This window comes from Anastrepha obliqua, chromosome 3 (genome assembly GCF_027943255.1).
Source record: "Anastrepha obliqua isolate idAnaObli1 chromosome 3, idAnaObli1_1.0, whole genome shotgun sequence".
Taxonomy (NCBI): Eukaryota; Metazoa; Arthropoda; class Insecta; order Diptera; family Tephritidae; genus Anastrepha; species Anastrepha obliqua.
The window spans coordinates 25203633-25334681 of NC_072894.1; the positions used below are offsets into that span (position 1 = coordinate 25203633).

Below are 131049 nucleotides of genomic sequence, written 5' to 3' on the forward strand. Positions count from 1 at the left end.
AACTCTTAAATGAATCTTCTTTTTGGACATTTTTATTAATTTACTGCTCATTTCTTGAGAAAACGACTCAACGGATATGGTATGGTATTGCTCTAGAAGATGCCCTTAGCTTTATTACCTTCCAAAACAGGTTATGGCTAAGGCGGTCGTAAAGAGTACTAGAAAATTAGTTCTATGACCAAAAAATGACTCTTAGCTGTTTTTGAAATTTAATTGTTTAACAAATTTATAAATTAATTTATTATGTATTATATTTATGTTTAATATTTATCCATATTTATTGGAAAAGCTATTGAGTCAAAACAAATCTCATTTTACACTCTTACTGATACATATAACAAGAGCATCCGATAATACATACATCCTGTGAGACAATCAGCACTACCCTATCTATATACTACCAGGTCAGCGGCATAACCGTGGGTGTGGAAACGTGGATTGTTCAGTTGGTGGAGAAGTTCATCCGTTACTAGTGTCCACATTAGAGGAGAGTGTACTCTCCCTTGCGGGCAACCTCTTGCGGCCTTGATAGAATTTATTCTTCCTCCTAGTTCTGCATTGATTATTCTAGGATCTAGATCCACGTTTCCACACCCACGGTTATGCCGCTGACCTGATAGTATACAGTAGCCTGGTATGAGGGGACCATTTCTAAACGCATGCAACAATCCCTTAGTATAGTAAACAAATGGTGCACCACCAAAGAGTTTTCTATTAACCCAGCGAAAACTGCGCGAATGCCGTTCACCAGAAAAAGGAACATCAACATCCTCTCCGAAATTAATCAACTCTTCAACTCTCCACAGAAGCGAACTATGTTGGCATCAACTTTGATACAACGCTCACTTGGAATTCTTATCTTGAGGGAATTACTGGAATTACAAAAGCTACAAGAGCTTCCTTTGCTTGCACAAGCCATTTCGGAAAAACATGGGGACTGAACCCTCAAAGGACTTGCCGGACATTCACTACAGTTGTTAAACCTGTAGTCACTTACGCTTATGATCTATAGTTAAGCAAAGAAAGGCGGTAAATGAACTCAACAAATTGTGCCGCCTCCTCCTCCTATTTGTGGCGTATGTCTTGATGTTGTTCCACAAATGGAGGGACCTACAGTTTCAAGCCGACACCGAACGGCCGATATTTTTTATGAGGAGCTTTTTCATGGCACTCGGAGGCTTGCCATTGTCTGCCGACGAGCAACCGCTATTAGAAAAAAGAAAGAAAATATGGTAATCGGCCGGTGCAAGGTCCGAGCTCTTGGAGTGCGACTTTGAGGACTTGTGCAACATGGGGTCTAGCGTTGACGTGAAGGAGTATGGTTTGACCATGTCGATGAGGTATTTTCAGTCGAATAGCCTTATTCACGCGGTGTAGCTGGGCAATGTAGAGCTCTTTGTTGACCGTGGCATTATTATCGAGCATTTCCCAGTGCACTATGTCCTCCCAATCTCACCAAACACATATCGTCTTGGATGACGATCCGGCCTGTCTTTCGGCTTTGACGTATCTTCTTGAGACACCCACTCCTTTCCTTGCTTCATATTGGTGTATAGGCACCATTTTTTTTCTCTCGTCACGATGCCGTACAAAAAAAATCGCTGTTTACCACCGTGTACTGCTCGAGGGCGGGCGAGATGCTGAGAAACAATTTGAAGGCTACTTTCTTCGTTTTTTTTTCTAGCTCGTGAGGCACCTACACAACCAATTTGTCGGTAAATTCCATTATCCAGTTCATTTTTATCACCAATTCACGACTGGTTTGGCGACCGTTCTTCTTCAAAAGTGATTTGAGTCGTCGTTCATCGAATTCAGAAGGCCGCTGCGTTGTAAAAAAAAGAAAATATAAAAATGCTATGAACTTATTCCCCAATCGAATATGTATCTTTATGGGGGCATTTTATAAAAAAAACTGAAAAAAAGTAATGGTTGGGTACCCGCCCTATCATTTTTGGCAGTCAACTTTTGGAGTCAACTTATATCGATGCATCTGTTACGCTGGATGCAGTTTAATGACTCGGTAAGAGCATAGTTGGGCAAGTATGTGCAATGTCCCGCCAGATGCCTTTGTTTCATATCTAAATATACTTATATATTTTTACAAAAGTAAACGCGTATGTATGTATATAGAAATTGCATAAGCACAATAGCGTTTGTACCGGTTTCTTGCACTTCTCGTGTTATGGGTAAATGGTATATCCAGAATATGTTCAGGTGCCTTATTGTTTTAGAGTTCATCACCGTTCATCACACTTTATTAACCAATACTCACTAAGGTCAAGCGCATCTCTTTATGGTTTGGTTTACCTATTATGTGTGTCTTATAAATAGGTATGGGTTCTGTTATTATGCGGGACTCCATCATATATTGAGTTTCAATTTAAAGCATTTCTGTGTGAGCTTGTGCAGGGTGATTTCATAAGACTGCACATTTTCTTTTGACAAAGCATAACGAAATTTAAAGCGTATGATTTCGTTCCTTAGCTCTGAAATCATTTCGGGCTTATTGGTATGGTCTCCACATTTCATTAGCCCCAGTGAAAGGAGTCCAATGGTGTGAAACTGCAAGATCGCAAAGTTCATTTGTCTCGTTGCTTCGTAAAATATTCGTGCCATTATTTCATAAGCTATGTGGCTGTGTTTTGTTGAAACCATATATATTTTTCAAGTCCATGCCACCTAATTCAGGTCATAAAAAGTTTGTTATCATAGCACGATAACTTTTGCTGTTAATCGTAAGTGCAGTTCGATGACTCCGCCAGCCCAAAAACTGAACAGAAACTTGTTGTGGGTGCGCAGATTTTCTTGAATTATATGTGGATTTCATGTGTTTCATCGCATTGCAGAACGACCATTTTCTAAAGCATTTGAATTACTTTTATGCGGAGTTTCGCTCCGTGATTCAATTTCCCAAAGCCTATAGTACCAATTGTTTGATAAAAAATAAAAAAATATAATTAACGTACCACAAATAATTTCTGTTGAAGGTCTGCATCCATTTTGTGTCACCCTATGCTTCGTGTGCTCAAGCATTTTGTTGTTGTTGCCAGTATTCAATGATATACATACTATGCTTATAGCGACATTAATATATGCCGTGGCAGCAACACATTGAACTCTATTGGCGTTCAGCGAATACATCCATCCTTTGTCATCCAACTGCAGTTGTTGCAGATGTCCAGTTCATGAGTGTGTGTGATTGAGTGTTTTGTACACGGTCAAAACAAAAACGTCCGGTTTAAAAGCTCATTAGTCTAGCAAAAGCATACATTCCATAAAACGTGCGAGGTATGGGTCAAAATGCTTACGGAATGGGGTTTATTTACCTCGTAATTGTAACTTAGCTTCATTGACACTGGGTATAATGAACTGTCGCCCATACGTATAAGTACATCTAAGTTGGTTATAAAAGAGAAAAAGTAGTAGGAAAATTTGTAAAAATTGCGGTGAGACCTAATCTTTTAGAATATATTTATGTATTCAAGAGAAATTTTTTCAAAAATCTCATAAATTTTTTTGGCCATTATTTTACAGCGGATCTAACATTTTTTTAGTGACTATAAATTTATTACATATTATATTAGCAACAATTATGTGGATTATCATGGTGCGTAAGTATTTAAGAATATTATTTTCAAATCAAGGAATGTCCGCAAGTATGTGTTGATTTAATGATGAATGAAAAAAGTTATTATATATATGTATATATATACATTAGGCCCGGTCGATTTGCGGGGAGGCAAAAAAATCGCCGATTGCTCTGTGAAAATCATATTCTAGGAATCAAAATAAGAAACTTTGCCAATGGAACCATACCTCTAAAACGAATTCTGATGTCCCCCAATTTGGGTCGAACTTTTAGTGTCTTTTGTAGGGAGGCAAAAAAATCGCCCATTGCTCTGTGAAAATCATATTCTAGGGATCAAAATAAGAAACTTTGCCAAAGGAACCATACCTCTAAAACGAATTCTGATGTCCCCTTTGTTTTTGACCATAGGAGGTTCGTTCAAAAAGTGGGCAGCCTTCAGAAAATAGTCATAAAAACATAGAATTAATACATCATGTTTCGGCTTAACTTTAGTAAAATTTCAAAAAAATAAATTAATAATTGGAAAATTTATCGCTGTTGAGCCTGAGTGGAGCCCGTTTCTCCAGAAGCCCCTTGCGGTGATCATCACAAGTCCTTGGAGATTCAATTAAAATGAATCGGGCAAGAGAAATTAGTTTTATTAATAGAGAATCTTCCGAATTCTTTGACATCAGCCTCCTGGTCACAGCGACATTGCGGGAAACTGTGAGGCGGATGAGCTGGCCAGACAAGGGACATGTGAGATGATTTCCCCGCGAAGGGAGAAAATTGGGATCCCCCTGACTACCTGTGGTCTGCTCCTGGAAAGATGGGCATCGTGCCAGCTCAGCGAGCGCTGGGCAAGTACACAAACGTGTAAGGTCGCGAAATCCTTCTGGCCACGTGTGGACCGGAGGCGTTCGGGCGAGCTTCTGAGGCTGATAAAATATCGGCCCTCTAATCTAGTGGGTTCTCTCACAGGACACAATGCGCGAGGAATGCATGCTGTGAGGCTCGAGTCCTTTTTGCGCTGGATGTATGGAGGATGAGGTGGAATCATCTCAGCACCTTTTTCTTAGCTGCCCTGCTCTGGCGGGGCTTTATTTAATAACTAATTAATTACCAAATAATTTAGGTGTTTTTAACTGATTTGCAAATAGGTGAAATAAAAACCATTTTCCATCTGTCTAAGAAAACGTCTATTCCAAGGTTGTTGAATATTAAAGTTACTGGTAAATACAGAGAAAAAACGGGGAGAGAGTATGCCCCCGAACCATCAGTAGCTTGCGCAGATTTAAGCACATCTCCTTCAATAATACAAAATTCCTCGATATAAACCACCTGATGAAGAAGTTTGATCTGATTTATGACGCTTTACAGCTATTGTATTCTCGTATGTGACCAAAAAAGTGTGGAAATAAGTTGCAATTGTTCCATTACATTCCACAGAGTTGAGGATGCTATTCACTTTCTTCTTGGGACTGAAAAAAAAAATTGTAAAAAAATTCTTGAAAATACCCTACATTTTCGAGCTATAGACCACCGCGACCCCTTAATGGAAATTCCCGCATTGGGGGTACTTTCCTGAGCTTTATTCCCAAAAATACAACGGAAAAAGAGCAAAAAAGAAGGACAGAACAAAAAATGTTGCAAGTATCGAATGTGTAAATTCAAAGTAAGTGCTGAGTACGCAATGAAAAAAAAAATTGTGTTGCAAGTATCGAGTATGTGGAAGAATCGAGTTTCAACTGTATGCATATGCAATTCTTTGTATTGGAATTAAAAAATTCCATAGCAGTGCTAAATTGTAAAGCGGCGTTTAAAAAGTCTGTCTATGTGGTTCTTCATTTTAGCTTCAATGTAGAATTCTGAAGCTGGTTATAACCTTAGAACAGGCGTGGAACACATACCATAACTATGAATATATATTATATATGTAAACATGTATTGTACCTGTGCAAGTACTTCTGAAATGTTAACGATTCTGGTATTAAAGGGAGTCCGACAATGTTGAAATGTTTGGTCATCTACTAATACGAAGGTAGCCTTTTATATTTTGCGCCTCTGCAACACTCGTGATGAGCTGGAATTTGATACTTTTATCGAAAGTTTGGTATTTTTAAGCATAAACTTACAAATAACGTTTTCCTTTAAGAGCTTTATTGATTCTTTTTTCAGTGACTTGAAAAATTCATCTCGCCCATTAGATGCAAGTAACTTATGAAAATGCTTGTAAGGTGTTCTATTATGATTTTTGACGTCGTTTATAGAGACAGGAGTGCATTGATCAATTTACTTCGACTTTTGGTATTGAATCACCACACTTAGTCTCTGTGAATCGTTGGTTCCAAGAGTTTCAATGCGGCCGTCCATTCTTGCAGGATGAATTTCGTGGAGTACGTCAAAAAACGGTGGTTGTGCCAGAAGCAATGGATGATGGGCGTCAATTAATAACACAAAATCATCATGTGACAAATCGCGAGATACAGGCATCCTTGAGAGCAGCATACATTAAATATTACATGAACATTTGTCCGTCAAGAAGAATTGTTTTCGTTGGATACCAAATAATTTGACAATTGCAAATTAACAGTGCGGATATTTCACGACTTAATTCAACAAAAGTTGTTCGTAGGAGAAACTAGTAGAGAAACTAGTAGCATATGCAGATGACATAGCCATAGTAGTGACAGTCAAATACCTAAACACCGTGAGTGACATAATGAATAATACACTCGCAGCAGCACAAATGCTGATAAAACGGATATGATACTTTTTACTAGAAGGTACAAGATCCCCTATTGGCTATCTCCGAAGCTAAAAGACGTGGAACTAACTCTTAAAAACCACACAAAGTACCTTGGATTAATTTAGATTGGTAAACTATCATGGAAGTACAATATATTAGAGAGGAAGGAAAAGGCCAGAAACGCACTATACGCATGTAAAAAGATGCTGGGAGTTACATGGGGCCTATCTCCTGCTATAATGTATTGGTGCTACTCAGCTATAGTAAAGCCAATATTACTATGCGTTGCTCTGGTGTGATGGACTGCGCTAAGAAAACCGACATATAAAAAGCCTATGGAAAGTATTCTACGCCTTGGTGCACTCTGCACAACAGGTGTATTGAGAACTACTCCAACGCAGCGCTTGAACTCAACTTGTCACCGATTGATATTGCGGCAGAATGTCTACCAGCTAAATCCGCCATAAGACTCAGCACGACAGGCGAATTTACCTGCAAAACATTCGGACATAACTCAATAGGCATGAGTTATAGGGTCCAAACGGGCTATAGGTATGACTCCGAAATGCAATTGGGTGAGGAAATTCCGAACAACAATAAAATAATAGGGATGGAAAAGAGGAATGAAACCTAACCCAAATACTCTTAATATATTTACTGATGGCTCGAAAATGTTGGGCGGAGTAGGGTCTTTTGCAAGAAACTCCTAAAATAAATATATATTTACGTTGAAAGCCAACCTGCAATAAAAGCAATAAACTCATATTACTCATTAAGAATTACAAACAACGATAGCTGCAGATTTTGCAATGAACTAGAAGAGAGGGAAACGCTAGAACACCTTCTATATTCCTGTCCTACATTAGCCAGAACCAGATTAAAATGCTTAGGAGCTTTACAATGTCAGAAGTTAGAAAACCTCTCGGGGATAGAGCTCCAAAATTTACTTAGATTCGCAAAAGACACAGACGAATTACAAGATGTCACTACAAAGAAACGTAAAGGACTAGCTCCATCTGGTAACACTAAGGATCAATAAGTCTGTGTGATGGCTTTCAGCGAGCCAGGTCAACCTAACCTAACCTATTCGTAGGAGAAGCACCTGTTCCGCCAGAGAAACTTCAAACAACCAATACTGAGTGGTACACAATTATTTGTTTGGTTGAAGTTTTTGGAGAATTAGGAAAAACCAGCCGCTGAAGACGAATTATTCTTCTCCAAGGCAACGCAAGCTCTCACATATGGGCTGAATTTTTGAGCACTGAAAATCTCAAATTAATGGTGCATTAATATCACAACTCTGATTTGGCACCTACATATTGCAAACAAAATTGGAGGTCAACGTTCTTGAACTCCTGGAGAAGCTGTTGAAGATGCTTTTAGAGGTAGCCACTTCTGGGCTTTTAAAATTAGTTCAAACGAATGCAGAATTGACTTCCAAGGAGAATATTTTAAAAAACAATAAAGTCAATTTCATATTTTATTGTGTTTTTGTTATTGAACCAAAATATAAAAGGCAACCCTCGTACGTAGCTGTAACTTTAATTTCAGCCTTCCAGTGTCTTATGTTCAGCGTATTCCTTGTCTTCTATTTTAGTAATTACTAGGATTGCAAGAATGTCTGTAATGGTACTGGCCATAATCAACGTGACAGCAAGTGAACCTTTAGCCAATGCAGTGACCTTAAACGACTGTCCTTGGCGTTGCAGCAGCCATCGTTCCTTCTGCAATGTCCAGCAAACAGTAGGAGTAGAAGCCATTCTATAAAAGCGCGATCGCATTGCCGATGGTTATAGCAGTGCGCTTGCGGCAGCTTGACAAAGAACTGTCTAGAGGAAGCGGATAAATCGTGAAAAAACATGCAAAAATTGGTACAGCATAACGCAATTAATTTTTGTAAAGAACGGAAAAAACTTTCGTTATTGTGTTGTTGTTCTATCTAAGCCTGTTTTTTGCATTTTTTTATACTATAATTCATATTCTTGTTGTTAAAATTCTTTTACTTGCAGTTGATCTTAGCCTGCCTATTGGGCACTGTTGCTTGGGCCACTGAAGTTTACTACACGCCCGCTGCTACTGCCGCTGCAGCTTATTATGCACCGCTCCCCATAGCAGTGCCTGCAGCACGCAGTGCTGCCATTGTGCCATTGGCCTACTCACGCATCCAGGCAGCTGTGCCACTGCCAGCTGTAGAAACCTACAACAGCGTGCAGACACCGGATTCTTTCCAGCAACAATATCGTTCTGACTACAAACCGGTCACCTATGAATTTATACATTGATTGGCAGAAAACACTTGAACGAAAATTCCAAAGGATGTCGTATAGATTTACGTAAATGCATAAAACCAAGTGAAATAAAACAAAAATGAAGCAAACACTTATTTTTACTTTTTAAGTAGCAGCGGTTTATTTAACAGGCAACTATGGTAATTTTATAAATTTGTTTTCGTTTACTTCTGCTGCTTTTGCCCATACAGTCGATGACTCCTGTCGCTGACTCAATGCAAGCCATGATTTAATATGGTGCCATGCAGCAGAGGTGTAACAATTTGATGTGTGGTGACCAAGGGTTCCACAATATGCACCGCAGCAGGCAACGCAGCAAGGTGTTCCTCGCGATATGTAGTTAGGATAGGTGCGGAGTGCAGGAACCCTGGACGGGCAAATGCCATGGCAAAGAAGGAAATCAAAATGAGCTGAAATGTGAATAGGCGGGTAGTGACTGTATTAGACCTTCCTTGCTTTGTAATATTTATGAAACTTACCAACTTAAACATTTTGCTTACTGGAGAGTCGTTGGCAAATATACTTCTAACTGTAAAGTTGGACACTGTTTGAGTTAATGTTGCCTCAAACGGTTGTTCTCTGCGCTTATATACCACAATTAACTGCGGCGATATTAAAATGTTTGTGACACTGGCTGCATATGTTTGTTGCACTTTTGTGTCTTCCAACATGAAGTTGGTTGACAATTGTCTACCATACATACTTTGAAACTCTATAACTATTTTTGATAGTTTTTGAAGTGAAGCCGCTTGCAGTTTTCGGTCAAATGTTGCAACATCAAAAGTAGTATCATGTTCTGTGGCCAGGTATGTGTGATGTGCGTTGAGAATACACATGAGACATATATGCACATTTACATACATACGATTCTCAAGTTGCAGCTATGCAAATTTGTACTTACTCATGTTTGAGTTACCGAACGATATGCAACGTTGACTTTGGTAGAGTTTAAGGGCAACAAACATATAAAGTTTTACTTTAATGTTGAACTCCATCCAGAACTCTAAATATATATTTGTATATAATCTATAATAGCACCCAACCTTCTTTACTGTTATTTTGTGTATGTTTTATTTGGATATTTTTAGTTTTACTATTTATTCCCGCCGCCGTGGGCTGGTCCGTGTCTCCCATTCTTTAATGCCCGGGTTCATACCAGCAAATGAGCAAACAATTGTTTCTAATAGCGGTCCTCCCTCGGCAGACAATGACAAACCTCCGAGTGTATTTCTGCCATGAAAAAAAACGCTTCATAAATCACCATTTGCCCTTCGCTTCTCCTAACAGAAGTGTGCGTGTAAACTATTTATTTTTTTTTTTTTAGGAATTATAATATCTCTTCTGGCCAGAATAAACAAAGAAACTGGCGTATAAGCAAAGTTGCACCAAATCTTGAACTCATCAAAAATATTCTTCCAAACACAAATGAAATAATTTAAATCAAACTTTATCTCAGTATTGCGAAACTCCAAATATGTATTGCAAACTTCATCTATGGATGCAAGACCAGGCTTGTAACATCTTACCGGAAAAATTCGAAGTTTTGTAAACAGATGTCTCCTTATTCTCGAGATGTGGTAGCCAAGTGTTCTCAGTAATGTTGATTTATATACAAAGTGCAGCTTGGAACCAATGGCCTCTTCTATCAAATTACGAAAATCGAGGTGGATAGGCCCGCACTGTGAAAATATACTACGAAAGTCTACCGACAAATTTTTGATTGGAACCCCTAAGGAAGCCGAAAGAGGGTCCACCTTAAGGGAACATGGAGGAGAACGTTACAAAAATAAATCGACGAATGCGAAAAATCGTCTGGGTTAATTGTCTTGATAGAACCGAAGTAAATGGTGGTTAAGTTTCAAGGGCCGGTGTTGATTTTGAATAAAATACAAGTTTTTTAGGAAATTATTATCATTTCTCTTTATTATGATAATATTGGTGTGACTCAATTACGCATAAAGCAAAATATTGGCCAAACGGCCGCCGTGGCCTCGGCGGCACACCTCTATCCGATGGTCCAAATTTTCGATGACGCTGAGGCATAATTGAGGTTCTATGCCATTAATGTGCCGAATTATTTCATCCTTTAGCTCTTGGATTGTTGCTGGCTTATCGACGTACACCTTTTCTTTCAAATAACCCCAAAGAAAGAAGTCCAACGGTGTCGTTAACGTTTAGATGTGGTTCACATTCAATATCGGCCCTTGAAATTTAACCACTTTTTATATCTCGAACACCCAATGTTTCAGCACTTTGTAATAATTATTTTTCAATAAATTTGCATAAGTATATCTATCCATAGTTTCCTCTATGAAAGCTAACTTTCCGACATCTGCTGATGACGTACAACTGCAAACAATAATGTTACCTACACTTGCTTTACAGTTCCTCGCAGGTTTTCCGGTTGCAGCATGCCGGTAGCATGACATAGCATAAGAAAACATGACATACATAACATAGCATAACTTAACATAGCGCAATATAATAAAGCATAGCAAAACTTTGGAGCTTCTCGGACTGGTGGGTTTGTTCATGTATACACAGATGTCTCACAGCTCGTGTGCAGGGTGGACGAAGGTGTTATTACGAACATCTGGGGATTTCCTTCAGCTTTCGGCTCCCCGAACACTGTTGTGTCTGTCAGTCTGAACTGATGGCAATAATGAAAGCCGCGGCACTGGTACAGTGAGATACGATAAATGAAAATGATATCTACATTTTTACTGATAGCCAAGTGGCGATAAAATTTCTCACAAAACAGTCAACAACCTTCAAGGAAGCCATGAAATGCCACACATCTGAAAATAGTATGGGTGCCAGACCATTGCGACATTGAGGGTAACTGCAGAGCCGATGAACTAGCGAGACTCCGCACCAAATTGACCGATGAGTACAATGACAATGACATAGGCATATCCTTACAAATATGTAAGCTACTTATTCTTGAAGAAATCGTAAGGAACGCAAATGAAAGATGAAGTAATGAAATCACCTACAGAATCGCCCGACAATTGTGGCCGACTCTCAATACTAAACGCACAGAATCTCTGCAAAGTCAAAATAAGCACAGTCTTAGCTCACTGATTTCAGTCACAACGAGACACTGCCCCAGAGGATGGTGGGATGGGAAGAGGAAGAGACAATCTCGCACCTACTGTGCTATTGCCCTGCTCTATCCAGACGTAGGCTTACTATTTTAATTAGACAATTTTTTAATGAGTTGGAAGATCTCAGTTTAAAAGAAATCCAAGATATTCTAAAATTTTTGAAAAGCACACACTGGGTTTAGGAGAGACAGAGGCAAGCGCATCAACCAACCAACGCAGCATCTCAAAGGCTTATGAGCCTGAGTGTGTCTCATAGGACAACCGCTTTAACCTAACCTATCCAGAAGCAAAACATAACAGAATAAAGTCAAAGAAATAAAATAAAATAACATCTTTCAACTGTAACAAACGTAAAAGAAAATGACAGAACATAACAAAGCATTATAACTACAGTAGCATCTGAGGGCATTAAAAATTCGGAAGCAGAAGAGCAAAACGCTTTTTTATTATATTCCTTTCCAAGTATAGGAAAATAAGCATAAGCATAGAGCATGACATAACGAAACATAGTATAGCATAACATAGCGTAACCGAATACAAAGTAATGCAATGAAGCATAACTTAACGACATAAATTTAAATTAAATAAAACTAAACTAAATTTTAAAATTTATCAGGCTGTCATTTCTAGGTACAGGTAACTAATATAATATTACGTAATAGTGCATAGTAAAGCTTTGCCATATAAAACAAAATTAAATAATTTAAATTAAATAGCATATTGCAACATAAAAAGGCATAACATACAATAACAATAAATAAAATAAAGAAAAATAATATCAAAGGTTGTACATGAACCACCTCCTAACACCTTCAACGAGTTTCATTCAAATAAATCATTATACTTTGCCTAAAATTGCCCATGCCGGGTTTTACTAAACCCGACCCAATTGTTCTTTTCCAATATCCTAGAGTGACGGGTGGGTAGACTTGGATGCGCAGACTTTTTGTGTTTGGCCTTTAGCTTTTTTTCTTGCCATCGAAAAGGTTACAAAAACCTGGAACTGTAAATCCTTCATTTCAAATGGTATATTCTTCGAAGCATATGAATTTTTGGAACAAAACATCTCCACTTTCGACTTACGAAGGGTAGGATTATTCAAAATCATACGAAAATCTTGGCTTTTGTATAAAGTTCTTTGTCAGAAGTCCCTAAAGTACAAAAAATGTTATTCTTTTCCGAAAAATGTGTAATAATATCAGCAATGCAGACCGTCGTCTTCAATTAACGTTGCAAAGTTCCACGATAATATCGTGTTGCAAAAGCTTGCACTGCCCTCCACTTTTCATACGACTCAAGCATTTGTGGGACTAGATTATTTGGGCGTTGGGCACACCAGTTTTGTTTGCTAGGTCATCGCGTTTTTAAGCGAACTGGCTGCTATGAAAGGCTACTTGAACGGAAGTCTTCTCTTCTTCCAAGCATTCTGAGCAATAAAGACTACCAGCCAAGTCTAGGCAATGCAGATATTTTGGAAAACGTCCGTGTCGGCTTAAAAGATGCGCCAAGAAAAAATGTTGACGCAGATTGCATCGTCCGACAACGTCCTATAGTCACGTGTGCTCCTCAACGCACTTGTTCTTCTAACCTTCAGAACTTTTTTAAAATTACCCTGTTTTGTTCCAGCCCAGATGGACAGGCGTACTGCATTACAGAGTCCGTTACTGTGGAAAGAATTTTTCTCCTGGCTTCTTGTGGTTCTCCTGTGTTCGGTAGTATTCCCCTAAGCGCATTGTGAACCTTTGTCGCCTGCACACTAACAGCTGTAAGATGTTCTAACATTCAGCGATATTTAATACTTTAAAAACATTCATTTACGCTATAGTTCTATAGTTCATTCTTTTTTTTCATAGATATTAATTTTTTTATTCGTTTTACGCTTATTAGAATGCAATGAAAGGGGCGCACGTTCAAAGATCATTGGGCGAAATTGTTCACCATTTACTCCATTTTTATCAAAATAATTGTCAAGTAAATGTACTCAGTGCGGTTACCACTAAAAATGGCAAAGTTCATGGTAGTTAAATAGTAACCATTGTATGCGACTAATTAATTGAAAAATAAAAAGAAGAAACGTCAGTACCATTTCGCCCACCCGTTTTCGTTTTACATATTAACAAATTGAGAGTACCTTTCCAATAGACGGCACAGCAATCATCATTGCAATTAAATACATGTCCAATGTAAATTAAAAGGCCGCAAGGTAAATGTGGTACAGCGATTAAAACACAAACCGATACACAGTCACTCGCACCTTGTTTGATACAGTTAACACTTTTTTGTATATTTTGCGAAAATGGGAAAACAGAGTATGCATAAATGGCAAATAAGCAAATTTAAATGGTAGAATAGCTCGTAATAAACCTTTTGTTAATGCAAAGAATAGAATTAATGGATTCCATCGCGTGACCATCTCAATTGAACCCCAGCGTTTGGAGGACGGTTCTTCTTATTTGGACCGGATGGCAGACCTTTTATATAGCACGAGGTTAATGCGGAGCTCAAACCACAAAATTTGCGAGCCACTATAAAACACGGCGGGGAAAAGTTATGGTTTCGGCATCCTTGTCCTCAACTGGAGTTGAAAATTTGACCTTTATCAAAGCAGCTTTGAACAAATACGTTTATTTAAAACTTCTGCAAGAAAATTTGGTTCGAAGCGCTAGAAAATTACAAATTGAAGATGACTTTCGCTTTTATCAAGACAACGACACTAAGCACAAATCACAAACAAATGTCCGCACTTTGCTGAAACTCCTGCACAATCAACTGATTTGAATGTCATCAAAAATTTGTTGTTCGATTTTGAAGAAAATATGACATCTATAACAAATCTGATCTTAAAAAGGCGATACTTGAGGAGTGGAACCAAATTAGTATAGAGTACACAAGAAATTGGCTTGGAGTCACGTAGACTTCAATCTGTCATTGATAATAAAGTATATCCAACAAAGCACTGGTGAGTTGGTTGGTTAAAGTGGTGATTCTTCCAGAATCCGACTATCGTTTCCGCACCATTTTGTTGCCACATCCTCGTTACCAACTTGTTTAACGGTTATCTACAGCATGACCATATCCAGTCTGTGCGGCTTAAGAACCTTATTAGGTTGTTGACGTCTAAGCCAGACAGTTGTTCGAGACTCTCGAACAGCGGTTGGCCCAAGGTTAACATTCAGTCCCACCATAGGGCAGAGCATTTACAGAGGAAATGGAAGATTATTTCCTTTTTCCCCGGTTGCTTACAACTGTGATAGTATGTCTTGTGAGGGATACCAATTTTGGCTTCTTGTTCTCCGACAGACCAAAAGCCAGTTATGACTGCCGTTAGTCTCCGGGACGTTGCATGTTTAACAATATTGACGATTGCTTAAGATTGTAGGTGGGCCATAACGTTCTGCTAATTTTGCATTTCGCCTGGTCTCTCCATCTACAATCTGCGATTCGGAGGTATTTTAAGAAAATTGTATTCTTGACTGCTCCGAACGATGTTAATACTGGTTCTACAAGAGCGTTATTCATGGCAGATCTCTCCAGCTCATCTGCTTTTTCGTTACCTTCAATGCTTCGATGTCCCGGGACCCAGATTAAGGTAACTTTATGGTTTTCACTCAAGGTGGTAAGGCTAGTTAGTCTTGCTTTGTTCCACCAGTTTATAGGTTGTTTTAGCCGAACCCAGTGCCTAGATTGCTGCTTGGCTATCCAAAAGAATAGCGATTTTGTCCTTAAAAGAAAAATCTGCGATTAGTAGCCCACAGGCTTCCCCAATCTCCAGTACTTCCGCCAGGAAGACAGTGCTGGTATTAGGGAGACGCGCAGATTTCGCAATTTTAAGTCTGTGGAATATATACCAGCTCCAACACCACAATCCATTTTACAGCCATCTGTATAGACTGTAGTGTCGAAGTTGTTTAGTGAGAATCCCTTATTCCGTTCTTCCTTAGATGGAAAGAGAGTGGCAAAATTGCTATTGAATGTTACCGTCGGGACGATGTAGTCAGTCTTCACCGAGGTTAAACTTACTACAAAGTGTTAAATATCATAAAATTTTAAACATTAGAAATAAATAGTTACTCTTTTTTAACTGTATCATTTAAGCTGTGGCGTGAGTTCTCTGTAGCTTTCTTTTTACACTAGAATGAAAAGAGTTTACACTTTTTTGTATTTTATGTTGGGAAATGAAATAAAAAACACAAAATTTTCACACAATACTATGAAATATAGAACTTTACAAAAAAATTATAACTGTATCATATAATGTGTTAGTGACTGTATGCATATATGTGGTAAAATGGAAAAGATATATTGTTTATTGGTAATATTTTAAAATTAATTTACAAAGTAAATGTGTAGATATTGAAATTAAAGTACATATATGTTGGACAGAAACCGATCAGCACCCGCGCACTCGAATATTGTGTCTCTCCTTGTACGTTGTCGTTGCAAGACTGCGCACTTCTTTTCTCATCTTTTCGATGGTGTGGCGCCACAGGGCGACACAAATATGGGTTGCCATCTTACTCACGTTCACTCCCACATTCGGCCATCCTGTTAAACATTCGTCTCGAATGGTAAGTCATTCTTGTCTGAACCTTTTACCCACGGCTTCATATATTCAGCGCAAGTTGTCGAATTTATTGGACCTTCGCCATTGCCGATTTTTTCTACCTCATATGAGTTATTACCTCTGATTTTTATTATACGGTACGGACCCAAAAATTTCGATTTTAGTTTAAGACCACTACCAAATTGTGTGCGTTTTATTACCACCAAATCGTTGACCTTATACTGCTGTGCCGGCTTACGTCTGAGATTGTATGTTCTTCTGTTTTCTTGCTGAACCTCAAGAATTTGACGCTTTGCTTGTTTTCTAAGATCATTTCGATCGCCGTTGAATGCATTTATAGCTTCTTGTTCAATGAGTTCTTGTATATGTTTGTCGTCTTTTGTACGTATTTTTGTTCCCACCAAAAGCTCAAACGGCGTTGTATTTATGCTTCTTGTAAACGTTGAATTAATTGCTTGCTGAACTTTGGATACATGTTTGAACCATTTTGTAGGGTCTGTGCTGCTTAACTTTGTCAAAACTGATATTATAATTTCATTCAACCTCTCAACCTGGCCATTTACTCTGGGTAAGCCTGTTGTGATCATCGTATGTTTAATGTTCTCACTCTCGCAGTACTCTTGAAATTCTTTTGAGGAAAATGCAGCGCCTCTATCAGAAACAATGTTTGCCGGATTACCGAAAATTGCGCTTTGGGTGCGAAGCTTTGATATTACTTCTAAACTTGTTGTGGACTTCGACGGATACAACCAACAAAACTTTGTGAATGAGTCGATAACTGCTAAAATATGCTGATACTGTTTGCTTGTTGATTGTAAAGGACCCAAAAAATCTATATGAAACGTATATAGTGGCAACTCCTCTTTCTGTATAGGATGGAGTAAACCTTCTTGTTTGCCTCGCTTTCGGTTACTTAAGATACATGGTATACAACACGCAATATGTCTTCTAATTTTTTCGTCGATATTTGAAATATAATAATCTTTTAAAATTAGTTCTTTTGTCTTTTCCACTGCGAAGTGACCTCTCTCATGGGCCTGGCTAATAATTTGTTTTTCCATATTTTCTGGTATTGCGATTAGTTCGGTATCTCTGAACATCTTATATAATATGTTTGACTTCACAAAATAATCGTTGTATGAGTTTTTGCTTTTAAGTACCTCTCTAATAGCTTTTAACTTTTCATCGTCTAATTGGGCTTGACTTATTCTGATAATTAATTGGTCATCTTGTATCAACATAACTGCATAGCGGCTTAGGGCATCTACGTGCTTCATACGTGTGCCTACTCTGTGCTCGACAACGTAATCAAATTCTTGTAATAACAGTATCCAACGAGCTACCCGTGTACATAAACTTTTCTTCTCTAGAGTTTTCGTAAATGCCTTACAATCCGTTATAAGCTTAAACTTTATACCAAGTAGATAAACTCTGAATTTCGCCATGGCCTCAACTACTGCCAGTACTTCCAGCTCATAGCTGGTAAACCTTCTTTGAGCTTCTGTCGTTTTTCTACTCATATAGTAGACAGGGTGCAGCTGACCATCGTGTGGAGATTTCTGCAGTAGCACTGCACCGAACCCATCAATCGAAGCGTCTGTGTGTAACTCAGTCTCGTAGGTGCAATTATATATATTTAGCACGTTGTTCTCGCATAGTGCATTTTTAAGTGCGTTAAATGCTTGTTCAGCTGGTAAGCTCATGGTAAAATTTACGTTTTGTTTGGTTAGGTCAGTCAAAGGCTTTGCGATGATTGAATAATTGGGTATAAATTTCCTAAAGTAACCCACTAGGCCCAAAAAACTCAAAAGTTGTTTTTGTGTTTTGGGTATTTTATAATTATATACCGCTTGCGTTTTTTCCGGCGATGCACGGATTTTTTGATCTTCAATCACATATCCAAGAAAATTAACTTTTTTTTTAAGGAATTGACACTTCTTTATATTAAGTTCTAACCCATAGTCACGGCAGGTGTTTATTACTTTTTCTAGATTGTGCATTGCTTGCTGCTCGTTCTTAGCTGGAATAATAACATCGTCTATATATGGTAGTGCAATACCCTCTCGTCTCAGCTCTCGAAAAATCGCGTTGATGTGTCTCTGGAATACCCCCGGAGAATTGCATAACCCGAAAGGCACCTTGCAGAATTGATATTGCCCGCTCTGCGTGACGAAGGATGTGTACTTCCTACTTGACTGTTCCACCGGCACGTGAAAAAACCCGTTTCTCATATCTAAAGTGCTGAACAACCTAGCATCTTGCAACCGATCCAGTTGATCATCAATCAATGGAAGTGGAAAATGGTCTTTAATAATTTTTTTATTTATTTGCCTAAAATCTATACATAATCTTGGTGAACCGTCGCGTTTTTTTACCAATACCACGGGGCTGGTGAATTCTGAGTTTGAAATTTCAATTATACCGTCTTTGAGCCATTCATCAACTTGGCTTTCGACTATGTCGACTTGAGAAAATGGCAATCGTCGTGGTCTTGAAAATATTGGGGATTCATCGTGAAGGATAATTCGCATTTCTACGTTTGTTGTTAAAATTTTGTTTGGTTTGTAGTTCGAAATTATTTCACTCACGGTTTTTTTTGCTTCTTTGCTTGCATCGGTGTCTATGTCAAGTTCATTATTTTGAATTACTGTATCAATTTTCATTAAAAGTACATCATCGTTTATTGTTGTATCCGTTTGCGCTTTTCTAATTATTAAACCGTCTTTGTTAATAGTAATTACTGATTGCATACACAGTTCTTCACCAAGTACAACTTTAATGTCCATGCAATTGTTCGAAACCACGTAAAAGTTCAATAAAAATGTTTCACCGTCTACCTCAATTTCTCTTTTAAAAAACCCACTGGGTTTGATTTTATTTTCATGACTATTTGCACCAAACCCAACAAGTGAAACGTTACACGCATTTAATTTTGGTTTGTTGAGGTTTTCATACACCTCTTGAGTAACAATATTAAATTTACTACCCGTGTCAACTAATGCATCGTAATATTTGTCCCCAACTTTAACATTCTTGTGAGCAAAATCGCGCTTAAGTACAATTTGACGCGTGTTTGCTTTTGAATTTATTTCGTCGTTTTTATTTTTGTCACAATTTGCCGAAATATGCCCGAACCGATTGCATTTAAAACATTTTCTCCCTTTTTCTTTATCTTTGCAACTGCTTGATACATGGCCTTTTCCACCACAGTTGTAGCATTGCACTTCTTTTCGTTCATATTGGTTTATATTTGTTTTCACCATTTGCTTTGCTTTTGATTTGCTTTGCATACACATCATTTCATAACATTTAAGTTTGTCTTTGAAATCATACAACTTTTTTGCACCATACAATATCGTTTTGTTTACTGTCAAATCGTTAATTCCATCAATAACATATTGTATTAATGCTTCGTCTTCAATATTACCACGATTTGCAATATCTTTCATATTATAAAAATACTCTTGCAAATTTTCATTTTCTTTTAATTTACGCTCACTTAGTTGTTTATGTAAAAGTGCACTGTTTGTTGTGTCTTTAAATTCGTTAATCAACGCATTTTTCAATGCTTGCCATGAATTCAACCCTCTTTCGTTCATTACAAAAAGTTTAGCAACACCACGCAAAGATTTTTTTGCAAACACAAATTTTTGAAGATTGTCCCATTGCATTAATATAGACTGCTCTTCAAATTCTTCGCACCACAAATCAACACGAACCTTATTAGAACCGTCAAATGGTCTAATAGAATCCTCAATATCGCGAAATGTCATTGCAAATTTTGTCATGGAATTTTCCACACATTTATTTACTTGCATGTTTATGTGTTTTACCGACGCTCTACTGTTTTCATTTTCTTCATTGTTTTTTCCGCTTATATTTGTCGCAAAGTCGTAATAGTCTGTCGTTTCATGATCTTCTTTGCATACGTTACTTCTCTCTACTTTACTGTTCGCTACTTCGTTTCTCCTTTTGCCGCAACTCGCTGTATTCTCTCTAGAATTTTCGCCGTTATCATCTTCTTCGTCGTCGTTTTCTCCGTCGTTTACGTCGTCATTTCTTTCGGTGAACAAGTGGTTGCGTCGTAAATTACGAAATATGTGCAACAGCACATCGTCTTCATCGTAGCTAATGCCCATCATGTTGCAAATCGAAACTAAGTCGCGTTCACTTAAATTTGAACTAACGTATATCTTCTTTTGCTGATACTCGTCGCTGTTTTCGTCGTATCCAAAGCCACAAAACTCACGAAGTCTGCGTCGGTTATTTCTGTCACCTTCTTCTTCAAATATATATTTATGGAAAATAGCAATTTTGGCTTTGGTGCTACTGCGCAAGCTACTACACATAAAATCATTAAGGCAAGACATGCTTATTCTTTAGAAATTATCAGTTTCGTTGTTTAATGAAACAGCACTTTACACTTTAAAACTTTTAGGTTGAGCCCCCAAAATGTGGTAAAATGGAAAAGATATATTGTTTATTGGTAATATTTTAAAATTAATTTACAAAGTAAATGTGTAGATATTGAAATTAAAGTACATATATGTTGGACAGAAACCGATCAGCACCCGCGCACTCGAATATTGTGTCTCTCCTTGTACGTTGTCGTTGCAAGACTGCGCACTTCTTTTCTCATCTTTTCGATGGTGTGGCGCCACAGGGCGACACAAATATGGGTTGCCATCTTACTCACGTTCACTCCCACATATATACCTGGAAATGTAGAAGTGCACCTTAAAGATGAATGAACATAATACGTAGTAAGTAGTCGCTAACATCACCTGTTTTGATTGGCACTTCGTTAATTGTTTTTTATGTAATTATGTTATGACATGAATGTTGGCGGAGAGAAATATTTTTATGAAATATCCAAATACTGAAGGAAACGCTTACATTCTATTTGTATATAAAAGGTGCGTTAATCCGAATCATTGTGCGATGTTATTTGCTTACCCATGAGACGAATAGAAGGGGAGTCAACACTAAAAGAGAAACATGTACAAATATAACGGTAACTAATGACCAAACTACAAGTGGTTGTATTTAAAGAATTTTGATTTTAGTTGCAGTATTGCTAATATCGACGCATAACATAATCTTTGCGGCCAGCCACGTAATCTTTTGTAACGTACCTTCTATGCAGTTTGTAATCGAGTATTCACTTATTGCTGAAGCCGTGCCGACAACACAACCGACGCCTTTGGGCATTGGTCGCCAACTCAATAGTCCAGAAAGTGGCAACGGCAATATTACAGAGATTTTTGAACACTTGCACACAAATTGGCCTATTAACGATTCAGTAGTTATTTTATGGACAGCAGCGGAGGTCGACTGGAAGTACCTGCCTACAAATGTTTTCGAAGATATCAATCATCAGTTAAAGTATTACTATGTGTTGCTTCAACGTAAGGGCTATTCGCTATATAAAGTCGTGAAAAAAGCGTTATTACCAAGCAAGCCAATCAAAACCGGCTATAATGTGATCTTTAAGCCAATTAGCAATTTTTCAATCAATGTTGGATTCACATTCAATCTTGGGGCAAGTGGAAATTTAAATTTTTTTTGATTACTCGGCTATGCATTTATGTGAGAAAATCAGCGCAAAATATAAAATATGAATAAAATAAAAAAATATACATGAAGACATACATACACCTATTTATAATAAATAAAAATTTGTTTTCCCAATAATTCGATTTTCTTTTATTTGGTTGTTTTTTGTTACGTCAAATGTTCTATGTGGTTTTCCAATGAACAAAAATCGATGTTGACGTGCTGAGATGTGCGCGTTGGTTTGGTGGCGTCTGTAAAATCAATTGTCTGTGATTAAGTAACTGATGCCAAATCACCATGGCAAGTTAAACGATTGAACAGGCACGTTCAAATGATACATTTTTATTATAAACGTGTTGAGGTATGGTTATATCTCGCGCAGTTGACTTAACATTTCGACCCAGATGACGCGATTTGATACGACCAGTTTTTTTGTTATGTTCTCCATCGGAGTACGCACAACTTTCACCCAAGGCTTGAAAATCTTGAAACGAAGGCAATTCTTTTTGCAAAATACATAGTAACAAACAACTAAAGCTCAATTGGAGACTACTATCAGAGCTTAATTTCAGAACGCTCTCAGCCTTGTTAAACGCAGAGCTGTAAAAGTGTGGAATTATATAAGTACAAAACTATAAAATTGTTTAACGTTTGGGGTATACATACGAGTACAAATCAATAGTGACAAAACAATTCATGTAGTTTACTCTTAATACAAAGTTGAACATAAGAATTTGACAATAAACAATTCCTAAATTCCGATAGACACCAAAGCCAGATGCCTTTTAAGGGGGGAAACTGGTTTAGGAGGCCAAAATTTTGGTGTTTTTCGAGAATTTTTTGAACAAAGAAGGAATAATCAGAAATTGTTTAAGTTTAGAGGATATTTTATTTATATTTTTAGGTACACTTTTAAATTTGTTTGAAGCTATTGTATTTCCGCGGGAGATAGTGGCGTTAGAGCGTGCTGTTCATTGACAATCGCCATCCGAGTGTCTTGCTGGTGGGAATTCCTGAAGTTGCAATTTTTTTCTGAAATCAACAGCAATTTTTTTTATTAACAACATATTTCCTAAGAATATAAACCTAATGGTGGTAAAAAAATATTGAAAATTGCATGCTTTTGAGGCGCTTGAACACAAAGTAGTTTTTTATACCATATTTTTTCATCCATTTTGCTTAAAAAACCATATTTTAAATAATAATATAATCCCAAAATTAGGTTCATATAAATTAGAATTGAATAAAGACAAAATCCTGAAAAACTTTAGAACAATTGGTCGATAACTTTTTAAGCTAGAATGCCCACCAGTTGAAAAAAACTCGCGTTTGGAATAAAGCATCGTATCGTAAGCGCTACGGGGCCGAACCGATGGGCGCTCACTTAAGTTCTCAAAGCATCGCGAATAATACGAATTTAGCTTTAAAGTTTTTACCACATATTCTTGAGTAGTTATACTAACGATTTATGCAATAAAAAAATTGATTTTTTGATCGATCTAAACCGGTTTCCCCCCTTAATGACTACTGACTCCAAACTTCTCTGGGAAGAAAATATCATGTTGAAAAAAATTGAGGTAAACAACAGATTCCGACAACTATAGGGTTATTCAATAGGTGCGCTTCAACTTTTTTCCAATAGGGAGGGCGAACGACGCAATATTTTTTATTTTTCGCTGGTCATTTGTAAACTTCATTAGTATACATTTCATCATGGAACACTACACACTTGAGCAACGATTGCAAATCGTGCAAATTTTTTTTGAAAATAATCGTTCTGTTGCTGCTACTTTAAGAGCATTACGGCCATTTTACGGTCCATTTAACAAGCCGTCCCGTTTTGGGGTTATGTGAAGTCATTGGTCTACAGTAACAAGCCGGCGACGATTTGTGAGCTCAGAGCCAATATTGAACGCGAATTTACATTGACTACTTGCTAGGCACTCGAAATTGTCATTGCTGAATAAAATATACCCAATCTGGGCATGCGGCCTAGAAATCTGGGGAACTACAAGTACAATCGAAAATACTCAGAACAATAATTAATGCTGCTTTGTACGTCTCAAATGAAGATATCCATCGCGACCTGAATGTCGTTACATTACCAGAAGTCATCCGCAAACGCAGCACAAATCATACGAGTACGCACAGGCGACAACTCCCATTAAGAGAAAGCGAAACTCCATGCGGCTCAAACGACCAACATCAACTCAGCTGATAACCAGAAAAATTTAAAAATATAATCATTTAAAAGAAATGTTAAAATTTATATTGTATTATCTCCGGTTTCACTATTTGTATTCAAAACACGGCTCTTCATAACTATATGTGAGAAATTACATCATTTAAATGTCCACCATGAGCTCGTCTACAAGTAAACTCCGCCAAAAACAGTCGATTCATGAAAGCCGAATAGTTGAGAACGTCTAGATAACGATTGCTTCCTTAATTCAGCAACACTTTGCGCTACAGCAGCAAAATTCTCAACAGAACCTGCAGTTTTTGGTCTACCAGTCCTTTTTCTATTCTCGACAGAACCAGTTGCTTGAAATTTGTTCACCAACCTTTCCATTGTCGACTCATTCCAATGATTATTTCCGCCAAAAAATCATGAATTTTGCAATATGTTGTTCTTAAAGATCGACCCTTTTCATAATAAGTTTCAATAATTTGATCGCGTTGTTCTATCGTGTAAAATTGTGCATCTGTCTACTTGACAAATGACAAAGATGACATAAAACAAAGTACCGTCTAGGAATTATTTACTACTCACATCTAGGCGTCACTTATGAAAGTCACTTTATTTCACGTTCATTTGTTAAATATGGACAAATCTGTTAGAATTCTCTCCATATTTGTTGTCCAAATGTCTCACTCAAAATTGCCAAAAATTTTAAATTGTGTGCCCTTTCGTTTTTTCACTAGGGGGATGGGTGCCCTGTAAAACAAATTATGAAGCTAAAAAAAAATATGTAAAATTCTCTTGCTCTTTATTCTTACTGTGACAATATAAATCAAATTGGTGATATTTTTGGAAGTGAAAACAATATGTGAATGATGTAAAACCAAAATTATGGCATACAAAAAGAAAACACCATTAGTTTGAACTTTCTTTCCACTCGAACGTACGAGTATCCTATCAACTAATGAAATTATTAAATACACAAAAATTCTAATATGCCTACGGTGACCATATCTTCTTCTTCTTCTTAATTGGCGCTATAACCGCTTACGCGATTTTGACCGAGTTTAACAAAGCGCGCCAGTCGTTTCTTTCTCGTGCTAACCGGCGCCAGTTGGACACATCAAGTGAAGCCAAGTCCTTCTCCACCTGATCTTTCCAACACAGAGGAGGCCTTCCTCTTCCTCTGCTACCACCATTTGGTACCGCTTCGAATACTTTCAGAGCCGGAGGATTTGAATCCATTCGGACAACATGACCCAGCCAACGTTGCCGCTGGATCTTTATTCGCTGCGCTATGTCTATGTCGTCGTAAAACTCATACAGCTCATCGTTCCATCGTCTGCGATATTCGCCGTTGCGAAAGTGCAAAGGTCCAAAAATCTTACGCAGAATCTTTCTCTCGAACACTTCAAGCGTCGCTTCATCGGATGTTGTCATAGTCCACGCTTCTGCGCCATACGTTATGACGGGCATGATGAGAGTCTTGTAGAGTGTTACTTTTGTTCGTCGAGAGAGGACTTTACTGCTCAGTTGCCTACTTAGTCCAAAGTAGCACTTGTTGGCAAGAGAGATTCTACGTTGGATTTCAAGGCTGACATTGTTTTCGGTGTTAATGCTGGTTCCTAAATAGACGAAGTCTTTTACAACCTCGAAATTATAACTGTCTACAGTGACGTGGGTGCCGATACGCGAGTGCACCGACTGTTTGTGTGAAGACAGGAGGTACTTCGTTTAGTCCTCGTTCGCCACCAGACCCATTCGCTTTGCCTCTTTATCCAGTTTGGAGAAGGCAGAACTAACAGCACGGTTGTTAAGGCCGATGATGTCAATATCATCGGCATACGCCAACAATTGTACGCTCTTATAAAAAATTGTGCCTGAGCGATTATGTTCTGCGGCTCGTACGATGCTCTCCAACATCAGGTTAAAGAAGTCACACGACAGCGAGTCACCCTGTCTGAAACCTCGTTTGGTATCAAACGGCTCGGAGAGGTCCTTCCCAATTCTGACGGCGCTGCGGGTGTTGAGCAACGTCATCTTACATAGCCGTATTAGTTTTGCGGGGATACCAAATTCAGACATCGCGGCATACAGGTAACTCCTTTCCGTACTGTCGAATGCAGCTTTGAAGTCGACGAAAAGATGGTGTGTGTCGATTCTCCTTTCATGGGTCTTTTCCAAGATTTGGCGTATTGTGAATATTTGGTCGATGGTAGCCTTTCCAGGTCTGAAGCCACACTGATAAGGTCCAATCAGTTGGTTGACGGTGGGCTTCAGCCTTTCACACAATACGCTCGCTAGAACCGTATAGGCGCTATTTAGAAGACTAATTCCGCGGTAATTGGCACAAATTGCAGGATCGCCCTTCTTATGGATTGGGCAGAGCACACTTAAATTCCAATCGGCAGGCATGCTTTCATCCGACCATATTTTGCATAGGAGCTGATGCATGCACCTTACCAGCTCCTCGCCGCCATGTTTGAATAGCTCAGCCGGCAGTCCGTCGGCGCCCGCGGCTTTGTTGTTCTTTAGCCGCTTTATCGCTATTCTCACCTCGTCATGATCGGGTAGCGGAACGACAATTTCGTCGTCAACGATTGGGGTATCGGGATCTTCACTTTCTCGGTGACATGCGCAGCCTCTCGATTCTTTTTTCGGATAATACGTCTCTCTTCCTTTTTTAGCTCTCTGTAGCGATCCCACATGGTTCGCGTTGCGCCCGATCGCAGCGTGGCTCTTTAGGCGGCATCCTTTCTTTCTGCGACAGCATGACATTCCTCGTCGTACCAATTGTTTTTTCGGGCTCGCCGGAATCCGATTTCTTCTTCGGCGGCGGTACGTAGAGAGCGAGAAATGTTGTTCCATTGTTCGTGCATGCCGGTTTGTTAGACAGTACTCTCTGAGAGTAGGAGTGAGAGTCGAGTGGCGAATCTTCTGGCTGTCTGTTGTGATTGCAGCTTTTCGATGTCGAACATTCTTTGCGTAGGTAGATGCACGTTTTTTGCTGCACAGAGGCGGGTGCGCAGTTTGGCTGCAACAAGGTAGTGATCCGAGTCGATGTTGGGTCCTCGGATCGTACGTACATCTAATACACTAGAAGCGTGTCTTCCATCTATCACAACATGATATATCTGGTTTCGTGTTTTTCGATCAGGAGACAGCCAGGTGGCTTGGTGAATCTTCTTATGCTGGAATCTGGTGCTGCAGATAACTGGCCAAAGCGCTTTTTTCTGTAATATAAATATTAATTATGCATTCTTCAATATCTAACAAAAGTTTTATTATTGGGTTGGCAAGCAAGTAATTGCGGATTTTGTTTAGAAAATGAAAAATCACCAGAACGAAATTTGGCAAACCAATTTTGACACTGTCGTTCTTTTAAGGGTTCTTCACCATAAACAGCACATAACTTTTTATGAGCGTGCGATGCGGTTTTCCCCTTGCGGAAATAAAAAAGCAAAATGTGACGAAAATGTTTGATTTTCCATTTTTCAACGAACGCCAAACGAAAACTCCGCAACCGCTCAAAAAATTTTTTTTCTGAGTGACAGCTGAACTACCAACTATCAAATAACAAAATGTGTTTTACATTTGTACTATGTCTGCAAAATTAAAAATGCAACTGAAGCCATCTATGAGTGAAATCCGGAATTACTTAGTTGTCAAACCAATAGAATTATCTCTAAAAACTAGGTAATCTAAACCTATCATAAGCTGCTTAAAATCGACTGCAAAGTTCCTACTGAAAACTAGAATAAATAAAAACGCGAGTTAAATGTGGTAAAAAATAATGCTAAAATAAAAATGTGCAACAGAATGTCAATCTTTTGCTCAAACATATGGAAAGCTGAATTTCGTTTCAAATGATTTAGATCAAAACGATATTTGATTGATTTAATTGTATTAAACTTGCGGTTTTATTTTGTAGTAGTTCTGAGTGATATATGTAAATTTTTTCACTCACTCAAACTCGCATGCATGAAGGATCGAAATATTCTGACGCATTCGCATTCTCTCCTAATGCTTTTTTTTACATTCAGTAACACCGTAAAGATTGTTCAATAATTTCGAAAAGTGCCTTTGTATTTGCAATCAAAAAATCGCATTTTCCAAAATAATAACGTGTGATTTAAATCTCCATTGGTTACATTGATTGAACCATCTTACATCACTACTCAGCAGAGTAAGTTTAGATTTTCCAGTTGGGTGCGTGCATACTCGTATGGCTGGAGTGCGCCTCCCATACCCAAATTTATTGCATATATTTAGGCTGCTTGTGGCTTAATAATTCGAATTGATGTGGAGTACTATGTAATTGTTTCAGGCGAGTCATAAACTAGATCGTTGATTGTTCAGCTATGAATAAAAAATAAATAAAATAAATCGAAGATCCTACTTTTTTTGCGTATGATCCTACATATGTATGACTTTGGGAAAATTAGACTGGATAAAATCCAGGCGTTAGAAGAGGAGTGCGAGAAAACAGTCGAATATACTGAATAACTTCTAGGCTCTACGCAGTTTCGATTAAAATTAGTTTTGGTAAAAAGCTTTTAACCAAAATATTAGTGAGTAAAATTTTTATAAATTTGGAAGTTTCCTTAAATACACGAAAAAAACTGTGAGGTCGTTTTACGCTGTAAATTGTTTTTGTTGTAAATATTATGTTTAAATTAAAGTTCGCTTTAATTTATACATTCCGTCGAAACAGTGAAGGGAATTGTTCAATAAAACGCAAAATAATAGTTTAATCATCAAAATTTATTTTTGCTTATGGAACCGCCATAGCTTAGAAACTATTTGACCAATCGAATTCTAAGGAATGGTATACATGGACTTACTTACGGAAAATGTTCAATAAAATGTATATTTTGAATGAATTTCTGCGCAAGTTGATCGGCTCCAAACCAACCGAATTTACCTTTACAACTACTTAACTGCCCATATTTGTTTTCCTTTGAGTTTGTGCTTAACTTTTGCCGGCGACTGTAAAAGCCAATCCAACATCTATTTCCCATTTCGCTGTTTCCACTCTACATACCTTTGGCTTCGCTGTGTTGGGATCGTTGTCTTCTTATGAAATCTAAGGTTGGCTGAACTGAACTGCGTTCAAATTGACAGTAAACAGATATAAATGGCGAAATCCTTTTTCGGAAAAGCAACCCCAAACATGCATCTTAACTGGATGCTTGACAGTTCGCTGAAGTTGTCGATTAACAGCAGCACACCAGGACCGACGTTTGCAACCATGCGTCCAAAAGGAAGATTGATCCATTTACACATTCATTTTTGAATTTCGTTTAGCCCATGCAAGTATTCTTTCAATGTGTGATAATGAAAGCAGCGGTTTTTTCTATGCGCTCCGAAATTTGAAGTCTTTTGCATGTAAACGTCTTCGAATCGTGCCTTTGGATACATTCACACCAAATATTTAGGTATTCTATTAGACCGGCGTCTTACTTGGCGATCGCATATATTTTTAAAGCGAAAGCAACTTGGACTGAAATTGCGATCACTACACTGGTTAATCGGCTACAATTCAGCACTTACACTAGACAATAATGTGCTTATCTTCAAGTCTATTCTGAAACCGATATGGACGTATGGAGTTCAATTATGGGGCTCAGCTGCAAAATCAAATCTAGAAATCATGCAAAGATTTCAGTCAAAGGTGCTCCGCATGTGTGCCAATGCGCCATGGTTTGTACGAAACGAGATATTGCACCGTGACCTAAAAGTTACGACAGTTTTCGAAGAAATAAACAACCTCAGCCAGAGATACAACAACCGACTTGCCACTCATCCGAATAACCGAGCAAATAACCTCTCCAAGATAAGCTACTCCTCAAGATTTGTCAGCCAAACGATTTAATGCAAAGATTTAAAACGTAATATATAGTACGTAAAGTTGTAAAATTGTACAATATATGTATATGTTGTATGATGTTCATTATTATGTAACGCATTCCACTGGGAATTCTTACTCTAAGCTATTCTTCTTTAAATTGTAGGTAAAAATAGTACTTATTGTTATTGTTATGACAGACTGTATGGAATAAATGGAGTTCGAAAAAAAAAATTTTTTTTTCTTAAAGCTGTTCCTGCTTCACCCAACAATAAGATCGGCTTTGTCACAAGCAAATCAAAGATCTTCTGATCTTGCTTTGGAGAGGTATTTTTTGTAGCCTCTTCCGGGCAAATCGTCAACATTTTTAACTTCGGTATATCATTGCACTCACTTATTTATGAATGTGTTGGACTTCTTCAAATTTTTTGCTGCAGATGCACGTGCCACTTTTGGACCTTCAAGGTGTATACTGAAAAACACCGGAAAACTGACGGCACAAAAAACTTTTTAAGTTGGAGTGGCCGTCATTGGCCTCTAAATTATAAAAACACTGCTTCAAATCGTTTTTTATACGCGGAACTCATTTTGTAAAAATATACGCCTTCTAATATTTTCAAAAAACTAAAAAATTGCAAACATTTTTTTTTTCACACACCCATTATACGAACTAGTACCCCTATTATTTTTCACATGACTGTAATTGCTGCATAATGTAATTTTTCTTTGCCTAACCTTAACCTCAATATCTTTACACAGATATTCAATAGTGTTAAGGTCAGTGCTTTTTGCTGGCCAATTCAGAGCTGCAATTTTTTCTCTGGGAAGTTAATTTTTCACAACTTTTGCGGTATTCTTTGGGCCATTATCATGCATGAATGGCGAGTTTAGTGTCATGGGCTCGGAGGAATATGGTTTCATCGTATTTTTGAAAATATGAACGTAAGCAAACTTGCCAATATTGCCATTTGTTCTCATAATTGGTCCAACTTCATTACAGAAAATGAGCCTCGAACTTTTAAGTTATCCCCTTCATGCTTTTCGATCTTTGTTGTGTACCGGGAATTGTACTCTTGGTTTTTTCACGATGAATAAAAGTCTTCCCATCAGGATCAATCATTTTGATTTTGTTTCGTTCGTAAGAAGTATTGTTTTTCAGAATTTGACTTCTCTGTTTCTACGGGCAGTTGTCAAAGACTATTTTTTTTTCGACAGTTTCTTCTGATACCCTCATACAATTTATTCATTACTCATATTTAACCTATATTCCTATTTATAGAGAGAAGTGATTCACAGCATAACATTAGCATAAAAATATGTGCGAATATCTGTTAATCTTCTAAGAAATAACAATCCATATAGAGGACACTACAAGTGTGCCATTTCTCTGCCCATAACGGTAAATCATTAACTCACTGCACCAGTTTCTTATTAACCTCTAATTCTTCGCTATAAAACCAGTCTTTACACTCGTCAATCTAAGCAGCCCTTGTATGGTTGCCGTCCTTATCTGCTTCGTTTTAAAATTTGCTCATTTCTTGAATTGCTTAAAAATGCTTAAGGCAACGTCTATAGCGACAATAAGACGTAATCAATCGTACCGACAATACGAAGGAATGTAGTTAGAGGATGTGATCTGCTAAAATCGATCTGTTCAAATGGAATAAAAAATCAGAGTGTTGACTTTGTGTTCTATTTCGAGATTGTAAATATTTTCTGCTTGGTGTTGGCGGATAGCGCGCGGCCCCTATTACGTGCAAACCTAATCAGCAACTCCAGTCACGTGGGCTTGCCGCCGGCTTCGAATAGCGCGAAACCAAAGAGAAACAAGATATAATACTCATAAGCCATTAGATAATATAAGTCATTCAAGCGAAATGTATAAAAACTATGAGCGAGGCATACGCATTCACACCCGCATAATTGACGCTCTAGTGAAATTGCATAATTTTCGGCAATTCCTTATTGAGCTGTCGCTACCTTACGGGCCAACAAGCTGTCGGTCATTAAGTGCCACCAACGTGCATAGTCGCTATAGTCGCAACAGTCAACGGGTATGCTAACGCTTTCGGCCACGTCATGGCCACGATGTGCGCTTCTGCTTTCAACGTTACAGCTGGTAAAAACCAAGTACCAAATAAAGGGGGGAAAAAAGGCATGCAAGGTTCTTGTTTATGTATTTTGTGTTTTTTGTCACGTGGCGGCGATAAATGTTGGGTGGCTATTCATCTATAAAACACTGCGCAGCAAAGTGTATGACAACAAAACAGTTTAATCACTCGTTCACCACGCATTAACAGGAGAAGTTCATTAAAAAAAAAACCTAAAATGTTCAAGTTTTTCGCTTTCGTACTTATGGTTCTTGCTTCTGTCGCCAATGCCGAGCCTAAGCCTAAACCCAGCGTGCTCGCGTACTCAGCGCCGGTGCTCCCTATCGCGCCCTCAGCTGCCATTTACACCCGGGAGTACCATGGAAACTTTGCTGGGCCCTATGTTGCTGCACCCTACATAGCCGCAGCTGCCCCAGCTCCGTACGTCGCCTCGCCATATGTAGCCTCACCATATTTCGCGGCGCCTTACGCTCCTGCTTACACTGCACCGCTGCTGTTGAAGAAGTGAATGCTGTGAAGTTTTGTAGTGAACTAAGATAACTTTTATTAAAATGATAACGATAGAAAGTTTTACGATACATATATATTTTTTTTCAATAAAAAGAAATGATGTTTTTTAAATAAACTGAAATTATTTTTATAAAATACAATGCATTCTTTTCCATTTTTTATTACGCATGCACATAAATATATGTATGTATTATGTTTTGTGCGCGTTGACTGCATGCCAGTGTCTTTCCATTGCTTCGCTTCATTTTAGGGCGTGCACAAATATTCGAAGGATCTGTAGTTTAATTTTTAACATTAACATTCAAATTAATTTTTTGTATAAATTTAAATAGGGAATAAAAATAATAAATAAAATATTAGAAAATTGTGTGAATGTATTCAAAACACTATTATTTTTATTTTTCTTTTTATTTTTTACTAATTTGTTTATCAAACATACAACCAAAAAGTTTTTCTACAGTGTTTGAACTTAGAACTACTATTCTGAATAATAACATAGTCTAAGTACACATAAAGGTAATGCGGATTTAGCAGAGGGACTCAGTAGGATATAAAAAGAATGTTGAAGTTGTGCAAGCATAGAAATAGAAGAGAAGATAAAGGATAAACAAAAGGAAAAGATATACGTAAATATTAGCTTCTATTGGCAACAAAGTAATATATTAGTTCAATTCTAAAGAACGGTGTGCTTGTGATTATTTTGATTTGCAATGGTAGGTGGTTCCAAAGACGGACAGCAAGGACAAAGAACTGACATTATAATATTAGGTAACTGTATTTCATACTAAGTAAGTTAAGAGATCGAGACGATTTTGGAAATTTAAGTCGGTCCATAAATAATAGTGGGGTTAAGATAGTAGCATACGTCCATGACTTGGTCCTGATGGTATTAGGACCGTTTACCTCAGTCATGGCTGAGATTTTGGAAAGGATGAGCTGCCACTTGCGGCCTTCGAGTCAACTCTGACAAAAAGGAGATGGTGCTATTTACCAAAAAATATATACCTTCACCCTTTTGACTTCCCAAATTAAACAACCCCGTTCTACCGCTCTCATCGGAAGTTAGGTATCTTGGAGTGATACTTGACTCCAAACTCCATTGCAATCTACACATTGAAAATCGGGTTAAGAAAGCTAGCATAGTCTTCTACTCCTGCAAATCTATGTTCGGTAAAAAATGGGAACTCAAGCCACAGGTCGCGCTGTGGATGTACAACGTAGTGGTTTTGCCAATTTTATCGTATGGACGCCTAGTTTGGTGGGAAACTCTTCGGAAGGGCTATAATAACACTAAACTGGGGACGGTGCAAAGAACTGCTTGCATTGGCATCACCGGAGCATGTAAAACTTGCCCAGTACTGCCCTGAATGTCCTTTTGCACTTACTTTCCATCGACTTTTATGTTATTTCCATCGCAACTCAAAGTGCAATCAGGTCTCTGGAAGCAACCTCTCAAGGGGCATGGCAGTTAACAGCGTATTTTTCCAAAATCCGAACAGATCTCTCTATCCACAAACTAGAGTTTGGGGTCGTGCTAGGGCAATCTTTCCAAATAGGCAGGATTGGATCGACGGAAAAATCTGCACCGAAACTTGCACCTCTGTCTTCACTGACGGAACCAAGATGGAATTGGGAGTCGGAGCAGGGGTTTTCTCTAAATCAGCCAATTTATCTATCTCTTTAAACTGCCGAACACTGCTAGTTTTTTTCAAGCAGAAGTCTTTGCGATCCTGCAGGCATGCAAAATGCTTAGGGAACGCGCGAGCGAGGGAGATATTAACATTTTTTCCGACAGTCAACCCGCGATTAAGGCTCTGTCGACGCCATGGTTCAGAACGAAATTAGTAAACTCCTGTAAGGAGGAGATTAAATCTCTTGGGTGTGCAGGTAACATTTCTCTGATCGGGGTTCCAGGACATAGGAATATAGAGGGAAATGAAATTGCTGATGAGTTTGCCAGGGAGGGGACTGAATAGGCCTGAGAGTCCTCCTACCCTGTCATCGGCATCCCTCTGATAGTTGTTAAAGGGGAATTGCACAAATTATTTCTCAAGAAAGCACAGAAAAGATGGAGGAGCTCCATTTCTTCATGTGCTATTTTGAAAATCCTTGGGCTCCAGTACTGTATACGGAGGACTCAGAAAGTTCTTCGGACTCCTCACTATTAAATTTCCAAGCTCGTGGCTGTGTTTACCCGTCAATGGATGATCGGCACACACGCGAGTAAACTAGTTTACCGTTTAACTCCCATTGCAGAAGCCGTATCAATCTTTCAGAGAAGGAGACTGTTGAGCATTTTCTCTGTAAATATCCGGGTTTGGCAGCTAGACGACTAAGGCACTCTCAATCAATCTCCTCCATTATATCAACAGCTCTGACTGACTGTAGATATCTGCCTATTGGAGGTCTCATAATGGTATCAAAACAGTGCTTTAGTGCTGCTTGAGGAGTACTAGACCGACACTTCAACCATTTCACCTACCTACCTAAGTCGGTCCATAAGGTATTTGGGCACCACAGAAATAATGATTTTATGGAGAAGTGTTACAAATTTTAACTTTAGCAAGTCATTAAATCGTAAGGAGAATATTAGTTAAGAAAAAGCGGATATATGCTCGTGGCTTTTTATACAATACACGTATCTAGCAACATTGTTGTAAAGGACATTAAGCTCATTACGACATAGACTATCACAATCGGCATACAGTTCACAACCATAAAGTAACGTTGGTATTAAGAACGTTTTTGCTAAAAGCAGTCGAATTTTCACCGTGGCAAAATGCTCTGTAGTCCGTTATGATCGTAGCATACCATAGACTTTGCCTACTGCACTACAGATGTGGTTATTCCAAGTCAGATTTCTATTAAAGTTATTCCTAAGTTCTTTGCAGTGTCCACAAAATTGTATAATTGATTCAGTAATTTTTCAGTTCCACTTCATTGCAGTTGTTAAGTTTAAATGCCTTTTTGTAAATAACGATGCATTGTAATTTGTTTGGATTTAAGAGCAAACCGTTATCGCAGACCCACTTGTTAACGTTTTTTAAGTCAGTGTTGAGGTTATTAATATATTTACTGATGGACACAAAAGGACCTCTAACATACAACTGAACATCATGGGCACAAACATGAATATTACAATATTTTAGAATATTTTAGTACATTTGGAAGATCATTGACGTATAGTACAAACCAATGGCGGACCAAGAATAGAACCATGGGGAACAACACCCTTAGTTATAGGCAAATAGCTGGATAAGCTGTATCTGGCACATACAGCTTGCATACGATCACTAAGGAATGATTTTATTAGATACAATGCTGACGCTGAAAAGTTGAAAAATGTATCAAGTTTCACGTCAAGTAGTCCGTGATCAACAGAGTCGAAAGCTTTCGAATGGTCCAGAAGCATTAAAAAAGTTACGAGGTCGATGTTAGGTCTGATATCATCTGAAATCTTAATAAAAATCTGAAACTGCAACAAAGAGAGAAGTCCCTGATGTCTTTAAGCTAAAAATGTTGGACAAGTTCCCTAAAAAATATGTAGTTTGGCAAGCCATCTGCTAGTGTCGTATGCAAAGCAAAGCGCTCATTACCACAGGCCCAAAAACCAAGACAATTATGTGAAGGAGTGTCCGCAAAAACGTTTGCTGTCATTCATAAAACAACATAGAGGCTTAGTTCTGTTGTGGCCTGAACCACAAAAAAACCACAACTCACCAAGAAAACCGAAAGAAAATTGCTAAAACCGAAAAAGAAATTAAAAATGAGCAGCGGTTTAAAATTAATTAGCAGAGAGCAGCAGATACGACCAAAAACTGATGTCCGTCGCCTAATGAAAAGAGTCAAATCTAAATTGCCCAATTTTATTTACAATAAATAGTATTGATATGAGTATTTTCTTTAACATATTACGTTTATTATATATGAAGAAGAAAATAAAATAAAAATAGTTTTGATAGGGGCGGACAGAGACCCAAAAAATTATGATTTTCAATAATTTTTTTTGATAGTCAGTTGCTTTATTTTACAAAAATAAAGACATAGCATTAATACATCATGTTTCAACTTGACTTTAGCAAAAAAAGTTTAACAAAAAAATATTATAATTTCAAAAGTTATAGCTGTTCGTGTGGAGCTCGTTTCTCCAGAAGTCCCTTGCGGTGATCATCATAAGTCCTTGGAGATTCAATTAAAATCAATCGGACGAGAGAAATTAGTTTTATTATTAAATAATCTTGTGCCTGATCGAAGGTTTTTTCAAAATTAACAATATGGCGGGGCCTCAGGAAATATTTTTCAAATTTTCGAGAAAAAAACGAAAATTAATTGTTTAAAAAAAAATCGAGTTTTTTGGAAAAAAGGCCTTTGATTAGGCGCGAGTTTTTAACGTTTTTCAAAAGCAGTATGAATTTTATTGAAATCTACCAAAGCGGTTTTTGAGTTACAGTGATCAGCAGTTCAAAAAACATAATTTTGAGATACCAGCATTTGAAATTTGGCCATCGATTTATTTAGAGCCCGAGCGCCCTTTGTTAATTATTGAATAACTCGAAAAGTATTTGTCGGATTCACTTAAAATTTTCACACAATATTTTTAAGATACTATACCTACATTAGGAAAAGCAAAAATGAAATTTTGAAGATTCTGACTACCCCTAACCTCTTATGTAAATTTGATGTTATAACGATTTTCGGCCGATCAATATTTTCCGAAAATTTGATGTAAAATCGATAAGAAACTAGGATATTTTTTCTCAAAAATAATTGAACTATGATTTTTTAGTAATTATTAAAGCAAAATTATAATATATATTTTTTTACAAGACCGTTAAGTAAGTCGATATTTCCTCTAAACATTAATGTATTTTCTAAATTTTGTCAGTTTATTGACTCTAAGCAATTAAGTTTTTAATTGTTTCATATTTTATAATTTCTTTGATATTTTTTGCCGTTTATATTACTGTTCTTGAAATTTTTATTCGTTTCTTGTTTTTGTTTATTTACAGAAGTATATATTAATGAATTTAGGAAAATTCACGATTACAAGTTTTTAGTTCTTGGTTAGCAAAGTTAAAACAAAAAATAGGTATTATTTTTGAATTTTTCGTAACAAATTTTAACTTTTTTTATGATTATTATTTATGAAGAAGAAATCGTAAACTTAAAAAGTTAATCTAGTTTTCATTCTTTTAGAATTTTTTTAGTAAGTATTTTTATTTAATTTAACTATACATCTTTTTAACATATCATTTTTATTAATTACTAACTTATTGACTTTCAGCTTTAACTTTAACTTTATGTGGGCAACCCTAATACAAATTTTCATAAATATTTTTTATTAATTTTTTGTTCATTTTTTTTTCGCTTTCTTCTCAGCTGTTTACGTATGTATGTAATTGCATTTATTTCTGCTATAGCGTATAAATTTATTTCAATTGCTTTCATGAATTGCCCTTCCTCAAGGTCTCCACGTTTATCTTCGTATGGCTGCAGTCGGAGCGGAAGCAAGGCTTATTCTTTTTATTTAAGACCAATCCAATGTATTTCGGTGTGTTAATAATTCTGAGGCGTCATTGATAAAATTGTTATTGGTTTTTTTATATTTATAAATATGTACGCATTCATTTTCAACTTAAAGTGAATTTATTTTGTATACGATTAGAAAAAAAACTTTGTACTCTAATACTTTTGGTTCTAACGGCAGTATGAGTTATAAACTTTGTTGATCTCATAAGGCACTCTGGTGCTCAATGATCTTTCAATATTTACCCGTATTACTGAGAAATGCCTTGCTAAGAATTTTGAATATCGCCCTCATTTCCGTTTTGTAACGCCAAACTAATTCTATCAAGGCTTACAACTCAATAACTCTGCTCCCGCCAATACAATTTATTGGGTCGTGGCAAAGTGCTTAGCAAACTCGTAAGCTTCGTAATTTCTCAGAATAAGTTGAACAAAAGTGCCATACAAATATGTTTACGCGGGCAGCTGATTTAACAATCTACATGCATCAAGTCCTATGCGATAAAAATATTTGCGCTTATATTATTTTTTCTTTGTTTTGCATATATCTCTTGTGCATTGGATCTGAAATTATAAGGCATCCCAGAGGGTGTAGATCACTGCTGTCCAGAATGAAAAATGTGAGTGTATAAGTGAGAACGAGAGAATGGGAGCAGCCCAGTAGGAAATTTAAACCAAAATAAATAAATATTGGATTGGAGTAGAAAATTTGGAACGTTATGTAACTCCTTATATATATTTGGGTTTGTAAATCTATATTATATCTCTAATAAAATCTTTAATATGAATACTTTCGTGGCAGCTTCTTAATAAAAGTACATTCGATAAATGATTTGATGTTAAACTGTGGCGCTGTTTGGAGCAAATGAACTTTAAGTCCAAAAAAATGTTCTCACAAAAATATGTTGTGGGAAAAAGTGAAAGGCACTGATAAGATATTCTTTTCAATATTGGATATAATGATTCTTTTAAATTTTTCCAGAATTCAATATTATCGGTGGTTTCGTCCAAGCACATAGAAAAAAATTGGCAATCATTAATTTTTTCCTTCACTGCAGATTGAATGTGTATTCCCAGTTCATCAATCCGTCGGGCTACTGTTTGGCGGGATATCGGCATATTTTTAACTAGCTCTGTATCAAGATTCATTTTTTGAAACATTTTTAGACAAATATTTTTAACAAAAACACCATCTATAAAAGGCCGGCCTTGTTTAGCAATATATAAGCTGATCATGGAAGATAGCTCAGCTTTCATTTTTACATTTGATTGCTTAACAACTTCCTCATTTTCTATTTTAGCCAACCACGCTTTGAATTTTTCCAAAAAGTCTAACTTTTTTTCTTCATATAATCCCTGACTAGCTTTTTTTTCTAAAATTTGTATATTTTTGTGGGAGGAATCGAAATGCCTTTTGATATTACATCTATAGCCTCATTTGAACGACTTGTAACATAAAAGGCATTGCAAGTCGCCAAAGGCATTTTCTGGCATAAAAAAGTTCTCACAGGGCATTGTATTGCATACACTAAGCGTTGCGGACAAACTTGGTGTTTATTAGTTGCTGGTTTGCTAACGACTGAACGATGGAGAGTACGAATACGTGTGATCAATTGATCTATGGGATGGACAGCACTGGTGTAGATACACGCATAAATACAAAGGGCACTAAATTAAATTAGTATAAAAAGTGCCTATTTTCATTACTACCATAGCTACCAGTCCACCACTGAGTATATCAGGGCGTAAACTTAATTTTTTTATGCGGTAGAACGGAGAAAAAATATGGTGGATTCGAGTAAAAAACAAATTTACAGGCGTGTAACATTTAACATGTAACATGGGAATTCAGTTCTTGTGCAAGACCAGCCAGCATTTCCTATCGCGGTAGTGGCGAAAAAAGTATGTTCAAGAAGTTGTGTTTCATCGCGGAAGTTATCGCTTTCACATCACATTACGTCCATACTGATTCATGTGCGGTACTATCGAATGCAATTTCTTAGTGTTACAAAAGTCCGACATGTTTTTCTTTTTTATTTTTAGCTTTTCGTATAACAAATATTTATTTTTTATTATTATTTATGTCTTCTTCTTCTTCTTGATTGGCGATATATATATATTTGAACTAACGTTCTTTCTGTGAATTCCGAATGGTAGTCACACACCAGCCCATTCGGCTACGGCGGCCGCGATATCCCTTACGCGATTTTGGTCGAGTTTAATAAAGCGCCACAGTCGTTTATATCTCGTGCTAACCGGCGCCAGTCGGAAACACCAAGTGAAGCCAAGTCCTTCTCCATCTGATCTTTCCAACACAGCGGAGGTCTTCCTCTTCCTCTGCTACTTTTAGAACTGGACGACATGACCCAGCCAACGTAGCCACTGGATCTTTATGCGCTGCAGTAAATCTTGCGCAGAATCTTTCTTTTAAACACTTCAAGCGTTGCTTCATCGGATGTTGTCATCGTCCCCGCTTCTGCTCCATAAGTTAGGACGTACATGATGAGAGCCTTGTAGAGTGTTAGTTTTATTCGTCGAGAGAGGACTTTACTACTCATTTGCCAACTTAGTCAAAAGTAGCACTTGTTGTCAAGAGAGGTTCTACTTTGGACTTCCAGGCTGACATTGTTATAGGTGTTAATGCTGGTTCCTAAGTAAATGAAGTCGACATCATAACTGTAACAGTGACGTCGATACGTGAGAGCGCCGACTGTTTGTTTGATGATAGGAGGTACTTCGATTTGTCTTCGTTCACCACCAGACCCATTCGCAATACTTCTTTATCTAGTTTGGAAAAGTTATTATTTATGATTGTTTAAAAAAACAAAATAGTAGTTTTTTAACGTTTTTTATGTGAATTATGCAACTCAATTGAAGAGGCGTAAATTATTGCAAGCATTTTTGTTTGTACGTTTTCGTTTGAGCACTTATTTCCTTGGAAATATTTATTTATTTGTAACTCAGTTCTGCTTGATGTTGCTTTAGTTGTTGTTTTCAAAGGGCCATACGAAATGCTCGTTAGAAATATTCGTTTTCGCGTTTATAAGAGCATCAGACGTTATTTCTTTCCGATTTAGGAGCAATCACTATTCTAAATGTTGGCAAGGATATGCTTTGAGAAAAAGTTCTTTTTTGTTTAGAAGCATTTAAAATTTATTTGATGAAAAGTGAGCTCCATTCATATACGTCTATAAAAAATTAAAAAGCATTGATTTTATAAATCCTGATTTTCAAATGCCACAAAATTGCCAGACAAAAATAATCAATTTGTGCGCCTTAAAATGCGGTAGAAGGTTAGGTCTTGGTCCAACACTAATTGTCTCTGTAACTATTAATTTAATTCATTCATTAAATTCACAAAATTCTAAAGTTGTGCAAATCAGTTTATGTACGCAATTGTAGTGAATACCCCAGTGCAATGCGCCGCTTTGAACTTATCTTTCCGTACAAAGCATTGAGCAGCTGCTGATAAAACGCAATGGCTTATATTTGCGCAGATTTATTAATGTACGGACATATGTATTTTTATATATACCCATTTATATGTATGCATATAATTGTATATTTGCACAAGTCTATATCTGCAAACTTACATCCACTTCCTTGATCGCTTGAGACGCTGCAGACTTTCCGACTTTCAACTGATTGTGAATTGCCTTCAACTTAGTTATGGAATTTAGTTGACTTACAACGGTCGCTTCGTAAGTGTCTTCCTTTCGCGAAAATGGCGCGAGTTGTGAAATTAATACAAACTCTCTTTATCCTTTTGCCGGTATTAAACGGATTACTCGCACCGACACCCGTCGACGCCACTGAGGACATTACACTGAAATGCGATGAATTTGAGCGCATGTACGAGATGTCGGCGAGTGAGGCATATTGCACAGTCTCCGGCTTCGTTGTGTCGCACAGTCAAATCGTGAAAATGCAAAAATACGCCAAAGCGAATAATACGAAATTTATGAAGTTTTACGATTCGCGGTTATTATATGTACCCTTCAAGTTGTTTGATGTGTTTGCATGTCTGAAGACGCTGGATGTGTCCTTCACCGAAATTTTGGATGTGCCACGCAATACTTTTGGTGCAGCAGGCAACTTGACCGTGCTTAATATGAGTAACAACAACATCACTCAAATTACTACATCTGTTTTTATGGGCGCTAGCAATTTGATGAGGCTCGACCTCAGCCACAATCACATTGAGCTGTTGAATGAGAATGCTTTCAGAGGTTTGAGCAGTTTGGACAAGCTACAACTTTCATACAATTCAATTCATGAACTGCCGAAAGATCTATTAATAGAAAATCAGTATCTGGAGGCGATAGCGATAAACAATAATCAATTGGAGTACATAGAACCGGAAGTGTTTAATCGGCTGCGACGCCTCAACGATGTCAACTTGTCCTACAACAACATCCATCGCATACATCCTGACAGTTTTCAGGCTGCATATGGATTGGAAAGCTTACTATTGACATCTAATAACTTAACTGAATTCGAGCTGGGTAACAAGAGTATTCTGTCGCAGCTGCAAGTGGATTACAACAATTTGACGCGCATCTTCATCAACGGCACAAAATATGTGCGTGCCGATCACAATCGCATTGCCGAGGTACAAATGATCAATACACTCTTTCTGGAAACGCTGTTGCTCGGCTCCAATAACCTGAGTGATATCGCTAACATCACCAATATAACCGGTCTGCTTCAGCTCGACGTGGCCAACAACCCCATTGGCCCGGTCAATATCACCACCTTCGATCGGCTGAAGCGGCTACGTATGCTATCATTGCGTGACATCGGTCTGCGGCATCTCACATTTGGCATGCTCTCCAAACAGCTCAGTCTGGAGAGCCTCGATTTGTCATACAACAATTTGACCGAACTGAATTTAGATATATTTGTGCCTTACTTGTCCAATCTGCGTTATCTTTTTGTAGACGGTAACAATTTGACAGAGGTGCAAGGCAAAGGTGGTTTCTCTTACGCCTTTCCGAATCTCTCCAAACTGGGGGTGTCGCGTAATCGTTTCAACTGTACCTACCTGCATACATTGCTAGTGCCGCCACAACTCTCTACCTCGGTGATGCTGCACATAGAGCCGGAGGAGAGTGCCGCCGAGCGCGCACACATACGTGATGTCTCATGCATTAGCAATACTATGGCGACGGAGAAGGCCTCCTTGCAGGAGGTTGAGCATGAATTGAACGATATGAATTCGTTGCAGAAGGTTTTGCAACAATCGATGAACACTTTGCGTCTACACGAACAACGCCTGGAGTTGTATTTGCTGTTGATGAAGATCGCTTTGCTGGCGATGATTGTTTTGTTGATCGGCGTGGTGACGGTTTACGCGTGGAAAATCAAAAGACGTGACTACTTTACAAGACGTGGCGCGAGTATAGTTTTCCACTCGAGTGCTACGGTTAATTCCAATATGGAGCATTGAAGACAAGTGAAAGGATACAAAAACCAAAGATTATGTTATGTGTGCTTGTTTAAATTAGTGTTTAAGGAATATAACTGACTACTTAGATATTACATGAACTAAAGTTATTTGGTGAATTTCGCCTAAGAAAACTTCAATTTAAATAAATTACAAAGAAATTATAAAATTCTAATGTGCAATGAGTTTTTATACAAATGAAAAACCACTGACTTTCAAATGTTTCCTTCATGGGTTCTGGAACAAAAAAATTAAAATTTAAAGCAACTGTTTAAAGTGGGAGAGATCTAAATTGAGGCCGAGGACCAAGATTGTAGCTGTGTTAGTAGCAGAAGGAGTCCTTTTATATTAGAGGCTTCATTATTTACCCTTCGTTGGACACTTTTTTTAAAACCTTCGTTTGGGCACCCGGGTCTAGCCTTTTTTCGTCCTGTTCGAGATGCTTTTGAAAATATTATATCCATAAACCAGTATTCCTACACTTCGTCTATCCGGTGCTGTGTATATAATGATTTAGTGATTGAATTGCTTTTAGAGAAAGTGGAACGGCATTTTGCCGAAGGGCCTATAAAATATTGTAGAACTCATACTGTGTAAGCTAGTCTTTGATCTAAGTACAATTTTTTTCCATCAATAGTTTAATCCTTTTTATAATCATAAAACAAACGTCAAAAAACTGTCAAATTGAATCAACATGAGCAAGTAACACAACACTATTTTGCTACTGTACTTCTCGCCAAATAATGGAGTAATTTATTATATTTTAAAGTTTGGATCAATATACATACATGGACTAACAATTGTAGCTCATCGACTTTTCAAAAACAATAATTCGTACATAGAGACCACTAGTAAACGAAAATAAAGAGTATTTCATAAGACGCGCCTAGATGCTGATTTGTTACAAAACATGTAAAGATTTAGTCTACCAGCCCTTCTTTTTGCCTCCACAGAACCAGTTTCTGGAAATTTTTTAAGCAAACTTTAAATTACCGACTCATTCGGACGATTATTTCTATAAAAAAAATTGACAAACTTTGTGTTATGTTGTTCTTAAGGATCGACCATCGGACCATTTTCATAATAAGATTCAATAATTTTAGCGGTTTGTTCCATCATGCGGTGATAATAGAGGTGCACCACAAGGAGGTGTACTCTCCCCTCTACTGTAGACTCTGGTAGGAAACAGAATATTACTTTAAATAAGAAATGGATGGATAAGATGATCTGGCGATCATCATCTCAGGAAGATACCTAAACACTATGAGTCAAGTTCTGGGAGGGGCACTTGAGGAAATCAGCAAGTGGGCAGTTGAAGCGGGACTAAAAGTAAATACTGAGAAGACGGACTTAGTACTTAGTTCACCAGGAACTACAAGACTCCGAGCTGGACCTCACCTAGACTGGATAGCATTATACTTAAGGTTAAGATATACAGTAAGTATGTAGGAGTAATTTTGGATAACAAACTAACGTGGAAGATCAATGTGGAAGAATGAACGAAGAAGCATTCAACGCCTTATACGCCTGCAGAAAAATCATCGGTAAGACAATTGGATCACATTGGATTTACACGGCGTAAGATCAATAATGCTCTATGGCATTCTAGTATGGTGGACAAGTTAGAAGAAGAAGAAGGCTAACAAATGGGAGAAAGTACAAGGAATTGCACGGTTGTTTATAGCGGGTGGAGTGCGCACCACTCCTTCAGCAGCACTGGACAAGATACTTGACCTTCACCCAATAGACTAATTAGCAAAAAGTTCTGCACAGAAGTCTGCGTTTGCTATTGACAACAGACAACAACCGAATATGCAGAGGTTTAAACGCTAACTCGGACTACGTTATTCCTTATAAGATAATTTCAACAGGGAACCTCAGGTAGTATTAGAAAAGGACGGATGGCGGAAGGGACAACCTTCCACGCGCCACTCTTTTAACACATACACAGACGGTTCCAAAATGAAAGAGATGTTGGACCCTTCTGTTCGAAATTCGAGTATGAGGGCTACCTGCTAACTCAGGTTAGTGTCGTTCGAAACTTTCCCGCAAACGCAACCAAACAAAAATGAGTGAAAAGTACGTGAAATGTTTCGAGACGGTATTTTTATGCACGCATTCGAAAGGCCCGAAATTATCTCACGCCGCGGCTGCAAAAGTGATTAAAATCTCAAAAAAGTGTGTTGTGATGTGGAATCAGCGGTCTAAGGTGTACAAAAATGTTGATGACTTTTCCGAGCGCGGTTTGAAGCAAGTGACGACAAAAAAGCAGGATAAAGAGATCGTCCAACTTCTTAAGCGGGACCCTTCTTTGAAGGAGGCGAACATATCTTACCGTCCCACACCATCAAAACCACTACTCGCAGAAAAACACATTGAGAAACAACAAAATAAGAAAATGGCGTCACAGTATTGGACTGGCCTTCCCAGTCCACAGACGCCAACCCCATTGAAAATATTTGGGGAATTATGAAAACGCATTTTGCCAAAAGGCCAGTAACTGATTTAAAGCAACTCCTGCGTCAAGTTCACAAAATCTGATCCTTTTTGTCGCCGAGCTACGCAGAAAAGCTGGTTCAAAGCATGCCGAGAAGATGTCAGGCTGCACTCGACAGCGGCTTATTGAGTCATAGCGACTCGTAGTTTTGTACATACTTTCAAGTAAAAAAAATTGTAAATATTTATCTTTTATACTTCATGAATAATCGCGGTTCTGTTTTTCTGACTCAGACTTTAACTTTTTCCGGTTGGATCACTAGCCCGATGTAACTGCTTTACGAAAGCAGGAATGTGGTGGAATTTAAGGTGTTCACGCTTACCCTACAAACCTTTGATTGTTGGCTTCTAACAGTAGTTCACTTCATAACGCTTATAAAGAAGTTATTCGGGGAACACCTAGACGAAGCTGGAGGTTGAGAGCAGCTTGGACCACCCAAAAGAAGAATAGCTTCTGGCCATGAACTTATTACGTTAAGAATTATATTTTCTTTAGATAGTTGCGGTACATTTTATTAGATACTTGGCAAAAATTCGGAATGTTATTAAAGTGACATTTATGATTTTAAAACTAAATGTTCTTGTCATGTAATTTTACTGCGCATATTGCTTTTTATTGCCAGTATTCTATTCCGATCCTTATTCATGGCTCTCATTGGCATAACAGTAATTGACTGCATTTGGAAATATTTTCTTAATGGCGGCATATACTAAGGTGACTTTTTCCAGGAAAGAAATAAGCATTTTATGTGGAAGCTTCTATTGAGTTCATTTCATGCTACCCTTCCGGTTTTTAATAACGCAATGGAATGACCGACAATATTTCCCTGAACCCATATAAACTCTCTTTGTAAATATATCGCATATGAAATAGTTTTCTTGGAATGTTGCTATTTAGTACGTTTTTGCAATAGCCACTCTCTGCCTAAATGTATGATATTGAAACTGCAGGAATCAGTAGCAAGCTACAGCAGTAGCAGTTGTGCATGCACACTCCATACACATACACACTATTCTACATGCACAATGCACATAACTCCCCACCTACTCACTGCTTTTGACTGTATCCATATGTTTCTCTCTCGTGTTTCATTATTACTCCCGCAGGCCACTTTGGGCATAAATCAGTCAGTCATGCAGTCAATCTTGCAGGTACGTACTCAGAGTTGACCGGCTATTTGTATGTGCAAACACGTACACCGGCAACAACACACCGGCTCGATTTGACTTGCGTCCAATTCATAGCCGCCCGTCTATCTATCCCCTGCCTCCTCATCCACAGCCCTTGGTTGTTGACACTGTGTATTGATATATTGTATGAATTCTTCACGTACAAAGTCGTTTTTTGGATCAAAGCTCTGTTCTGTAGAACAACAGAGGGAGGGAAAGGCTGAAATACAAATAAAAATGTGTGCAAAATATGCGAATATCAAAAATGCAAATTAAGTCAACGTTGGCAATATTGGCAATACTAAGGCAATTGAAATCAAAAGTGATGTACTATGTTTAAAAGCTGGGGTACAAATATGTACGTACATATGTATGTATGTGCAATGAAATAAAATGATTTTTTTAATTTAAATATTTTGGCGGGCAGATGCTTAACTCTTATTCCACCTACTGGCAGCCGCTGAAATTATTTCTACAACGTTTTTTGTATGGTATATAAGATGGTTGAATTTTTTTGTAGAATATAGTAGAACTTCAGCATTTCGCTAGTTAACAACTTCTGCATTAAAAATCAACACAAAAACCATCAAAATGTTCAAATCGGTAACTAAATATTATCTACATATTCGATATATTTTAAATTATTTCTTGTAACATCTTTTTTTTTAATTTTCCATTACAGTGCATTATCTTCGCGTTTCTCGCATCGTTCGCCTGTGCTTCTGCTAAGCCTGCCTTGGTCGCTTATGCCGCTCCAAGTGTCGTGACCGCACAAAGCTCGCAGTACATTGCACGCAATTACAACGGTGTTGCTGCCGTACCTGTCGTCGCCGCCGCATACACTGCGCCCGCTGTAGCTGCTGCTCCCGTTGCTGCCGCATACACTGCGCCCGCTGTAGCTGCCGCACCTGTTGCTGCTGCCTACACTGCGCCCGCTGTAGCTGCTGCTCCCATTGCTGCCGCATACACAGCACCCGTTGCTGCTGCCTACAGCGCGCCTGTCGCTTCGTACGCCTCATACGCCTCGTACTATCCCTACAACGCCGCTTACACTGTAGCTTTCTAATCGTCCATTAAATGGAAAAACATGACTCAGGGCTGGCTTCAAATGGTAAAAACTGAAAAAGGCAACTAAATTGGACTCTTATTAAGGAAAATGCATTTTCGTTATAACAAACTGGAATTTTGTGTGATCGTTGTTGATTTTCGTTACATATTTGCATTATTGAAGACTTTCTGAATGGCAAAACAATAAATCCCCAAAACATTTTTGAAGAAAATACTCTATTATTTATTTCAACAAAACAAGTGTCATGCTTGAATAAGCTATATACAGTGAAGGACGTAAGTCTACATAGAGCAGCATATTTTCTTATTTCCCAGAAGGTACACAATAATTGAAAAAATTTGTTTCACTTGCTTTATAACAAAAAAAATTAACAAAAGAACAAAAAAGCGTTATGGCAAAAGTCTACATGCAGTTCAATTAGCTTAAAAAACAAATTTATTCATTTCAAAACTAGTTTTTTAAATACTCTTAGTATTTAATCATTGCATTGCGTTAACAATCATTGCTCTTCCTACGTTATTTGGTTCCATGCCTCCATTAGGGGTAGGGGTAAGGGATAAACGCTAAAAAAAACACTTTTTTCATGAATTTATTGTAGCGAAACGGTTCAAGTCAGTTTATTAAAAGTTGTTGCATATTATAAAGTAACATTTCAAGAATATTTGATAAAATTTTCATGTAAAAATATTGCAAAATGAGCGAATGAGAGCACATTTACGTAGACGTCTTTTCAAAAATACATTTTGCAGCAGTCAGCATATCTCAGCGTAGAATCATCTGAAATCAAAAAAATCTAATAATTTAGTTAAAGTATGAGTTAAACTTCCCCCCAACGTTTATTTTGACGATTTATTTTCATTTTCAGCCATTTGGTAGTCGTTTGAAGTAAAAAGTGATTTTTGACGAAAAAATACCGCCATTTTGTAGGTGTAAAACCACCTTAATATAAAAAAAATGGCGAAAAAAAATCGTTGGGAGGAGGATTTTTATATGTAAAATATGTGTGCAAAATTTCAAAAGGAATGACTACGCACAAGGTTCGAGAAAACCGCGTTTAAAGTTTGTAACGGACTACACGCGCAACTGCTGCGTCTCGGCAGATGTTTGAGGCGGCTCGGCTTTATGCTCTATAACTTAAAAAGTTTTGCTCGGATTGACTTAAAATTTTAACACGGTATTTTTGAAATGTTTTACTACAATAACATGCAAAAAAAAAAAATCGATTTTTATCCCTTACCCCCCCCCCCCCCCCTTAATGTAAATAGTATAATACATTCTCCAATAGGCAGGTTCTTGGAAGATAGGGGTTCATGCAGCCAAACATAACCTTCCTTTCAATCCCATATGTAGAAGCTGTCTGGCGGAGGACGTGTAATAAAGTCTTTTCCATTACTTATGCAAATGTCCAGGTTTAGCCAGAACCAGACTTCGCTCTTTCAGTATACCTTTCCTACAGCAAAGTATTAAAATCTTTGACATAGAGATAGAAAACTTGGATCTTTCGAAATGGATCTGAAAAAAAAAACAGACATCACGCGAGAACAGTGGTAGTAAAACGGCGCTAGTCGCTAATTAGGATTATTTCAGTAGATATACTCAACCATTTCAACAACAACTACAAAAGTGGGAAGAATAACACGACCGTGTTTTTTCAATAACTATTGGGGCTCAAGCCGATATACAGGTGGCGCAATTAAGCATTTCGCAAGTGGCATCGTTAGTCAATCATATGCGACACTTGTGAACTGGATTGCTGCAGTATACAAACAGACAAGCGGTGAAGCGCATGAAGGTCAAAATAAAAATTTCCGTCACTCAGAAATAAAAAAAAAAGATTTAGACAAAAAGTTGTTTAACGACAAGATTGAATTACTAAATTCGCGCCACCTTGTATATTCTATATATTTTTTATAAATCTTCTATATGATGATGTGTGCTTTAAAACTTTATCATTTTTGGTAATATTTTTCTCGAATGTATTTTAAAGATGCGTAAAATATATGAAAATTACAGCCAAATTAGACGACTTACTCATATATTATATAATATTAAAGATATGAATTGTTTTTTGTATTCATCAGAGATTCATTATAGCCCACAAATAAAACTTGGTTAATCTTATGCTTTTATTGTTACCAAGCACAAAAAAAAAATCCCAGGATATCCTCTGTTTATTTATCCTCTATGGCTTTGTAGATGTGCGAATGCTTCCTCATTCCATGAAAAATTTGATGAAGTGAACAGTAGATGGTTTCGAAAACGCCAAACAAACTATTATAATTAACGATTAAAATTATTTTATTATTAAAGTCCCATCCTGCCATATCAGAAAGTACCGGGAATGCTTAATTTAAATGAACCGCGCACGTGGGAACCGAATCATATTTTTTCTTATGAGGACTGTAAGACACACATCTGTCACTTTTTAGCGCCATCGGATCATTAGTGTCTTACTGGCCGGCCGGAAATGTGGGCAAGCAATTCTTGTATTTTGCATGATGATAACGCGCCATTGGATCGAGCCCAAATTGTGCTGGATTATCTGACCAAACACCAAGTAAAACCCTTGGCACATCTGTGTTGCTTCAGACGGGTCATATAATATTTTGAAGATGATAAAATAAATTTTCCTGAAATTTAACTCTATTTTGTTTTATTTAAACATTCCCGGTACTTTGAGATCATTTCATTCTTAAAAGTTTTTCAGTAACGGCCACCTAGTAAATTGCACTTTAACCCTCTAACAGCTTTTTTAAAGAACTTTCGTAAAAATCCATTGAAAAAAGTGCCAAACAGATGCTTTCAACCAGAACATAGTGGGGTAAAATGTCTCGCATAACAATATTTTGCACCAAATTCATTGCATGTATAAGAATATCGACATCCGGGAGAGATTTCAGAAACACTACTAGTCAATTAAAAAACAAAATATGTTTATTCAGAGTGAATGCCGTAAATGTGTCTGGAATGTGAAAACATCTTTGTTTGGCTCAGCCTATAAAAACGCACCAATAATAATAAAAACAATGAATTCGAAATTGCTGATGAAAAATCGAATAAGGAAATCGCAAATATTTTTTAAACTACACGCAACTCGCAGAAAACTAAAATTAAAGAGCCATACATTTGTACATAAATATAATAAAGGGTGATCAGGTTGGGGGTACTTTTTCCAATAGGGTTTTTTTTGATAGATCATGCGTGACTACATTCAAACTAAATAGATAATTTTTTTTTAGTATTCATTGACATTTCATTGGCTTACACTTCAACAAAGTTTACAAATCGTAAAATTGTATTAAGAAAAATGACGCTCGAGTGTTCAGCACGCGCTCAGGCCAACTTATGGTGTTCAGCGGTGAGACTAATTTTTCGGTTAATGGCTACGTCAATAAACAAAATTGCCATACTTGGGCTGAAGAGCAACACGAAGCCATTGAAGAAAAGCCATGTGATCTTTTGGAAACAACCATTTGGTGCGATCTATGGGCTGGAAAAATCATCGGCCCATATTTCTTCAAAGACGAGACTGGCACCCATGACATAGCGACAGTGATTAGCGAACGTTATTGCGCCATGATAAACGACATTTTGATGCCGGTAATTGAAGCCTGTCAACTCTACAACTGGTTCCAACAAGACGGCATTACTTGTCATACAGCCCGTGAAACTATGGTTTTACTGTGTTGTCGTTTCTGTGAGTAACTTATCTCTCGTCTCCGTCCAGTGGATTGGCCACCAAATCGTGTGATATTACACATTTGGGCTGCTAAATGCTTTGTGGAGAAACCAGCTTCGATGGAGACATTGGAAGCCAACATTACTAAAGTTGTGCCTGAAGTCCTCCAGAGAGTCATTCAAAGTTGGTGTTTACGGTGAAAAGGATTATTTTTTTTAAATTATTGTCATGAATGATTGTATACAAAAATAATAAAGATGGCCCAATCAATTTGAATTTTCGTTGTTTTAATGCAGTTTAACATCCGCTACCTCTAAATTGATCACCCTTTAGAAGTATGTAGTACACCCAGTCGAATTCCAAATAAAATGAAGCTATACAATTTGCAGCACGAAATCTCTGATTAAAATACACATCGAAAAATTATTTGCACGATAACACCAAATGACTTGATAACAACAAAAACCAGTAATTTTATTTAATTTTAATTGATTTTACAAATGAAAAATAATTGAGAAACTTGGCTAATTTGAAGCTGGATTAGCAGCAATTTGTAGCTCTGCCTGTTAGAAATTGTAATTTCATTTGAAATGCCATTAATGGGGACAGAATGGATGATGTTTTTGTTGATGTTGATGTCGATGGAAGTTTCGTTGCCGTCGTCGTTGTCGGCGATGAGCACTCCAAACAAATATTGCTACATGACGCAGTGCTGCAATTTGAGGAGCAATCATTCGTAAGACAAGTAGAGGAGTAATATATTTTTTTCTGTGATTGTATCCTTTGATCAGCTAGACACTCGGGTATGCTGCAGCACTCGGCGTAATCAAGCTTGGATACATTGCTAAATGCTGCACCGTGAGCCCATTGTAGTTGCTGGCGAATGGGGCAAATGCCGGTTGAAAGACGACAGAAGGGAACGCGCCGCGTGGTATTGGGGCAGCAGCAGCCAGCAGTGGTGGACGTGGTCCAAAGCCGGGCAGGTGAGCAACACTGGGTGGAGCAGGTGCAGCAGCAGCAGCACCGGGTGGTGGCGCACGATGCTCCGGTGGCACATCGATCGTTTCCGCTGCATCGGCAAAGTTGCCCGGCGTTGGACTGGCAACAGCATTTCGCTGCAACAGCAGCAGGAGTAGAAGTGGCAGCAACTGGAGTATCTGTTGCATGCTGCTCATCCACAAATTTTAAATATCGTACAACCGAAGATTTTTCTTTCGCTGGCTTGGTGTTGGTTGTAGTGGCGCAGTTGTTATGAAGAATTTTCTTTATGTTGCTTTGATGTTTTGTAATGTTGTTTTGGCTATGATTTGGGTCGAATTTATAGTTTTTGTCGATTTTTGAATGCTTTTCGTGACGATTTTGTAAATGTAGAAAACTTACAAACTTAAACATTTTTTTATACGCTTTTGTTCGCTCTGCGCTTTCCGTGCGACTGGTTTCAATGCGAAAACAGAAAATTCGAAAACCATATGCCAGCCAATAAATGCTGCCAGTATTCAATCAAAACAAAGTGAGACTGCAACAAAATACAAGTAAATACGAATGTTTTGTAAGTATGTACCTTTTTATTTACATTTTTCATTATAGTTGTGTGGGTGCGTGTGTGTGTGATGTGGTGGGTACGTAGAATTTATACGTAATAATGAATCTACATGCATACGAATATGTAGAGAAAAGTATATTCAATCAGAGCTAAGTCTCTTTGTTGTCTCAAATCGCAATTCCAAGCGCGTTTCTGCGATGTTTTTTCGATTTTCTTCTTTTCTTTTTAACTTATAATCGAATCGAGGTTGCTTTTAAGGTTCTTTTTAACAAGTGGACATGTCTTGTTACAAATATAGGCTGGATAGTGATTTGATGTGTATATAAATAAATTGGCAAGTGACAGTGTTGCACAAATATTTGGTTTTACACTTTACGGCCAACCCTTGAAAAGTTGGCTTATTTAATGCTTAAGCTTCTGCATTCTTTTTTCTCCTTCTTCTCTTTAGTCATTGGAATTGAAGTGTTGGCTTTGTATTTTTTATTCATGGTACGCCAAGTACTAAGAAATTTATGACACTTTCGGAGGGATTATACTGACACCAAATTGTTACTTTTATAATTATTATTCAGGATAAGATCTGTTGTGCTCCCTTGGACAACTCCGAGAACGCTTTTGAATCTAATTTCTAGAAGGAGCATTAGTACAGGCCTACGCCCCTGTAATCTATTACCCCGATTTTTGCTTTATGTCCAACCAGGAATATTTTGCTAGGCTACTTTGGCGCATATAAACAAGAAAAAGACAGAGCAACTGCTCAGCCTCTCAAGAAAGGATATCTCGAAGGTCGTGCATTGTACAATCGGTTATTGACTTTTTGGCAGACATTCCTTGAGATTAGGAGTTTTATCTCATGAATGTTGTAGAAGTAGATGAAAATAAAACTGTTGAGTCTTTCCTTTAACATTCTCCAGCCTTAGCTAAAATCAGAGCAGCTTGTCTAGGTAAACACTTTTTCAATTCTCTTACGGAACTACCCGGCGTGGGAATTGCACAGTGTGTCACAACGGTCTCTTAAGGGCTAAGTGAGTTGGTCGTACAGACCGACTACCACCATAACTTAACCCAGTCTAATACTCAATAGCACACATATTTTTTGTATCTTGTATTTTTCGTAAAGGAAAATATGTTCAACGACATTACTTGGGAAGTCGGCTGAAATAATTCCGATTAAGAAATCTAATGGGGACTTTATATGCATCGCAATACTACCTTTTTGGTCCAAGGTAGTTGAGCGCATAATGCAGGTCAGATAATTTTTTTTCTTAGACGAAATATGCTGATCGCTCTGTACCCATCTGGTTTTAGAATCAACAGGAGCTGTAAAATGGCTCTAATAACGATCGCGTAACTTTATTAACTCTTCGGGATCATTCAAAAGCTTTAAACACTGGTAATCACAAACTTTCAGTGTTAAAACTTAGCAACTTGTTTAACTTCTCAGCGACAGAACTACATTTAATAAAATCATACCTCAATGACCGTTCGCAAGCTGTTTGTGCCAGTGATATTATATCTAACTACTTTCCCGTAACTAAAGGTGCTCCCTAAGGCTCGACTCTCGGTCACCTATTGTTTTTGCTATATATATGTAAATAATCTTCAAAGCGTGTTAAAATATTGGGATATTCATGTATGCGCAGATAATGTCCAATTATATGTCAGCCGCCTTTTTGTATCCGTCAACCTCTAACCCCTTAAGAGGTAGTGAGAATTTTCAAAAAATTTGACTTCTTTTTACATTTTCTTAAAATATAATAACAAATAATTTTCAGGCTATTCAATAATTAACAAAGGGCGCTCGGGCGCTCCGGAGTGTTCGAGAGCAAGTAGCTGGGCATTAACGATAACACTCGAGAAGGTAGAATGCTACATAGGTAACAGAAAATCGATATTTTGGAAGCTGCTATGATGGCTGAAGAACTATTACATGACCAAGGAATAGCTGACACAGTGTAAGTAATTAAATAATTCGTATAACTCTACATAAATCGAAAGCAAAACTTTGAATGCGTTTTTCTCAAAAATTATTTTTTTTTTTTTGAACTGGTGATCACGGCAACTTAAAAACCGCCTGGTAGATGTCAATACAATTTATACTGTGTTTGAAAAACATGCAAAACTCTTGCCTGACCGAAGGACTTTAATTAAAATAATTTAAATTAAATTTTTTTAAGCAATTAATTGTCGGGTTTTTATCGAAAATCTGAAAAATATTTCCTGAGACCGCCATATTGTTAATTAAAAAAAAAGCTTCGATCTGATACTCCTTTACAGTGCAAGGAGTAAGATCTATGAAATGCTCCGTTCATTAAGGGATATTCAGCACTTTACGTCAGTGAAAATTCGACTGCTTTTAGCTCAAACATTTGTGTTACCAACCTTAATTTATAGATGTGAGTTATATGCTAATTGTAATGGTTTGTCTGCTAATCGCTTCTACAGCAACATCGCCAGATACGTGTATTGTGTCACATATTATTTGTTGCCTTAACATTTTTTCTACAGAATTTGATGTTTTATTAAAAGTAAATGCCTAAAGACACCCACCGTAGCCTATTGCGTTGGTGCGTGACTACCATTCGGGAGCACGTAGAATCGAATCTCCGTGTAGGAATCAGTAAAAGGATAAAAAATGTTTTTTTCTAATAGCAGTCGCCACTCGAGAGACAATAGCAAACCTCCGAATGTATTTCTGCCATGAAAAAGTCCCTTATAAAATCATAAAAAACTTGCCCGTTTGGAGTCGGCTCACTCCATTTGTGGAACAACATTCACACGCATACCACACATAAGAGAAGGAGCTCGGTTTAACACTTAACGGAAGTGCACGTGGCAATTATTTATTTTTATTTTTTATTTTTGAAATACCGCATAAAGTAGTGAAAAGCAGCATTGCTTCACAAGATCATGAACTCTCGTGAGACTAAATACCTTGTCGAACGAATTCAAGTCACCAAATCAGCCCAATCACTTAACCTGCTATGAAAACCTTGTACCTTGTTCGTTTTCGCTGTTCATCTTTGGAATGCTCCTCTAGGGAGCATAGAGCCTCGACAAGACTCAATCTTTTGTTGGTTTCGTTAATCTATTTTGATTTCTGATATGGTAGGTGATTAGTCTGCCGCTACCAGTCCTAAGTAGTAGAAATGCCCACCTGTCGATGCTTAGGATGCAAAATAGAACTATGTGTTCTTGTAATGGAACCTTGTACTTCTTCTACAACTTTCACTTTTTACAGCCTACGGTTTCTTTCTGTCAAACCTTTTCTCTTTTAGAATAAAACTCAAACAATGTAAAATAACTTATGGTTGAGTGTTTGATTAGTAAATAAATATATAAATAAATCCCTTCGATAGTTGCAGGCATCCGCATTCAACGGAGGCTGCTATCAAATTAGAACCTAAACCCGCCCCATTTAGCTACAATGAACGGAAAATACCAAAAACTACCGATGGTGTATTTTCTTATTTAAATGGAACGTGATTTGTATTTTTATGATTTTTTCAATTTCTCATGGAGCACATAGACCCCATGACAGTGAAAGGGCTAAGTGATAGCTCAACCGACATACATTGTAATGTAAGAATTTCCGTGATAATGCGGAGGTTGTCCTTGGATGAGTGCATGCGTTCGTTAAAGTATTTGCTATTGCAAGAAGCCAAAAGGTGCTCTGGAGCAGATTATCTCAATATAATTCCTTACGAGCTTCGACCATTTCGTTTGTTAATTGTGCTAATATATTCTAAAGAGAAAAATTATATTACCAAAATTGTTGGGAAGCGCTGCCTTTAACTAGGCCTCACCAGATACATATGTACATTTATATGGCATATCTATGTAGTTACTCTATGGCATATAGATATCAATTGAGAATGTTTTATTTCTACTTAGAACTAATAAATGTGTAATCCTCTTTTTTCAACACTATTTTTTAGTTTCCTAAGCACGTAACGAATCGGCGCGATTACTCAATGTGTTTTTTACAGTACTTAGGGAAATCGAAAGAAGGGGCGGCAGTAAACTGGTAAGCGATCGGTTGACTGACTGATTCAGTGACACATTTGTTGGCAACCTAGAATTTTGCATTGAAAACAAAAGTGTAGATGTTACAATGTTTTGATAATTTTTTTGGTAAATACACACAAACGTAGATATTTGTAAATAAATATTGTCGTTATTTCGTTTGCAATTTCCTTGAAAATTTTGCATATTGGCTTCAGCTCAAGCGCTGGGCGTTGGCCGACATTGGCGGTCACCTCAGACCCTGGCGACAGAATTGGCAGAATTTCAACAGTTTTTTTTCTTTTTTCTACTTTTGAAGATTCGCTGTGAATTTTTAATTGCTGTAATGACTAGTGCTAGTGTTGAAAACTGCAATAGCTGACAAAGGGTTACAAATTGAGAATAAAATTGCAGTGAAAATTTTTGTATATAAAATGCTTGTAACTCCGCTGAATTGTTATCAGTTTCAATAGAGCAGCATAAAGTAGTGAATTCCAACATATCAACAATAGCCAATATCAACATGTTCAAATTCGTAAGTATTTCGACTAATTAAAAAGATAAGTGTTATAATGCGTTAGAAATTTATTTTTAATTTTCTGTTCAAATTACAATTAAACTAATTTTTTCTTTCGAAACTTACAGCTCGCCGTTTGTTTTTTCGCCATGGTTGCTTGCGTCGCTGCTAAGCCGGCTGTGGTTGCCGCTCCAGTGGCTTATACAGCCGCTTACAGCGCCCCCGTAGTGGCTGCCTCTCCCTATACCGCTGCCTATACAGCCGCTTACACTTCACCTTATGCTGCCGCCTACTCCTATCCATATGCTTCTGCCTACAGCTACCCATATGCCACGGCTTTCTTGCGTTAAGGCTTAACCTAACATCTGATGGCAGATAAGATTAATTAATTTGTGGACTTGGCTTAATCGTGGATATCATACATATGCAGAGTTATTTTTTACATGGCATTTATAAAACTTTATTTTCAACTTGTCTAAGCACTACCAATGTTGTAATTCATACTTCTTTCGATTTCATCTATACTTTGTTGTTAGTTTTCTTCTTCCCTATACTTGTTCTTTCAATGTTTATATATAAAATAATATGAATATCAAATACTCAAAAAAAAAAAAAACAAAAAAAAAAACACGTATGCGTAAAAGTAAATAAATGCTTTACATGTGAGATGGAAAATAAGATTTTTGATTTTGCTGAGGTTTCACGTTCTGATAAACCTAAAAAGTCTTCATTCTAGTTCCTTTACAATCACCAATGCACTAATCAAGCTGCATAAAAATCGCTATCACGTGTCAAGCCGCTAACTAGTTGATAAAAATGGAATATTATATCCAACAATCGAAAAATTCCGCCTCGAAAACGAGCCGCACGCAATCTATAATTGCGCTAACCGCTTCTACTTGCGCTTGCTTCTACTCTTTGAATGCATTTTTAAAAAATGCCGATATCGAGGGATCACATCAGTCAATTTTCTAGTGCACCCCATGAAGTCATCAAAAAATGGAATATTGTATGTAAGAAAAAGCTTCCAAAATATTTCGATTTAATAGAAGTTCGCAAACGCCAACAACCGCACTTGTTTAGCTTGAAGTTTTGTCTATCGAATGTACAAGTAGAATGAGATATCGGTAAGGAAATCATTATAACAAAGCCTGAATTGCAACAATACATATATAGTGTATATATAGCGTTTGCTTTTTGAACCACTAATTTTTTTGAGAATGGTAACACAAATGACATGTCAAATGTGTTCATAATTTACTTAAAGACGTTTACGAAATGGGACGCTATACACTTGAACAAAATTGGGAAATATTGAAAACCTATTTCCAAAGTGGTGAGTCTTCTTCTTCTTCCGCGGTTACAGTAAATGGCGAGCGTTACCGTGACATGCTCAACAAGTTGTTTCCAAAAATTGAAGAGAATGACATGGGCGACATTTGGTTTCAACAGGACGGTGCAACTTGTCACACTGCCAAAGTTACACTCGAACTTTTGGCTACCGTTTTTGAAAACCGAATAATCAGCCGAAATTCCGATATCAATTGGCCGCCTCGGAGCTGTGATTTAAGCCCATTGGACTATTTTCTGTGGGGAGCGGTTAAGGAAAAATGCTATGCGAACCATCCAGAGACGATTGATGCTTTAAAACACGAAATCGAAGTTGCCATTCATGAAATTGGAGCCCAAACAATCGAAAATGTGCTTAAAAATTGGGTTGATCGAATAGCCTACTGTAAAGCAAGTCGTTTCAGTTAATATATTTGAACGATATTATTTTTTATTCATAAATGACAATGTTCAATCTTCAAATCTTCAATAAAAAAGTTTGAAAAAATATATATTCGTTTTTTTTATAGCCGATTCAAAAAGCAAATTGTACATGGCCCACCCTATATTATATATATATATTTGCTAGGTTGTTCAATAAGTTTTGCGGTTCAATAAAAGAGGGTGCTGCTACTAGCGTTTTTGTTATATTGGTACACTCCTCATATGAACATTTGAGAAGTTTCATTTGAATCTGTTAATTCATTCTTTGTTTACAATCCATTTTGTATCGGCGTGCCACAGTATTTTCTATAAGGGAAAAATCAAGTAGCGTGCAGTGATTGATGTTTTTTTTTAAGGTTTAGGTAGGTGAAATGGTTGAAGTGCCTGTCTAGTACTCCTCATGTAGGACTAAAGCCGCCGGCCAGAGCTTTTGATATAATGGAGAAGATTGATTGGATTTAGGTTGGCGCACTGTCCCAGGCTGTCGAAGAAAGGAGCGCCCAGGGCCTTAGTCGTCTATCTGCCAAACCCGGACATTTACAGAAGAAGTGCTTAACAGTCTCCTTCTCTGAAAGGTCCCCAAAGCTTCTGCAAAGGGGGTTAAACGGTAACCCTAGCTTTTCCGCGTGTGTTCCGATCGTCCAGGCACCGATAAACACAGCTACGAATTTGGAAATTGAATGGCGAGGAGTCCAAAGGATTTTCTGAGTCCTCCCGTATATTGTACTGGGTCCAACGGGTTTTCGAAATAGCACATGAGGAAATGGAGCTCCATCTTTTCTGCGCTTTCCTGAGAAGTAACTTATGTTGTTCCCCTTTAACAACTGTCAGGGGGATGCCAATGCCCGAGTAGGAGGTCTCTGAGACCACTTCAGTTCTGTACCTGACAAGCTCATCAGCAATTTCATTTCCCTCTATGTTCCTATGCCCTGGAACCCAGATCAGAGAAATGTTACCTGCACACCCAAGAGATTTGACTTGGAAGGTTTAAAAGCAAAGGAAATTTACGAACGATTGTTGAAATTGATTGCAGAAGTATTTTTCGCCATCAATACAGAAAACCATGAAGATGATCCATGTTAAGGACGTCCACAGAATTGGTAGAAAAACAACAGGAAAATCATCGAAATAGAAGCCTGGCGCATCTCATTACATAGGCAGTGTAAGTAATACTTTGACTGAACTAATGGATTTCAGAAAGCTGTGTGCACAATGGGTACCGCATTCACTAAAATGGAACAAAAATACATTCGAATGCGACTTTTTCAGCAACAACTAGAGCGTTTCAGAAAAGGATGAAATGGATTTTGAGCATTGATTCATCACTATGGATGAGACTTGGATCTAGCAACATGATCGTAAATTAAAAAATGTGACTAAAGAATGGTGTGAATCTGATTCTTCGACTCCGAAACGAGTTTGTGTCCAGAAATCAATAAGCTTTTTGAGATGCGAAAGGAATTTTGTTGGTGAATTGCTTGTAAACTGCTAAAATAGTGAAATCTGAACATTATTGTAACATTTTAGACCAGATGAAAGAAAAAGTCGTGAGAAAAGCCCCAGTTTGCAAAAGGAAAAAATTATTTTTCAACAGGGCAATGGACCGTGAATTAAAGTCCGAATTTCTGAAGCAATCACCATATTGACCAGATTTTGCCCCTAGCGACTTTCTTTTGTTTCCAGATCTAAAAAAATGTATGCGTTGCAAGCTTTTTTGAGCACATGATGAGGTCCTAACAGCTGTGGATGCGTACTTTGCAGCGCTTTCAGATTCTCGCTTCAGGTATGGAATTCCTAAATTGGAATCTCGTTGGAATAAGTGTATTTATGTTCAAAAAGACTGTACTGAATAATAAAGTTTATTTTAAGCCATGTAAGTGTATTTTTATTATCGTTCCGCAAATCTTATTAAACTGTCTATGTAGTATATATGTATTTAATTGGCGTTTACATCCCCTCATAGTTGTTTAGCCGATGTCTTCCTTCAACTTGTGGTGCACGCCTTGATGTCTTTAGTACAGTTTTAGTATACCGCCTCAGACTGGCAGATTGTATTTTATGAAGAGCTCTTTCATGGTAGAAATACACTTGTAGATCTACTATATCCTGCCGAGGGGTGACCGCTTTTAGGAAAAATATTTCTACTACTACTATTTCATGCTCGTAGTGGCTTCGAGCCGGGGTTCTACCGAAAAGTAGTTACGTACAAACTCATTGGGACGGCATGGGACTTGGAAAATCTGGATCGCCCTTTTACGTCAAATACGGACGACAATATGGAAAAAGTTAGTAACCTGAATGGATATGACACTTTCTCTAACTTCTTCAAGGTGAAACTGGTAGTCAATATTAATAGCTCCACTTTCTTTGCTAAGAATTGAGGCAATGATGACCTGCTGATTGGAGGCTATGCATTCGAGAGTGTGCAAGAATTTACCTATTTGGGTATCAAAATATAAGACAATAAGGATATGTCATTGACAATTAGGTACAGTGTTTTAACAGCAAATAAGTCTTATTACTCTAACTTGAAACTGCTTAAGTGAAAATTATCATCTCGCGACCAAAAGTTAAGGATATACAAAACCTTGAACCGCCCTGGTTGCGAACTATGGACGCTAAAAACTACTGAAATTAATCAGCAAATGGTCTTCGAAAGGAAAATGTTTCGAAAAATTTATAGATTAATTTGACTGCAGGACGATACTTATCCAATAAGATATAATCATGACCTGGAACTCTAAGCAAAAAACCAAACTGTGATAAGATTAATAAAATCTTAAAAATTATAAAAAAGGATAAGGTAGCTTGGGGACGTGTGTAGAATGCCCAAGGAAAGAAGAACTCGAAAGGCAGTTGAATTGCGCTCTGTTGGAAGCCAAAGAAGAGGACGCCCCAAAAGATATGGCTTGGAGTCGTTGAAGAAGCATGCGGCGGTAGAAGGAAGTAGCCTTAGGTAGAGACGGGTGGCGAAAGGTTGTAAATGAAGTAATGATTCCCCAAGGACTGTGATGTTAAGAAGAAGAATCTGACTGAAAAAGGGCAATGTTCGATAGAAGACGGACGTATATTAAAGATCATGAAAAATGGATATAAGGTAAATATATGCAATAAATACTTCAAATTAAAGAAACGTTTATGAATTGTGATTGCCGCGAATAAGTGTTAACGAGTAACCGGTAGTAATGGTAAAGGGGGATTTAACTGTGCATTAGTGGGTGAAGTTCGTCATCTATTTAACGAAATCTAGGAGCACTGGGAAAATTGCTTCCAAGTTTCCCAGCCGTAGCTTCCTAAAATGCATTGTTCTCTAAACGTAACATATAATTTCAGGACCACATTTAAATTAGTTCATACTTTTTTTATTAGCAATTCAACAATCCAATGTCAATGCCAAGTCATTAAATTACTTTTTCACTACTGGGACGACAGCTGGGGCAGCAGCTACGACGGGAGCAGGAGCAGCAGCGACTACAGGTGCGGCTGGTGCGACGAAACGGGCTGCTGGAACTACAGCTGGAGCAGCATATGAAGCCACATATGGAGCAGCAGCGTAGGCAGCTGGGAAGGCAGCAGAGTGAGCGACGCCATGAGCTGTGTAGCTGCTGGCATAAGGAGCGATGTACGGAGCATATCCGGCAGTGTAGGCGGCGGCCACTGGAGCCGCGTATGCAGCAGCGACGGGTGCAGCTGCGAGTGGAGCACTGTACGCAAGGGCGGCAGGTGCGGCCAGGAGTGCTGGCTTAGCAGCGCCGAAGGCAACAGCGAAGAGAGCTACAAAACAAACAGTGAACTGAAAGAGAGAGATATAGAGAGAAGATCCTTAGAACTGGAATTTGTGACAGGAGCAAATTTCGATTATGCGTACCAGCTTGAACATTTTGTTAAATTATTTTGGAAGTAATCCTTTTGCAAAAACTCAAATTTGTGCGCGTGCAGTGCGTCTGTAGACGAATATGCTGAAGATTGCTGCCATGGTTGGGTCTTTTATACTCGGTCATATAAGTACATGCCAGAAGAAATATTGCATAATTTTGGCAAATGAGCCAATAAAATGCTACTTACTTAAATAACATATGTACATACAGACATATCGTATATACATATTTAAATAAAGAAATATTTTACTTTTCAAATTCCTTCTGATTTTTTAATGGTATCAGATGCTAGTTATACTTATACGTACGTTTGTATATTCAAAAATCATTTCACCATTCGAATTCCCCACAATTTTGGACATTTGCTCGTTATTAAAGTAAAATAGCCAAAATTCCACTGTGTATTCGCATAAGTGTAAATGGCAGAAATACGAATGCAATGGAAATTGAGGCAAATCACGTACTTAGGTATCTGCTTATGTGCATATGTTGTTGTTGGCGTTAATATTCACGGCCGCCTGCGTCAACGACGGGTGTTCGTAGTGTCAGCTGCAGTCACCAGTCGCGCTTGCGCCAGCGCTGTTTTAATACTATTTTAACGCAAATCCGTATTCAATCGCATTTACGTGGAAAAACGTTGTTTGTTGTTATTGTAAATGTCGTTTTAGCCTCTATTTATTCTTTAGCGTAGTACTCGTGCTTAGTAAATGAAGTATAAAATATTGGATGCGCTTGATTATTGTTTGTACGCCGGTCACGTGATCCACTGTATAGCCTTCATATCATTTGACTTTTTGCTTTTTTGCCGAGCTTCGGTTTTTAAATTTACGGTTTTTACCAGCTAAAGCTTATATATGTTTGCACACTCAAAATTGGAGCATTTTTCGATTTATGGTATTCCAATTATTTTCATGAAGCGCTGGAGTTATGGTAAGAAAATTCCTATCACATCGCAAAGTCCAAAGAACATTAGTTTTTATGGCCTTTTAATCTCTCATACCTGATGTAATTACAATAATAAAATATATGTATGTATAGACGGGGGCGTTTAATAAGTTTGCGGCTTAAAGTAATTAGTGAGGAAAAGGTATGATTCCATATTTTTTGTTTTCTAAGTTTATATCCCTGGTGTGAAATTCACTTTTCATATCGTGAATATCGTGCATATATGCCACCGAAAAAAAGTATATTTTTTTAAATATTTTTCGTCTAAATGTTTTCCTACGACCGCCTTCATCGATCATCGTTGTCGCAACACGTTTTCCAAATATGAAAAAAAAACGAAAACATCACTGCGTAGGATCTGTAACCTCGGACTGCAGAGTTGGTGTCCAATTCTAATGAATCCCACGTCTTTTATTGCATCCCTTGCAATCCAAGCGAAGTGAACGGGCGCGTTGTATTGCAGAAATAGCACTCCACGCGCCTACTTGCCACGGCTCTTCCGTAAATTAGCATAGTACAGACTCGTACATTGTAGTCCCTTATGGCAAGTAATGTGATTAATAAAATTATCGTGTTATCACTGGGTCCTCTTTACAGGTATATGAAGGTGAAGAATTCTCAACAACCTGCAAAAATTTTAATTCGTTGTTGTGGTTTTATGCGATTTTAGAAAACTACGGAACACATTTATAGATTTTGAAGGCAAATGAAACCTCTTTTATGCGAATTTTTTATATGCGCTTTTCTGTAGAATGTATCCATCGCATAAAACGAGCCCTTACACTATTTGAAAATAAATGAAACTTGAAAAAAAGAAGAAAAAGTTCAAGAAAAAACATTTTTATTGTTTATTATTTCAAAACACCAAACTTAAAAGAAAAAAACATAAAATATTTCCGCTTGTGTTTGGCCGAGCTCCTCCTCGTATTTGTGGCGTGCGTCTTGATGTTTTTCACAAATAGAGGGACCTACAGTTTCAAGCCGACTCCGAATGGCAGATATTTTTATGAGAAGCTTTTTCATGGCAGAAATACACTCGGAGGTTTGCCATTGTCTGCCGAGGGGCGACCGCGATTAGAAAAATGTTTTTCTTAATTTTTGGTGTTTCACCGAGTTTCGAACCTACGTACTCTTTGCGAATTCCGAATGGTAGACACGAATTATTTGAATTGCATTTCATTAGAACATGCAGAATATGTTTTTTTACTATATTCTTAGTTTCACCTGGAATATCAGCTAAGTCCGGTAGCATGACTTGACTGGAAACTCGTTTTGTGTAAAACACCGAAACGGTAGGGTAAAAAATTCGGTGCTACCATGGTGCCTCATCGTATCAATTGATTTTGTGGGCTCCGAAATCCGATTTACTTTGGCGACGGTACAGAGGAAACAAGAAATGTGGCTCCATTGGTGGACATGCAGATTTTTTGGTCAATACTCTCTGATAGAAGAGAAAGTTGAAGGGCGAACCTACTGGCTATCTGTTGAGATTGCAGTTTTTCGAGGTCGAACATTCTTTCCGTTATTAGATGTACGTTTTTTGCTGCACAGAGGCGGATTTTGGTGGCATTAAGATAATGACTCGAGCCTACATATGTTGGGTTTATGGATCATACGAGCATATAAAACACCGAAGCGTGTCTTTAATTTGTCGCAAAATAATCGATTTGGTGTTTGGTGTCGTGTTATTCAATCTGGAGTTAACCACTTAGAATCTAGGCTACGGACTACCATGTTTCGATCCGCGACAATGTCGATCAGCCTCAGTCTGTTATCGGATGTTTTGGTCTCTAGACAGAATTACGACTGCGGGACAAAAAATGCCCTTCTTTCCCACCAATCCAATGCCAAATCGTTTACATGGCAGCTGTAGAAGATGTCGCAAGGTCCAATGCTCTTGAATAGCGGTGATGTCAGCATTTACTCTTACGGGGCCTTCCAGCCATCGGAGAGAGACACTTTCCCCATTAAGGGACTGCACATGCAGGTGAATGCCCTCAAATTATAATTTTTAGTTCCTTTGCCGTGGTTGTCATTAGAGTAGTGAGTTCTTATCTCAAGTTGCCTTAATTTTAGTAGGATTTTTAGGTGGCGAGTCCCAAATCCAGTAAACAACGAGATAATCTGGGCTGTTTCGCCTTCTTACATTAGCTTGCTTCCAAACGGGTGATCGGAAGCTACCCAGAGGATACTTGGGTGAGCCTCGGAAGTTGTAAGCTGCTTGAAGAAACATTGTATGGAGAAGAAACATTCTGGCCACTCCCAGATGAATGGGGATCAGATACTTCCCCATTTTCGTGGACTTTTACATATGGAACCATCCGCCAAAAAAAGAAATAATAATAATAAACAGTTCTGTCAAACACAGAACGGATGATCATCGTATCGAGTGTTTCTTAGTTGTATGAGAACTCTCGATATTTGACAGCGGATAATAGCGAACTGTCTTTAACAGAAATGCTCAGTGAGGTTTCGTTAGTCAGCATGAATCGTTTAGTGCCATAACAACGTTGCCAAATTGTAAAAGTTTACTTAAAAAGAAGACTTAATCTGTTTCCCAAGTTCATAGAACACTGGCTGCATCATTTTTATTTTTTTCGAAATGCCGGAGCATGTCGAGTGCTATTCGGCAATGCGGACTGGATTTTTGTTTAACAAAATTATTCAGCTAAACATCGACGAGATTTGATTCTAACAAGACGCTGCAACTTGCCATACAGAGCGCTTGAAATTTTATTTATTTCAACATCCAAGCCACCATTGATGTCATACCGTCAGATTCATTGGAAAAATAGTAAAATTGGACTGATAGAACGGACCATGTAACTCTTAGCCACGGTGGATATATGTCGGATATCAAAACCCAAAAGTAAATGCCATTAAATTATCTATCAGATTATAATAAAAAAATGTTCATTCCAACAATATTTCTGTTTTGTATTAAAAACTAAGTACACAAGCTCTTAAAAACATCCGACAAGTCAAGCACTCTCCTTCTTTGCTCCTTTATTATGCGAGTTAAATTCTTATTAAAGTTTATCTTTGTAAATGATACTTAGTTTAGTTTAGTTTAATGTGGAAAAGGTTCGAAATAATCAAGGCGTGCCTACCTACGTGTGCATATGAAAGTGGATGGAAAGAAAACTAAAGCAAAGCCTCCAACAATGAGTAACACTAACACCATTAATGTTGTCAAACTGTTTTAAAGTTGAATAATGGTAAAGCGCAGTGACATTATTGCCTATATGGCCGCAAGGTCTAGCAAAGGGTTACAAAAGCGCAAACTAATGAGTTTGCATGATTAGTATAAAAGCACGGCGTCGGTTGGCAGCAGGCATCACAATTCGCAAACCTCTTCGATTGTAAAGAAGTCCAATCTTCAGCAAAAACCAAAACCTTCAAAATGTTCAAATTGGTAAGTTTAATGAAACATTTAATAAAAAAAAAGAAGTTAAAAATGAGTTAAAACGTCTTCTATCTTCCAACAGTTCACTGTCTGCTTCCTGGCTCTCTTCGCTGTTGCCTTCGGTGCTGCGAAGCCCGGTCTGTTGGCTGCACCTGCCGCTCTCGCGTACTCCGCTCCAGTTGCTGCCGCTTACGCTGCTCCTGTAGCTGCGCCCTTAGCCGCTGCTTATGCTGCTCCCGTAGCCGCTCCTTTAGCCGCTGCCTACGCAGCTCCAGTGGCCGCTGCTTACCACGCCGGCTATGCTGGATACGTTGCTCCATACGCCAGCAGCTACTCAGCTCACTCAATTGCTCATTCCGCCGCTTTCCCAGCTGCTTATGCTGCTGCTCCTGTTGTTGCAGCTGCTGCTCCCGCTGTTGCTGTACTCCGCAAATAAAAATAACGGTAGTAACTATCTATAAATTATATTTGCGCAACTGTGATGAACTAAGTCTTCGAACTGATAATACTATATTATAAATAAAATTGATGATTTTATAACGACTCCCAAATCTATTTACATAGTTTGTTATTCATACTTTTTTCAAATTAGGATCGGTGTAGTAGAAAATTGCTAAAGTAAGCAAATACCCACTGTGTAAGTAAGCAAAATACCTATGTTTGAAGTGAACTAAAAACAATGTATATGTAATCCTTTGTTAGCCTTTAGAGTTTAAGCTTACTTCAAACGCAATATTTCCCAACTACTTGTCACTGATACTTGAAGTCCTTTACTACTTGCCAGTGCTTCCTTTACAAAATCTTCTATAAGTCTGGGTTCAATGCATCGCTCCTTGTGACATTTATGCATCGTAGGTATTAATGGATATCATCAATCCATCTTCTTGGGTGTCTTCCACGCTTTCTACTGCCCTTCATTTAAGATTTATAGGCCTTTTTCCTTATCCTGTTGTTGTCTATTCTGAGTAGATGCCCAAACTACCCTAACGTCTACTTCTGAGTAAAGCGCACAATATTTTGGCTCGTTATCAGTTGTTCGATTTCGTTTTTATATCTTATTCCAGAAGCCTCATCAACTTTCTTTACTGAACCAAATATTCTCCTCAGTATCTTTCGCTCAAAGCGTATGTGGTGATTCTTAATGTTGGTTGTCATAATCCATGATTCGCAGCCATAAGTGGCTATTGATCTTATTGGGATCTCATAGATTTGCAGTTTAAGCGACCATGAGAGCAGATTTTCATTAAGATGTGAAAAGTGACTCCTGTTGGCAGCTTGGAATCTATCGCTTATGAAGAATAAGGGGTCCGCTATGCTGCTAAAGTGTATACCCGGCTATTTGAAGCTTTCCACTCATTAAAAAATATGTACACCAACTTCCAGATTGCCAAGTAATACCACTCTACTTGGCCTTATGAGGTATTTTGTCTCATTGATGTTAACTCCCACACTCACTAGCTTTGATTTATAAATGCGTTTTAACACATGAGCTTCTTCCAAGGATAGCAAGATCGTCAGCATTGACCCAGATCTGAATGTTCGTAGTGAAAATAGTTGCCACAGGGTCGATGTTCCAGACTACAAAGCTTAAAACGAAATTAAAAATTATAGTAGAGAGCGTATCTCCTTGCTTGATACCAGTGTGAACATCGAATGAATCCGTAGTTTTTCCTTGTATCATTATGACCGTTCCTGTCAGTTTTATAGATACCAGCGACGCGAGTTTCATCGGTACACCTTGACGACGGAGAACAAGAGCAAGTTCATTTCTGTCGATGTTGTCGAAAGCTTTTTCAAAGTCTACAAATAGGCAATGGATGTCAAGCCCATGTTCATAAAACTCTTCGACGGTATGGCACATTACGAAACACTGATCTGGCGTTGATCTGTTTGTTTGGAATCCACATTAATACTTGCCCAGAATATCCAATGCCACAGAATTAATTCTTTCGGCAGAGCTTAAAAGGGCTCTGAGATTGCTGCAGTTGCGTTTGTCTCCTTTCCTATGAACCGGAAATATTAAACTGGGTTGTAAGTCTCGTGGAATTATTTCATCTTCCCAGCTTTTGTATAAGCTTTATTAGTGCAGATACGACAGCTGGTCCGCCGCATTTAATTAATTCGGCTATGATACCATCTACTCCACTCCCGTTGCCACTTTTGCACTTTGGCTTACGTATTACAGATTCAACTCCTTCCATGACAAGGGCCGTGATGTTCAATTCCGCTCAGTAGTGCGACTGCGATAAGTTCTACGCTACATACGTTGTTTAGTACATTAGGGAACTAACCCTGCCAGCTTCGCAGAATTTTCGCTTGGTTTCTGAATATTCTGATGCATTTTTGTTCCTCTAACAGATGAGCTCAATTAAATTTCACGAATTCCATCTAATAGAGAGTTTCTCTTCCTTTTTGCCGGATCTGTTTTGTTATTCGTTTTTTCTATTTATAGTCAGAATTATTTTGCCGAGTACGTCGATGCAGCATTTTTTGTCTCGCCTCATTTTTGGCCATAATTGCAGTCTCGCATTCTTCATCACATCATATCTCTCTCCAGTCGTTACGGCGGACTTCAATTACTTCTGTGGCGGTCGCATTTAAAGTGTTATTTTAACTAGCTACTAGGAAATGGCGATAGCACCGAAAAAATCAATTGCTTTTGGCTAATATGTAACCTGGTTATTTTTAAGTTGATATATATATTGATACATATATATCTATAATTGGCGCTAACAACTTTTTTGGTTAGGAGCTTCTCCTCCTATGTGTAGCGTGCATCTTGACGTTATTTTACAAATGGAGGGACCGACTCGGAACGATAAATGGTTCTCAACTCATTCGGCTAAGGCGCTGTCATATAAATTGCACTTATTTACAATACACGTCATATATTTTGAAAAGTCTCTGAGTATTTTATATTTTTAATTATAATAAAATATTTTGTACCTGGTATTGCATCAGTATCAGATTTTAGTAAAACTGGACTTTCAGTTAAAGAAATAGCAGAATCGAGCTTGTTAGCATCTGCATAGAGCAGGAATTTAGGGTGCAAGAAGTAAATACTGAGGTCACTAATAAAAATAACGAATAGAAACGCATACTTTCATCCATTTGAAAAATGTAAAATGAAATCCTCACTTAGAATCCGCCTCTAAACTTGCAAGACAATTCTTAGTAAAAATCGTAAGGTTAGATATCAGCAGATCTTTCTTTCACAAAAACTTTTTGCCTATAATTTGAATCGTCGTCATAATTAAACACACAAATTTTTCTATTCCATACTTTATGTAATCTTCAGCTTTATTTTAATCTCTTTCGGTTCAGCAGGATATTATCTATTTCTTCAACACAGCAACGGCGGGAGCGGCAGCGACAACTGGGGCAGCAGCATAAGCAGCTGGGAAAGCGGCGGAGTGAGCAATAGAGTGAGCTGAGTAGCTGCTGGCGATTGGGGCAACGTAACCAGCATAGCCGGCATGGTAAGCAGCGGCCACTGGAGCAGCGTAGGCAGCGGCTAAGGGGGCAGCTACAGGAGCAGCATAAGCGGCAGCTAAAGGAGCAGCGACTGGAGCCGCATAAGCGGCAGCAACTGGAGCGGAGTACGCAAGAGTGGCAGGAGCAGCCAACAGACCGGGCTTAGCAGCACCGAAGGCAACAGCGAAGAGAGCGAGGAAACAGACAGCGAACTGTTGGAAGAAAGAATAAATTTTAACTAATACTCAATTTGTTTTTTGTCAAATGTTTCATTAAACTTACCAATTTGAACATTTTGTAGGTTTTGGTTTTTGCTGAAGATTAGACTTCTTTACAATCGAAGAGGTTTGCGAATTGTGATGTCAACTGTCAACAAACCTCTAGCTTTTATACGAATACCTAACTATGCACAAATTATGCCCATCGCCGTATTCACACCATTGAACCTTGAAGGCACGGGCTTATACTACCAAGCAGGTGCCGAAAGCGTCAAATAATTGAAGAAATTTAACGTTGTAGTTCAAAGTCATTGTTCATATTCGGCAGTCGATCTCTTTTCTTATATGTACTCGTACAATTGATCACTATTACTACGTTTCATTGCCTGTAGTGACTGTTCGAATATTCGTTTTCGGTGCGATCGGTGCTTGTGAAGGGCATGTTAGCATAATTTTAAAAAAATTTTGCATAAAGGGCACAGTGTTAACTGGAAATATGGTTGCAAGGGGTCTCTGATTTCGTTTCGTTTTCGTTTCTGATTAATTTGGTTATATGGCAAACTTAACAGTTTCCCAAAGACTCGATTTTAAAAATTGCATAAAAAATGTGTGGTTTCATATCCATTTGTTTTTAACTGTTAGTTCAAAGGTCCGATTGTTCCCGTTTTTTGGTTGAGGGATATGCCAATTTAAAAAAATCGTCAGTCAAACTCTGGCAGTTAAAATTCTGCTTGATAAAGTTTAGAATTTACGAATTTTCACTTCGTTACATACATCACTAGAAAACATGTTTCTGCATGGAAACTATTCTGGAATTTTCTTTTAAAGTAATATGCTTTTGTAGCTCTCCAAAAGAGTAATACAATAATAGTAATCGAAATTGGCGCTTGCACCTTTTTGGCCGAGCTCTTCCCTCTATTTGTGGCGTGCCTCTTGCTGTCTTTCGAACAGCAGGTAGTTGGTTATGAGGGGCACTACCAAACGGTAGTCTACACATTCTGTTCAGCGGCGCGGTATAAAATTAAAATGAAAGAAGTAACTCGTACGCGGATTGCGGGCTCAACTAGTGGAGGGTAAAATTTCAGAAGAAGGAAAAAATTACGTGACTAAAAAAATTTAACAATTTCATTCCTTTTTTCATTATAACCCGTAACTCGGAGCAATCTTATTTTATTTTTGGGAAAAATTAGGCTCATAGCACTGCCGGACCCAAAATACACACCAAAAAGTGAATTTTTCAAAGTGTAGAGGCACCTGAATGTTTTCACGTGGATTTTCCACGCTCCAAATTTGGCAATTTTGAGATTCCTCGCTGAAGATGTTTTTCTTTCCCCACACAGCGTCCGACTTTAACTTTCCATGGTAAAATGTCAAGATTAAATAAAAGAGACCCTTTTAAATGCCCTTGTTTCTATCTCTTATTATTTAAGGGTATGGGATTGAGACTGATGGCAGGTTTTTTGGATTATTTAATTTATTCTGTGAGAATTTGTCATTGGCCGTTTAGTAATAGCATGTCCGATTCAGAAAACTCTGCCCGAAATGTCTTAGTGAATTTTTAAAATGGCTAAATTTTAGCTCATTCTCGACAGTGAACTTTTATTTAGCTTCAAAACCGTACAGAAGTCATTAAGAGCTAAAAGATAACAATGCTTGCAAATGTATTCAATAAAGGTTTAAAAAGAAGAATAAAAAGTCATAGTTTCGGGTTTGTTTATGAAAAAAGGTGTTAACATTATTAAAGTTTTCTACTTTTTTTTAGTTATATTTTGAACTGCGTCTTTATTTATGCCAATGTGTATATTAATACAAGTGGGACAAAATTAATCACCATATCAAAATAAATTTTTACAAATGGTGTCGTACGTCAATCATATTTTACTCGACAGCTGCAGTATACAGACAAACAATGGTGCGCGTGAGGGAAGAAATAAAGATTTTCATTACTCAAAATATTTTTTTTTCTTAACAAAAAAGTTATTCAAAAATATGGGCTTTCTATGTATGTATGAGTGGTACATGCAGGCATACTTTAGGGCTCATTAAGGGGTATGTAATATAAATCGACTGTTTCGGCAAGCAAAGAAGAAATGATGGGTTTGGTTGGTATATGTGCGGTTACGCACCAACCAACGTCAAAACCGACTTATACCTTTTCTCGTCTTATTGACACCTATCCCCATTATTGGGAGTCTGCCCGAGCTCCTCCTCCAGATGGTGGGGTGTGTCTTGATGTTGTTCCAAAAATTTTCCCTATTACATAATGGAGATAATAGATTTACTATTGAGGCGGGATTTGCAGTGACACGCATCTACAGAGAACCCATTACTTATGCAAGAAAATTGGCTCATTGTTCAATATATATTTTGTATTGACATATCCAATTAACACTGTGCTATTTCTGCAAAATCATTTTAAAATTATGCTAACATGCCCTTCGCAAGCACCAATTGCACCGAAAACGAATATTCGAACAGTCACTACAGGCAATGAAATGCAAAGTGGTGATCAATTGTACGAGTAAATATGTATATGTAAGTAAAGAGATCGACTGCCGAATATGAACAATGACTTTGAACTACAACGTTAAATTTCTTCAACTATTTTAAACTTTTGCTACCTGCTTGGTAGTTCAACCCCATGCCTTCAAGGTTTAATGGTGTGAACACGGCAATGGGCATACTTTGTGCATAATTAGCTATTCGTATAAAAGCGTGAGGTTTGTTGACAATTGACATCACAATTCGCAAACCTCTTCGATTGTAAAGAAGTCTATTCTGCAACAAAAACCAAAACCTACAAAATGTTCAAATTGGTAAGTTTAATGAAACATTTGACAAAAAACAAATTGAGTATTAGTTAAAATTTATTCTTTCTTCCAACAGTTCGCTGTCTGTTTCCTCGCTCTCTTCGCTGTTGCCTTCGGTGCTGCTAAGCCCGGTCTGTTGGCTGCACCTGCCGCTCTTGCGTACTCCGCTCCAGTTGCTGCCGCTTATGCTGCTCCAGTCGCTGCTCCCTTAGCTGCCGCTTATGCTGCTCCAGTAGCCGCGCCCTTAGCCGCTGCCTACGCTGCTCCAGTGGCCGCTGCTTACCACGCCGGCTATGCTGGTTACGTTGCGCCATACGCCAGCAGCTACTCAGCTCACTCTATTGCTCACTCCGCCGCTTTCCCAGCTGCTTATGCTGCTGCCCCAGTTGTCGCTGCCGCTCCCGCCGTTGCTGTGTTGAAGAAATAGATAGTATCCTGATGAACCAAACGAGATTAAAATAAAACTGAATATTACATAAAGTATTGAATAGAAAAATTTGTGTGTTTAATTATGATGCCGACTCAAATACTAGGCCAATAACGGGGCTGAGAATTATTGCCAAGCTATAGTATTTGAGTGTGTTATTAAAGTTAAAATAGACTTTACTGTTTCGCGTCTAATTTTCCAAGGCTAAGCTAATCACTAAATATTGTCTTGCAAGTTTAGAGGCGTATTCTAAGGGTATCAAACTTATATAGACTTTGTGAAAGTATTCGTTAGGGCTTATCATAAAATTTTACCGAACAAATTAGCAGCTCCAGGAGGATTTCATTCCACATTTTTATAATGGATTAAGTTATTCGCTTCTAATAGTTATCTATTATATGACATCAGTACTTACTAAATTCCTTAAATTCCTGCTCTATGCAGATGATAACAAACTCTACTACTACTACATATTTCAATAACTGAGGACCCAGTTTTACTAAAATCTGATATTGATGCAATACCAGGTAAAAATATTTTATTACAATTAAAATATAAATTACTTAGCGACTTTACAAAAGATAATACGTTTATTGTAAATAACTTCGGTTTATATGACAAGAATTAATAATGTTGATTTCCGCATATTGAATCGTAGAAATTCCGGGAGACAAGCTGACGTTCTCCGAACGGTAGTCACGCACCAACCCATTCGGCTACGTATTTATTAGCTTATTTAAGGAGTCCTGAACGAGTTTTCAACATCTTTTAAGCACAAAACTGGTTTAAGTGTTGAATTACATTTAAGAAAGTTGTACGTCTACCGAAACAGAAGATGGCTAGCATAAGCGTGCAACTTTCCGACTTTCCAGTCAAGCTCTGCCAGTTTCTGCTGAGTCATCGAACATATAGTAGGTCATAACTGATTTGAAGCAGTATTCGATATGAAATTCACTTCACATTATTCTCCAAATTAAAATAAATACCGAATGTTTTTAATGAAAGCTTTAAACCCCATTTTCATCTTACCTACTAATTATATTAAACAGATCTTATATTTCTACATGCGTTTGCATTTGAAAAAATGCAGGTGCCTCTACGTTATGGAATAGTAACTGTTTTGGTGTGTATTTTGGGTCTGGCAGTACCAAAGGACCTTTGCACGTTGGCAACGGCGAATATCGCAGACAATGGAACGATGAGCTGTATGAGCTTTACGACGACATAGACATAGCGCAGCGAATAAAGATCCAGCGGCTACGTTGGCTGGGTCATGTCGTCCGAATGGATACAAACGCTCCGGCTTTGAAAGTATTCGATGCGGTGGAGAAAGATCAGGTGGAGAAGGACTTGGCTTCACTTGGTGTGTCCAATTGGCACCGGTTAGCACGAGAAAGAAACGGCTGGCGCGCTTTGTTGAGCTCGGCCAAAATCGCGTAAGCGGTTATCGCGCCAATTAAGAAGAAGAAGAAGTACCATAGGTCTTATTTCCGCGAAAATAATAGTAAAGAAATTAAAGATTACCCTCACTTTTGCGAAGATGTATTTCAAAAGTATAGTAAGTAAGATATTACGTGAAGTATATGCCATTATAAGCTACAACTTTACTCCATCTTTCAGGCAGGATACGGATTCCTCTGGCGAAAAATTCGAGTTCTTTTTTACTTTATCCATTCATTGAGCCGGTTTGTGATGCTCTCGTAAGAAGTGAACCGCTCTCCAATAAGCGCTAACTGCATTTATCGGGACAGATAGTAATGCGAAGGTGCAATATCTGGGAAATACGGCGGGTGGGGCAAGATTTCCCAATTTAGGCTGGACCATTATTTCTGGACCAATTGAGCAACGTGTAGCCTGGCATTGTCATGCAGCAAAATCAGTTTATCATGTCTACCGTCCCATCCCGGCCGCTTTTCTGTGAGAGCTCGATTCAAACGCATTAGTTGCTGTCCGTAATGATCGCTAGTGATGGTTTCAAATGGTTAAGGAGTTCATAATAATGACATCCTTCTGATCCCATCAGATGCACAACATAACCATTGAAGCATAAATTTTTTTTTTTTTGCTGTCCAACATTTTCGACGCTTAGGATTATCATAATTGAACCATTTGCCATCGCCAGGGACTATTCGAAGCAGAAAACCTTTTCTTTTCTGCCGTTCAAGAATCATCTCACACGTCACCAAACATCTCTCGATATCTCTCTGCTTCAATTGATGTGTCACCCAGTTACCCGCTTTCTGGACCATTACCATCGCGTGCAAACATTTACCGACGGTTTATCTGTTAACTTCCAACTCTTTAGACATATCAATAAAGGTTCGACAAGCGTCTTCATCCAATAAATGTTGTGGTTGAGGACCTTCGAATTATTTCGGAGCCCCTTCGCGATCATTATCACTCATGACGAAATTGCCACTTGGTAAGCGTCGAAACCACTCTTTATAAGTTGTATTTGATGGAGCGTGATTACCGTAAATATTGATCAATATACGTTTCAGATGTACTTTTCTTTAAAAGGTAATAATGAAGCATGACTTCCCGCAAATGCTGATTTTTCGGGACGAGCATAGACATTTTTGACGTCAGTATAGAAAGGATACTTGCGCTTCAAACAAATGTCAACTACTGGATCGAGTCCTCACATGTGAACCTTCAAATCACCAGTATATTACTAGAGCGAACACACAAATATCGGATCAGTCCATAAGTTCGTGCGTTTTTTAAAGGTAGTTTTAAAACTAATAAAAAAGATGTCTAAAGTATTTATTAATCAATAATATATATTTTCTTCATTACTTACAATGTCTTCCCAACATTTAGGCAAATCTTTAATTCCCTCCTCAAAAAATTGTTTGTCCTTGGAGCCAAAATACGCTTCGATATCCTTTTTTATAGCTTCTTTAGAGGAGTAGTTCTTGTTACTCATATGGGATTGAAGTCCACAGAAAGGGTGATAATCACAAGGTGCAATATCCGGAGAGTATGGTGGATGCGGCATTAGCTCCCATCCGAGCTCGTTCAGCTTGCCTAATGTTTGCCTTGCGGTATGAGGTCTTACGTTGTCGCGACATGTCGTGGTGAAACAAAACTTTGCGTCTATTCATTAAAGACGGTCGATTTTTGTTAACCACACTGCAGTAGCAGTTGTTGCATTTTTACCACTTTTATAAAAAAAATATAAAATATGCCTCTTATACGCGTTCGAAGATTCCATTTTATTTTTTAACAACACGTGCTTCTATCCACGATAAAAATCACTTGCATGCAAAATCGTACAAAAGTGAAATTATGGATAAAATACGCACGAACTTATGAACCGACCTGATAGTATCAGCAGCGACACCTCTTTAACCAGAGCGGAAACTTATTCCTATACCCAATATTACAAATGAGGACATTGAATATACAAAGATGGGTCTGTAAAAATAAATAGAAGAATGTATTCTAGTCACGAGTTATAATGTATAAAAAGCTTAAATTGTTATAAAATTTTACCCTGCCCTACCCTATACACAAAAAAAAAATGCTTTCTAATGATGGGAAGCAAGAAATACTTGACATCAAAACTATTTTTAACTGTCAGGGCGTGGTTCACATTTTATAGACGATCATCTTACGCTTTAACTAAAAACGAGAAAACATCGTTGCACCGTTGAACCAACAGTTAAAAATAAATGTTTTTTTATTGTATAATTTTTAAAATCAAATATCTCGGAAACGGTTAAGTTATGAACATCATGCAAAATAACCAAATTGATCAGAAATTATCTAAATAAAAACGACTTTGACGGAATTTCCCAGTAATCCTATATAGTCGCTAGGGGCTTTCTCCTTGGGGTCCATCCAAATTTTTACTGAAGACTCCTTTGCCATGATAGCCCCCATTTGTTAAAAAAGTGAATTATGAATTCATTCACTTGCTTTATAATTAGAAACTGACAACTAATCCATTTGAAAGCTAAGAAAAAAACGCATAACATATTTTCTAAAAATAAACTGGTATACTTTGCCAACAAAAGTTTTCTTCAAATGCACTAAAATAATCATACTGCGACATTTTATAGCTTCTTCTAAATATTTGATTTCTAGAATGGCTGTACTTGTTTCTTGTAGTTTTTAATGCGCTGAAAACGAATCTGACCTTCAAAATGCTCCATCACGTCAGGATTTTTGGTAAATGAAGCCTAAAAGGTCAAAAAATGGCCATTTTAGCCATTTTTGATAATTTTTTTGGGATAGAAATTTTTTTTTCAATTTTCGACGAAAAGGTTGCATAGTACAACTCTTTAGCTTTAAAACCCATTTTTTTTAATTATTGTACGATTTTTTAAAAAAAAGTTAGGGCATTTTGAAATTAACAGTTTCAGTTATGCCAATAGACGTTATACCCAACGTATACGTAACTGAAACTGTTAATTTCAAAATGTCATAACTTTTTTTTAAAAAATCGTACAATAATTTTAAAAAATGGGTTTTAAAGCTAAAGAGTTGTACTATGCAACCTTTTCGTCGAAAATTGAAAAAAAAAAATTTCTATCCCAAAAAAAATTATCAAAAATGGCTAAAATGACCATTTTTGACCCTTTAGGCTTCATTTACAAAAATCCTGACGTGATGGAGCATTTTGAAGGTCAGATTCGTTTTCAGCGCATAAAAAACTACAAGAAACAAGTACAGCCATTCTAGAAACTCACCCTCGCAGGACTGTGTTTTAACATAACATATAACAAAAATCTTCGTTCACTCTCAGTGCTGGTGATCGATTACACTATCGAAATGCGTCCAAACGATTCGACAAAGTACGAAAAGATTACTCTAATTCGATTTGGGGGCAATTTTGCCAGCTGATATATGAAATTATAGCTCCGAGGTAATAAATATTTCCGAAGAAATGTTGGGTTTGGTTCGTCTTCGTAAGGCTATCTACCAACCAACGTCAAGGCCGACTTATACCTTTTCTCGTCTTATTGACGCTTATACCCATTATTGCGAGTTTGGGAGAGCTCCTCCTCCAGATGGTGGGGTGTGTCTTCATGATGTTTTAAAAATGCTCCCTATTATATTACATTATGCTAAACGAGAGATGATAGACTTACTACTGAGACGGGTTTTGCAGCCACACGCATCTACAGAGAACCCATCACTTATCCAGAGAAATTGGTTCATTGTTCAATATACCACTTGTATTTCTATATCCAATTAAAACTTCGCCATTTCTGCAAAATCTTTTTAAAATTATGCTAACATGCCCTTCGCAAGCACCGATCGCACCGAAAACGAATATTCGAACAGTCACAACAGGCAATGAAATGCAAAGTGGTGATCAATTGTACGAGTAAATATGTACATATATGTATATAAGTAAAGAGATCGACTGCCGAATATGAACAATGACTTTGAACTACAACGTTAAATTTCTTCAATTATTTTACGCTTTCGGCACCTGCTTGGTAGTACATATAAGCCCGTGCCTTCAAGGTTCAATGGTGTGAACACGGCAATGGGCATAATTTGTGCATAATTAGGTATTCGTATAAAAGCTTGAGGTTTGTTGACAATTGACATCACAATTCACAAACCTCTTCGATTGTAAAGAAGTCTAGTCTTCAGCAAAAACCAAAACCAACAAAATGTTCAAATTGGTAAGTTTAATGAAACATTTGACAAAAAACAAATTAAGTATTAGTTAAAATTTATTCTTTCTTCCAACAGTTCGCTGTCTGTTTCCTCGCTCTCTTCGCTGTTGCCTTCGGTGCTGCTAAGCCCGGTCTGTTGGCTGCACCTGCCGCTCTTGCGTACTCCGCTCCAGTTGCTGCCGCTTATGCTGCTCCAGTCGCTGCTCCATTAGCTGCCGCTTATGCTGCTCCCGTAGCCGCGCCTTTAGCCGCTGCCTACGCCGCTCCAGTGGCCGCTGCTTACCACGCCGGCTATGCTGGATACGTTGCGCCATACGCCAGCAGCTACTCAGCTCACTCTATTGCTCACTCCGCCGCTTTCCCAGCTGCTTATGCCGCTGCCCCAGTTGTCGCTGCCGCTCCCGCCGTTGCTGTGTTGAAGAAATAGATAATATCCTGATGAACCGAACGAGATTAAAATAAAGCTAAAGATTACAAAAAGTAGTGAATAGAAAAATTTGTGTGTTTAATTATGACGACGATTCAAATTATAGGCAAATAGGTTTTGTGAAAGAAAGGTCTGTTAATATCTATCATTTTTACTAATGATTGTCTTGGAAGTTTAGAGGCGGATTCTAAGTGCGTCAAACTTATACAGACTTTGTGAAAGTGTTCGTTAGGGTTTATCATAAAATTTTACCGAACAAATTAGCAGCTTCAGGAGGATTTCATTCGGAGAAGAAGGATTTCATGACAGCGGCACTTGCTTGTTGCACCCTAAATTCTTGCTCTATGCCGGAACTCTACTCTACTTTTTCTATAACTGAGGACCCAGTTTTACTAATATCTGATACTGATGCAATACCAGGACAAAATATTTTATTAGAATTAAAAATATAAATCTTATCTTCACCAAAGATAAGTGGTTTATTATAAATAATTTCGGACTATTGGACTGAGTTAAGTACTGCTACTTTCTGCATTTCTAAACCCCATTTCCGGGGGTTGACTGCTAAATTTTTCGCACAAGTTTATGCGCTGAGATTATAACTGGTTTTATTTACACTTTTCTTAGCACCCACTGGCGCTTAACACCGATGCCTAGGTAAACACCTTTTCTGCACATTTTTTTGTTGCATATTCGTGCTAAGGAGAACCGCACGGTGAATTATATAAGCAATTTTATCAGATTTATCAATCAAAAAAATCGTCAGATATGATGATTGAGTTTGACAGCATGTTGCATCCAGTTAGCACTTGGTCTAAAGTCTCTCTCTTTGAATCTTTTCATCGACTGATGTGGTATTCCTGATTTTCTATTTCAATAGATTACCGTTTTACATTTCCGAAACTACGAGGTGTGTTCAAAAAGTATCGCGAATTTTGGGTTTTTTCAAAAATTATTTATTTATTCATTAATATCTATTTTGTGCCCTTCAAAGTAATCCCCATGAGATATTATGCACTTGTGCCAACTTTTTTTCCAATCTTCGAAGCACTTCAAAAAAACATTTTTTTTATCTTGTTCAGCTCCTCCTTCGATGCCGTCTTTATCTCGTCAATCGTAGCGTAGCGTCGTCCTTGCATGGGCCTCTTCAGTTTCGGGAACAAGAAAAAGTCACAGGGGGTCAGATGTAGGGAATACGGTGGCTGTAGCATCATTAGTGTGTTGTTTTTGGCCAAAAAGTCGCGTACAAGCAACGATGGGTGAGCAGGGGCGTTATCGTGATGCAAGAGCCAATTTTTGTTCTTCCACAAATCCGGGCGTTTCGGGCGGATTGCTTCACGCAAATTGCGCACAACTTGCAGGTAGACCTTATTGACCGTTTTACCCTGTGCCAAGAACTCATGATGCACAAGGCCCCTGCAATCGAAGAAAACGGTAAGCAAAACTTTTACATTCGACCAAACTTGGCGCGCTTTTTTCGGTCTTGGTTCGTGCGGCAGCTTCCATTGAGATGATTGAGCTTTGGTTTCACATAACCATAAACCCACGATTCGTCACCAGTTATGACCCTCTGGAGCAAATTTGGGTCGTCGCGGACAGAGTCCAACATCTCATTAGCAATGTTCATGCGATGCTGCTTTTGGTCGAAATTGAGCAGTTTTGGTACGAATTATGCGGCGACCCGTCTCATGCCCAAATCATTGAAAAAAATCGAATGGCACGAGCCAATTGATATGTCTGGGTTCGCAGTAACTTCTCTAACGGTGATTCGACAATTGGCCAATACCATTTTCTTCATTTCATCAATTTTTTCGTCTGTTGTTGAAATTTCGTGTCTGAAATTCGAATATACGTAAACTGCGAAAGTTCAAAATTCGCGATATTTTTTGAACACACCTCGTATACGATACCGCTACATTTAAACTTTGCTAACAGGTTTTTTCTCCTTTGCATTGTATCTGTGATGCTGTTTTGCAGTCCCCTGTCGTTCTATTTCTGTTATGTTGAGATCACCAATTCCCCCAAAAACATGTTGAGGAACCACTTTTCCTCGAAGTATTGAGATCTTTCGATACTTTCTAAGTCCGATGGGCATTTTAATATGTATGAAGAAGATTTCGACACATTTGAAAAGGTTTGGTGGATGGTTGCGTTTGCTGCATAAATCCTCAATTCGTCTACATAGAAAGGATGGGCCAGCCGGCATTTTCCGGAGTGTCCACCCTTTAGCACAAAACCCGCCAGCTCATTGTGAATATGTAGAGGATTCATACTAAGTACAAACAAAAGTGGATTCAGGGAATCACCCTGGAACATACCATTACGAATATTAATTTCGCTTGTGTATAGAAAATTTTCAGAACCGGATATTTTTATTCGTGTCCTCCAATACCTTATAATTTTACCTACAAAATTTGTAATATTGGGGTAGAAGTTAGAAGGATAAAGTACTCCTATAAGTCAAGAATGTGGAACTGCTCATATGCTTTCATCCGATCAATAAAAGCCGCGTTAAAGTTTCTGTTATGGTTTTTAGAATTGCCTAAGGACTATTGATCAATCTTTGATCAATTTCTCTTTACATTCTTTCTGCTCTTTTGAAATTAGACTGTGCATTTTGATATGCCGGATATGCATGAAGTGAATATTTTATAAATAACCAGCAGACAACGGTTTGGTCTGAATTAGGAAGGGTCACTTGTGTTAACTTATTTTGGAATCATGTACCCTATGATCAGAAAGTAGCGGGGATGTTTAATAGAGTTAAATTTCAGGTAAATTTATTTTATTTCCTTCAAAATATAACCCATATGAAGCAACACACATATGCCAGCGTTTAACCCAGTCCTCCATGCATCCCTGGTAGGCCGACGAAGGGATGGCCTTCAGCTCCTTCGTTGCATTCTCTTTGGTCTCCTCTATCGACTGAAATCTCCTTCCACGAAGTGGTAACTTCAACTTGGGAAGGAAAAAGAAGTCGCACGGGGTCATATCATATGAATACGGTGCTTGCACGATAGTGTTTACTTGGTGTTTGGTCAGATAATCCAGCACAATTTGAGCTCGGTGCGATGGCGCGTTATCATTATGCAAAATCCAAGAATTGTTTGCCCATATCTCCGGCCGGCCAGTAAGACACTAATGATACGATGGCGCTAAAAATTGACAGATGTGTGTCTTACAGTCTTACCAACATAAGAAAAAATATGGTTCGGTTCCCACGTGCGCAGTTCGTTTAAATTAAACATTCCCGGTATTTTCTGATAGGGTAAGTTGTGCCAAGCGTTGCAAAATCTGGTATTTCTTCTCCGACGCTCCGATGTTTATGAAGTGCACGACAAGTTTGTCATGTGTACATGTAACCTTTTTAAACCAGTATGGAGTTACAAAAACTTGACATTTTAATTGTCTGAAGGTATCATATTTCCACCTATGAATGCTGTTACTTTTCCAATTTTTCGTCGATGCTTTTCTATGCTCTTATCGAATCTTATCAACTACGCCAATTTATTGCATTTTTCAGACGGACTGGTTTTTATTTTAGATTTGGTTGATTTTTTTCGAAACGCTTGTTAGTGATTAACTCAGAAATAGTTTTAGCAAGTACATAATTAATATCAGTTCTTCAAAATTAAATTCTACGTTCAGAATGTCTGGTAACACAACCAGGTTGTAATATTCAACCCACCCTTCCAGTGTTGCAGATATGTGAAGTTTCGGCAGGCACAGCAGGCTTATCACAGGCATTCCCTTGCATTTAGCATAATTTTCCTCTTCATTAATGTATGAGCTCTCAAAATCTATTGACCCTGCTGTGTCGGGTTCACAGGGTTGAGGGAGATTCTGTGCATTCTCTGCAGCCTTCGCATCAGTTTGTGGAAGATTGTTTGGTTGCATGTGATTTGCTGTGTTTTCCGTATATTCGATACTGAATTTTCTAGCTACTTCCTGTGCAAACTCTTTCTTTCTTCTTTCTGTGATGTAATTATGGCCCATCCACTTGCGAATATTTGTCGCAAAAATTTCACGTAGTCGTTTTTTAAAAGTCGTTCTGTACTTTTCTAGTTTGATGAGCTCTAGGTATGTGAGGAATAAGAATTCGTTAATTTCTGGTGCCCATTTTTTATGCTATCTTGGTGATACAATCGAGCTGGTCGCTACATGCGTTGCTTGCGAAGTAGTCCGTGGCTGCAAAAAGGCGTGTCTATTATCCTCGGAGTTGCTGTTTATATCTGGAGTATGATTAATCTGGGGCCGAGCTGAGCCACACTACAAAAGTGTAAGATTGGAATTAAGATAAGAGTTATCCGACGCTTGATTTACTATACACAGGGTTTGATTGAAAAGTAATGAGCCTTCCCGCGCGGAGCGTCTGCCAAGCGTTCAACCAAATCGGCTGGTAGGGGAAAATGATCGTTGGACCTTCCCCTTCCACTAGAAACCGGTCCCAGTTCGCTGGCAACAGCGATACAGTCAACATCGCTCCGCGCGTGAATGCTGTTTTAAAAATGTGTTAGGATTTTGCAGTGGCGAAAATGGAGCGATCGGTGGACCAACGTTACTCGATCAAATTTTGCGTAAAGCTAAACAAAACGAGCACCGAAACCATTGAGCTACTCAAGGAGGCTTACGGGGACCAACCTCTGTCCAGTGCCCAGGTAAAACGGTGGCACAAGTCGTTCAAGGAACGCCGGGAGGCGTATGTCGAAATCCAATGTCAAAACCATGCTGATCATCTTTTTCGACTCTCGAGGCATCGTCCACAAGGAGTTTGTGCATTTTACAAAGAAGTGCTCCTTCGGCTGAAAAACCGCGTCGCCCGGGTTCGGCCCGACCTCGTCAACAATTGGACCCTTCATCACGACAATGGGCCGGCATTGGCCAAGATGGTGCTGCCCGACCCTTCTCTACAGCCCAGACCTGTCCCCTCCGGACTTCTTCTTGTTCCCGCGCCTGAAAAGAAAGCTGAAGGGGAGGCGTTTCGACTCTATCGAGGCGATCCAAAAAACAGTGACAGTCAAATTGAACGCGATTCCGGCGGATGAGTTTAAAAAATGTTTCTTGCAGTGAAAGGACCGCTTTTGAAGCCAAAAGGTTTAATAAAAGTGCTTAAAAAAATAAGGCTCATTACTTTTCAATCAAACCCTGTATTTATTATATGGTCTCATTTTATACTTGTTGATAGATGCAATAAACAGCTTCTAACTTGAAGCACAGACGCTAACCAGATAGCCAGCCGCTATCGGGTTTGCTTTTCCAGTTTTGGTTCGTAGCGTGATTTTATTTCTTCCGGGGACGCGTTCGATGGTAGACCGGAAACTACACACCCACAATTATTATTGTGATGATTCTACAATCATTCTTACTTAATGCCATACAGTATCTAAATTGGTTTAGGTTAAAACTACCCATAATTTGGGAAAGTGATGGGAACAATTGTAAAGTCAAAACTTTCTCAAGCAGAGTTTTAACTGGCATATCCTTCAGCGAAAAAAAAACAATAAGAACAAAATTGAATCTCTGTAAAACTGTTAAGTTTGCCATATAACCAAATTAAACAGAAACGAAAACGAAACGAAATCAGAGACCCCTTGCAACCACATTTCCAGTTAACACTGTGCCATTTCTGCAAAACCTTTTTAAAATTACGCTAACATCCCCTTCGCAAGCACCGATCGCACCGCAAACGAATATTCGAACAGTCACTACAGGCAATGAAATGCAAAGTGGTGATCAATTGTACGAGTAAATATGTATATGTAAGTAAAGAGATCGACTGCCGAATATGAACAATGACTTTGAACTACAACGTTAAATTTCTTCAATTATTTGACGCTTTCGGCACCTGCTTGGTAGTATAAGCCCGTGCCTTCAAGGTTCAATGGTGTGAACACGGCAATGGGCATAATTTGTGCATAATTAGGTATTCGTATAAAAGCTAGAGGTTTGTTGACAATTGACATCACAATTCGTTAACCTCTTCGATTGTAAAGAAGTCTAGTCTTCAGCAAAAACCAAAACCAACAAAATGTTCAAATTGGTAAATTTAATGAAACATTTGACAAAAAACAAATTAAGTATTAGTTATATTAAAATTTCTTTCTTTCAATAGTTCGCTGTCTGCTTCCTGGCTCTTTTCGCTGTTGCCTTCGGTGCTGCTAAGCCCGGTCTGTGGGCTGCACCTGCCGCTCTTGCGTACTCCGCTCCAGTTGCCGCTGCTTATGCTGCTCCCGTAGCTGCGCCCTTAGCCGCTGCTTATGCTGCTCCCGTAGCCGCTCCCTTAGCCGCTGCCTACGCTGCCCCAGTGGCCGCTGCTTACCATGCCGGCTATGCTGGATACGTTGCCCCATACGCCAGCAGCTACTCAGCTCACTCTATTGCTCACTCCGCCGCTTTCCCAGCTGCTTATGCCGCTGCCCCAATTGTCGCTGCCGCTCCCGCCGTTGCTGTGTTGAAGAAATAGATAATATCCTGATGGACTGAACGAGATTAAAATAAAGCTGAAGATTACATAAAGTATGGAATAGAAAAATTTGGGTGTTTAATTATGACGACGATTCAAATTATAGGCAAATAGGTTTTGTGAAAGAAAGATCTGTTGATATCTAAACTTGCCATTTTTTCTAAGGATGCCTTGGAAGTTTTGAGGCGGATTCTAAGTGAATACCACATATACAGACTTTACGAAAGCGTTCGGTAGGGTTTGCCCTACGATTTTACTCAAGAAATTAGCAGCTTGAGGAGGATTTCGTTCTACTTTTCTCAAATGGATTAAAATGCCTGTTTGTATTCGTTATCTTTCTTAATAACATCAGTACTTGCTTCTTGCACCCTAAATTGCTGCTCTATGCAGATGATGTCAAAATCTACTCCATTATGTTTAGAACTGAGGACCCATTGATAGGGTGTCCTACTTGGTAATACCATGTACAATTTCTGTTTCTAAAATAAATTTGGTAATTCAAGTTAAGGACCTATGAGTGAATAAATTCCCTCACAATCCGGGGCCGAGGATTTCCAAAGTTAACCTAGCTAGACCAAGTTATAGCCGATTATAAAAAGGTAAGAGTAGGAACTGTGGGCATATTGATATCAATCAAGCAAAATGGAAGAGGATTTTGGACGAAGTTAAAGTTCTTCCTGAGCTGTAATCGCTAGTTGATGATGATACTGATGATACGGCGGCCCTCGCTCATGTATAATATAATTGTTTATTAAGTTGCGTTGAGGATGTAGATCTACGCCATAATTAAAGGAAATCAAGTTTGTGTGTAATTGTCTAGTTAGGTAGCCGAAATTGTTGAAGTACCACTCTGCCACTCCCTAAGCCTATTTTCATTCCATTATGAGATCTCCAATAAGCAGATATCTACACCCAGCCAGAGCTGTTGATGTAATGGAGAAAATTGATGGGATATAGGTTGGGGCACTGCCCCAGGCTGTCAAAGTACGGAACACCCAGTGATCTTAATAGTCTAACTGCCACACCCGGACATTTACAGAGAAAGTGCTCAACAGTCATCTTCTCTGAAAGATTGATACAGCTTTTGCAATGTGGGTTAAATGGTAAAACTAATTTTTTCGCGTATGGGCCGATGGTCCCATGACCGGTAAACACTGCTACGAACTTGGAACTTGAATGGCGTGGAGTCCCCAGTACATTCTGACTCTTCCGTTCATTGTACTGGGGCCAAACAGTTTTCGAAATACAATAGCACATTCAGAAATGTAACTCCATCTTTTCTACATGTTCCAGAAAAATAAGTTGTGCAAATTCCTAAGTTGCAACTGCCCATGGGATACCGATGACCGGGTAGGAGGTCTCTGAGGCCAATTCAGCCCCCTTTCTGGCAAGCTCATCAGCAATTTCATTTTCCTCTATATCCTTATGTCCTGGAACCCAGATAGATAAATTGGCTGGTTTAGAGAAAACCCCCGCTCCGACTCCGGATTCGATCTTGGAGCCGTCAATGAAGATAGAGGTGCAAGTTTTGGTGTAGATTTTCACCTCGTTCCAGTCCAGTCTATTTGGAAAGATTGTCTTAGTACGACCCTCAAACTCTAGTTTGCAGATAGAGAGATCTGTCCGAAGTTCGGAGAAATATGGTGTTAACTGCCCAAAAATGCTACCGTGTCCTTTGAGAAATTGCCTCCAGTGGCCAATTTGGTACCGGCAGACAATCCCAATTTTACCGAGATAATGAGGCAAAGCAAAAAGGTTCAATCACGGCTCCTATAAACCTGCCCCCATTTGATGACACTTCCAGTATAGGCTACTGATAACGTGATTGAAAATTTCTGTCGAAGCTACAAAATTTCGATCAAAAAGCAGTTCTAGATGGTGCTACTAGAGGGAATTACTTCAGAAAGCATACAAAAGCTGGTCAATTCAATACAAAGCAGGATCTAGGCTCTTCTTAAGGTGGAATATACATATATGTAATTGACGCTTACATCCTTATTGGATCTTTGGCCGAGTTGCTCCTCCAATTTGTGGCGTGCGTATTGATGTTGTTGCACAATTGGTTGGTCCCTCCGAATGGCAAATGGTTTTTTTTATGGCAAAAAAAACACTCGGAGATTTGTCATTGTCTGCCGAGAGGCGCCCGCTATTAGAAAAAACCTTTTCCTGGATTTGGTGGGATTCGGAGATTCGAACCTACGTTCTCTCCGAATTCCGAATGGTAGTCACGCATCAACTCATTGGGCCAAGGCGGAATGCTTTCAGATGAAATACTAAATTTTGACTAATGTGAGGGACTCTGATTTTTTAAATTATTTAAGAATAATTTAAACTGTATAAAGCATGATAGTATTTTAAGTTATCGATATTTTCGTTAAACATTTTTTAGACTTAAAGTTTGTGAAATTAATTTATTATTTGTATCAAAATCGTCACTTTGTAAAGTGGTGTTTTAATTTATGTTTTAATAATCCTTTTATTATACAAAGTATTGCGGGGTATGCTACCTCATATAAGCTGTGACCCACTGTAGGTACTCCAAAAACTATCGGAATGAAAAAAGCCTCGTTTTTCTTGATAAACTTTTCCAATTTAAGGGGACATATACTTGTAAAATTTCGAAAAAAAGTTTTTTTTTCATAAAATGTTAATATAATCCTTTAAGAATATGTCAAAAAAATTTTAGAACGTAAATTTAAGCATTTCTTATATTATAGATCGTCAACCGTGACGACTCTATTCCTTGTGTTCGAGCGCTGGGAGAGGTATAGTTACGTTGCATTCAAACTTTAGACGCCTTTTTCTCAAAACTATATTTTTTTAATTGGCGTACACGATAACTCGAAAAGTTATTGATCGATATACCTTAAATTTTGCACACATATTATTTTTGATATTACTTTCTATATAAAAAACTAATTTTTTCGAATCAAAAATAGTAGGAAAATTCGCCCAAAGCTCATTTTTTTTCAAGCATTTTATTCCGCGATTTTTTTTCCATTTGTTTTTAATTCATATAGAAATTATAACATTAATAGACAAAAAAATGTTTCGTTTTTTGTATTCATCTTACTGACTCCGATGCTAAAATGCCCGCCGATTGAGAAGCCCCGTTGCGACCTTCCTGGATGAATTGAGTGTACATCCGCCATTTTAAATCATTAAAATATAAAAAAAAAAATTTATATTATTTTAATGTATAAATAAACTACCTATATGCCAATTTTGAAAAATTATATTTACTTCTTCATTTTAAATAATTTTAATGAAAATCAGGGAAAATATGGCCGTTTACAGGTACCTATCCCCTTAATTGAATAATGCATTTCAATCTCATCACATAACAGTGGAGATCACAATCAAGTATTTGGAGAGACGAACTTATATTCCTAAATTATATTAGGAGTTTTCATACGGAGATCGTAAAGTTGTTATTCGTTATTCATCAGCTTCTGTCGTGAATTTTGTTTTTGTAAAATTTCTGATATACCGAATAAAATTCCACTTCTATTACCTAGTGTGAGGGCGACTCGCTTTTATGTGTGTTTCCAACACTACTGATCAGGTCTTTTATATGCATTCAACTCAAACCGTTTATTTTAACTCAAGTAGAATATTTTGCAGGGCATAGTTGGATTAGATTTCTTTCTGATAATAAATGTCCAAAATCTAAAAAAAAATATATTCAGTACAATTTCTTGTTTATAGTGTCAATTCAAGTACTGAAATGCAAGGTTTGGAATTACTATCGATGTGTGACTGACCTAACTTCACGCAAATGCGTGCCAGGCAAGCTAAACAAGCTAAATAAAATACTCACACGAATTGTATATAGTAGCAAGGGCAGCCAACTCTTCGCATGTTGTAATGGCAATATTGATCACAAGCAGTGATGCATCAGCAACTACTTGGTAGTACAAATCCGTACCTTTATCGACTTCAAGGTCTTTCAAGGCAATTATAGCTTAGGCAAATACATTTTCAATACGAATTTCTTATAAAAGCTTGGGGTTTGTTGACAATTGACATCACAATTCGTTAACCTCTTCGATTGTAAAGAAGTCTAATCTTCAACAAAAACCAAAACCTACAAAATGTTTAAATTGGTAAGTTTAATGAAACATTTGACAAAAAACAAATTGAGTATTAATTAAAATTTATTCTCCCTTCCTACAGTTCGCTGTCTGCTTCCTCGCTCTCTTCGCTGTTGCCTTCGGTGCTGCTAAGCCCGGTCTGTTGGCTGCACCTGCCGCTCTTGCGTACTCCGCTCCAGTTGCCGCTGCTTATGCTGCTCCAGTCGCTGCTCCCTTAACTGCCGCTTATGCTGCTCCAGTAGCCGCGCCCTTAGCCGCTGCCTACGCCGCCCCAGTGGCCGCTGCTTACCATGCCGGCTATGCTGGATACGTTGCGCCATATGCCAGCAGCTACTCAGCTCACTCTATTGCTCACTCCGCCGCTTTCCCAGCTGCTTATGCTGCTGCCCCAGTTGTCGCCGCTGCGCCCGCCGTTGCTGTGCTGAAGAAATAGATAATATCCTGATGAATCGAACTACATAGTGTAAATAAAAGCCGAAAATTATTTAAAAATCAAATGGAACAATTTGTGTTTTAATTATTTCATTTTTACCTTCCTTGTTGTAAAGTTTCCTTTTGACTGTCATTGTGTTGCACGCCTATCATTCAACTTAATAGTACTATAGATATACGATCTTTCATTTTTCACCTTTTCGTTCTTCACATGTCCCCATTAAATTGATCACTCAATCTTCTATCCAACCACATTAATAGAAGTGGACAGAAGGAGGAGCAGGAATCATCAAGATCGGACCAACAGCAATTACAAAATCATACGTAAGATAAATGTATCCATTATTTCTTTCCTAAAATGTTAGTGCTTTATATATCGTATATACTACAATAACTGTAAGTGGCTCAGTTTGGAGCTTAAGTAATTTAAATTTTCGACTCATAAAAAATTAATTACAGAGCCATTGACCCCGCCGCACAAGGAAACGGTCCGATGTACACATTTCTATATGCTCTACTTTTACTTAGCAAAGCAAAAAAATATGAAATATAGTAGAAAAGCACTTACTACCACGTTTGCCAGTCTTATCATTATTATTTCTGCGTAGAATTCAAAACTTTATTTAAGATGTTTCGGGTTCTCCGATTTGGGTAAAATACGCACCGTTTTCTTGTATAGTTTATTGCCATTTTAAAGATATCTTCATAATGCCTCCGTCATAGAACTTTTGATCCCTATTTGCGAAGAACTCGAGTAATTGATTTTCACAAACTTCTCGTGATACCAATTTATTATCAAAGAGGAAGTTTTCCAATGAGAGAAAAAGGTGGCAACGCTTGGTGCCAGGTCCGAACTATATGATGGATGCATTAAAACTTCTCAATCAAGTTCCCGGAGTTTTTGAATACCTCACCTGTTCTGTTAGCCAATTTTGGTCGTTTCTGCCCAATCGCTAGCTTCAAACGGTCCACTTGTTTACAGTAGAGATCTGAATTTAGCGTTTGCCCAAATGGAAGCAACTCATAATAAATGACTCCTTTCAACCTCACCAAATACACAGCAGAACCTTCCCATTGCCATTGGCCGCTGCTTAAGCTGCTCCACCATGCTTGGTCCATGCTACATGTGACTCAGCTCTCATCCTCAGTCACCATCCGTTTCAGAAAAGGGCGATTTCATTCCGTTTGGTCAAGGTTCTGCGATTGAAAATACGTTTCATCATGTTTGTTGGTGTTAATTGGTGTGGCACCCAAACATGGAGCTTCTTACAGCAAAATTCCACTTAATTGGCTGTTACAGTATTGCCATCATAAACACCATTCACAATTTCAGCGGCCCGGCTTGCATTTCCGTCTTTATCAAAGAAAACCTGTAAAATGCACCGAATATGCATCCGTTATTCTAGACACACATATCTAGATCCCGGACCTATAAAACATTTAATTTTTTAATAATAAACTATTTAATTTAAACAATTTAGGAAGAAAAAAAATTAGATTTTGAGAACTTTTCTCACAAGTCCGCCATTTTGTTTTTGTTTTTTATTTTTATGTATATTTTAGATTAGGAACCTAAAATAAAGTCTACAGAATAATAATCTCTTTAAATTTTTTATTTCAGATGACTTTGGAAGGCTGTGTGCTTCCCCGAACGAACTCATCTTTTTTAAGGACTCCACTTTGACGTCAAAAATTTTAAACAAATTAATATAAAATTAACTTTAAAAAAGTTACCACCTACCGAGAAAATAAAGGATTTCTTTTTCCATAAACTAATATTATAAAATTTTGATGTGATTTGACTTACACATTTACTCGAAGGTCTTAAAAAACCGCATATCTGAAAGGCTGCCGCGACTACCGTGCCCAGCGCGCACGCAAATTTAGACCCAAAAGTTGAATGCACAAGAATTATAAACACTTTAATATGTTATTTAATATAACACTCGGTGTATTATTTTCATGTGGTAAGAAATATTAATTAAATTATTTCATATCACTGAATTTCAAATCGATCTCCAGAATCCTTATTAGAAATACCTGAAAAAGAGGGTACAATAAAAATTAGAAAAATAAAAGTAAAGGATATGGTGGGGAGGAATTCATTTGGAAGAATACCAAGCACTATAATAGTTTTACATGTAAATTTGCATCAGAGCTTCCATGTTTCAGTTGTTGATGATTTTCAGATTATATAGCAATAGAAAACTCCTTTTTCTGTTTATTTCTCAGTGTATGTTGTTTTTAATAAATATAAATTTGCGCGATTTCAAGGAACTGAAACTAAGAAGTAATCTAGTTTAAGAAACATATACATTCTGTCAAAAACTTATCGGGTATTGTTCATTTAAAAAGCGCGCCTTACACATACATATGTATGTCTAAATTTTGCTGGAATGTTGGTACAACTGTCCTCTATAGTGTCGCAGAGTTTGAGCGTGGTGTGTGAATTAGCTTGTTTTTGGCATTTTATTATATCAGTCAACCGCAAGTGTGATCTGCGGTTTTCACTATGGATAAAAATATCAAACAAAGAATTTGTCTTAAATTTTATGTTTTGAACGGGATTTGGTGTGCAAAATTGATGAAAATCTTGCAGAAAGCCTATGGAGAGTGTGCTTTATCAAAACCACGGTTCTATAAGTGGTATAAGGCTTTTGCAGAGGGCGGAGAAGTCGTGGAAGATTTGCCCTGATGTGGTCGTCCATCAACGTCTTCAACGGATGAAAACGTCAGCAAAGTCAAGGAAATGGTGAATGCTGAAATGGAAAACTACTACTTAAATTTTAGGGAGGTAGCTTGTGACCTTAGCGAGTCTCTCAAATCAATTAGGAACATTTTACACCATGGGCATGAGACGCGCGGCTGTTCGACTCGTTCCAAGAGAGTTGAATTTCTTTAAAAAATTCATCGGAAGAGGGTGGCTGAAGACATGCTTGAGCAAGTGAATTCGGACCCTACATTTATCCAGCGCATCATAACAGGTAACACACGTTTTAGGCAAACACCCGTCACACATTGAAAGCAAGTTCACACCCAATCCTCATTTCCCGGTTTGAACTGAGTGCTGCATTTGCTAGTTGTCCCGACAAAAAAAAAAAATCATAACAGGTGATGAGGCGTGGGGTATGAGTTTGACAGGCACATGAGCCGAAACCGAAAAAACCACGGCAAAGTCGGTCAAAAGTGAAAGTGGTTCTACGGTAAATAAAGAATATTATTTGGAAGTTATGCGACGTTTGAGAGTGAATGGAGAGAATGTGCGTAGGAAACAGCCCAATTTCTGGAAAGAAAACTCTTGGATCTGGCAGCACGATAACGCACATATTGTTTTGAACAAAAACTGGATTCCCGGATTTAGCCCCCTATGACTTTTTCCATTTCCCAAAACTTAAATTGCCACTCCGCGGACGCCGCTTTGATCGCCGCGCCGATAGAGGTCATTAAGGAGAATTTAAAAAGTGCTTTGATGAATGAACTAATCGTTAGAATATGTGTATTACTTCGAATGGAGCCTATTTTGAAGCCGAAAAAAGAAATTTTGATGATTAAATAATTATTTTGCGTTTTATTGAACAATTCCCAGTACTTAAATATATTAAGCCAAAGTTTTGATCAAAAATAAAGAAAAATAATTTTTTCATAATTTTCAACTTACTATAAATATGTACGATAAATGGAAAAATGTTGACTGCAATTACCGAATCATCAACGTAAACGTGTGAAATTTGCAAGGCAACCTTAAAGCGCATGAATGATGTTGATCGAGCCTTAGAGAGAAAAAAATCATCTTAATTCGTTCGACTTAGAAAAAAAACCATACTCAAGTCCAATCTTCGTACGTCCGTTTGCTGTTACAAGCTGTAACCCTTATTATCTATGAGTAGGGTTTGACTTCAAAATTAACAGCAAGTCCAATTTAAGTTTTACTAAAATGCGCGGGTTAATAAAGCTCGGGCTAGACAGAATTTGGCTTTCCTTGTTCATTTTATTGTAGTCCTACAAAAACATGTATTTTAATTGCACTCACAAAACCGCACAATTTTATATATATTTTTTTTTTGGCGGTGAGGTTGGGTTGAAAATGCCTTCGCACCATATAGTAACCGTCGCTACTACGTGTGTGGGGATTCCACTAAAAATATCCCTCTTATCTTGGATTTTTCCCTCCACCCTGGGACTGCTTCCGTAATGCTTCGAGGTAGAGGGCCAAGACGGCGTCCTAAGAAGGACACTTACTTACTCACCCTGCGTCCAGGGTCGCCTGTTTTGAGAAATCTATGCTCGATGCTCTTGAGCATAACTCTCCATTTCGCGCTTCTTTTTTCGGATAATATCCTCCACAAAATTTGCGACAGCATTCCATTTTCCTTCGTCTTTTCTCGATAATTTCTTCAGGTGTAAATATACCAATAGCTCCTTGCAGGTCTGTTCTTCCTACGTTCCACCTCTCACATTTAAAGAAGGTGTGTTCCGCATAATCATACTCAGTATCTCCATATATGCAGTTTGGTTGGCTCACTTATCCCATTCGCCACAAATACTTGCGAAAGGACCCATGTCCGGACAAAAACTGTGTGAGGTAATAGCTAACCTCACCGTCCTTTCTTTCTACCCACTTTTTTAGATCGGGTATTAGTCTCGCTGTCCATCTACCATACCGTTCAGAGTTCCATCTTGCCTGCCAAAGTGTGAGCGTTTGAACTCTAATATCGGAGAACCGTGGTACTGGGATTCCTGTGTTTTTTGCCTCCCATCTCCGTTTGCGCTCTTGGGCTAGAATATCTATAGGGATATCTATAGGCTGATAACTAACACCGCTGCTTCTGATATTGTTCTGTATGACGAAGCCACTCTGAGAGTGCAGGTGTGTTGCACAGATTGCAAAGTTTTCCGCCGGCATTGCACCCTTAGCGAATCTGCCCATATTTCACATCCGTATAAGAGAATCGAGTTCGTCGTGTCCATTAAAAGTTTTCGCTTGTTCTGCGTTGGGCCTCCAAGGTTTGCCATGAGCTTACTTAACATGCCGCTTACTTTGGCAGCTCTAGTGGCAGCATGGTTTATGTGAGTTAGTCTAATTGCACTCCTAGGTACTTGACCACTCTTTTTGTCGATAAAGTGGCATCGAATACTTGTATGTCTACTTCTAATGGCATACGTCTGTTCGTTAGAAGGATGAGCTCTATTTTCTCTGTGGCCAGTTTTAATCCATGATCTTCTAGCCATGTCTGAACTCGGATCATTACCTGATTTAACTTCCTTTTGGCTTCGTCAGTGTTTCGGGCGTTTATTACAGCTGCCATGTCATTTGCGTATCCCACTAAATGCACATCCTCAGGCATCTCTATTCGAAGGATTTCATCGTAGCTTATATTCCAAAGTTCAGATCCGATTTAATATCGACCATCTTATAAACACAGCTGCATACTAATGAAATATTATTATTTAATATGCTCGTATAACGTCCTTTATCATCAGCCCTATCATATTTAATAGCGTATAAAGTACTTAAATACTTGACGCTTAAAGATTCACTTAACGTGAACATCAAAAGGTGGGAATGAAATAAAGTTGAGTAAATCAAATACGTAAAGAATACCCATAGTGTGTTTATGAGCCGTTGGCCTATACTCGTATTAAAATAGGCTTAAAATATCAATAAGCAGATTTTTTTTTTTTTTGCTATTGAAGACCAGTGCAGACCGGCTAAGGGTTTAATCAATAATCAGCCTAGCAAAAACGTTTTTGTCAATATGCATGCAAATTCATTGTCGAAAGTACACTAAAAGTACGTAAAAAAATAATACTAACAACAATTTTATTAGCATTAACTGTTGAAAACTAGTGTCGGTAGCCATCTGTGACGCACCATTGTCTACTTAGCAATTTAAGTCCGTTGTTTTGGTAATTGAAGGCAATCACTAAAAATGCGAATAATGCGTTGGTGGTTAGTGGAACACGTTTCGTATAAAAGCTGAACAAATGTTGACAACAGATATCACAATTCGCAAACCTCTTCTATTGTAAAGAAGTCTAATCTGTAGCAAAAACCAAAACCTACAAAATGTTCAAATTGGTAAGTTTAGTGAAATATTTAATAAAAAAATTGTAATACATATTAGTTAAAAATTTCTCTCTTCCTACAGTTCACTGTCTGCTTCCTCGCTCTCTTCGCTGTTGCCTTCGGTGCTGCTAAGCCCGGTCTATTGGCTGCACCTGCCGCTCTTGCGTACTCCGCTCCAGTTGCTGCCGCTTATGCTGCTCCCGTAGCTGCTCCCTTAGCCGCTGCTTATGCTGCTCCAGTGGCCGCTGCTTACCACGCCGGCTATGCTGGTTACGTTGCGCCATACGCCAGCAGCTACTCAGCACACTCTATTGCTCACTCCGCCGCTTTCCCAGCGGCTTATGCTGCTGCCCCAGTTGTCGCTGCCGCACCCGCCGTTGCTGTGCTGAAGAAATAGATAATATCCTGATGAATCGAACGAAATAAAGCTGAAGATTACATAAATTGTGGAGAAGAAAAATATGTTTATTCATTATGCAATTAGTATTTGGCGTTCGTTTGCATTGTGATGTTGATGAGCAATAGTTGCTAAATTCTGCAATTGTGGAAATAATGCAATTGTGAAACGCTTTTCAAGTCAAATTTGAAGGCTTTTTAGAATTTAGTTAGGAGTCGCAGGATGTCTCACAGCCATAAACGCAAAATGTGTCATTGCTATGTACATATTTATAAAATGGATCTTTGTTTTTGTCGGAAAACTAGCAAGTACAGCACTCAGGCAAAATTAAATTCGTTGAACTGCACTCGGGTGCTCTTTTTAATTTTGTTTAAATCTACAGTAGATCTTCTGGTGGTCCCCCGTCTCATCCTCCTCTCCACATGCAAGGCAGAGTGTGCTGTCTGAGATGCCTACCTTTTCCATGTGCTTCGCTCGTTATCTGTCCAACCAGGATCCTACAGTCCCTTCTGCTTAATGACAGGAGGATCTGCTACAGTCGGTCGGACATGGCATCAGTTTTGATAAAATGAATCACTTCTCGCTTAAACGGAATTCGCTCAATGGACTGAAGAGCACTTAGCTGGACGAGATTGCAAAATTGTCATGCCATCATGAAGAAGCCAATGCATCCATGCATTGAACCGGTTTTTTTGTTTTTGAAAATGAGCAATAATCCATCGTTATATTTTACTTCCCCGACTGGTTTCGATAGGACATGCCACACAGCAAAACAAATATCCACCTGGAAGCCGTGATTTGACTCCATTAAGGATATACATAACGTCATCTATCCAAAGGCATTTGAATAGTTAAAGTATAAAAGCGAATTAACCAATGGATAAATGCAGAGTTAAAGGTTGAAATTTGCGCAAATAAACTTAAAACTTGGGTTGATAGTAAAATTGGATTGACTGAAAATAAGGTTACTGTAAAATTTATGAATTCACACAAACTCATGGACAATGAGGGTTATGGCTCAAAACATTAGAGGGACGGACAAAGATTAAGTCTTAGCATATAGGGAGTGGGCGTGGCTTGCAATAATATTTCATTCGGATCACACTGAATCTCTCTTGCCAACAAGTGCTACTTTGGACTAAGTAGGCAAATAAGTAGTAATAAAGTCCTCTCTCGACGAACAAAACTAACACTCTGGAAGGCTCTCATCATGCCCGTCCTAACGTATGGCTCAGAGGCGTGGACGATGACAACAGCCGATGAAGCGACGCTTGGAGGGCTTGAGATAAAGATTCTGCGCAAGATTTTTGAACCTTTGCACATCGGCAACGGCTAATATCGCAGACGATGGAACGATGAGCTGTATGAGCTTCACGACGACATAGACATAGCGCATTGAATAAAGATCCAGTGGCTACGTTGGCTGAGTCATGCCGTCCGAATGGATACAAACGCTCCGGCTCTAAAACTATTCCATGCGGCACAAGCTGATGGTAGCAGAGGAAGAGGAAGACCTCCTCTGCGATGGAAAGATCAGGTGGAGAAGGACTTGGCTTTACTTGATGTGTCCAACTGGCGCCGGTTAGCAGGAAAAAGAAAGAAGATTTGCGCACTTTGTTAAACTCGGCCAAAAGCGCGATATTGCGCCAATTAAGAAGAGAAAGCGTGGCACTGCGAGCTATCCAAAATTTTACTTCTGTCGTATTTATTTTTTTGGTTTAACTCTTTTACCAAGTGCGAATAATTTTGCTTTCTTTATAACAGTGATGATATTCGTTTTTTTTTTCTTTTTAAAATTTTCCATTGTATGGGAGGTTAGCGTGGTTTTTGACCGATTTAATTCATTTTCAATTCCAACCTACCTCGGGCGAGAAGTATATTAGCATATGTACAAAGTTTCATTGAAATACTCGTACATTCATTTCCGCTGGAGTTGTCGTGCGCATGGAAGGATGGGCGGACGGCCAGATCTGAATCGGCTTCTCTCATCATTCGGAGAATTTTGGTATATACTTACTGTTCCTTGGAGAAAAGTGCGCGCAGGTAAAAAATCAGTGAGTTTCGTTTGGATATATGCCTTACATGATTCTTTGTAAAATGATACAAACTTTGTGAAAATAAAATATAGCGTAAATTTGTTAAACGAGTTCATAACGTCTTCAATTTTTATTGAAACTTCGGGCTATTCCAAATATGCATCTCCTGAGTTTTCTTCAAGCAGCTACTCCAGTTTGTCCGAGCATTCTTCTGTGGTTACAAGGTATTTTCATCAATCCTTGCATATTCGCCATGCTTGTTTAAAATTATTATATTATATTATTAATTTCGACAAGTTCGCTTAAAAGTTTATTATCTTTCGGGCCAACAGCTATTCCATCAGAATCATTTTTTACTAGACCAGCGAAACGGTTCTTATGGTCGCTGAAGGAACACTTAATCAGAATTTTATCCGCCAGCACCTTGGTTTTAAGTTTATTTTCGTAATTTAGTTGTAAAGTAATCTGATAATATTAGTAATATTGACAGCACATATCTAAAAGGTTCGCAGCCGATTCTTGTGGAATAATTTTCATCATTAGCTGGTTTATATAAACTTCTTTTAGGCTCCAAAGACGACCAAGGGGTCTTAGGCTGAAGAACTGATGGATTATTAGGCGGAAAAACGTGTATCAATAACAACAGTTTTTTTTTTTCTAATAAGCTCACTGCCCTTTTTTTTCAAAGAAAAGAAAAGGTCTCAGGAGCCATGCAGAAAATGTTATTAGTACAATACAATAATCAACAGCAAGTTTTTTCACATTTTTACAGCAAAATTATCTACATTACAATAGCTTTGAGCATAGTAAATAATGATTGTACCGGGAATTTTTTTAAGAACTTGAGAACTTAAAATGATAATGTAAAATATAAATATTGTTGCAATAAATTTTTTTTATTATAATCTGGTAGATAATTTCATGGCATTTATTTTTGAATTTGATATCCGGCATATGTCCACAGTGGCTACGAGTTACATAGTCCATTCGATCAGTCCTATTTTCGACGACTTGTTCCAATAAATGTGGCTGCATCGCGTCAATGGAGCCTTGAATAGTTCGTCTATGTTTAGCTGATTAATTTTTGGAAACACTAATTCAGTCAGCATGGCTGATAGCGCTCGCTATTTACCGTAACATGAGTTTCTAATTTTCAAAGTAAATTTCCACAATTTGGAAGCGCTGTTTTGGCGTTAAATGATTTATGGTGATTTGGCAAACCTTACTAAACAGAAGTTTGAACACAGTCAACAAACCATAGTTATCGATATGGATAGTTCTCATGTAGCACCGAACCCAACGCAAAAAATTGTTATTTTACTTAACTGCAAAGTCTACAAAAATTTCCCAAGAATTCAAAATTACCGTATTACTTTCCTTGATGCATTAGCACGACTGTCAGACATCTGGCACTTTTTAGCGCCATCGGATCATTAGTGTCTGCCTGGCCGGCCGGAAACGATGATAACGCGCCATCGCATCGAGCACAAATTGTGCTGGATTATTTGACCAAACTACAAGTAAATACCACCGTGCAAGCACCGTATTCACATGATATGGCCCCGTGCGACTTCTTTTTGTTTCCCAAATTGAAGTTACCGCTTCATGGAAGGAGATTTCAGCCGACAGAGGAGATCAAAGAGAATGAGACGAAGGAGCTGAAGGAGCTGAAGTCCATCCCTTCGTCGGCCTACCAGGGGTGCATGGAGGACTGGGTTAAACGTCGGCATATGTGTGTTGCTTCAGACGGGTCATATTTTGAAGGGGATAAAATAAATTTGCCGAAAATTTAACACTGTTTTGTTTTATTTTAACATTCCCGGTACTTCCATATCACTGGGTAAGTACTGTATTTACAATTTATGTTTTCGTGGCAAGATTCAGTTCCCTTGGCTGATTGGTTTTCACATTTTGGTCTTTATGCCAGAAGCCCCCAATATAATGGGGTTAACATTACTGCCTTAAGCAAGTTATTTCCTTCAAATCGGTGCATGTTTCATTGAGATTGGGTGAACGGTACACTCATAAAAAGGGGTTTAAATATTTTAGTCAGGTATATTTATACAAGGTGGCACAAAATTAAACACCCTATCGAAAGATTTATAACGTTTTTAAATGGCGTCGTACGTCAATAATATTTGCCACATCTACATAAACTAAACAACTGCACTATACGAAAATACAAGCTTAAAATAATTTTTAATTTAATTTTTTTTTTGGTTTTTCCTGTTCAAAAGTTATTCATAAACAAAATTGGATGATTAATTATTGTATAATAATTTTGTCACCACTTCATGCTTCGCTTTAGATCTCAGAAGTTTTTCCTGGCATCGTCCAATAGAAAACTTCTGATTGGTTCGCGTTAAAAGTGTTACCCATGGAATAGTCTTATGAGTTTTGTGGTATTTAATCATTTATACGACGTTGGTTCACTGAAGCCAATTCGCTACAGAATCTGCAGAATCTGTCCAGAATTGCAATTAAAATCAACATTAAAATTTTCCTCATTGGACCACTAACTGGAAAATCATTTGCGCTTTTCTGATGAAACCATATGAAGAGTGATTCATTTACCTGAGGATGTGCAGAAAATCGTATTATCCTTCATTTATAGCTAACTTTCCAATCATTCTAGATTTTATCGCGGCACTTCCACATGCTAAAGATAGTTGACTTTTTAGCCTTTCCGTGAAGTAAATCTCTGCTTAAGAAGTTCCTCCTTCAATTCTGTTTATTACCATATATTTTCCATGTACTGTAAATGCTCGTTTTTTACAATATTCTGAAATTTTTAATTGATGATGAACAAAATAGCTACTCAACTGTTAATAACCGATAACAGGTTATTTTTATCTCATTTATTTACTTCAGTAGCATCAAAAACCAAAAAAAAAAACAAAAAAAAATTATGAGCATGCAGAAATGACGACAAGCCCTTCTTATATTTTGTATACAAAATTCATGACGACATATATAGTAACAGCACCTCATTTCACCAAGATAGTTCTTGGACTGAATTTTCGTTTCCAACAAGGCGGCGCAACTTGCCATATAGCGTGCTTAACAATCGACTTAATGTAATACCTATATAAGTACAAGGAACTAAAAGTGGTCAAAATTTGTACTGATCGAATGGATACCAGATATCATAATAAACAAAAAAAAATCATATCATAAAAAAAAAAATCATTCCAACAATATTTCTGTTTTGTATTAACATTTTATGTTTAAAAGCTCTTAAAAAATTCTCGACATACCAGTTTTTGCTCGGGTTATCCTGTGCCTGGACTGGCATAGCTAAATCGACTGGTAGACACGCATAAATATTTATGTCTATCTCGATTTCTTTATTTCTTATACAATCCATTATGTAAACACCATTATAATACCTTTTTATACCCGGGTATAAAAAGAATACCAATGCGAATACGATGTATAATACCCAAGAAAGATATGCGAACTTTTGCAAACACATGCACATCGATAGTGACTTTTCTCTTCGTCCTGATCGTTTTGATATCTAAAAATTCTTGTATTCTTAAGTATGAGCACAATTTGAATAATTGGGCATGAACGATAAATATCTAAGCAAAAATTTAGAAGTTGCTGATGCGATTAGCTGAAATAACGATCGATGACTAGGTGGCCAATGGCCCCTTATTCACACATCCAATTTATTAGTTTGGTGCTTTAAGGTGTACAATTAGACTATTTATTCACGGCAAATCATGAAATGCGAGGGTTTAAGCGGCCACCTGCATAAGAAAACGACAGTCCACCGGTGTGCAAGTGACCTTAGTTCATGCTAATTTTATTGTCGCAAGTACTTTACCCAAAGTACACCAACAATTTAAACGTAAACGACTTGAAAATCAATACCAGTAGCAACAGTAGCACGCCGTGACGCATCATTTTCTACTTGGTATTACTAGCCCGTTATTTTCGTTATTTCAAGGCTCATTTTGGGGACAACTCTATATGCTAATAATGTGTTAGCTGCTTCGCTGTTCGAATTTCATATAAAAGTCGGGGGTTTGTTGACAGTTGACATCATAATTCACAAACCTCTTCGATTGTAAAGAAGTCTACTCTTCAGCAAAAACCAAAACCTACAAAATGTTCAAATTGGTAAGTTTAATGAAAGATTTAATAAAAAAAAGTTTAGTATTTATTAGCTAAACATTTCTTCTCTCTTCCAACAGTTCGCTGTCTGCTTCCTCGCCCTCTTCGCTGTTGCCTTCGGTGCTGCTAAGCCCGGTCTGTTGGCTGCACCTGCCGCTCTTGCGTACTCCGCTCCAGTTGCTGCCGCTTATGCTGCTCCAGTCGCTGCGCCCTTAGCTGCCGCTTATGCTGCTCCCGTAGCCGCTCCCTTAGCCGCTGCCTACGCTGCTCCAGTGGCCGCTGCTTACCACGCCGGCTATGCTGGTTACGTTGCGCCATACGCCAGCAGCTACTCAGCTCACTCTATTGCTCACTCTGCCGCTTTCCCAGCTGCTTATGCTGCTGCCCCAGTTGTCGCTGCCGCTCCCGCCGTTGCTGTGCTGAAGAAATAGATATTTGGAACGCGGATAACAGTCCTTCTTACATATTTTCTGAGCTGTGATAAGCAGTTCTATGACGAACCGGAATAAATTAAATTGCAGACTTTATAAAAGTTGCTGAAAAATAAGTGTTTGGTCATTTAATAAGTTTATATCTTCCAGTAGGCCTTTCGTGTACTTAGATTTGATTGTCTGCTTTGCATGTGAGCTTCAAAAAGGATAACAAGCTTATTTTCTTTTTTCATACACAATAGCTTCTGCATCGTCGTAATGTTAATACAGTGAAACTTCGATTATCCATCACTGGTGAGCGTAACTTCAGTTAAGTGTAAGCCACATCTGATACAATTTTTGATTTGAAGCTATTTCGCTTTAATTTATCCTATTTTGAACACCTTTTGTGCCCAGATGTGATATTATATTTCAGCCTTGAGTTTTTTCAGTACCCTTCATTGGTCAGAAGAGTAAGCAGTTAAAGCCTATTGGCATGTGAATAGAAATTTCTGCTTATGTAGGTGTACACATGTATGTATGTATGTTGTTGGTGTCAGCACTGACAGCTTCGAACATACACTGTTTGGTATGAGTTCAATAAACAGTAACGTTTCGATTTATATTAGATGTGTATTTAAAAGCTTCAGAACTTAAAATGATAATACAAAACAGGAATATTTTTGGAATTAACTTTTAAATTAGATCAGTTCATGCCATTCATTATTTGAGTATGACTCCCGGCATACGAGTTACATGATCCATTCGATCAGTCCAATTTTTGACCACTTTTTTTAATAAATCTAAATGAAGCAAATCAGCAAAAAAACAACTCAAACTACTATATGGCCATTTGGCTTCAGTTCTTATTCAAGCTGTAGGCACGTAAGCCAAGATCGTTACGTAAAATTTTCCATGTAATCGAAGGACAAAAGCCAACAAGTTGAGAACGACGACGGAGCGACATTTCGGCGTCTTCTTCAACATTTCGCTCTATGAACTTCGCGAACAAATTTATGTAATATATATTTTTTTCAAAGTAAATTTCTACAATTTGGAAACGTTGTTCTGGCGTTAAACGATTCATGATGGCTTGCCAAACCTTACTGAACAGAAATGTCAACACAGTTTACCATTTTCGGATGTCAAACCATAGTTATCGATATCGATGCGTGAGAACTGCATCTAAAAAACACCCGATGCATATACACCCTGCGTCATTATTTATTTATATTTTAATTTGAATTGTTTTTTGTCTTTAATTAAAATAAAATTTTCACATACAGTATTTGTGAAAAAATTGTACACATTTTCAACAAATTTTCGAACTTATAATCAGAATTTAGAACAAAAATGTCGCGCGTGCGTTACATGAAGAAAGTGCGTGACACATAATTATATTCAAATTTAATGGACTTTGCGTTGTATGTTTCGTTCAAATTTGTAGTTTATTTCAACTAAAGCCAGAGCACGCCTAAGAAATATCTGCGCTTTCTACGTTGATTCTGTTATTCAAGTCTTTACATTGTGCAAGAAAATTTAACCTTGTTGTTTGTACTTAATAGTTTGTACTAATAGGTAATGGAATCGGTTAGTTACCTACTAATATATACGTCCGTATGTATATCATATCAAGATGATTGTTAGATGAAAGCAAAATATTATAATACCTGGGAAAGTGGACGCAGGCCCGTCGAGAGGGGGATCGGGGACTTTTTACCCCGGGCCCGGAGTTCTCAGAGGGGCCCGGACTCGAGAGTAATTCGAATTATATGAATTATACATAATTGGAAAGGGCCCGCATTTGCAATTTTCCCCCGGGGCCCGGATATGCTCTCTACGGCCCTGAGTGGACGTGCCACTGTCGAGTTTCAAATACATACATAAATATCAAAAATCACAATATCAGATTTAGATTAGCTGGTATACACACAAACAAATGTGGCACTCTACTTCAAATGGTATGATTCTCGGTTTTGTTTTTTTCTTGTAGGTTGCCACATCTGTGGTTAACATTCCTATCAAAATTATCGCCATTGCTTGGCATTTTTGTACACATTTTGGCACATTTGAAAAAGTTACGCTACCTTGAGTAAATCTACCTCCGAACGCGTTTTCAATTTTTTAAAATGTATTTCAATTTGCAACAACGAGTTTGTATTAAATTTTGCGTTAAAAAGAGATTCATCTGTACGCTAACCTTAGAAATGTTGTGAAACTGTTTTGGTATTGATATTCTATGTATAAAGAAAGCAGTCGTTCACATGTGACATGAACGCTTCAGAAGGGATCGTGAATTCATCGAGATTGGTGGACGTAGTAGCAGGCCGTCGACATCGAAAACTGATAAAAAAAAGATCAATAAAGTGAAATTAAAGTTTATGAATAACCGCAAATTAACTATTTAGAGAGATGGCAGAGGACTTGAACATTGCTTAAGGATCAACTCAGGACATTGTAGTGAATGATTAAGGTTTTCGCCGTCTTGGTGCAAAGTTGACCCCAAAGGACAGGAATATCATAGAAAAAAGGGCCCGCCAAATGATTTCTAAGATTGAATCCGGCCCAACATCTATCCATCAATCAAACGCATCATTACTGAAGACGAGGCATGGGTTTATGAGTACGACACACAATCCAGACATCAGGCGGGTGAGTGGAAAGCTCCGAATGAACCAAGACCAAAAAACCACGTCGTTTGCAATAAAAATCATAAAGTAAAGCTCACGGTTTTGTGGATTATAATCGTATTGTACACCATGAATATTTGCCAGAAATAAATGATTTGTGGGAATTTTACTCATGTATTTTGGTCCAAGATAAGGCGCCGTCTCCTAGTGCCATCATTATCCTCAAATTTTTTACCAAGAATGAAGTGTACATATACCATCCAACATTCAACGAGTTCTCCTGATTTGGCTCCCTGTGCTTTTCTTCTGTATGATCGAGTCAAAAACCCTTACGCAGAACGTGTTTTAACAGCCAAAAGGAAGTAATGGAAAAATCTAAGACGAATCTGATGGCTTCACTGAAAATAGAATTCCATAAAAGTTTTGAGAGAGTGCGTTGCAGCTGATGGCGAGTATTTTGAAGACGATAATTTTACTTTTTGAGAAATAAACTTTTATTTTCAATTTTCTGAATATATTTCGGGAACTTTTTCAAGAGGTATGTACTGGTGGCCGCCGTAGCCGAGCGGGATGGTGTGTACATCTTTTATGGGTGTTTGGCCGAGTTTCTCTTCCAATTTCTGCAGTGGGCTTAGATGTTATTTTACAAATAAAGAGATCAAGTGAAATTTTGGAAAATGGGCAGCGCTCAATGTTAGATAAATGCCGGTATGTCGATAACGACTTAATAAACCACCCAAACTTGGCACAGTTGAAGCTCCCCACCTCAGTTACGTGTATAGATTCGACATAAATATTACTGAGATCAGACAAAACCAAGCTTTAAGTCTCCATTTCTCTGAGTTTGTTTGATTCCTAAAATAAACAACCACCCCAAATAAAATTTTACCAAAATGTGCGTGGGTATATAAAGTTTGGTTCGGAACTACATAGTTATATTTGTAAATTATTGCTATTAGATTAAGTTTAAGCGACACTGTACTCTCATATGTGGATGTACGTAAATATACGTCGATGCACAAAAAATACATGTACATACGCATTGCAGCTGTGAATCACAAATTAAGTAACAACTACAGTTTCAAGTACATTTCGTATATTAATCGCAATAAATGACCCAAAGCACGTCCTCAATGTCGGCACTGCCTGTAAGTATGTACCTACATTTGTTCATGGATACGTACATATATAAATAATGATACACTGCGCATGTGCAAAAGCTAGTTTATGTTTACATACTTTTAGGAGGATCTTTAAAGCTGTCTAATATTCTTGAAGATTGCGATGAATAGTTTTGTAGTTAATTTAAAAAGCGTATTGTTTTAAAATTGCTTGGCTTATAAAGCTTTGGTAGCTGTGGTATTAAAATGAATATTGAATGAACTGATCTAAAATCTATCTACCATATAATAATTCCAATATGATATGATATATGCAGGGTGTCGAAGGCGAAAGTTAATATTAAGTGCAGTAAAACATCGTTAATGTCTTCCGTTAGATTTTATGGTGACAATAAGTTTCAAAGTGGTTTCCAAAGTGGTTTTATGGTTTCCAAAGTGGTCCGTATCGCGTTTTAATAACAACGAATATTTTTTTTTTCTTCTTCTTGATTGGAGCGTTAACCGTTTACGCTTACCTCAGTCCGTTAGTGGTTATTTCGCTGTGTAGGCTGAATTTTCCGAATGTAGGACGAAAAATCTTTTCTTTTCTCATCTTAGCATTGAAGGTAGTATATGAAATCAAAACGATCGCATTTTATTTTCTTAAAAAAAATTCCTTAAAAATATCTATAAAAAATGAGTATTTGACCAGACTATCTGAAGTCGCCTGCATTTCTGCCATGAAAGAGCTCCTCATAAAAATATCTACCGTTCGGAGTCGGCTTGAAACTGTAGGTCCCTCCATTTGTGAAACAACGTCAAGACGCACACCACAAATAGGAGGAGGAGCTCGGCCAAACACATAACAGAAGTGTACGCGCCAATTATATATATATATACAGGGCCCGCCATCTATCGTTACGGATTTGAACTAGGTATTATTTGAAGAATGGTAACACTTAGCTGTCGTCTGATTTGACAGAAAATTAGTTTTATTCTTCCGCTGAACGAAAATGGTTGTGTATACGCTCAAAGAACGCTGGGAAATATTGCGACATTACTTCGAAAATCATGGTAATGTTGCAGAATGTGTACGAATGTTTACTTGAAGAAGATGAAGACTTTTACCGAAAAATCATCCTTTCGGATGAAGCTCATTTCCATCTCGGCGGGTATGTTAACAAGCAAAATTGCCGCATTTGGGGCTCAGAAAACCCACACGCACTCGCAGAAAAGCCGATGCATTCACAACGAGTCACTGTTTCGTGCGGATTTTGGTCGAGAAGCATCATTGGTCCATTTTTCTTCGAAAATGAGCGAGGAGTGGCCGTAACCGTCAATGGAGAGCCTTACTGGGCCATGTTGAAAGAATTTTTGTTCCGAGAAATTGAAGAGGAGGATATTGGTGGCATTTGGTTCCAACAAGATGGCGCTACTTGCCACACAGCGAATGCTACGATCAATCTTTTGCGCACTGTCTTCGAAAATCGCATTATCAGCCGAAATTCTGATATCGTTTGGCCGCCTCGGAGCTGCGATTTGACGCCGTTGGATTATTATCTTTGGGGTGCCGTCAAAGACCAGTGTTATGCCAACAAACCAGCAACAATTGACGCACTGAAGACCAACATACGCGATGTCATAGCTGAAATACAGCCGCATGAAATCGAAAATGTGTTGAAAAATTGGACCGATCGTATGGGATGCTGCATGGCTAGCCAAGGCAGCCATATGAATAAAGTTGTGTTCCATCATTTACCGGAAGAATTGTACTTCAAAATAAAAAAAAAACAGTTTGGAAAAATATTGAGTAGTTTCTTTTTTATAGCATTTTTAATTCCGAAAAGTTATATGGCGCACCCTGTATATATTATATATACCTGAAGTCGCCTAGCCCGATTTTTATGTCGTGAAAGAAAAATAAGCTTATGGATGGCTCAAGCGGGTGCTAGAAGAAGTGGTGGGATCGTTTTGTGAATGAACGAGCCTTGCTTTGAAAAATATGCGCTTGCGTTTGTGAATGAAATAGTTTTTGTTGTACTAAATGATATTTTAGAATGTTTAGCGGCAAAGCGGTCATCGCGCTGCACAGGCTGCATTATTTTTGTGTATATGAACAAAGACATCGTTGCTCGCCTGCTAATATAGGTTGGGAGACCATTCGGCCCTGAAAAAGTACGCAAAGCAATTTTTGTAAAAATTCTTTAAACTTTTTCAAAATTAATAGTGTTTGGTTGATTATACGGATTCCAGATTATACAACCGTAGTCCAAGTGTCTACGCAATAAGCATAGACACAACGCTTTGAGAGTTAATGGATAAACTGTCGAAAATATTCATACATATGAAATGGATAATCGTGAAGGCTTTCGGCACAAAAATAGTCAATGTGCCTAGTAAATGTTAGCTTAGAATAGTTTTATTGCGGCACAACTTGCTTGGAGCAATTTATGAGAGATCCGAAGGAATTTTTGCGTGGAGTTGTCACCGCTGATGAAACCTGGATTTACCATTACACACCAGAAACTAAGCCACAATCCAAGCAATGGATTTGCCCTGGTGAATCTGATCTAAAGAAGACAAAGATAGTCCCATCGGCCGGAAAGGCCAGTGCAAAGATTTTTTGGGATGCGAACTGTGCCATTCTCATGGATTTTTTAGAAGAGGGATGAACGGTCACTGGACAATACTACAGTTAGTTATTGTTCCGCTTTCCCAAAAAGTGGAAAAAAGTTGAAGTAGACACGGCCGCATTTGGCGAAAAAGAATGTGTTGTTTCACCACGATAACGCACCACCACATTCACCCGGAGTTGTCGAAGCCAAACTGCATGAAGGAAATGGCTCGCGTAAAAAAAATTTAGTTCAAACGAGAGAGTCATAGCCGAAACAGATGCGTATTTTGGAGAGTTCGACAAATCCTATTTTTGGGAGGGGATAAAAAATAGTCGGAGCGTTGGAGAAGTGCATCTTTCTAAAAGGGGATTATGTTGAAAAATAAAAAGATAATTTGTTGAAAAAATGTGTCTTCATTTATAACACGGGTACTTATTGAACTCCCCTCGTACTAACATTCTAGTGTAAATTATATGAGAAACATCAATCAATGACATAATTCAAATCAGATTGAAGATCAATGCAATTAGTGGTTTTACGAATCTCAAAGAATAGGTTCACATCATTTGCATACGTAAGGCATTCTGCAAAATTGTTCCGGCGGGTCATTAATAAATAAATAAAAAAAAGTGGACCTAGATGCGCTCCTTGTGGAATCAGTGAATCAATTTGACTCATTTACACAATATTTGAGCAATTAGCTCATTTAGCGGCATCTCTAAAGAAAATTAAAGCACATTTGATTACAGTTTACCTGTGTCGCCACAAGAGCTACTAGAAGCAAGAAGAAGTTTTGCGAGAGATCAACGCTACGAGTACGCAGTTACTGGCGCATTTGAATGTAGTATAGCCCACGGGCAGCGGTGATACTTTTACAGCCAAAAGCATAAGCATTTACATACACCACAAAGGCATTATGAAATCTTTTATCAGTAACATACATAACATACATATCAGTACATATGTTTCTTTGTATGTTTATTCAAAGTAGTGTTTAGATTGTCTTTGAAGCATTCGCATTGTCTCAGTTATAAAAGCTGCTAATTTTAATTGTTATGATTTCGAGTTTTGTTGTGCCGCATTAGAAGAAAAAAAATCTTGCGCATAACTTCATGTGCTATAAATAAATAGTTTCGGGTGAATAAATGCTGAAAATGCAATGCAATGCAACAATTTTTCATTGACTACAATCGATTTATATTGTAGCTTTGTTGCAACTGCTTCAACTGCTGCAACGTGCCCCAGCCGTAGGCACATGTGGTGTGTATGGTAGTTTCCCAGGCACAACACTATGCGCTCTTAATACACTTACATATATATGTACATGCACCCATTGCCACATAATGGCCAAATGGAGTAATAATTCATACATTGCCAACATTGTAAATGTGGCGAAAGAACCAGTGGGCTCGGCGAGACGCAACTTCAGCCGTTCAGTGGCGGTTTAGCACATGACCAACAAGCAGGCAGAACATAAAAATTGCTATTTAATAACAAAAGCGTTGCAGTCATACAATACTTTTGCATTTTGAGCTACTGTATTTTTGGTTGATGCTTGTAGTTGTAGTTGTAATTTTGCTGTCACTGTTTCGTTTACGCACGTTTATAGCCAGAGGCCATAACATTCATACGAATCTGTTTTTTTTTCGCTCAACAAATGCGACCAGAGGCCAATTTAGTAGTATTTAGCACTTCAGCACTTGAGTATCTACAGGCATACATACAAGCATGTTTTTTAGCGTCCCTATAACAGGTGCATTTTTCATAAATTTGAAATCATGACTTTTTTATATAAGCACCCGTTGAATTTTGCAGCTTTATATTCAAAATAGTATCAAAACCGGTTCTGTTTTTAGGTTAATTAGTTTGGGAATCACGTGGTCTACGCCAACAGCCCAAGGTCAATTCAATACCTCAAATATGGAATTCGTGAGGCTATCGAAGACATAGGGCAGCCACACTCAGTTATGGAAAATTTAATGAAAAGGATATTGTTCTGTAAACGTGGTCGTGGTGGTCATTTGCCTGATGTTATTTTCCACTATTAACGGCATACCTTCCTCTTTATAATGAAATAAACATTCGATCATTTATATTAAAAAATAACATTTTTCTTTGAATATCAAAATAACACCTCTTATTGGAAAACCCTTTACTAAATATATCCAGTATTTAATATAAAAAATAAAAGTAAGTAATTGGCTCTTACACCTGTTTTGGTAGTTGGCTGGGCTCCTCCTCCTATTTCTGGCGTGCGTCTTGATGTTGTTCCACAAATAGAGGGATCTACAGTTTAAAGCCGACTCCGAACGGCAAATATTTTGTATGTCAAGCTTTTTCATGGCAGATATTCGCTCGGAGGAACGACTGTTTACGACGAGGAACGACTTATTATAAAAACCTTTCTATATAATTTTAGTGTTTCATGCACGGAAATTTTAAGCTACGCACATCCGAATGGTAGTCACGCTCCAACACATTCGGCTACGTCGGCCGCCAGTATGTAATATCATCAACTTAATTTTTTCCATTTTGATACTCTGCGTGCAGCTTTCACTTTCCATTGAAATAATTATAAGAAGTGTGACTATTACATGATCCATGCAAATCATTTATTGTTCGGAACAGTGTTGGTGCTCTTCTTCTTTTATCTCTTTCAGTACGAGTGTTGCTTTCTCTTTTATCGTTTAAGACGGCTCAAGATTGGGCAAAAAAGGTGGAGCATGGTCACAAATCGTTCAACAGACAATGCGGAATTGGACGACGCATTGTTTCGGCGGGGAGCCCAAGACTTGTTTTTCCACAACCTTAGTCTTTTTTTATTCAATAAATGTTTGAATTTCACGTAGGGTTTTCAAGTAAACGGACATAAAAACTACAATAATATTAATAAATAAAAAACACAAACGATGCTTGCATTGCACGAAAGGCATTGAAGTGGAACCTTCCCATGAATGTTAGTCGCAAGCCTGGTAGACCAAGGGAAACTTGGAGGCGAACAGTTGAAAGGGAAGCTGGAGGAAAGAGAAGGAACAAATTGAAGTACATTACCAAAAATCGCACAAGATGGCGCGCAGGTGTGGTTGATGCCCTATTTCCCACGAGGAATTAAGGATCTGAAGAAGAAGAACACACTTCTGTTATGTGTTTGGTCGAGCTCCTCCTTCTATTTGTGGTGTGCGTCTTGATGTTGTTCCGCAAATGGAGGTGCCTAGAGTTTAACGCCGACCCCGAAGATGCACTCGGAGGTTTGCTAGACGAGAGCGATCGGTATTAGAAAAAACGTTTTTGTAATTTTCCTGTTTCAACCACGCCAAATCTTCGAACCAACGCACTTTCGAATGGAAATCACGCATCAACCCATTCAGCTACGGCATCTTTTATTTACCAAACTTGAAGTTGGAGTGCAAATCTCTTTTTCATTCATTTATTCATTCACTCATATATCTGTTTCATGTGTTCTTACCATTTTCCCTGAAGAGGTTAAAAAAGAATAGTATGGGAATTAGATAGCAGGTTAATTTGCTACAAAGGTGCTCTTGTACTCTTCTTTTGACTTTTATATTAAATGTATATTGCGCCTTTGCAACACTACATTTGGTGAGCTGTAATTTGATATTTCTATCGAAATGTTTGGTATTTTCTAGCATAAGCTTACATATAACATATGGACTTTCGAGCTTTATTTGTTCTTTTTTCAGTTAGTTGAAAAAGTCATCTCGCCCATAAGATGGAACTAAGTGATGAACATTTTCGTGGGATGTTATGTTGTGATTTGCGACGAGGATTATTGAGACATGAGTGCATTGATTAATTTACTTTGACTTTTGTCGCTGAAGCACCACACTTTGAAACGTTGGTATAACGACTTCCAATGTGGCCGTCGACCCTTGTAGGATGAATTCATGAAGGCCGCCCAAAAATAGTTGTTTTCCCATAAACAATTGACACTGTGCGTTAGTTGAAAACGTGACATGAAATGTGACATATCGCGAAATAAAGGCGTTCGTGGAGAGTAGTAAGAGCAACATAGATTCAATATTGCATTAACATTGGTCCTCAGGAAAATTCGTTCCTGTTGGATACCGCATAATTTGACAATTGTGCCAATTGGTTACAGAAATGTTGAAGAGATTTAGCAGCGCTGATTTAAAGCACGTCTATGATGAATTTTGAATATGAGCCAGAAAAAACAGATGTTCTTAATTCAATAAAAGTTGTTCGCGAAGGTAGCACCTCAAAGCAAATGGTCGCTTATATTTTGCGGAAAATCTGCACATGTGCAACAGTACTAATAGGGAAATTTAAATCAGTCAATACTGAGTGGTACATAACCATTTGTTTGGAAGAAGTTTTCGGAGAATTCAGAAAAACTAACCACTTAAGACGAATCATCCTTCACCAAGCCAATGCGAGCTCTCTAGTTTCGACTCGTACCAGAGTTTTTAGTACTCGAAAGATCGAATTAATGGGTCATCTATTTTACAGCCATTATTTGGCACCTAATTATTTACTTTTCTTCTCGAACATCAAAAATAAATGCGTGTCGACAAAAGTGGTTCAAGTGCATGCAAAAGTGTTTTGACTTCAAGGAAGAATAGTTTGAAAAACAGTAAAGCGATTTTCATCATTATTTACTGTGTTTTCGTTATTGGGCGCAAAATATAAAAGGTAAGCCACATACAATTGCTGCTTCATCTAAGATGGATACAATTAACTTTGACAACCTTTAATCCTACGTGGGACATCTTTTTTCGTCCTGTTCGAAAATCCTTTTTAAAGCGGCACAAAATTAAATTTTAGAAAGCTACCTGGAAGCTCAAGTCGTTAGCTATAATAGAAATATCTGAGAAAGTCTGGCCAGAAAAGTATACAAATTATTTCTTAGCCATCTTTACCATAGGGCAGTGGTGGCATTTGGTTGTTTTGAGAAGGGCTGGATTTCATTGTACCCTGTTATTTGTATGAGATTTCTTCTGAAATTTTTCCATAAAATCAAAGCAGAGCTGATGGTAGTTATTATGACAAAATAAATATGTAATAAACCTCATAAAAAGTATCAAGTCAAAAGCATTCTATGCATTATAATTTTCGGCCAATACTCGTAAATAGCTTAAATTAAAGAAACAGAAATAATTGCAATTAAATAGTTACAGTTTTTCTTGTAGGGGCTTTTGTTATCTGCGAACAGTTCTTTCGACCGCTTGAAACGTTGCAAACTATAATTAAAATGTGAAGGTAGCAATTTGCTGCTGCTCCCTCAAATATTACTGCTATTGTTGTTGTGCAAAACTGCAACTTCGTGTTAATATTTTCGCTTGACAAGTTACAGCTTGATTGGCCGGTCAAATAGTTGGCGTTGATGTGGTCGCACACAGGCACTTTGACGGATATTCCGCTTAATGTTTGAGGCTATCAATGGCGTTTAAACCGCGGGATGTGGTGGCGAAGAATTTTATGGGTTATGAATGGTTTCGGATAAATTTCGAATCACATTGATTACTTGTCATACACTGCACGAAATAACTTGCCGGTGCACAGTGCACATACATATTTACATATAAGTAACGCATAGTTGATTTAGAAAAAGCTGGTAATTAATAGCGTGCCAGGACTGAAAATATTGGGCAAGTTTAATTAATGATATTTTGGCGGGTCGATTAGATTGTGAGAAGAATTTCGCAAATAGGCAGTGACTTTTTCTTAGCATGAAAAATATGCTTTAATGTATTTTGCATTTATGAACATATATTGGCGGCCGCAGTGGGTGAATGTTCTTGTGCGTGACTACTAGGTTGGCCCCGAGTTCGAAATCCCAGGTGGGCATTAAACACTAATGGCCTTTTTTTCTAAGGCAATGTCAAACCTCCTTGCGAATTTCTGCAATGAAAAAGGTTCTCACAAAAAACCAACTGTTTGTGCCTCAAGGCTATGCTAAAAGATACATACAAGGTTAACGTATTAATATTCAGAGTGAAGACTGACTGAGCGCGCCCGCATGATTAAGCGAGAACATTGAAATGGGTTCATGCACAAAATTATTTTGTTACAAACTGAAAAGGTTTAATAGGACATGTGGTGGGTAAATATAAGCTGCATGCAACGTGAGATGTTTTCTCACCTCTTACTCTTAGATTAGGTTAGGTTACGGTGGTAGTCGGTCGACCTCTACGACCAACTCACGTAGACCTTATTTATGTTCCTTTGTGAAACCATTTTGTGGCTCTTATGAAGCGCAGGATTGGTCCCATCCCCACGCCAAACAGTTCCGTAAGATAATCGAAAAAATACTTACCTACAATATTCATCGGAGAGAAGTCTAATCTCAAGGAATGTCTGTCAAATAGCCAATGACCGGTTAAGGCTAGCTTCGAGATATGCTCTCTTGAAAGGCTTATCAGTTTTTATTACTGCCTTTTGATTTTCTAATATCTGATACTTAAATGTTTTTTCTAATATATGATCGTAATTTGTTTTTTTTTAATATTTTAAGTAATTATATTTTTTCTTTAGAATTTTGCTTTAATTGCTTTCCATTTTTTTAAGGAACTATGGACGACGTTGATAGTCTATGAGGCGTCCCTTGGATTGTTTGAAAGAAAGATTCTGCCGAAGATTATTGGTCTTTGCACGTTGGTGTCGGCGGGCATCAGAAGCGATAGAAAAATGAGCGGTATGAGCGTATAAAAATCCAGCAGCTTCGTTGGATGGTTCATGTCGTCCGAATGGATATAAACGCTCCCGTTATGAAAATATTCGAGGCGGTACCAGCTGGTGGTAGCAGAGAAAGAGGAGTGCCTCCCCTGCGCTGGAAAGATCAGCTGGAGAAGAACTTGGCTTTTCTTGGTGTGCCCAACGACCGGTGTGAAAAAAAAACCGGCACACTGTCCGCAAACTATATTCGGGAAAAGTGTGTCTGGCATGAATTGAGTGTTAATTTTGACCCTGTCGATTTTCATATTAGCCATGGCGATCAGTTAAGCATAGCTCAATTTATGAGTTTTTATATTTAAGCTGCCTCTTTAAAAAGTGGAAAGAATCAATAAAAAATTCCAAAAAATAACCATACGCGTTTTCTTATAAAGGGTGGTTAAATTTCAAGGGCCGATGTTGAATGTGAACCACACCTAAACGTCAACGACACCGTTGGACTTTTTTCTTTGGGGTTATTGGAAAGAAAAGGTGTACGCCGATAAGCCAGCAACAATTCAAGAGCTAAAGGATGAGATAATTCGGCACATTAACGGCATAGAACCTTAATTATACCTCAGCGTCATCGAAAATTTGGATCATCGGAAGGAGGTGTGCCGAAGAGGCCACGGCGGCCGTTTGGCCGATATTTTGCTTCATGCGTAATTGAGTCATACCAATATTATCATAATAAAGAGAAATGATAATAATTTCCTAAAAAACTTGTATTTTATTCAAAATCAATACCGACCCTGGAAACTTAACCATCCTTTATTATGTGGTAATTTTTACCCGGTTGCAACCGTTTGTGTTTGTATTTGCCTAGCGAAAAACCCCGGGTTAAAAACTTTATAAATAAAAGGTGTTTGAAAAACAAAAAACTAACAAAAAAAAACATAAAAAAAAGAGAAAACCATAAACAAATTCAATGAGGTTAAAATTGCTTAGCACTTTCTTATTTTTCTAAAGGAACTTTTATCAATTACGTGCATGCTTTTAATACCATTTTAGTTGATCAGCACTTCATATGTGTGGGAGCAAAGGTACATGGCTAGCAACCACCATCATTGTTTTTAGTGTACCAGTAGAAGTGTCCGCACGCTGCAATTAACCACAATCTTTCATCTGTTATGTTTATGCGTTCTCTCATGTTTGAACATACCCGAATCACTTAAATGTGTTTTATTTGCTCATATACTCGTATGTATGTGTGTGTGCATGTTCGCATAGCCTGTGGTTGTGATTACTGCGTGTACTGGCCCAGGGCACTTATTTAAGCACCGCCCGTTTTGGTTATTTCAAAAATCGTAACTTTTTGCGTAAATATGCAGTCTAATTTTTTTATTATGTCGTATACCATAAATTTGAATCGAGTCCAATACTTTCGTAGATGTATGTATGTATACCAAAAGTACATTCGCAGGCGTATGTAACTATAAAATGTTGCTAAGCCAAATACTATCGCAATTTAACTAAGTTGGTATGCCTGGAAATTATGCTGGAAAATTTTGCCACACGCAACTTTTGACTCGATTACCTTGTGGCTGTAATTAAAAAGAAGGTGGAGTTAGTAATTACTTAGTTAGCATTTAGTATAAGGTACACAAGCTAACAGCGATCGCTTTGATTCCACTACGCTCTAAATCTGCGGGCATCAAACATCAAATGATAGAAAACGTTTTTTAAATAGCGAGCGACCCTCGGTAGACAATAGTCAACTTCGTAGTGTATTTTTGATATGAAAGAGAGGTCCTGATAAAAATCCATCTGCTGTTCGGAGTCGGCTTAGCACGCACGTTTGGTCGGCGCTCCACCAAACACCCAAAAAAGATCTAAGCGCCCATTACATATGCATATTTATATAAGTATAATATATATGCCGCGATGTCTGAACTAGGCAAATCTACAAAATTAATATAGCTGTGCAAAATTCTGTTCAGATACCACCGTTCCGTCTGAATTGGGAAGTGTCGTTCCGAGCCGTTTGATATCAAAAGAGGTTCCAGAGAAGGCAACTCTCTACCGATTTCTTTAACCTGATGTTGGACAAAACAAGTACAATCTTTTACAAGAACATGCAGTTACTGGCGTCTGCCGAGTTCTACCTTTCCAATCTGGATAAAGAAGCATAGCGAGTGAGTCTGGGGGTGAAAGAGGACAAAACTAAGTACCTCCTGCCATCAAGCAAACAGTCAGTGCACAAGTGTATCAGCACTCACGTCAGTTATGCTTTTGAAGTGGTAAGAAACTCGGTTACTTAGGAACCAGTATTAACAACGATATAAATGCCAGCCTTCTAATGCAACGTAGAGCCTCTTTTGCCAACAAGTAAATTAGAGAATTGAGTCGTAAAATTCTCTCTCAACAAATAAACATCAAACTTTTTAAATCTGTCTTCACGCTCGTTCTATTGTATCGCGCAGAATCATGGAAGATAACAACACCTGATGCCACGCCACTTTGAGTGTTGGAGAGAAATATTCGTTGGCGACAATGAATATGGAGCAGTCGAACGATGAGCTGCTTGAGATTTTCACAAACATGGGTATAGTCCAGCGGATAAAATATCGCAAACATGCATATAGTCAGCCATCCAATCTTATGCCGACATCGCCTTGTGTGAAGGAACAGAGTCTTGCTGAAAGTTGTATGGACTGTAACCGCGAAAACTATCAATCCAGGGTGTCACTATTGTCTCTAGAGCCTTGATATATGCAGAATAATTCTCTCCATGCCGTTATATGTGTCATATAAGAACATTCATGTTTGACAAATAGCTAAATCTATAATATAAAAATGAATCGCAAAATGTGTTGGTAAGCGCATAACTCAACAACGCATGAACCAAATAATTTCCGGGACACCCCTTTTCTTTTTCCCATACATATATTGCGCGCTCGTGTGTGTGCGTGTTCGCGTTGGAGGATCTAATGCGTTCACATAAAAGTGATAATATCGTGAACCTGACCAAATTCAAAAGTCAAAAAATGTAAGAACTATAGATTTGATTGGCCTCGCAATATTCTTTCTTTTGCTTTAGTTTCAGAACGAGTTTAGGAATGATTTCATTCACAAATAATAAATAAAAACTCTTTATAAATATTTGTCTTCTTTAGGTTCCCACTATCCCTTTAGATTCTTTTTCAATTAGGTTTGAACCTTAAGTTCCCCTCTTAGTTTGAAGCCCTCTGGCAAACATCCCAGTCGGGGTTTTTAGTGGGCCCCAAAAGGTTAGCCAAAGTTCGTGGAAGCAAAGATACTTAGGTCACCCGAGCTAACCCTTTTCTTTAATTCTCCTGAACAGAACCGTCACCATGATGATAGGGCGGTGTGTGAGGGTCAGCAGAGTAAAAACGTCTTAAGGTCGAAATATAAACTGCCACATTCAAAATCTATTTGACAGAACGAAGTCTGTCGGGTCCGCTAGTATGAGTAATATAAATCTTCGGAGATATCCTGGAATTTCTTATTCACGAAGCGCGTTAATGATATGCATTAAGCTTACAGTGTGAAATAATTTTTTTACATCGAGGTACTTTTTACCTTATTCTTGGAACCCCGTTTCTGTTTATATACACTGCTGGCATATTCGGTCATCCTCTTCTTTACTTAGGCCGCGTTCACCCTTGACCATAAGTCCAAATTGCGTCTCTGATGGGCCTCCACTTTACCGACTACTGTTATAAGCCTGGCGCAAACGAGACCCTGCTGCTTCCATGTATAGATGAACATATCATCTGCAAGGCATCCGTTAAATGTGTGAACAAGCGCTTCGGTATTTGCGCTCACAACTAGTTCAATAACTCGGTACAGCATGGCTCAGGCTCCAGTCTTTCTGTCTTTAAAATGCTTAGCAACAAAGTAGGCTTCTGCTGTGGTAATGGTGGGGAACTCACAATCTGCATCACAAAACCCTTCTATAGGGAATACTCGAAGCATTGGAAGTAGTGCATATACTATTTGCTTGAGCTGCGTGTGGCCTAAAATCCGTGGTCAATGTAATACCTGCAGTATCTTCGTAACCACTCTATAGGTTAAGCCACACAAAGTTGCGTGTAGCTTGCGCGTACTACCATGATATCAGTGTAATAGCTGGCAAGCTCCCTCTGTATATCTTGGCAGACGAAATGAACTGGCCCTATAATGTGCAACCACACCAGAATAAAAAACAACTGAGCGATTGCCGACAGTTGGCCGGTGGCAGCCACAAAAGGGGCGTTGGACCTAAAAACTCATACCGCGTGCTGACGAGAAGTTAGGAAGAAAGCAGGAAAATACCGACTTTTACTGTTCGCATTTGTTCAGCGGACATATCTGTTTTCGGGAATACCTAGACTAAGTTGGTACTTTAGCTGGCAGTTGGTACCCTTTCAGTCCAAACTGCCCGAATATTGACGAAAGCGCAGAACATGTGATTTTTCATTGCGATCGCTTCAGAGAGATATGAGCTATTCTCAAACAAGCCCCAGGTCATAAACCATCCCGCAGCAGTAAATTCGAGGCAGCCCAAACGTTTGATGCTAACATAAAATCATTACGCGACTCTGTCATAATGATTGGAAACGCAAGGTGAAGCTGTGAAAGCGGACGGCTTTTGCTGAAAACAGTCACCGACGTAAACGCAGTCCCCTGTCAGCTGTTACGATCAAACGAATGAGAACGCCATGAAAATGAAAAATTACTTCCCTTCCGTATCGTGGTATCGTAGATTTTATCGCTGGATTTTTGAAAATTCCTCTCAGAATTGCTCTCTCACCACACAGTGTTGCCAAACAGTACATTTCGAGATCATTTACAAAATAAACTTGGGAAAATTTTAATTTTTGTTTAAATAACTTAAAAACAATGTTCAATAATGTTAATTATAGATAAATGAACTATTTGGCTTTGGTTTATTAAACAATGAAAAATTGTAACTGATAACGCGAATGTGTGAAAAAGTGCGTAAGCAGAAATATCAATGGCAACATTGTGTAGATACAACCAAGCACATACACACACAAACCGATGTATTGTGTAAATGTGTAACTAAAAGAACGCAGTTGTTCTCTACGGGATGCGGTAAGGAACTATGATACGTCCGTGACTGTTTTCAGCATTAGGACGAACCAACCATAGCCACAGACTTTAGAGTGAACCACTCACTACAATATCACAAAGAAGACAAGACGGTAGTGGGTTAATATAACAGTAGTGCAACTTCTCCGAAATCTCTTTTACTTTAGAACCACCTATGAACACAATGGGAGTAATTAAGGCTATCGACGGCGCATAGCCTTGATAAGCCATCAGGAAAGGAATCTGAACACAAGTACCTGTTGTGTTTTCCGACATAAATGCAGCATTACCAAGATGTAATACTTTTGTGGTCCCAGAGGAGAACTTAGCCGAGGTGGGAGCGTGTTCCACATACCATTGGAGAAGTTTCTATATTTTGATTTAAGGGGGTAGTATGGTTAATTCGGTGTAAAACAAGCAAATTTTCCGAAATTTTTTTTGTCGACACAGTTGATTTATTCAAAATTTTAAAATTACTTCATTATAAAGTCATATTTAAAGAATATTGTGTGAAATTTTCATTGATTTTTATGAAGAAATGAGTTGGTGGCAGCGAATCTTCGCGGACGTCTCATAAAAAAGTTTTATTGCGATGTCCCTCAGAACTCATTACTGGATCAACTAAAATCAAAAAACCAAATTGATTTCATCAGCTAATAAAGTTTCGCAGGTAACAACGTCGAATTTTTTTTTTTTTTTTAATTTTTTAAAGCGCTTTGAAGTCAAAACACCGATTTTTCATAAAAAAAACTTGAAAACTTTGTTGTTTTAAAATATGACAAAATTAAAAAAAAAAAAAAACTCGACGTCATTACCTCGTGAATAAAGTAAAGAAACAAAAAAACCAAATTTGAAAACAATCGGTAGTAGATATGAATCTACAGTGGACACCGACCGTAAAAAAGGCAAGTGTGAGAAAAACGCGTTTAAAGATTAGGTAGCTATTTTCGGCAGCGTGAAATCCGGTTGGAGAGGTAGATACTTAATCCTTTGTGTCTTTGTCAATTTTACTCTAATGCACTTCAAACTTTCACACAATAATCTTAAGATGTTATAGAATAATTTAAAAAAAAAAAAAACAAAAAATGAAAAAAAAAAATACCATACTACCCCCTTAAACCTCCGTAAAATAAAAGCCACATGAATCTGGAGGTTGTCGCGCAGGCGGATGAAGCTATATCGCGTGCTAATTTTGAAGGCATTCTTAAGCTGTTTTCGTTTAGTGTTATACAATGTTATAGACAGTGTAAAAATCATTTTGCAAGAAAGCACCTTAGTCTATTAATTTTTTATTTTCTTTCAGTAGCAATTTAAAATTAATTAAACAGATCCGGTTTATGTACATTTAAATAATGCGTAACAAGTCATTTGCATTTTGTAATCTGCTTCGATTTTCGCTTGAGGATATGCCATTGTAGGCTCGTATTACTTAGTAGGTACACACCTGTCATTTTGTGAATACAATTAAAACATGCTCGTTAGCGGTAATAGAATCGTTCAATAAAGAACAAAACTTTAGAGGAATGCATTAAAATTAGACACATTTTTTCTCTAATGAAAATCAATTGCCAAAACAGTAAAGCAGTCAAAACACGTTGCGGAATATGTACACAGACGTAAGTAAAGGGTTTTTCAGTAAGAGCGCTTCAACTTCAACTTCAACTTTTTTGAATAAAACACAAACGGTTTGACTTTTTTAACTAATTTTTTTTTTATTATCGAGTTTGAACATATACATTTAAGTATGAAATTCGATTTCTTTTGCATGACCACCGCGTGCACGTTTTACGAAGTCCAATCGTTGAAACCAATTTTCGACCACTCTTTTGCATAAATCGGCCGAAATTCCAGCAATTGGCTCTGAGCTCACAAATCGTCGCCGGCTTGTTACTGTAGACCAATGATTTCACATAACCCCAAAACGGGACGGCTTGTTAAATGGACCGTAAAATGGCCGTAATGCTCTTAAAGTAGCAGCAACAGAACGACTATTTTCATAAAAATTTGCACGATTTGCAATCGTTGCTCAAGTGTGTAGCGTTCCATGATGAAATGTATACTAATGAAGTTTACAAATGACAAGCGAAAAATAAAAAATATTGCGTCGTTCGCCCTCCCCATCGGAAAAAAGTTGAAGTGCACCTACTGAATAACCCTATACATGTAAAAAAATCACGCGCACGTTCATGCATACATACGTACATCCATTAACATATGTAAATGTGTATGCGCACATTTAAAATCTTTTACAGCCGATCAAATTTAACTGTTATTCGTAGAATATATTAGTGTGAATTGCATAAAATTCGTTGGATTGAATTGCATTTTCCCTGTTAAGATGTCAGTTTGTTGCCGAAATTGCTTTAAATTTGCACCACGCACTGCGCTCGAAGCAAATGTGGCCGCAGTAAATAGCGGCAATCGCAGCAATGTGATTGGAAAATGCAGTAGTTGCCTGCATCACTCTTTCAATGCGGCACTTCGCCAGACCTCTTCATTCATTCATTCCGTCGATGTCGGCGTCGGCGTTACCGCCCATCAGGTGTGGCACAGCTGAGAGTAAATGAGTTCACTGTGTGTCTGCAGGAAAATCGACTGGTTGGTAGATGAAGGAATTGTTGCGATGTTTTATAAATCTACTTTTCTATGGAATGTCCATTGGATGGTGTTAGATCGCTTTTCTACAGTTCTCAACACGAGGCAGTTGTTCCTGGGCTGAGTTGATACTCGGTACCGATTTAAATAGTATTCAATATTTTCGATACTTGGTCAAAAGTCAAAAATAGGAAATAAGCGCGATTCCGCACATGAAAAACACGAGTGCAGGGGGTAAAAGCTGGTTAAAATGATATGTTTATTTTGTATAGACACTTTGAGGTTATACCATTAATAGATTTCTCTCCAAACTTAGTTACAAAAGGTAGGAAAACTTGGATACTAAATATTACTATCACTATTTTCGCATTTTCACGGATGGCTCCGGCTCTGGGCTTTACGTGGAATTCAGCAGGGCAAAACCGCACTTTGTTCTTCGAAGGCATGCATTATATGTATGCAGCGACAGCTTAGACAGCCCCCAACCCCATCAGTGGTAGTCGAGTACTGCAAATCCAGACTAAACTATATCGGCAGACATAACATAAGTCTCGGGACACGTGGGTATCGTGATTAACGAGACCTCTGACTCCTTAGCTATGATGGGCTCTGAGGCCAACTTCATTAGCCCGGAGCCCGTTCCTCCACTCCCTTCTGCAGCCATCAAAGACACGGTTAGCAAATGGGTAACTAAAACCCACAAGCGAGCTTGGCAGGCTGAGAGAGGCTGCAGATGGACTAAACTGATGATACCTGTCATATCCGACAGACTGTCGCAAATTCTCCTGGCTTGAGCAGATGGGACCACAGACAGCTGGTTGGACTGATGACGGGCCACTTTCTGTGAGTGAAGCACACGGAAAAGGTAAGCATCGCAAGCAGTGTACTCTAGCCAGCTTGCGAAGAAGCGGATGAGACGGCAGCCCACTTCCCGTGCGTCTGCTCCGTCTTCGCCTGAATCAGGTTTGAGGTCTTTGGCGCTGATTTGTTAAGAAGCGACCACCTCGGCTATCTATCTATTAACTATCACTATTGAAATTAAATAAACAATTAATGGTTGAATTATTAACGATTATTAACTTTTTGATAACTACATTTTTTTTGTTTTGAATTTATTTGTGTAAATTTTGAATTAATTGACACAGTCTTGTTGTTGTTGGAAATGCTGCTTAGAAATGATTCTCGGGCTGACATTCACGTACTCTGGACACTTCTTCCATCCATGAAAATGTATGCTAATTGGAAGCATGTTCTGTCAATCCCAACTTTCTTATAAAGAAGTCTAGAACGTGTTCGTGGAGACTATCCTGCTCTCCTCATTATTTTGAGCGTTGTTAAATCTAGCATTTGCAAATTTGTATTCGTTGCAAAACGTGAATTACTTCAGAAGCACTTCTTCATGAGAAAGAAAGTGTTTTCAATTTTTCATTTATGTGTAACTTAGCCAAGGTCAAGAGGCTTCTTCAATTTATACCATAACACGCGCAGCGAAGCTTACGGTGTTGGGGATTTTGATCAATTACATATTACTATATGCACTTTTCTTGATAACTTACGTATTTTTAAAGCAATCTTACCTAGTAAGTACTTCCTCAAACTATATTTGAAATTCATTGGGTTCGGATTCTCAAAAAGTCCACTCTTCGCGCGTTGCCCCAAAAAATTCTTTATGATATCCTGATTTAATCTGCATGCTAGGATGCATTTCATGTCATACTGAACCTGAGCGAGTTTATCCTACAAATTTCACTTTTCCTTCAATTTTTACTTGAATGACTTGAAAACATTTTTTTCAAATTTAAAGAGATACGCCAAGAAACGGGTTCATTAAGGTCAGCCTGGAGCCTAAGCACATACTCTGGGTTTCCTATTGAGGTAAACATTTTTAAGTTGTCTGCATATAAAGGTGCTTCTGATAATTTCATTTATAAATAGGACGAATAGCAGGGGGTCCAGAATACTACCCTGAGGTACCCCACAAGGGGCAATGAAAGGCACAGAAGGTTCATTCTCCATTGTAGCAAGACAATTCCTCTCACTTAGATAAGATTTTAATCGTGAAAGGAAAACCGGCTAAAAGCCAAGGCAAGGCCAAAGGAATTCTAATATATGTGGCGCTGTGTCAAAGGCCTAGCAGAAATCAGAAAATTATAGAAAAAATAAAAAAATTACAGAAGAACTGTAAGAATTCTATGTGTCAAAGGTCTTGAAAAAATCGGAAAATTACAGGCAACAGGACTCCATCGATTGTATTTCTGTCATGGAAAAGCGCCTCATAAGGAGATCCCTCAAACAACTAGCAAGAGATGTACGTCAATTACATATGCACTGAGTTAATAACTATATTACATAAACAATGTACTAGTCCCACATTCTAACACACTTAGTATTTTAAGCTTAACATTCGACAAAAAACTTACATATAAAGAACACTGTAAAGCCATTAGAAGAAGCTTATTTTTAGGACTTAACTTAATTAAGTTTTTATGATCATGTTCACACACACTTGCTAACGTAACAAAGGCCCTACTGTTATCCAAAATCGATTTTGGACTTTGTATTTACGGACATTGTGCCAAAGAAAACATCAAACTATTATCCTTACCATGCGGCAGCTAGAAGGAGCATCCGCGCGTTTCCAACATCACCAACAAAAGCCGTTCTTAAAGAAGCCGGAATACCGGATATATGCCACAAATCCAAGCGCAACCCAATAATGCTCCTACCCAAGCTTCTTCACTGCAGAAATAAAGTATTACTTGGACTGGTAAACTCAGCGAAGCAACAATATAAAAATAGCCGCAAACCGTCCACCATACAACGTTGTGTTGAACTAATGCGCAAACTTAATGTCACATCAGATGCGATTTTGCCACCAATTCCAGTTTTCCCACCAGGCTTGAATCCAAAAACTATTTTTATCGCGGATTTGCTAAAATTCCCCAAAAAGTCCACCTCCTCTTATGAATACGTCCAACATTTCAATGAAATCGTTGTTCCTTTAAGAAACGAATGGGAGTTCGTTTATACCGACGGATCTAAAACGGACATCAGTACATCGTTTGTAGTCACAAACCAGCTTGGTGTCACAATCTCAGTCGGTGCTTTACCTTCCTATTGCTCAGTATTCACAGCGGAAGCAGCTGCATTGCTTGAAGAGGTAGTTTATGCCTCCGACAAAGGCGAAAAATTCATTATTTGCAGCGATAGTAAATCCGTAATGGACGCTATATTGAAGCATTCTAACGAAACTCCAACAATCACCGAAATCCGAAATAATACTAGAGCCAAAGAAGCCGCCCAAGAACCCCTTCACTTCAGTGTACATTTTACTATTAAAGATATTCGGAAAATTATAGTAAAATCTCTTCAGGATACGTACAATAGTCAATGGATTAATTATCAACACCACTACAAAAAGTACAATCCTACTGGCATCAAGCCTATATATCCTACCCACATGTCTTCCCAAGAACCTCAAGATATCTATTAGGTCAGTCCATAAGTTCGTGCGTATTTTACCCATAATTTCACTTTTGTACGATTTTTGCATACAAAAAATTATTCGCGGAATATAACGGAACTATTTATATTTTCTTTTATATATTGTGCATTCAACAAGTGATTTTAATCGCGGATGGAAGCACGTATTGTTAAAAAATAAAATGGAATTTTCGAACGCGTATAAGAGGCATATTTTGTATTTTTTTTATAAAATTTTCAACAACTGCTGCTGCAGAAATAAACGACCCTGTTCACGGAGACGAGTGTAAGGATTGCGCAAAATTGGTTTTCAAAATTCCGAAGTGGTAACTGCGACGTGGAGGATGCCCCGCGCGCTGGTCGTCCTGAAGTCTTTAACTCTGACGCCTTGCTCGAACTCGTGGAAGCTCAGCCAAATTTGACAGTCGATATGATAGCTCAGAGGTTAAATTCATCGCATGGAATAGTTCGCAGGCACCTTCTTCAGTTGTGAAAGGTTTCAAAGATGGGAAAATGGGTTCCGCATAGTCTTTCCGTCGCTAACCTTCAGCATAGAGTGAATGTGTGCTCTCAGCTGCTGCAACGGCTTAAAAATGAAAGTTTTTTAAACCGTATACTGGTGATGAAAAATTTGTCCTTTACAATAATCCTGTCCTAGAGATGGCGTCACCCCAAGAAGATTCTCCTGTCTATTTGGTGGGATATGGCCGGTATAGTTTATTATGAACTTCTGAAACCAAACCAGACGATAACTGCTGATTATTATTCCCATAAGCTATCCAACCTGAATGAGGCACTTAACAAAAATCGACCGTCTTTAGTGAATATACGCAAAGTTTTGTTTCACCACGACAACGCAAGACCTCATACCGCAAGGCAAACATTAGGCAAGCTGAACGAGCTCGGATGGGACTAATGCCGCATTCACCATTCTCTCCGGATATTGCACCTTGTGATTATCACTTTTTTCGTGGACTTCAATCCCATATGAGTAACAAGAACTACTCCTCAAAAGAAGCTATAAAAAGGGATATCAAAGCGTATTTTGGCTCCAAGGACAAACAATTTTTTGAGCAGGGAATTAAAAATTTGCCTAACGTTGGGAAGGAATTGTAAACAATGAGGGAAAATATATAATTGATTAATAAATACTTTAAACATTTTTTTTATAAATTTTAAAACCACTTTTAAAAAACGCACGAACTGACTGACGACTGACCTGATATTTACACGCCTTCGAATCGGTCACACTATAGACACCCATGTTCACATCCTAAACGGCACAGTCAAACCAGAGTGCCCTTTTTGCAACTCAGACGACTACACACCTCCTCGATACCCGCCCAGGATTGGAATGCACTAGAAAAACAGTTCAACAAAGATGGCAATAGCATTAACTTAATTTGTAAATTTATTAAACTAACTAAATTAAAACTTTAACTCTTTGCGAAAACTATAAATAAAATTATACTCCGATCAAAGTCACACTACCCACGGATCTTCTAATACTTCCTCAAATACTCTCTCCCATCCTCTTGTATAGTTACTTACCTATTTTATTACTCTAGTTAAGATACCATAAGCCGAAGATTCTGGCAGCCAGTGCTTATTTCGTAAGTGGAATAGTTATTCATAACTGTTACTCTTTTAAATAAATAAATAAATAAATAAATAAATAAATAAATAAATAAATATTACATGAACTTATTGGGTTTTTGACAATTTATTTGTATTTCATTTAATTTTAATAATTGTTTTATGAAAATCTGGTTCATATGCCTACAAAATACATATAAATTTAAATTAAAAAAAATAAACAAATCTCACATTCTTTAATCAGAGTTTTTAGGAAAAAGTTAAGAATGCGATTTTTTAGTTCATTGAATTTTGGTATAATAAAATGAAAATCGCATAAGTCAAGAGCAA

The 131049-nt window shown here is 38.0% G+C and overlaps 14 protein-coding genes and 2 pseudogenes across 14 annotated transcripts; 13 read left to right on the forward strand and 3 right to left on the reverse strand.

Annotated features, from left to right (window-relative positions):
- The first annotated feature begins 8119 nt into the window (after positions 1-8119).
- Positions 8120-8599, forward strand: LOC129240101 (uncharacterized). The gene is made up of 2 exons (XM_054875608.1): positions 8120-8188; positions 8327-8599. Exons 1-2 carry the CDS (start codon positions 8177-8179, stop codon positions 8597-8599), a joined length of 285 nt encoding a protein of 94 aa, XP_054731583.1. The 5' UTR covers positions 8120-8176.
- A 125-nt stretch (positions 8600-8724) lies between these two features.
- On the reverse strand, positions 8725-9149 carry LOC129243069 (uncharacterized). The gene is made up of 2 exons (XM_054880162.1): positions 9085-9149; positions 8725-9015 (listed from the first exon to the last, which is right to left on the reverse strand). The coding sequence occupies exons 1-2, from the start codon at positions 9094-9096 to the stop codon at positions 8818-8820; spliced, it is 210 nt and encodes a 69-aa protein (XP_054736137.1). The 5' UTR covers positions 9097-9149; the 3' UTR covers positions 8725-8817.
- Positions 9150-21367: 12218 nt separating this feature from the next.
- Positions 21368-21854, forward strand: LOC129240123 (uncharacterized). The gene has a single exon (XM_054875657.1). It carries the CDS (start codon positions 21417-21419, stop codon positions 21843-21845), a length of 429 nt encoding a protein of 142 aa, XP_054731632.1. The 5' UTR covers positions 21368-21416; the 3' UTR covers positions 21846-21854.
- Positions 21855-32147: 10293 nt separating this feature from the next.
- LOC129242920 (uncharacterized) lies at positions 32148-32537 on the forward strand. The gene has a single exon (XM_054879854.1). It carries the CDS (start codon positions 32191-32193, stop codon positions 32479-32481), a length of 291 nt encoding a protein of 96 aa, XP_054735829.1. The 5' UTR covers positions 32148-32190; the 3' UTR covers positions 32482-32537.
- Positions 32538-41693: 9156 nt separating this feature from the next.
- LOC129242643 (toll-like receptor 7) lies at positions 41694-43630 on the forward strand. Its single transcript, XM_054879404.1, has one exon. The coding sequence runs from the start codon at positions 41734-41736 to the stop codon at positions 43456-43458; it is 1725 nt and encodes a 574-aa protein (XP_054735379.1). The 5' UTR covers positions 41694-41733; the 3' UTR covers positions 43459-43630.
- Positions 43631-47712: 4082 nt separating this feature from the next.
- LOC129240764 (cuticle protein 16.5) lies at positions 47713-48375 on the forward strand. The gene is made up of 2 exons (XM_054876744.1): positions 47713-47724; positions 47804-48375. Exons 1-2 carry the CDS (start codon positions 47713-47715, stop codon positions 48185-48187), a joined length of 396 nt encoding a protein of 131 aa, XP_054732719.1. The 3' UTR covers positions 48188-48375.
- A 9300-nt stretch (positions 48376-57675) lies between these two features.
- LOC129240901 (vitelline membrane protein Vm26Ab-like) lies at positions 57676-58521 on the forward strand. Its single transcript, XM_054876969.1, has 2 exons — positions 57676-57952; positions 58063-58521. Exons 1-2 carry the CDS (start codon positions 57941-57943, stop codon positions 58282-58284), a joined length of 234 nt encoding a protein of 77 aa, XP_054732944.1. The 5' UTR covers positions 57676-57940; the 3' UTR covers positions 58285-58521.
- A 4541-nt stretch (positions 58522-63062) lies between these two features.
- Positions 63063-63653, reverse strand: LOC129240898 (cuticle protein 16.5-like). Its single transcript, XM_054876967.1, has 2 exons — positions 63576-63653; positions 63063-63500 (listed from the first exon to the last, which is right to left on the reverse strand). Exons 1-2 carry the CDS (start codon positions 63585-63587, stop codon positions 63114-63116), a joined length of 399 nt encoding a protein of 132 aa, XP_054732942.1. The 5' UTR covers positions 63588-63653; the 3' UTR covers positions 63063-63113.
- A 4174-nt stretch (positions 63654-67827) lies between these two features.
- Positions 67828-68372, forward strand: LOC129240766 (larval cuticle protein F1-like; annotated as a pseudogene).
- Positions 68373-71271: 2899 nt separating this feature from the next.
- On the reverse strand, positions 71272-71940 carry LOC129240767 (cuticle protein 16.5-like; annotated as a pseudogene).
- A 2480-nt stretch (positions 71941-74420) lies between these two features.
- Positions 74421-74865, forward strand: LOC129240900 (larval cuticle protein F1-like). The gene is made up of 2 exons (XM_054876968.1): positions 74421-74444; positions 74515-74865. Exons 1-2 carry the CDS (start codon positions 74433-74435, stop codon positions 74863-74865), a joined length of 363 nt encoding a protein of 120 aa, XP_054732943.1. The 5' UTR covers positions 74421-74432.
- Positions 74866-77268: 2403 nt separating this feature from the next.
- Positions 77269-80931, forward strand: LOC129240768 (larval cuticle protein F1-like). Its single transcript, XM_054876747.1, has 2 exons — positions 77269-77287; positions 80549-80931. Exons 1-2 carry the CDS (start codon positions 77269-77271, stop codon positions 80929-80931), a joined length of 402 nt encoding a protein of 133 aa, XP_054732722.1.
- Positions 80932-86716: 5785 nt separating this feature from the next.
- Positions 86717-87394, forward strand: LOC129240769 (cuticle protein 16.5-like). The gene is given in 4 exon segments (XM_054876748.1): positions 86717-86741; positions 86855-86925; positions 86927-86971; positions 87044-87394. Coding segments are annotated over 4 exon segments (492 nt in total).
- A 3867-nt stretch (positions 87395-91261) lies between these two features.
- LOC129240770 (cuticle protein 16.5-like) lies at positions 91262-91921 on the forward strand. Its single transcript, XM_054876749.1, is given in 4 exon segments — positions 91262-91305; positions 91364-91454; positions 91456-91500; positions 91571-91921. Coding segments are annotated over 4 exon segments (531 nt in total).
- A 6066-nt stretch (positions 91922-97987) lies between these two features.
- LOC129242419 (cuticle protein LPCP-23-like) lies at positions 97988-98384 on the forward strand. The gene is made up of 2 exons (XM_054879045.1): positions 97988-97999; positions 98070-98384. Exons 1-2 carry the CDS (start codon positions 97988-97990, stop codon positions 98382-98384), a joined length of 327 nt encoding a protein of 108 aa, XP_054735020.1.
- A 6108-nt stretch (positions 98385-104492) lies between these two features.
- On the forward strand, positions 104493-104973 carry LOC129242964 (larval cuticle protein F1-like). The gene is made up of 2 exons (XM_054879940.1): positions 104493-104548; positions 104623-104973. The coding sequence occupies exons 1-2, from the start codon at positions 104537-104539 to the stop codon at positions 104971-104973; spliced, it is 363 nt and encodes a 120-aa protein (XP_054735915.1). The 5' UTR covers positions 104493-104536.
- The last annotated feature ends 26076 nt before the right edge of the window (positions 104974-131049 follow it).

Coding starts and splice junctions, on each gene's coding strand:
- LOC129240123 (XM_054875657.1), top strand. CDS start 21,417: ATGCAGTTTGTAATCGAGTATTCACTTATTGCTGAAGCCGTGCCGACA.
- LOC129242643 (XM_054879404.1), top strand. CDS start 41,734: ATGGCGCGAGTTGTGAAATTAATACAAACTCTCTTTATCCTTTTGCCG.
- LOC129242920 (XM_054879854.1), top strand. CDS start 32,191: ATGTTCAAGTTTTTCGCTTTCGTACTTATGGTTCTTGCTTCTGTCGCC.